Raw genomic sequence first — 104,559 nt, forward strand, 5'->3', positions numbered from 1 at the left:
GTGTGTGTTTGTCTGTATGTAGCAGAGTTGTGTGTGTTTGTCTGTTTGTAGCAGAGTTGTGTGTGTTTGTCTGTTTGTAGCAGAGTTGTGTGTGTCTGTTTGTAGCAGAGTTGTATGTGTTTGTCTGTATGTAGCAGAGTTGTATATGTTTGTCTGTATGTAGCAGAGTTGTGTGTGTTTGTCTGTTTGTAGCAGAGTGTAGTACCATTGTTTCAGTCCAGTTGTGGCTTTATACAGCAGGGAGGAGCATTCCTTGCTGTACTAAGTGAACATTGGAGCAATTGATCTGTCAATGGCCCTTTAAAAACATATTGTACGGCTCTCGCGGAATTAAAATTAACATGTTGCAATCAAAGCAGACTTTTTTTCATTTGGGAGCGGGGTAGTCTTATACAGTGAGTATATCCCAAATTCTATATTTTTAGGGCAGAAGTTGGGGGTCGTCTTATACGCCCAGTCGTCTTATACGCCGGCATATACGGTATCTATATATATCTATCTATCTCAATCACTATGTAACTATGTATAGGAGTGTGTGTATATACACACACATATACATATACACATACATGCATACATACATACATACATACATACACACACACACACACACACTTATAACTACCTGACATTGACCATTATCTTTAGGTCGCCATTTCACACTGTTACTGTGTTTGCCCAATGCCAGAGTATTATATTTCTAAACATAGTCAAAATCAAAAAGTGAAGTGTTTTTTTTTTTATTAAAGGAAAAAAAAAAAATTTAGGTTCAAAGTTAAAAAATTCAAAATATTTATAAAATCTGACAATTTGTATCGGTAAGGACGGTGTTACACGAATGTATGAATCTTGCATTGTACTGAGGCCGTTATTCTATGATGCAGAGCAGAGCTGCAAGTTTATTCCTCCGCTCTAATCTTCTATTCTAGCAATATGCCATCACTTTATAAGATAACAATACCCCATTAAAAAAAAAACAACTTATACTGTACACGACTACAAATTAGGGATTGGCCAACATTAAATGGGGTTAGTGTTTGTAAAAGAAGAATAGGCAAACCTATATGGGGTAATGCACCTGCCTGTTATAAATTCTATGATTATTAAAAGGCAACAAATAAATCTTCCAATGTACAAAAGGCACAAGTCCCAAACTATTTATACAGGTCACGGAGCTCAGAGGAGACTTCTAAAATGTCGTCAAACTTCCTCCTGCCATAGCCAGCATCTGGGAGCAAGCGGACTATGGTAGCCAGGTGGAAATGGCACTATCGGGTGATACCAGCTTCACCATGTGTGGTCTTCTATAACGCTGGATATAACAACTGGATACCAGGTACTGGATTCTCAAACGCCAGCCTTGCTTCTGCAGAGTTTGAGCTCTAAGCTCACATTAGTTAACAAGTACATCAATAGGATGCTCGTAAAGAACACTTATTAAAGGATGCTGAATTAACCGTAGAAAGTCCCAAACAAGTAGCCTATGTGCAATGTATTTGTATGTGTAGGCTGCAGCTCTGCACGTAGACCTCTTTACGTAGTGTCACTACCACTTACACAGTGATTATAACCATTTAGGCATGTCCTCCCAAGTTTCCAAGCTGGTGAAATCTCCCAGCAAGACGTCTTGTAGTCTTCCTTAGCGTAAGTGACGACACTGGGATCTGGAAGACCAAAAATGCTGTGAGTATTCCATGTGACGCTCGTTCAAGTGGTAACGGTTCCACGCCAGGATCACATAAAAGGAAAAGTAGTAGTGGCAACTGTAAGAGGATGCTGAGCAGCCAAAATCCAGCTAGTTCAGGAACCTAGTGGAAAATATAAAATAGCATTAGACAAATACACAGGTAAACACCAACATTAGCTAGTCACTTAAAGCTGTCCGGGGTTAGAAAAAAGGCTACATTTATTTCACAAACAGCGCCACCCATGACCATGGGTTGTTTCTGGTATTGCAACTCCTCCCAAAAAAAATGGTGTGAATGGCTCCCTATACAAGCCTGGGTGCATTTGCTGCCTTAGGGCCGTTTCACAGATCCGGCACACTCTAGTACAGTGTGATGCAGTACAATGGCAGCACAACAAGCTCCGGTCACAAGCTGTCATGTTATAGCAGCAACTGATGTGCGAATACTGGCCTGAAAAATACAATAGCTACATGCAAAAAGGAAAAAAATTACAATGCAATCTGCATTACTGCCATGAAATATGAATAAAGAGAAATTTAGCTATTGAATTGATCAATACAACAGAGCCCCAAAACCTCGTTGCGGTATTCTCTTATTTTTGGGGTCCCTAGCTAATGTGTGTCCTCTCATGCAGTTAAAAAACTTACCATGTATGGGAAGCTGAGACCCAGGCTATATATGTATAATGTGAACCGGCAAGATGTGGGTGGTGTCTGGTTCACAAACGAAAGACTACTAACAAATAAAGAAATAACGTTTGGAACATTATTTCTTTGTTAGTAGTCTTTCGTTTGTGAACCTGACATTACCCACACCTATTGCCAGTCCACATCTATATATATAATTGCCTTATTCTGTCTGTCTGTCTGTCTGTCTGTCTGTCTGTCTGTCTGTCTGTCTGTCTGTCTGTCTGTCTGTCTCCAAAATTATGTCCTTACGGTGACACAAAGCTGATTGGCCGCTGGGCTCGCCATGGACCCCGCCCCCCCCCCCCCGCACGGATTGGCCGCTCGCCTCGGCTCCGCCCCCCCACAGATTGGTCGCTTGCCTCGGCCTGGCCCCGCCCTCCGCATGGATTGCCCGCTCGCCTCGGCCCTCCGCACGCATCGCCAGACATAACCTTGCGCTGCTGGGATCGTGACGGAGCCGGTGAACGCTGGTAACCATTATACACATCGGGTAACTAAGGTCCCTTGGTTACCCGATGTGTATCATAGTTACCAGCGTACACCGGATCCCAGTACACATGTGCAGGGAGCCGGCATTATACTCCTCTCCCCCCAGGACTACTCCTCCTATTATAGTCCTCCTATAATACTCCTCTCTGAGTATAATAGGAGAACTATTATAGCATGGGGGGAAGGAGCACGATGGGGGGTGCGCAGCATGGGGGATGTAGCACGATGGGGAGTGCACAGCATGGGGGATGTAGCACGATGGGGAGTGCGCAGCATGGGGGATGAAGCACGATGGGGGGTGCGCAGAATGGGGGATGGAGCACGATGGGGAGTGCGCAGCATGGGGGATGGAGCACGATGGGGGAGTGTGCAGCATGGGGGATGGAGCACGATGGGGGGTGCGCAACATGGGGAAAGGAGCACAATGGGGAGTACACAGCATGGGGGATGGAGCACGATGGGGAGTGCGCAGCATGGGGGATGGAGCACGATGGGGAGTGCGCAGCATGGGGGATGGAGCACGATGGGGAGTGCGCAGCATGGGGGATGGAGCACGATAGGGGGTGCGCAGCATGGGGGATGGAGCACGATGGGGGGTGCGCAGCATGGGGGATGGAGCACGATGGGGGGTGCGCAGCATGGGGGATGGAGCACGATGGGAGGTGCACACCTCCCCCCAACACACACACACACACACACACACACTGGGAACCTCAAACACCGCCCTACACAGACACCCACACACACACAGACAACGCCGCACACACACAACACCCAACACACAAACACCGCGGCATACATAAATATACGCACATACCGCACAACACACACATTGCACAAAACATACCTCCCCCAAAACACACCACACCCACACAAACCGCGCAACACACACACACACACACACACAACGCGACAGACACACAGCGCTCCACAAACAACGCAACACACATACAACACCGCTCTCACCCCCCGCCACACCCAGACAACACCCAGAACATGTACAGCGCCCTACACAAACACTTGGTAACTACACACAACAACATCTATCTATATATCTATATATCTATATATCAAAAATCATACATGAACTACACAATACGTAAATTCTAGAATACCCGATGCGTAGAAATCGGGCCACCTTCTAGTTATACATATATAGCCTGGGTCTCAGCATGGGGGATAGAGCACGATGGGGGGTGCGCAACATGGGGAAAGGAGCACGATGGGGAGTGCGCAGCATGGAGGATGGAGCACAATGGGGAGTGCGCAGCATGGGGGATGGAGCACGATGGGGGGGGTGCGCAGCATGGGGGATGGAGCACGATGGGGGTGGGTGCGCAGCATGGGGGATGGAGCACGATGGGGGTGGGTGCGCAGCATGGGGGATGGAGCACGATGGGGGGTGCGCAGCATGGGGGATGGAGCACGATGGGGGGTGCGCAGCATGGGGGATGGAGCACGATGGGGGGTGCGCAGCATGGGGGATGGAGCACGATGGGGGGTGCGCAGCATGGGGGATGGAGCACGATGGGGGGTGCGCAGCATGGGGGATGGAGCACGATGGGGGGTGCGCAGCATGGGGGATGGAGCACGATGGGGGGTGCGCAGCATGGGGGATGGAGCACGATGGGGGGTGCGCAGCATGGGGGATGGAGCACGATGGGGGGTGCGCAGCATGGAGGATGGAGCACGATGGGGGGGTGCGCAGCATGGAGGATGGAGCACGATGGGGAGTGCGCAGCATGGGGGATGGAGCACGATGGGGAGTGCGCAGCATGGGGGATGGATCACGATGGGGGGGTGCGCAGCATCGGGGATGGAGCACGATGGGGAGTGCGCAGCATGGGGGATGGAGCACGATGGGGGGTGCGCAGCATAGGGGATGGAGCACGATGGGGGTTGGGCAGCATGGGGGATGGAGCACAATGGGAGGTGCACACCTCCCCCCAACACACCTCACACACACTGGGAACCTCAAACACCGCCCTACACAGACACCCACACAGACAACGCCGCACACACACAACACCCAACACACAAACACCGCGGCATACATAAATATACGCACATACCGCACAACACACACATTGCACAAAACATACCTCCCCCCAAAACACACCACACCCACACAAACCGCGCAACATACACACACACAAACGCGACAGACACACAGCGCTCCACAAACAACGCAACACACATACAACACCGCTCTCACCACCCGCCACACCCAGACAACACCCAGAACATGTACAGCGCCCTACACAAACACTTGGTAACTACACACAACAACATCTATATCTATATATAACAAAAATCATACATGAACTACACAATACGTAAATTCTAGAATACCCGATGCGTAGAATCGGGCCACCTTCTAGTTATACATATATAGCCCGGGTCTCAGCTTCCCATACATGGTAAGTTTTTTTTTAACTGCATGAGAGGACACACATTAGCTAGGGACCCCAAAAATAAGAGAATACCGCGACGAGGTGTTGGGGCTCTGTTGCACTGATCAATTCAATAGCTAAATTTCTCTTTATTCATACTTCATGGCAGTAATGCAGATTGCATTGTAATTTTTTTCATTTTTGCATGTAGCTATTGTATTTTTCAGGCCAGTATTCACACAGCAGTTTCTGCTATTACATGTATTCCCCTTGCATAGTCACTGGTGTGCATACCTTCTCTCCATATAGTGAAGCTTTTTTAGGTTTTTGCACCCAGTTCAGACTTAGAATGGTGTTCCAAACGGTCTCTCTTTGGCGCTGCCATTATACTGTATCACACTGTACTGGAGTGTGCCGGATCCGGCGAAAAGTCAGATGTGTGAAACGGCCCTTATTTTATCATGGGGGCCTGCTGCATCCTGGCGTCCAGTTGTGTCTTGACATGGTACTGGTAAGTATGGCTATTTTTTTCTTTTCAGATTTTTTTTCTTTTGTCTTTTTTTCAGTTAATTGGTATCCACCACACTGAAGTAATTGGCGCTGAACCACAATATCACACGCAACCTATGGTCAGAGGCAGCATTGTTTCTGAAAGAAAACAGCCATTGTTTTCTAATTCTGAAAAACCCCTTTAAGGATCATCTAATTTAATGACATCTAAGCCTATTGGTTGAGAGGCATCACAACTGGCACAATTTTTTTATAAACATGCCGGTACTGTACTATTGCATTGTACCACTATTCATTTTTTTGACCAGGACAATAAGAAACTGACCTATTTTAATTGAGACTATTTGCATCTTTTTGGCTAAATTTTAAAATATTGGTGACGATGTGGTTATTATTAGGACGTTTCTGTACTTTTAACCCCCTCAACCCCAGGCAATTATCCGTTTTTTTGGTTTTTTTTTTGCTCCCCTTCTTCCGAAAGCCATAACTTTTTTATTTTTCCGTTAATCTTGCCATATGAGGGCTTGTTTTTTGCGGGACGAGTTGTATTTTTAAATGAAACCATAAGTTTTACCACATGGTGTACTGGAAAACGGCAACAAATTTTCAAGTGAACAAAAACTGCAAAAAAAAGTGTGATCGCACAATAGTTTTTGGGATATATTATTCCTCATATTCACTATATGGTAAAACTGAAGTGTCAGTGTGATGCCTGAGGTCGGTGTGAGTTTGGAGACCCCAAACATGTATAGGTTTACTTCTATCTAAGGGGTTAAAAAAATTCACACGCTTGTCCAAAAAAAAAAAGTGACGCAATTTTTGCGCCATTTTCCGAAATTCGTAGCGTACTCATTTTTCAGGATCTGGGGCTCAATGACCGCTTATTTTTTGCGTCCCGAGCTGACATTTTTAACGGTACCATTGTTGCGCAGAAGCTACATTTTGATCGCCTGTTATTGCATTTTGCGCAAAATCTGCGGCGCCAAAAAAAAAAAGTAATTTTGGCGCTTTGAATTTTATTTGTCGCTACACTGTTAACGATCAGATTAATTGATTTTATATTTTGATAGATTCGGCGTTTCTGTCCGTGGTGATTCCAAATATGTGTTCATTTTTTTTATTTAAATCCTTTAATTTTCAATGTGATTTGAACTTTTAGGTTTTCTTATTTTTTTAAAAAAAACTTATTTTTCAATGTTTTTTTTAATTTTACTAGTCCCCGTAGGAGATAGGGATGGATGGAGCGCGATTCTATTCGTGCCTACACATATCAGCTGTTGAAATCAGCTGACATGTCTGCGGATCACCGCGGACTGCCCACAGCAGTAACCTCACACAATCCATGACATACCCAGTACGTCATGTGTTGTGAAGAGGTTAAGGAAAGGTAATTAGGAAATACCACTTACCAGTCAGAAAGAAAATTGAGCCAATCTTCCCCTATGGGTATGCGAACAAGATGTCTTTCTAAAGCAGATTCCATCTGAAATCTGCCTGAAAAAGCATTCAGAAAACACGCTGAAGAATGAACATTAATATTTTTATGATAGAACGACTGGCGTCTTTTAACCACTTCAAGTTTCCAAATACATCAAGCGCCTAAAAGAAGTGACCTGACAATTCTTCAGGCATTTCTGATCAGAAGATGCTCTATACTTTACAAAACAAGTCAATAAGGAGGCGCATAATACATCTTTCTCAGTGTTTTCCCATCAGTTTGGCTTCAATTGTTTAATTTAATTCCTCATTGGAGAATAAAAAACAAAACCAGACAACACCAGTAATAAAAAAAAAAACCTCAATAGCGATGGAAAAAAAGATCCAGAAAAATACCGGCTGTCAAAAAAGAAAAAGTAAGTGATCAGGAAATTACTAAAAATTCACTTCAGCGTAAAAATTGGCAACATGTCCTGAAGAGTGTTCTTCTTGGAAAACTCAGCAGGTTCTTCCAAGCTTAAAAGGCATTGTGTGAACATACCCTAAGGTGGAACTAATCCTTCCTGATACGGAAAAGGCGATTAGACCAAAATTATTACAAGAATTCTACACATATACATAAGCTGTGATGGGATTTTTTTTAAAATTGTCTAAATTGTTCTTAAAGGGAACCTGTCAGGTGCAATATGCATCCATAACCACGAGCAGTACTGGGTCCATATTGCTGATCCCTGCCTGACCGTCGCTGTATCTAGTAGCATAGATAAAGAGATCTATAGAAAAAGGATTTCTAAAGATCTTTTACTGTAAGTGTGACGCCCTGGACTAGCCAGGTAGTCACATATAGACCCCCGCACTACACCTGTCCCCCAAAAAGGTGTCATCAGCCAACCATTAAAACCTAGTCACCTCCCTCAGAGCTTGATGAACACACCAGGGGGCGGAGCCAGGCGGTTGGCTACGCCCACCGAGGAGTTCAGAGGGCCTGAGGCAGGAAATAGAGCAGTCAAGAAAAGTCAGTTGAGTGGAGTGAAGGAGTCTGACAGGTGCCGGGGTTGGAGGCAAACGGTGGCCTTAGCCTGCAGGAGCCGGGAAGACGGCATAGTAGAACCGTGGTGGACCGGGACAGGGTAGTGGCCCACCGGTACCGACCTGGGGAACCGACTTGGAAACCGGAGCACACAGGGGGGGGAACTCAGTCCAGTGGATTCTGGACCTCGTTTCAGGGTCTGAGTTAATTAACTGATTGTGGTCTGGACTATAGGGCCTTTCCCACCCAAGTCCCGACTGAAGACAACAGCCCACCAAGGTGGATAGAAAGCCACCGCACAGGCAGAGAGATCCCACGGTCCAGCGTCTGCGGGCAAAAGGGCTCTCCCGACATCCACAAAGCCGGGGAGCGGACTCCCGTCGCTGAAGCGCAGGCAGTCCACAGTTACACACCATGGTGCAGGAGAAAGGCCAAGACCACCGAACCGGGTGGGGGACCAGACGCAGCCGGCTGCGGGCATCGACCACCATCAACTTGGTTTACCAGAGACTTGTGTGTGTCAATAACAGGGAGTAAAACAGTGCCATCCGGCCGCACACCGCCCTGCACCGCACAGCTACTCCCAACGGGCCCCGGGGCCACCATCCCTGCCCACGGAGGGGTTAACATCTTGCTGCACTACCATCTCCCCCCGGGTGCCCCGTAACTGCAGCGGTGGTGTCTACCTTCACCACATCCCGTGGGTGGCGTCACGAACTCAAGCGCGGCTCCGGCCATGCACCTACCTAACCCCCACCAAAAGCGGCAGCATTCCCTTTCAGAGCGAAGTGACCCCGGGTTCAGAGGCGCTCGAGCCACCCACCAACGAGCCCGGATCTGAGTGGCTTAGCTGCAGCCGAGCGCGGGGCGGTACATATGCTAATGAGCAAGGGCACTGGTCCCCTGGGCGTTAGTTCCCCCGGCCAGTAGCCCCACATTAGCATGTTATTACGCCCCTGTGAACCCCTGTGGGCATGCTAACGTGCTAATGAATGTGCAGTGTCACGGGATGATCTCCCTCACCTCTCCACCACCATCGCGCCCGGCACTGGAGTTTGGGTCATGCGCACTACTTCAGTTTAAAGCCAGGACACATGCACCCAGCTTCATAGTGCGCATGACCGAACTCCGGGGTCATGTGCACTGAGCCGAAATCCCCCGTTGGACGCGATGGCGGCAGAGAGACAAGTGAGATCACCCTGTGACGTTGCGCATTCATTAGCATGATAGCACGCCCACAGGGACCCACAGGGGCGTACTAACATGCTAATGGAGCCGACTGGCAAGGGGAACTAATGCCCTTGGAACTAGTCCCCTCGCCCATTAGCATACGGTAAAAGATATTTAGAAATACTTTTTCTAAAGATCTCTTTATCTATGCTAGTGTATACAGGGACAGTTAGGCAGGGATTAGCAATATACACCCAGAACTGCTCGTGGCTCTGAGTGCATATTGCACCTGACCGGTTCCCTTTAACCCCTTCAAGCCCCGAGCGCATTCAGTTTTTGCGTTTTTGTTTTTTGCTCCCCCTCTTCAGAGAGCCGTAACTTTTTTATTTTCCTGTTAATCTTGCCATATGAGGGCTTGTTTATTGAGGGACAAGTTGTACTTTTAAATGAAACCATAAGTTTTACCATATAGTGTACTGGAAAACAGCAAAAAAATTCCAAGTGTGGAAAAACTGCAAAAAAAGTGTGATGGCACATAAGTTTGTGTAATGTGTTATTCACGGTGTTCACTATATGGTAAAACTGATGTGTGGGTATGATGCCTGAGGTCGGTGCGAGTTTGTAGACACCAAACATGTATAGGTTTACTTGTATCTAAGGGGTTAAAAGAAATTCACAAGCTTGTCCAATAAAAGTGGCGTACGTTTTGCGTCATTTTCCGAAACTCGTAGCGTTCTCATTTTTCGGGATCTATGGCTCAGTGACGGCTTATTTTTTGCGTCTCGAGCTGACATTTTTAATGGTACCATTTTTGCGCAGATGCTACGTTTTGATCGCCTGTTAATCCATTTTGCGCAAAACTTGCGGCAACCAAAAAACATAATTTTGGCGTTTGGAATTTTTTTGCCGCTACGCCATTTACTGATCAGATTAATTGATTTTATATTTTGATTGATCGGGCATTTCAAAACGCGGCGATACCAAATGTGTATATTTTATTTTTGTTTTTAACCCTTTAATTTTCAATGGGGTGAAAGGGGGGTGATTTTAACTTTTAGGTTTTTATTTTTTAAAACTTTTTTTTTTTATTATTTTACTAGTCCCCCTAGGGGACTATAGCGATCAGAAGTGCATCGCTCTGCCCTATCTGCTGATCACAGCTATACAGCTGTAAACAGCAGATGTGATCACTTCCTGATTCACTCGGCTCCGGGCCGAGTGAAACCGAAAGTGACTCATGATAGCTACATGCGTCATCACATGACCCTGTGCTACCATGGCAACCACCGAAAGTCACGTGATCACGTACGTGACTTCTGGTGGGGGCGGCGGTAAGTGAAAATCATGGCCGCGCACATATACATCTCGCTGCCGGACTTTGGCAGCGAGATGTAAGGGGTTAAATGTTGTGAGTGGAAGCGATTCCACTCGTAATATGCAGGCACACATGTCAAACAGCTGATATGTGCGCAGTTCGCAGCAACCTGCCCACGGCAGGGGGTGGGGATTAACCTCACACGATCCATGACTGATCGATCCATCATGGGTCGTGAAGGGGTTAAACAGATCAGTTCCAGAGATGTCTGTCGCCTGGTTTTAAAGATCAGTTCCAGAGATGTCTGTCCCTCGGTTTCACAACTACACCACGCTTTAGCATACCTTTTCTTGCAGGTTTCCACTGTATCCGAGGTATAACCGAATTACTTCAATCACAGACATCAGGATCAGAAGAGTCACAAGGATGAATTTGTAGTGATCGGGAAGGAGAGCGTACTACAAAAAACACAAAAAGCAAAATAGTCACCAATGACAAGTCTGCATTAAGAGAAATAGTAGCAAAACAGCCATATTGAAGAGATAGTGAAGACAAAGATCAAGATAAAAAAGCGGCTCACGTGTAGCACCTAGTTCTAAATGTGCACGCAACGGGTAAACAAAACAGCCTGAAAAAGCCTCAAAATATCAACTGTAATGAAGATATGAACATTAGAAGGCCCTGCTCCCATTGTATTCATCCGTAACCTTCCGCATATGCCACTAAAGTCCATACAGTGGTGCAGGTCATCCAACCGCTTGTGCTGTACAGACCAGTACTTCACAGGAAGGTCATCGTGTCAGACAGGGATCATGAGTAGTGCTGAGCGGACCCGGACTGTAAACGTCCGGATCCGCGCGGTTTCAGCGGTATTCCCGGGCCGGACCCGGGCGCGGGATTCCGACTGCACGATCCAGAATCGGCAATTAATATAAATGAAAAAAAAAACAATAAATAAATGAGTGTTTCATATCTACCAGACTCTGTCATGGCGACACTCTGCTTCCAGGTCGCGCTTTCACTTCCTGTGCTGTGCACGCAATCACACAGCTTTCCGTGTTTTCCCCGCCCACCGGCCGTCCTCTCAGCTGTGATTGGTTCCTGGCTGATGCGCCCCCAGCCTGTGACAGTCTCTGCCGTGGTCATCGCTTATCGCGGCTCAGTAATAGGCTGCACTCAGTGGGCGGTCGTGCTCTATAGCTGCTCGCTCTGAGATGTAGCAGTGCTGGATGTGTCGCCGCAGGACTTCTCCTGTGGATTACGTCGGAGCTGCAGGGTATTTGGGGGTTAATAAAGAGGTGAAGGAGGAGTGTTTGTATTTTATTTCAAATAAAGGATTTTTCGGTGTGTCTCTGTTTATTTACTGTCATTTACAGGTTTGTGTGATGCAGGTATCTGATAGACGCCGGCGCCATCACACAAACCTAGGTTTTAGCAGCAGCCGTGCGTTGCTGCTAACCCCTGCTATTACTCCGACTGGCACCGCATCACGCCAGCGGGAAGAGCAAGTAGCGCACACCGGGACGGTCACATCTAACAGATGCGACCATACCGGACGGCTGCGGGCTGCCCCCGGACGGCTGCGGGCTGCCCCCAGCCGGCGTTATCTTGGCTGGCGATGAAGATTAGGTTTTGGTTTTTTTTTACTTTCACCTGAATCACACGTGCGAGGGGCTCACGCGAGTCTGCCATGGCAGCACCCGGCAAAGCCTCGCACGTGTGACTCTGGGCACTGTATACACAGCACAGATACAGCGCGACGGCTGGGGCTGCAGCCGTGCTATAACTGTGTTGCCGAGTGTTTACCACCGTGACCGACAGTGCACTGCTTTCCCTGCCCACCGGCCGTCCTGGCGCCTGTGATTTGTTGCAGTTAGCTAACACGCTGACACTCAGGATTGGGGGCGTGTCTAGCTGCAACCAACACGTGCCAGTGGGCGGGGAAAGCCATGAATATTGAATTGTCGGCTCCGGAAGGTAACAGCGTGACCCGGAAGGAGTGTGCCGCCATGACAGCGCCTCGGTGAGAATGCCGCACTCGCTCCTAGCCCCCTAGCCCCTCCACAAATGTTTTTACCCTCCGAATTCCGGTCCCCATTGACTTATATGGGCACCGGATTCCGGAGCGGATCGGATTCTTTTTTATATCTGTCAGTGATCCGCCGGCCCCGGATTATTGGCCGTTCAATCAACTTTAATTATGAGCTGACCCTGACTGTCCTGACAACCCATCAACACCCCGCGATCAAAGCACGGGACCGCCGCTGGGAGCATGGAATGATGTGCTCCCCACTGGCACATGTTAAATCCTGCTGTCAGAGATTGACAGAGGTATTTAAATGGTTAACGGCTGAGGGCAGATCTCTGATCCATCTGCGGCTGTTAGGAGACTCATGTCAACTGATCAGATCAGTCAGCATGTGCAGGGAAAGATGCGGGCTTGCATCAAAGCAAGGGGCATGACCTATGACGTAAATATACGTCACACGTTGTGAAGGGGTTAAACGGACACTTCATCCATGTTCACCAATAAACTGTCTATTCCAGGGATCATTCAAAAAGGCAAAAGTCAAAGTTCATCACCCGATATAAATAACTCCTTCACCCCCGGCCGATTTTCTGTTAGTTTTTTTTCCTCCCCCTCTGAGAGCCATAACTTTTTTTATTTTCACTCAATCTTGCCATATGAGGCCTTGTTTTTTGCGGGACGAGTTATACTTTAAATGAAACCATGAATTTTACCATACAGTATACTGGAAAACAGCAAATAAATTTAAAGTGTGAAAAAACTGCAAAAAAAGTGTGATTGCACAATTGTTTTGGGAATATTTTATTCACTATGTATGGTAAAACTGATGCGTGGGTGTGAGGTCTCAGGTCGGTGTAAGTTTGGACTATATGGAGAGAAGGGCTGAACACCAGTGACTATGTAAGGGGAATACATGAAATAGCAGAAACTGCTGTGTGAATACTGACATGAAAAATCCAATAGCTATATGCAAGAATGAAATTGTGAAAAATGGAATCTGCATTACTGCCATGAACATATGAATCAAGAGAAATTTAGCTACTGAATTGATCAATGCAATAGAGCCCCAACACTACGCCAAAGTTTTTCTCAACGTTGGGGTCCCTAGCTTGTGTGTGTCCTCTCATGCAGTTAAAAAACTTACCGTGTATGGGAAGCTGATATATTCCCCTTACATAGTCACTGGTGTGCATACCTTATCTCCCCATAGTGATTTTTTTTTAGATTTTTGCACCCAGTTCAGACTCAGAATGGTGTTCTAGACGTTATTTTTGATTAATTTGTATTTTTTCGTTTGTGAACCCTCCCCAACCACACCTATTGCCAATCCATATCATACGCATAAATAGCCTGGGTCTCAGCTTCCCATACACGGTAAGTTTTTTAACTGCATGAGAGGACACACACAAGCTAGGGACCCCAACGTAGAGAAATACTTTGGCGTAGTGTTGGGGCTCTATTGCATTGATCAATTCAGTAGCTAAATTTCTCTTGATTCATATGTTCATGGCAGTAATGCAGATTCCATTTTTCATATTTTCACTCTTACATATAGCTATTGGATTTTTCAAGTCAGTATTCACACAGCAGTTTCTGCTTTTCATATATTCCCCTTACATAGTCACCGGTGTGCATACCTTCTCTCCATATAGTGTAGATTTTTTTTTTAGGTTTTTGCACCCGGTACAAGTTTGGAGACACCAAACATGTATAGGTTTTTTTTTTCTTTTTTTTTTTTAACCCCTTAGATAAAAGTACATCAGAAGTTTGTCCAAAAAAAGTGGCACACTTTTTGCGCCACTTTCCGCAATCGGTAGCGTTCTCATTTTTCGTGATCTATGGCTCATTGACAGCTTATGTTTTGCGTCTCAAGCTGATTTTTTTTAATGGTTCAATTTTTGCGCAGATGATACGTTTTGATCACCTCTTATTACATTTTGTGCAAAATTTGCAGCAACCATAAAACATACTGTATATGTTTAACAACACCATGATCAAAGAGTTTTTTAGTGATCAAAAACTGGGAAACCCATGTTCCATCAACTGATGTTAAAGCACACTAAGGGCCCGATACATACAAGTGCATTTCAATTAGAATATAATCAAAAAGTTAATTTATTTCAGTAATTCAATACAAAAAGGGAAACACATTATTTAGAGTCATTACACACAGAGGGATCTATTCCTACATATTATATAGAGTCATTACACACAGTGATCTATGCCTATATATTATATAGAGTCATTACACACAGAGGGATCTATTCCTATACATTATATAGTGTCATTACACACAGAGGGATCTATTCCTATACATTATATAGTGTCATTACACACAGAGGGATCTATTCCTATACATTATATAGTGTCATTACACACAGAGGGATCTATTCCTATACATTATATAGTGTCATTACACACAGAGGGATCTATTCCTATACATTATATAGTGTCATTACACACAGAGGGATCTATTCCTATATATTATATAGAGTTATTACACACAGAGGGATCTATTTTCAGTGTTTATTTCTGTTAATGTTGATGATTATGGCTTACAGCCAATGAAAACCCAGAAGCCATTATCTCAGAAAATTAAAATATTATATAAGATCAACTGAAAAAATATTTTAAACTCAGAAATGTTGTCCTACTGAAAGTTCAGTACAGTAAATGAACTCAATACTTGGTCATGGCTCCTTTTGCATAAATGACTGCATCAATGCGGCGTGGCATGGAGGTGATCAGCCTGTGGCACTGCTGAGGTGTTATGGAAGCCCAGGTTGCTTTGATAGCAGCCTTCAGCTCGTCTGCATGGTTGCGTTTGGTGTCTCTTATCTTCCTCTTGACAATACCCATAGATTCTCTGGGGTTTAGGTCAGGCGAGTTTGCTGGCCAATCAAGCCCAGTGATACTGTGGTTATTAAACCAGGTATTGGTACTTTTGGCAGTGTGGACAGGTGCCAAGTCCTGCTGGGAAATTAAATTTCCATCTCCAAAAAGCTTGTCGGCAGAGGGAAGCATGAAGTGCTGTAAAATGTCCTGGTAGATGGCTGCGCTGACTTTGGTCTTGATAAAACGCAGTGGACTAACACCAGCAGATGACATGGCTCCCGAACCATCACTGATTGTGGAAACTTCACACTAGACCTCAAGCAGCTTGGATTGTGGCCTCTCCACTCTTCCTCTAGACTCTGGGACCGCGATTTCCAAATGAAATGCAATATTCACTTTCATCTGAAAACAACACCTTGGACCATTGAGTAACAGTCCAGTTCCATTTCTCCTTGGCTCAGGTAAGATGCTTCTAGTGTTGTCTATTGGTCATGAGTGGCTTGACACAAGGAATGTGACAGTTGTAGCCCATGTCCTGGATAAGTCTGTGTGTGGTGGCTCTTGAAACATGACTCCAGCAGCATGACACTCCTTGTGAATCTACCCCAAATTTTTGACTGGCCGTTTCTTAACAATCCTATCAAGACTGCAGTTATCCCGGTTGCTTGTGCACCTTTTTCTACCACACTTTTTCCTTCCACTCAACTTTCCATTAATATGCTTGGATACAGCACTCTGTGAACAGCCAGCTTCTTTAGCAATGACCTTTTATGGCTTACCCTCCTTGTGGAGTGTGTCAATGACTGCCTTTTGGACATCTGTCAAGTCAGCAGCCTTCCTCATGATTGTGTAGCCTATTGAACCAGACTAAGGGACCATTTTAAATGCTTAGGCAGCCTTTGCAGGTGTTTTGTGGTAATTATTCTAATTTTCCGAGATCAAGACTTTCGGGTTTTCATTGGCTGTAAGCCTTAATCATCAACATTAAGGCTATGTGCCCACGCTGCAGAAAATGCGCGGATTTTGCGGCGGATTTCTCGTGGAAAAGCCGCGGATTTTCCAGAAATCTGCAGCACAGCTACTCCCCAGCCATTTCTATGGCATTTGGGAAATGCTGTGCCCACGCTGCGGATTTTTCCGCCTCGGAAATCGTGCGGAAAAATCTGCAGCATGTCAGTTATTGTTGCGGATTTTCGTGCGGATTTTGCCTATTCAATTGAATAAAAAAAAAAAAAAACAAAAAAAAAACAAAAACACAAAATCGGCGTCAAATCCGCACCTATGAAAAGGTGCGGAGTCCGGGGGAAAGCTGCGGATTTTGATGCAGAAAAATCCGCAGATACAGAGTCCCATGGGCACATAGCCTAAAGGGAACCTGTCAGCAGAAATTTTGCAATAAACCTAAAAGATTCCCCTTCTGCAGCTCCTGGGCTGCATTCTAGCAAGGTTCCTGTTATTGTGCCCCCTTTGAGACCAAAATAAATACTTTATAAAGTCTTACCTTTCTGTATGCAAATCTTTTTTTTATGGTCACGGGGGCGGGCTGTCTTGCGTCCGTTATTCACCCTCCTGCCGCTTTACGCCGTCCCCCATCACTCATTTCATTTCCATACATGACGACGCCGCCCAGTGCTCCAGAGGTCTCGCGCATGCCCAGTGCCACTCTCGCGGGACTGAGCACTGTGCACAGTGTGACCGCTGGTGACATGATTGCGCAGGCGTGAGATTATGGGCGGCGCTGTGATTGTCATCAGCAAGTACCCGCCCATAATCTCGTGCCCGCGGTTTCCCCTCTGCCTCCACCGTTCTGCACAAGCGCTGGCCAGATGACCCCACGTCACCTCTTACCCATCTTTCCCTGGAGCAGGAAATAGATGAGAGGAGCGGAGCAGCATAACGGTGGAAGCAGAGTGAAAAGCGCGGGCACGAGATTATGGGCGGGTACTTGCCGGTAATAATTTTATCGCGTTTAGCAGCAAAAGTTGAGCTAGTATGCCAAATTTCAGCATCATAGCCAGTATAGAACTCTAATGGCTATGTGCCAAAGTTTGCAAAATCCTCTTAGCTGAAGCCGCAGGCTTGGGGGGGGCCTCCAGCGAAAGGTCAACAGTGCCCAATGTATTTGAGATCTGGCCCGAAAAATTTACAGAACCTCTTTTCAAACATACAAGTACATCCTTATAAATTTTCAGCAAAATCGGAGAAGGTCGAGTGGGGACCACTGGTCCACTGGACATAGAATGACCCTATAGTTACAGCAGCTGGTTATGTTCCATACACTAAAGGGTGCTTTAAACACTGCGACATCGCTAACGATATATCATTGGGGTCACATTGTTAGTGATGCACATCCGGCGTCGTTAGCGACATCGCAACGCGTGACACCTAGGAGCGACGATCAACGATCGCAAAAACGTCAAAAATCGTTGATCGTTGACACGTCGCTCCTTTTCATAATATCGTTGGTGGTGCATGCCGCTGGTTGTTCCTCGTTCCTGCGGCATCACAAATCGCTATGTGTGACACCGCAGGAACGGCGATCATCTCTTTATCTGTGTCCACCGGCAATGCGGAAGGAAGGAGGTGGGCGTGATATTCCGCCCGCTCATCTCCGCCCCTCCGCTTCTATTGGACGGCTGCCGTTTGATGTCATTGTGATGCCGCACGAACCGCCCCCTTAGAAAGGAGGCGGATCGCCGGCTACAGCGACGTCGCAGAAGTCCGTGTGACGGGTGTAAGCGATGTTGTGCTCCACGGGCAGCGATTTGCCCGTGATGCACAACCGACGGGGGCGGGTACGCTTGCTAGCGAGATCGCAGCGTGTAAAGCACCCTTAACTGGCGGGGCAGGGTGCCTGCGCGGCCATTGCTCCAGCCAATCTCCTCCTCATTACACATTTATCAGTTACTATACAAGTGGACGCTATAAAGTGGGTTTTTCCAGTTTTTCAGAGGGAGCCCCATGACTCCTTGTTATCCTTAGCACAGAGTTCTTTATGATTTCAGAAAAACATAAGCCTTGTTCTCATCATTATGCTTCGGAGCAGCTCGCATGAAAAGTAAGTCTATATGATCTAATCTTTCAGCAGAGATGCCAGCTGCACCAGCAACATGGTAGATAGGTACCATATGCCATGTATTTTCCTACTGCGATCTGTGACACTGACAAGCCGCATCTAATAAAACATGTAAAGCAATTCATGAAGAGCGCGTAACGAAAAGGGACACATTGGGAGCGTATGATATCCATAGAAGACTAATTGACTAATCGGCTAGATTGACACTACTTAGCATTTTCATCAATACACACATTTTAATTAGTACCTTTAATTGAAGTGTTAAAACATCGCAGATCCACCAGAAGGGGAAATAAAATGTGTTGAAATAGAGTGACATCTGCAGCGGCAAGCTAGAGACAATGTCGACCTCTAGAAGAGACGAGAGGAAAATAATCAGTAATAGGATATATAGAAAACGGATACCGATCATCCACCCGGGGTCACCCAGCTAACCTGACCTCATAGGAGCTAGATCTACTATGCAACTGTCCATGTTGTGGCATGCAGGTGGTGATAACGGGGGGAAGGTGGTGCTACAACTCACCCAGGACCCCCAAGGCTAGAAACTATGCTAAATTACATGTGGTCACAGACGTGCCTTATAGAGGGTGACAGCCAGAGGGAATAAGCCAAGTAATACTGCCCTACACAGGAGGTGGGCAAGTCATATTCCAGAGGGGCCACATGAGAATGTGGAGGGCAAACCAATACGCTGAAACTAATTTTGCTCAATATTATTAACATATTAATTATAATTATTATTTTATAGTAATACAAATTGTATCACTTAATATTGAGCAAAGTTACAGTAAGTATGCCGACATCCCCCTACATGCAATATGAGTCAATTCACCGCCCCCTTTTACAGTGTGAGCCCCCACACAGGCCCCCAATATACAGTATGAGCCCCCACACAGGCCCCTGTATACAGTATGAGCCCCAACACACAGCCCCCTGTATACAGTATGAGCCCCAACACACAGCCCCCTGTATACAGTATGAGCCCCCACACACAGCCCCCTGTATACAGTATGAGCCCCCACACACAGCCCCCTGTATACAGTATGAGCCCCCACACACAGCCCCCTGTATACAGTATGAGCCCCCCCCCACAGGTCTCCCTGCATACAGTGTGAGCCCCACACAGGCCCCCAACATACAGTATGAGCCCCCACACAGGCCCCTGTATACAGTATGAGCCCCAACACACAGCCCCCTGTATACAGTATGAGCCCCCACACACAGCCCCCTGTATACAGTATGAGCCCCCACACACAGCCCCCTGTATACAGTATGAGCGCCCACACACAGCCCCCTGTATACAGTATGAGCCCCCACACACAGCCCCCTGTATACAGTATGAGCCCCCACACACAGCCCCCTGTATACACTATGAGCCCCCACACACAGCCCCCTGTATACACTATGAGCCCCCACACAGCCCCCTGTATACAGTATGAGCCCCAACACACAGCCCCCTGTATACAGTATGAGCCCCCACACACAGCCCCCTGTATACAGTATGAGCCCCCACACACAGCCCCCTGTATACAGTATGAGCGCCCACACACAGCCCCCTGTATACAGTATGAGCCCCCACACACAGCCCCCTGTATACAGTATGAGCCCCCACACACAGCCCCCTGTATACAGTATGAGCCCCCACACACAGCCCCCTGTATACAGTATGAGCCCCCACACACAGCCCCCTGTATACAGTATGAGCCCCCACACACAGCCCCCTGTATACAGTATGAGCCCCCACACACAGCCCCCAATATACAGTATGAGCCCCCACACACAGCCCCCTGTATACAGTATGAGCCCCCACACACAGCCCCCTGTATACAGTATGAGCCCCCACACACAGCCCCCTGTATACAGTATGAGCCCCCACACACAGCCCCCTGTATACAGTATGAGCGCCCACACACAGCCCCCTGTATACAGTATGAGCCCCCACACACAGCCCCCTGTATACAGTATGAGCCCCCACACACAGCCCCCTGTATACACTATGAGCCCCCACACACAGCCCCCTGTATACAGTATGAGCCCCCCCCACAGGTCTCCCTGCATACAGTATGAGCCCCCACACAGGCCCCCAATATACAGTATGAGCCCCCACACAGGCCCCCAATATACAGTATGAGCCCCCCACAGGTCTCCCTGCATACAGTATGAGCCCCCACACAGGCCCCCAATATACAGTATGAGCCCCCCACGGGTCTCCCTGCATACAGTATGAGCCCCCACACAGGCTCCCAATATACAGTATGAGCCCCCACACAGGCCCCCAATATACAGTATGAGCCCCCACAGGTCTCCCTGCATACAGTATGAGCCCCCACACAGGCCCCCAATATACAGTATGAGCCCCCACACAGGCCCCCAATATACAGTATGAGCCCTGCATACAGTATGAGCCCCCACACAGGCCCCCAATATACAGTATGAGCCCCCACACACAGCCCCCTGTATACAGTATGAGCCCCCACACACAGCCCCCTGTATACAGTATGAGCCCCCACACACAGCCCCCTGTATACAGTATGAGCCCACACACAGCCCCCTGTATACAGTATGAGCCCAGACACACAGCCCCCTGTATACAGTATGAGCCCCCCCCACAGGTCTCCCTGCATACAGTATGAGCCCCCACACAAGCCCCCAATATACAGTATGAGCCCCCTCACAGGCCCCTGTATACAGTATGAGCCCCCTCACAGGCCCCCAATATACAGTATGAGCCCCCCCCCCACAGGTCTCCCTGCATACAGTATGAGCCCCCACACAAGCCCCCAATATACAGTATGAGCCCCCTCACAGGCCCCTGTATACAGTATGAGCCCCCTCACAGGCCCCCAATATACAGTATGAGCCCCCCCACAGGTCTCCCTGCATACAGTATGAGCCCCCACACAGGCCTCCAATATACAGTATGAGCCCCCCACAAGTCTCCCTGCATACAGTATGAGCCCCCACACAGGCCCCCAATATACAGTATAAGCCCCCCACAGGTCTCCCTGCATACAGTATAAGCCCTCACATAACTGCTCTATATACCAGTATGAGCCCTCACACAGGTTCCTGCATATAGAATGAGCCCCAATACAGGCACCCCACAATCAGTATGAGCCCCGACACAGCCCCCTGTATACAGTATGAGCCCACACACACAGCCCCCTGTATACAGTATGAGCCCCCCCCCACAGGTCTCCCTGCATACAGTATGAGCCCCCTCACAGGCCCCTGTATACAGTATGAGCCCCCTCACAGGCCCCCAATATACAGTATGAGCCCCCCTCCACAGGTCTCCCTGCATACAGTATGAGCCCCCACACAGGCCCCCAATATACAGTATGAGGCCCCCCTCCACAGGTCTCCCTGCATACAGTATGAGCCCCCACACAGGCCCCCAATATACAGTATGAGGGCCCCCCTCCACAGGTCCCCCTGCATACAGTATGAGCCCCCACACAGGCCCCCAATATACAGTAGGAGACCCCCACAGGTCTCCCTGCATACAGTATGAGCCCCCACACAGGCCCCCCAATATACAGTATGAGCCCCCCACAGGTCTTCCTGTATACAGTATGAGCCCCCCACACAGGCCCCCAATATACAGTTTGAGCCCCCCACAGGACTTCCTGTATACAGTATGAGCCCCCCACACAGGCCCCCCTGCATACAGTATAAGCCCCCCACAGGTCTCCCTGCATACAGTATAAGCCCTCACATAACTGCGCTATATACCAGTATGAGCCCTCACACAGGTTCCTGCATATAGAATGAGCCCCAATACAGGCCCCCCACAATCAGTATGAGCCCCGACACAGCCCACTATATACAGTATGAGCCCCCACATAGGCCCTCTACATACAGTATGAGCCCCTATATGCAGCCCCCTATATACAGTATTAGACCCATACAGACCCCTATATACAGTATGAGCCCCTACATACAGTATTAGCCCCCACACAGCCCCATATATACAATATGAGCTCCCACACAGGCTCCTGCATACATTATGAGCCCCCACACATGCCCCCTACATACAGTATGAGCCCTCATAGAGCGCCCAAGATATACAGCTTCATCTTCAGCCCCCAAGATACATTATGAGCCCCCACACAGGTCCCCTACATACAGTATGAGTCCTACATACAGTATGAGCCCTCACACAGACCCCTATATACAGTATGTGCCTCCACACAGGCCCCTACATGCAGTATGAACCCCCACAGGCCCCCTGTATTAAGTGGGAGCCCCAACACATGCCCCTGTATACAATATGAGCCCCCACATAGGTCTCCTATATACACGAGCACAGAAACAGCTCCCCTATATATATATATATAGCATGAGCCCCCACACATCCCCCTACATAGCATTTACGCTCCCACACAGTCCCGATATACAGTCATAGCCGAAAATATTGGCATCCTTGAAATTGTTCAAGAAAATGAAGTATTTCTCCCACAAAAATATTGCAATTACAAATGTTTTGTTATACACATTAAAAAAAAAATTGGTGATTGGTGGAATGAGCTGATGGTTCTGTCCTCCTCTAATGTATTCACTGCAATCTGCTTCCTGGTGATATTGGGCAGCAGCGGCGCAGGGCATGGTGCGGACCCCAGGCCACTGTTTTCAGCCTTTCGCCTGTCTCTGTCTGAAAGCAAGCCTGGATCAGCCAGAGGGCCAGATAGGGCCCAAGGCCTACATTTTGCCCATTACATAAGGATAAGGCTGCACATCAAAGTTAGATAATAGTATAATGCTATAAGCATACTGAAAAACATTGAAGCATACAATGAAAAGGAGGAACGGACCTAGGTAGGTGCCATTTCACACTCACTGCTCTTGTCTCTGTGATCATTGGCAGAGACCATTCCACACACCCTCCAAGTAAGGGAGGAATTGCTTTATTTCCTAATTATATTCCTCTCTGTAAGTTTAACAGAGGTATTGCACTCTGCACTTGTGCTATTACTATTTACAGTGGCACACTTATATACCCCTTATCCTCTGCCATAGTCTGCAGCAGAGTCTTTGCACGGTGGACCCTGACTGTCTGACATTCCTTTGGGTTTTATTATCAGACAGCCCCCCGTAACAAGTATAATGCTATAAGCATACCGAAAAAAAACCCTGCTATATAGAGATATACCTTGACGAGGTTTTGGGGCTCAGTTACATTGATCAATGCGATTGCTAAATATCTCCTTTTTCCAAATATTCATGGCAGGTATGCATTTCATTATTCACACTTTCAAGTTAGCAAGTGGCATTTTTCATTGTATGCTTCAATGTTTTTCGGTATGCTTATAGCATTATACTATTATCTAACTTTGATGTGCAGCCTTGTCCTTATGTACTATGTATTTTTTGGCTTGCACTCATAATATATATTAGTGCTCACTTCAGTTATCCTATTTAGTATACATTTTGCCCATGTCTGGCCCAGACACATCGTTATAGTCACTCTACAGAAGTGCTCACGTAATTACGTCTTGTCTGGCTGGTCATCTAATATAGGAAGAATACTACAGTCTCCGAAAAAATAGCTAAGCAAAGGAAACACACACCTTTATTTTAGCTATGGCAGAAGAATTGGCTACTATTAATTCAAAGAATAGACCCTATTGAGGGCATGTGCCATGCTAGTGATAACACAACAATGTTTATGCTAACACATTCAGTGCCTTGAAAAACTACTGACACCCTGTGAACTTTTCCACATTTTTTCCACTCACAAAGTTAAATGTATTTTATTGGGCTTTTCTGTGATATGCCAACACAAAGCATCAAGTATATGTGACGTGTAAAGGAAATGATACATGGATTTATTAATAATCTGAAAATTGTGACATGCTTTGTTATTTAGTCCATTGTAGATTCACGCCCCTCAATAAGATTGAAAGTGACTAATTGCCTCCGAAAGTCACCAAATTAGTAAATTGAGTCCACCTGTGTGTAATTTATTCACAGTGTAACTACAGGTGTTCTGTGAAGGCCTCGGGAGGTTGGTTTGAGAACATTAGGGATCAAACAGCATCATGAAAACCAAGGAAAACACTGGACAGGTCAGGGATAAAGATGTTGATATGTGTAAAGCAGGGTTAGGTTATAAAAAATAGCCCAAGCTCAGAACATCTCACATAGCATTGTTCAATTCATCATCTAAAAATGGAAGGAGTATGGCACAACTGCAAACCTACCAAGACATTGTCATCCACCTAAACGGATATCCCAAGAAAGGAGAGCACTAATGTGAGAAGAAGCTAAGAGGCATGCTGAAGAGGTCCACATTTCATGTGGGACAACCTTTAGTGATATAAAAATCTGGCCTTTATGGAAGAGTGTCAAAAAGCAAGCCATTTTTTTTTTTTAAAGAAAGTCCCATTTGCAAAAAAAACAAAAACAAATGTAGAGTAGATAGCTAGCATGTGGAAAAAAAAGTATTCTTATCAGAAGAGACCAAAGTAGAACCTTTTGGACTAAATGCAAAACAGTATCTGTGGCAGAAAACTAACACTGCACAGCACCCTGAAAACACCATCCCCACTGTTAGACATGGTGGTGGCAACATCATGCTGTGGGGAAGCTTTTCTTCAGCAGGAAAAGGGAAGCTCGCAAAAGTAAATGGCAAGATTGATGGAGCTAAATACAGGGTAAGCCTGGAGGAAAACCTGGTAAAGGCTGCAAAAGATTTGAGACTGAGGTGAAGGTTCACCTTCCAGCAGGGCAACATAAACATACTGCCAGAGCTACAACGGAATGGCTTAGATCAAAGCATATTCATGTGTGTGAATGGTCCAGTCATGTCCAGACTACATCTCATTGAGAATCTGCGGCAAAACTTGAAAATTGCCGTTCACAGACGCCTCCATCCAATCTCAGAAACCTAGAGCTAGTTTGCAAAGAGAATGTGCAAAAATGTCAGCCTCTAGATGTGCAAAAAAAACCAAAAAGCCAGCACCAAATGTGCACTACAGCACTAAACATTCCAAACTGTACTTATTATAAAAAAAAAAAAAAAAAAAAAAAAATGTTTGCCTTGCTATGCACCCCAATTTGGGATGTATTCCATCTGTCTGGATTTTGGCGGTTGGTGACTGTTCACATTAGGCTAAGTTCACACATCCTGTGTTTTCAATCCGTCAGGTCCGTCAGCAACGGATCAGTCATTTTCAAGATGTCAACTGATGCAACTGATGTGTTTTTCACAGGATTCCTTTCACAGGAATCCTGTGAAAAAACGGATCAGTTGCGTCCGTTACATCCGCTGTGCGTCCATTTTTTGACGGATCAGTCATGATCCGTCTGTGTTTGGGACAGCCCAGTGGGCGTGCCAAGCATGCTGGGCATGCTCAGTAGAGCATGACGGAATCCTGCGCTGGATTCCGTTGTAAGACGGATTACGACGGAATCCAGCACCATAGACATGCATTACAAGCTTGACGGATGGCGACGGATTCCTGCGCGGCGCGTTAATTTTGACGGCCCGAAAAACGTTACATTCTGCGTTGCTCCCCGCTCGGCGGTCAGTCAAAAACGACGGACCGCGACGCAGCGGATGCAACGCAGGGTCATCAGTCGCAATCCGTCACTAATAGAAGTCTATGGGGAAATACAGGATTCCTGCAAAATGTTTTGCAGGATTCCGTAATTCCTCAAGGCGACGGATTGTGACTGATGCAAAACACAGGATGTGTGAACTTAGCCTTAGTCATCAGGCTTTGTCCACAGGCTATTTACTTCATGCAGCATTTGCTTGGACCTGTCCCGCCCCCAGCCATGACTCAGTCATGGGTACGGGATTGAAATAGACCAGGTGAGTGCTGCTAAGAGCAGTTCTACTATTCATATGTGAGGCCGTATGGCACATTTTATAAAAATATTTTAGTGTAGGACTGCTTCAAATGAAATTTGCCGTGACGTGGCGAAGCAGCTCAAGAAATTGCAATTTTTTGCCAAAAATCTCAAAATTTTTAAAATAAGTACAGTTTGGAATGTTTAGTGCTGTAGTGCACATTTGGTGCTGCTTTTGGTTTTTCTTCATTGAATTGGTCGGTGGTTGACCTCCACCTTGCTTTGCACCCCAATTTGGGATGTATTCCATCTGTCTAGATTTTGGCGGTTGGTGACTGTTCACATTGAGTCATCAGGCTTTGTCCACAGGCTATTTACTTCATGCAGCATTTGCTTGGACCTGTCCCACCCACAGCCATGACTCAGTCATGGGTACGGGATTGAAATAGACCAGGTGAGTGCTGCTAAGAGCAGTTCTACTATTCATATGTGAGGCTGTATGGCACATTTTATAAAAATATTTTAGTGTAGGACTGCTTCAAATGAGATTTGCCGTGACGTGGCGAAGCAGCTCAAGAAATTGCAATTTTTTGCCAAAAATCTCAAAATTTTTTATAATAAGTACAGTTTGGAATGTTTAGTGCTGTAGTGCACATTTGGTGCTGGCTTTTTGTTTTTTCTTCTCTAGATGTGCAAAGCTGGTAGAGGCATACCCAAAAGACTTGCAGTAGTAATTGCAGCAAAATGTGGTCCTACAATGTATAACTCAGGGGGCGGAATACAAATAAATCTCACAATTTTCAGATTTCTATTTGTAAAATACCATGTATCACTTTCACAAGTACTTTCTACGTAGTGTTGGTATATTGCGTAATATCCCAATAACGTACAGTGAGAACATCACTCCAGCGTAGGGTTTTTTCAGCACTGTAGTGGTGTTTTAAATCTAAGTCCCCTGTCCCCCGTATGATACTTATTAACCGGAGTTTTCATGCTTTATCGCTGCCACTCCAGCCCAGCAGTGCCATCTTCTGACTGAGATTAAGAAGTGACATCACAAGGCTCAATACAAATGCATGAGAGCCAGAACGAGGCTCCATAGAGTTGTATTGATTTGTGGCCTTCAGCAAACACTGGAGCAGCCGGCAGGTCCGACAGGAGAGGCACCACTCTAGCAGTACTATATAGAAAAAACATTGGAGAGGCGCTTTAACCTCTTCACCACCCGGCAATTTTCTGTTATCGCTTTTTTTTCCAAGAGCCATAACTTTTTTTATTTTTCCAAAGCCATATGAGGGCTTGTTTTTTTGCAAGAGTTGTTTTTTTTTTTAATGCAATGACTAATTTTACCATATCATAAACTGCAAAACAGGAAAGTAGCGCACATTAACAGATCTTTAGATAAAGTATTTCTAAAGATCGCTTATGAGATGCTAATTAGGCCTGTGACTATTTTCAGGAGCATTAGTTCTCCTGGCTAGTAGGCCCACTTATCGTGTTATCATGCCCCTATGGGCGTAATAACCTGCTTTACAATGCCCTGTGTCATGGCAGCGCAATACAAAGCCGTGCTTTGTACCCGTCAGCATTGAGCTCCTATGACGCGGGGACACATATACCCGGCTTCTGAGTAGTGTGCATGGCCAGAGGTTCGGACGACTTCTGATCATGGGCAGTGAGAGTCGGGTACGCATACACCCAGTGTCACAGAAGCTCAATGCTAACTAGGACAAAGCCATGACGCTGGGCATTGTAAAGCACGTTATCACGCCAACAGGGGCATGATAACATGCTAAGTGGGCCTACTAGCCAGGGAACTAACGCTCCTTAAACTAGTCACAGCCCTCATTAGCATCTCATAAACAATCTTTAGAAATACTTCATCTAAAAACCTGTTAATGTGCGCTACTTTCCTATTTTCCAGTACACTATATGGTAAAATGAATAGTTTCTTTCAAAAGAACAACTCCTCCCGCAAAAAATAAGCTACCATATGGCTATGGAAAAAAAAACACCCATGTATGGCTTTTGGAAATAAAAACGAAAATTGTCGGGTGGTGAAGAGGTTAAAACACCACTCCAGCGTCTTTTTCTATAGGACTGCCGGTATGTGTGAAAACAGAAGTCGTAAATACTGGAGACACGAATGTGAGAAGGAGGCTTAAGAGGCAGCACTGGGTGGGGAATAGAGCCGGAGTGACAGAGGCTTGGGAAGATCTTTATGGGCAGCACTGGGTGGGGAATAGAGCCAGAGTGACAGAGGCTTGGGAAGAGCTTTATGGGCAGCACTGGGTGGGGAATAGGGCCGGAGTGACAGAGGCTTGGGAAGAGCTTTAGGGGAAGCACTGGGTGGGGAATAGAGCCGGAGTGACAGAGGCTTGGGAAGAGCTTTATGGGCAGCACTGGGTGGGGAATAGAGCCAGAGTGACGGAGGCTTGGGAAGAGCTTTATGGGCAGCACTGGGTGGGGAATAGGGCCGGAGTGACAGAGGCTTGGGAAGAGCTTTAGGGGAAGCACTGGGTGGGGAATAGAGCCGGAGTGCCAGAGGCTTGGGAAGAGCTTTAGGAGGCGGCGCTGGGCAGGGAATAGAGACAGAGTGACATAGGCTTGGGAAGAGCTTTAGGAGGCGGCGCTGGGCAGGGAATAGAGCCAGAGTGAGTTAGGCTTGGGAAGAGCTTTAAGAGGCCCAAAAGCCCTTCAGCCTCATTTGCATACAATACAAATGCTGATTTCTCAGTAACAGAGCAATGGACTGGCCATGTTAAGGTGGTGTCACACACAGCGACAACAACATCGCTGCTACGTCACCATTTTCTGTGACGTTGCAGCGACGTCCCGTCGCTGTGTGTGACATCCGGCAACGAGCTGGCCCCTGCTGTGAGGTCGCCGCTCGTTGCTGAATGTCCAGCTTCATTTTTTGGTTGTCGCTCTCCCGCTGTGACGCACACATCGCTGTGTGTGACAGCGAGAGAGCGACGAAATGAAGCGAGCAGAGAGCAGGAGCCGGCACTGGCAGCTGCGGTAAGCTGTAACCAAGGTAAACATCGGGTAACCAAGGTGGTTACCCGATATTTACCTTCGTTACCAGCCTCCGCCGCTCTCACTGTCAGTGCCGGCCCCTGCTCTCTGCACTGTGACATGTAGCTGCAGTACACATCGTGTAATTAACCCGATGTGTGCTGTAGCTAGGAGAGCAGGGAGCCAGCGCTCAGTGTGCGCGGCTCCCTGCTCTCTGCACATGTAGCACAGCGACGTTATGATCGCTGCTGCTTCTGCTGTGTTTGACAGCTAAGCAGCGATCATAACAGCGACTTACAAGGTCGCTGCTACGTCACAGAAAATGGTGACGTAACAGCGACGTCGTTGTCGCCGTCGTTTAGTGTGACCCCAGCTTTAGGCTATGCTCACACAGGGCGTTGCTGCTGTGTTTGTTCTGCAGTAAACTGTGGTAAAACCTCATGTCTTGGCAGGAGCTAACCTGCGGTTTTTCTGTGGGGGGGTGTCAGCATTTCTTAACTTCCTCATTGATTTGTAAGGGTGGAAAACCGCTGCGAAACTGCGGCAAAAACGGTGAAAGAATTGACAAGCTCATTCTTCAAAAAACGCAGCAAAAAACAAAAAGGATGACATTTCAGTCAGGAAAAAAAAAAAAAAATGTTTTGTGTGTTTCTTCCAATGAAGAAATCATGCAAAAAAAAACGCTGCAAAAAAAACCACTGCAAAAACGCCGTGTGTGAACAAAGTCCGGCCTTGTCTGTGATGGAGGCACATGCACATATAAGTATATGGGCTGAAATCCTGTGAGGCTTTCTATGCAGAGGTCACAGGTCTATACACTGCGTGACCCGCAGGTGATAACAGGCAGCTGACACCCATGGAGGGGCACATGTGGCAATCACTGGGCCACACTGCTATAGTGGCCAGGGTTGGCACTGGGGAGCGCACCGCTGCTGCCATACACCCCACGCGGCCCGCACCGCTGCTGCCATACACCCCACGCGGCCCGCACCGCTGCTGCCATGCACCCCACGCGGCCCGCACCGCTGCTGCCATGCACCCCGCACCGCTGCTGCCATGCACCCCGCACCGCTGCTGCCATGCACCCCGCACCGCTGCTGCCATGCACCCCGCACCGCTGCTGCCATGCACCCCGCACCGCTGCTGCCATACACCCCGCACCGCTGCTGCCATACACCCCACACGGCCCGCACCGCTGCTGCCATGCACCCCGCACCGCTGCTGCCATACACCCCGCACCGCTGCTGCCATACACCCCACACGGCCCGCACCGCTGCTGCCATGCACCCCACACCGCTGCTGCCATGCACCCCGCACCGCTGCTGCCATGCACCCCGCACCGCTGCTGCCATGCACCCCGCACCGCTGCTGCCATGCACCCCGCACCGCTGCTGCCATGCACCCCGCACCGCTGCTGCCATGCACCCCGCACCGCTGCTGCCATGCACCCCGCACCGCTGCTGCCATACACCCCGCACCGCTGCTGCCATACACCCCGCACCGCTGCTGCCATACACCCCGCACCGCTGCTGCCATACACCCCGCACCGCTGCTGCCATACACCCCGCACCGCTGCTGCCATACACCCCGCACCGCTGCTGCCATACACCCCACACAGCCCGCACCGCTGCTGCCATGCACCCCGCACCGCTGCTGCCATACACCCCGCACCGCTGCTGCCATACACCCCGCACCGCTGCTGCCATACACCCCACACGGCCCGCACCGCTGCTGCCATACACCCCGCACCGCTGCTGCCATACACCCCGCACCGCTGCTGCCATACACCCCACACGGCCCGCACCGCTGCTGCCATACACCCCACACCGCTGCTGCCATGCACCCCACACCGCTGCTGCCATGCACCCCACACCGCTGCTGCCATGCACCCCGCACCGCTGCTGCCATGCACCCCGCACCGCTGCTGCCATGCACCCCGCACCGCTGCTGCCATGCACCCCGCACCGCTGCTGCCATGCACCCCGCACCGCTGCTGCCATGCACCCCGCACCGCTGCTGCCATGCACCCCGCACCGCTGCTGCCATACACCCCGCACCGCTGCTGCCATACACCCCGCACCGCTGCTGCCATACACCCCACACGGCCCGCACCGCTGCTGCCATGCACCCCGCACCGCTGCTGCCATACACCCCGCACCGCTGCTGCCATACACCCCACACGGCCCGCACCGCTGCTGCCATACACCCCGCACCGCTGCTGCCATACACCCCGCACCGCTGCTGCCATACACCCCACACGGCCCGCACCGCTGCTGCCATACACCCCACACGGCCCGCACCGCTGCTGCCATACACCCCACACGGCCCGCGCCGCAATGCCGTGTATGATGCCCCTGTCCAGCTCACCGCTGCTGCCAGTCACTTCGCTCTTATTCGGCGCCGTTCGCCTCCCATCATTGAATATGCTGCGGGTCATAGAATCTAACTGGCGACGGACGGCCCCGGGCAGCGCCATACTGGATTCTCAACAGTCAAAGCTTGGAGTCCGGTTTCCATAACAACATGCGTATCCGGTGAAAGAGGACAATTACCGCGCATGTGTCACTTTCCTTTCAGCGCTGATTGCAGCGTTAATGTGGCAGTCTACAGTGCGCATGCGCTCTACGTTTTGGGAGCTTGTTTAGGGTTGAGCCTAGAATGTACGGGCTCCTTCCAGGTTAGTGGGCGTGACCAGCTAGGATAGTGGGAGTCACTCTCTTGATTGGTGGGCTTGGTGACGTTTTCTCCTGTTCACTATTATCATGCAAGGGGGGCTTCGCCCCTCTCCCCCCTTCCCTGCACCGGTCTCACCCCAGACCCCCGCTTCTATTATAATAACTCCATGCCCACGTGGACTTAGAAAAAGAATATTAATTATGCCGTCTGTAAAGCATCGGGCTGTATTTTGAACACGCCCCCTACACGTGACAAATTACGTCATACCAGGAAGGAGCCCGTACATTCTAGCATCTATCCACCGAATTAGTGCTGGTGTGGTATGTACGGCTCCATCTATGTCATTCTGTATCCATGTACATTCATATCACGGGTACAAGCCTGTATATAGCAAGTGAGTGTATAATGTGTCTATGTCTGGTGCCTTCTCTGCCCCCTTATACAGTAAGTATCTACTGCCCCCATTTACCTCCTCCCTCGGATGTCTCCTTATGTACTGTAAGATTGTTCCCAGCTTCCTCTACCCCATAATGTTCAACGTCTCCACTACCCTCCATGTCTAAAGAACGACTACTGCCCTTCATATCTAAAGAATTTCTCCACTGCCCTGCTAGATACAAGATGCCTTTGGTCTGCTGTCCTGGTGTGCAAGACTCCTCCGCTGCCCCCCAACGTGCAAGACTCCTCCGCTGCCCCCCAACGTGCAGGACTCCTCCGCTGCCCCCCAACGTGCAGGACTCCTCCGCTGCCCCCCAACGTGCAGGACTCCTCCGCTGCCCCCCAACGTGCAAGACTCCTCCGCTGCCCCCCAACGTACAGGACTCCTCCGCTGCCCCCCAACGTACAGAACTCCTCCGCTGCCCCCCAACGTGCAGGACTCCTCCGCTGCCCCCCAACGTGCAGGACTCCTCCGCTGCCCCCCAACGTGCAGAACTCCTCCGCTGCCCCCCAACGTGCAGGACTCCTCCACTACCCCCCAACGTGCAGGACTCCTCCGCTGCCCCCCAACGTGCAGGACTCCTCCGCTGCCCCCCAACGTGCAGGACTCCTCCGCTGCCCCCCGACGTGCAGGACTCCTCCGCTGCCCCCCGACGTGCAGGACTCCTCCGCTGCCCCCCAACGTACAGGACTCCTCCGCTGTCCCCCCAACGTACAGGACTCCTCCGCTGCCCCCCAACGTGCAGAACTCCTCCTCTGCCCTCCAACGTACAGGACTCCTTCGCTGCCCCCCAACGTACTGGACTCCTCCGCTGTCCCCCAACGTACAGGACTCCTCCGCTGCCCCCCTCATGTACAGGACTCCTCCGCTGCCCCCCTCATGTACAGGACTCCTCCGCTGCCCCCCTCATGTACAGGACTCCTCCGCTGCCCCCCTCATGTACAGGACTCCTTTGCTGTCCCCCAACGTACAGGACTCCTCCGCTGCCCCCCAACGTACAGGACTCCTCCGCTGACCCCCAACGTACAGGTCCCCTCACGTACAGGACTCCTCCGCTGCCCCCCTCACGTACAGGACTCCTCCGCTGCCCCCCTCACGTACAGGACTCCTCCGCTGCCCCCCTCACGTACAGGACTCCTCCGCTGTCCCCCTCACGTACAGGACTCCTCCGCTGCCCGCCCCCCTCACGTACAGGACTCCTCCGCTGCCCGCCCCCCTCACGTACAGGACTCCTCCGCTGCCCGCCCCCCTCACGTACAGGACTCCTCCGCTGCCCGCCCCCCTCACGTACAGGACTCCTCCGCTGCCCGCCCCCCTCACGTACAGGACTCCTCCGCTGCCCGCCCCCCTCACGTACAGGACTCCTCCGCTGCCCGCCCCCCTCACGTACAGGACTCCTCCGCTGCCCGCCCCCCTCACGTACAGGACTCCTCCGCTGCCCGCCCCCCTCACGTACAGGACTCCTCCGCTGCCCGCCCCCCTCACGTACAGGACTCCTCCGCTGCCCGCCCCCCTCACGTACAGGACTCCTCCGCTGCCCGCCCCCCTCACGTACAGGACTCCTCCGCTGCCCGCCCCCCTCACGTACAGGACTCCTCCGCTGCCCGCCCCCCTCACGTACAGGACTCCTCCGCTGCCCGCCCCCCTCACGTACAGGACTCCTCCGCTGCCCGCCCCCCTCACGTACAGGACTCCTCCGCTGCCCGCCCCCCTCACGTACAGGACTCCTCCGCTGCCCGCCCCCCTCACGTACAGGACTCCTCCGCTGCCCGCCCCCCTCACGTACAGGACTCCTCCGCTGTCCGCCCCCCTCACGTACAGGACTCCTCCGCTGCCCGCCCCCCCTCACGTACAGGACTCCTCCGCTGCCCGCCCCACTCAAGTACAGGACTCTTCTGCTGCCCGCCCCCTCACGTACAGGACTCCTCTGCTGCCCGCCCCACTCACGTACAGGACTCCTCTGCTGCCCGCCCCCCTCACGTACAGGACTCTTCCGCTGCCCCATTGACATCATCCCTTTGACATCGCCTTATATGCAGGATGCTTGTTTTCAACCATGTAGAGCTCACCGTCTCTCCTGTACTTCAACGTCAAGGCTACCTCCATGTATATAGAGTGACTAAGTTGTCCTATATTTCTTCCATTGTTATTCAGGGCAGAATCCATACTGAAAATCCATATTAAAAAAGACACTGTCCTGTGTGGATGACAGGGAGCCCCATTATCACATGTAATTCATAATGTTTACCTATATTCATTATGGTGGTGCTGTGGATTTTCCTGATATTCGGACTAGCGTTCTTCATTTTGGCTTTTATACATTGCATACTCAGGATTATGGATCTTTTCTACATTTAAGTTTCCTACTTGTAAAATATTGGTTCATTCCCTTCAAGGTGCAGTAAAGATGGATGAAGAAAGAAGCAAGAAGATATTACACCTCAGCCTCGAGATCATCTACCTGCTAATAGGGGATGTAAGAAACTGGGAATGATACCATGTTACGTCCCTTTGTGACTGCTAAGAAATAGGGGCACGATGGCAGAGGTGAGGGAGTGTGGGGATGTGTATAGTGATATTTGTGTGTTTCCGTGCATGCACAGGAATACACAGTGGTGAGGAAGATTCCCGATAACTGTGTGACCACCAGATGTCCTCAAGTGTTGGGAGTACGGCACACGACCCAGAGCCCTATCGCAGAGCCTCCACCTCACTCTCTAATACCCGAGTACAGTGAGCAGAAGATCCTGGACCTCACCAACAAGATGATTGAGCTGCTGACTGGAGAGGTGAGCGCTGCTGGGAACACTGGGACATTATACAGTAACACAAGGGACGATGTGTCTGGTGATGACTGTATCATTGTGTGTCAGGTTCCTATAAGGTGTCAGGATGTCACTGTCCATTTCTCCATGGAGGAGTGGGAGTATGTAGAAGAGCACAAGGATCTGTACAGAGACGTCATGATGGAGGACCACCAGCAACCAACATCACCAGGTAAGAGGAAGCTTCAGTGTAAAGTAAGAGGTGATTTAAGGGGTCTTCAGATGAACAAATTATACTATTTGGGTTAAGAGTGAGTGTAATCTTACTATTTAGTGTTTTTTTCTGGGATAAACAATCTAATATATAAAGCTCAGTGTGTGTGTGTGTGTGTGTGTGTGTGTGTGTGCGTGTGCGTGTGTGTGCGTGTGTGTCCCCGCTAAAGGAATCCGCACCGTCGCATTTACAATCATGAAATTTTGCACAGACGCCCTATGTGACCCAGGGAACGTCATAACTATGTTTTGACGAGAAAAATTAACCCCGCGCTTTACAGTTACTCCCAAAAATACTGCCTCCATTAATTTGAATGGAGCTAGGAGATACGGGCTATTAATAGCAACTGTCAGTGGTTGATATAGGAACAAAATAAACTGTTAGTATAAGAAGCTTATGTGTGAGTGAGAGACAGAAAAAGACAGACAGACCGAGACACAGACAGAGACTGCCGGGCAAAGAGACTGCCGGGCAAAGAGACTGCCGGGCAAAGAGACTGCCGGGCAAAGAGACTGCCGGGCAAGGAGACTGCCGGGCAAGGAGACTGCCGGGCAAGGAGACTGCCGGGCAAGGAGACTGCCGGGCAAAGAGACTGCCGGGCAAAGAGACTGCCGGGCAAGGAGACTGCCGGGCAAGGAGACTGCCGGGCAAGGAGACTGCCGGGCAAGGAGACTGCCGGGCAAGGAGACTGCCGGGCAAAGAGACTGCCGGGCAAAGAGACTGCCGGGCAAAGAGACTGCCGGGCAAGGAGACTGCCGGGCAAGGAGACTGCCGGGCAAGGAGACTGCCGGGCAAGGAGACTGCCGGGCAAGGAGACTGCCGGGCAAGGAGACTGCCGGGCAAGGAGACAGCCTTGGAAAGAGAGACAGGCAGACACAGAGAAAGAGAGAGACACAGAGATAGAGAGAGACTGATACAGACAGAGACAGACAGAAACTCAAAGAGACATAGTTACTATCCCGGGCAACGCCCGGGTACTATAGCTAGCATTGAATATAGCAGTAAATTCACTAGTAACATATACTAATTCACAGGGTGAACCCTTATTAAATTGCAATATTTCTTAAATATCTGTTAATGGGGATTTCTAGGTATAAGTGTCTTCAGCCTTGCTCTAAGATAAATTATTAAAGGAAAGGTGTCGTCAAAAAAAAAAAAAGATTTCAATAACTGAACAAATGTAAAGTAATAATGTTTTAATGTTTAGTTTAAATATTATTTTTTTTTAATTGAGCAAAATAAAAAAAAAAAAAAAATGAAAAAGTTTGATATTTTCCACTGTTAAACACTAGGGGGAGCAGCTACTGAAATCCTACTGAATTTCCACTGTAGAAAAAGCTCAGATTACAGCCTGCCGTAAAGTGGGCGGAGTCTGCTCTCCTGTATGTGGTGGCGCCTCCCTCCTCCTAATCTGAGTGTATACAACAGATAACAGAGAATGACATGCAGGGACACAGTGCAGAGCCATTTTGTTGGTGACCAGAAATGTCTAAAGTGTCACCAAGGACAGCAGGAGTATCACACAGGATAGGATTAGATACATAACTCAGCAGACAGTATCACATAGGATAAGATTAGATACACTGCTCTGCAGGAGTATCACACAGGACAGGATTAGATACATGGCCCTGCAGACAGTATCATACAGGAGGATTAGATGCACAGCTCAGCAGACAGTATCATACAGGATAGGATTAGATACACAGCTCAGCAGACAGTATCACACAGGAGAGGATTAGATACACAGCATTGCAGACCATATCACAAAGCAGAGGATTAGATACAGCTCAGTAGACAGTACCACACAGGAGAGGATTAGATACACAGCTCAGCAGACAGTACCACACAGGAGAGGATTAGATACACAGCAGTGGAGACCATATCACACAGCAGAGGATTAGATACACAGCTCAGCAGACAGTATCACACAGGAGAGGATTAGATACACAGCAGTGCAGACCATATTACACAGCGGAGGATTAGATACACAGCTCAGCAGACAGTATCAAACAGGAGAGGATTAGATACACAGCAGTGCAGACCATATCACAGAGTAGAGGATTAGATACACAGCTCAGCAGACAGCATCACACAGGAGAGGATTAGATACAGCAGTGCAGACCATATCACACAGGAGAGGATTAGATACACAGCAGTGCAGACCATATCACAGAGTAGAGGATTAGATACGCAGCTCAGCAGACAGTATCACACAGGAGAGGATTAGATACACAGCAGTGCAGACCATATTACACAGCAGAGGATTAGATACACAGCTCAGCAGACAGTATCACACAACATAGGATTAGATACACGGCTCAGCAGACAGTATCACACGGGAGAGGATTAGATACACAGCTCAGCACACAGTATCACACAACATAGGATTAGATACAAAGCCCTGCAGACAGTATCACACAGGAAAGGATTAGATACACAGCTCAGCAGACAGTATCACACAGGATAGGATTAGATACACAGCTCAGCAGACAGTATCAAACGATAGTATTAGATACACAGCTATGCAGACAGTATCACACAGGAGAGTATTAGATACACAGCCCTGCAGACAGTATCACACAGGAGAGGATTAGATGCTCAGCAGACAGTATCACACAACATAGGATTAGATACACAGCTCAGCAGACAGTATCACACAGGAGAGGATTAGATACACAGCTCAGCACACAGTATCACACAGGAGAGGATTAGATACACAGCTCAGCAGACCATATCACACAGCAGAGGATTAGATACACAGCTTTGCAGACATCACAGGATAGGATTAGATACACAGCTCAGCAGACTATCACACAGGATAGGATTAGATACACAGCTCAGCAGACAGTATCACACAGCAGAGGATTAGATACACAGCTTTGCAGACATCACACAGGATAGGATAAGATACACAGCTCAGCACAGTATCTCAAAGGAGAGGATTAGATACACAGCTCAGCAGACCATATCACACAGCAGAGGATTAGATACACAGCTTTGCAGACATCACAGGATAGGATTAGATACACAGCTCAGCACACAGTATCACACAGGAGAGGATTAGATACACAGCTCAGCAGACAGTATCATACAGGAGAGGATTAGATACACAGCCCTGCAGACAGTATCACACAGGAGAGGATTAGATACACAGCTGTGCAGACAGTATCACACAGGATAGGATTAGATACACAGCTCAGCAGACAGTATCACACAGGAGAGGATTAGATACACAGCTCAGCACACAGTATCACACAGGAGAGGATTAGATACACAGCTCAGCAGACCATATCACACAGCAAAGGATTAGATACACAGCTCAGTAGACAGTATCACACAGGATAGGATTAGATACACAGCTCAGCAGACAGTATCACATAGGATAAGATTAGATACACTGCTCTGCAGGAGTATCACACAGGACAGGATTAGATACATGGCCCTGCAGACAGTATCATACAGGAGGATTAGATGCACAGCTCAGCAGACAGTATCATACAGGATAGGATTAGATACACAGCTCAGCAGACAGTATCACACAGGAGAGGATTAGATACACAGCATTGCAGACCATATCACAAAGCAGAGGATTAGATACAGCTCAGTAGACAGTACCACACAGGAGAGGATTAGATACACAGCTCAGCAGACAGTACCACACAGGAGAGGATTAGATACACAGCCCTGCAGACAGTATCACACAGGAGAGGATTAGATACACAGCTCAGCAGACAGTATCACACAGGAGAGGATTAGATACACAGCAGTGCAGACCATATTACACAGCGGAGGATTAGATACACAGCTCAGCAGACAGTATCACACAGGAGAGGATTAGATACACAGCAGTGCAGACCATATCACAGAGTAGAGGATTAGATACACAGCTCAGCAGACAGTATCACACAGGAGAGGATTAGATACAGCAGTGCAGACCATATCACACAGCAGAGGATTAGATACACAGCAGTGCAGACCATATCACAGAGTAGAGGATTAGATACACAGCTCAGCAGACAGTATCACACAGGAGAGGATTAGATACACGGCTCAGCAGACAGTATCACACGGGAGAGGATTAGATACACAGCTCAGCACACAGTATCACACAACATAGGATTAGATACAAAGCCCTGCAGACAGTATCACACAGGAAAGGATTAGATACACAGCTCAGCAGACAGTATCACACAACATAGGATTAGATACACAGCTCAGCAGACAGTATCACACAGGAGAAGATTAGATACACAGCTCAGCACACAGTATCACACAGGAGAGGATTAGATACACAGCTCAGCAGACCATATCACACAGCAGAGGATTAGATACACAGCTTTGCAGACATCACAGGATAGGATTAGATACACAGCTCAGCAGACTATCACACAGGATAGGATTAGATACACAGCTCAGCAGACCATATCACACAGCAGAGGATTAGATACACAGCTTTGCAGACATCACACAGGATAGGATAAGATACACAGCTCAGCACAGTATCTCAAAGGAGAGGATTAGATACACAGCTCAGCAGACCATATCACACAGCAGAGGATTAGATACACAGCTTTGCAGACATCACAAAATAGGATTAGATACACAGCTCAGCACACAGTATCACACAGGAGAGGATTAGATACACAGCTCAGCAGACAGTATCATACAGGAGAGGATTAGATACACAGCCCTGCAGACAGTATCACACAGGAGAGGATTAGATGCACAGCTCAGCAGACAGTATCACACAGGAGAGGATTAGATACACAGCTGCGCAGACAGTATCACACAGAATAGGATTAGATACACAGCTCAGCAGACAGTATCACACAGGAGAGGATTAGATACACAGCTCAGCACACAGTATCACACAGGAGAGGATTAGATACACAGCTCAGCAGACCATATCACACAGCAAAGGATTAGATACACAGCTCAGTAGACAGTATCACACAGGATAGGATTAGATACACAGCTCAGCAGACAGTATCACACGATAGGGTTAGATACAAAGCCCTGCAGACAGCATCACACAGGAGGATTAGATACACAGCTCAGCAGACAGTATCACACAGGAGAGGATTAGATACACAGCTCAGTAGACAGTATCACACAACATAGGATTAGATACACAGCTCTGCAGACAGTATCACACAGGAGATTAGATACCCAGCTATGCAAACAGTATCACACAGGATAGGATTAGATACACAACCCTGCAGACAATATCACCGGTACACACACAGGTACTCACATGCAGTGGCGCGCACACACACACACACACCCCACCCCTGATGGGGACCTTGTGCGCCACACACACACACACACACATCACCCCTGATGGGGACCTTGTGCCACACACACACACAATCCCCCCTGATGGGGACCTTGTGACACTGACACACACACACACACCACCCCTGATGGGGACCTTATGACACTGACACACACACACACAATCCCCCCTGATGGGGACCTTGTGACACTGACACACACACACACACCACCCCTGATGGGGACCTTGTGACACTGACACACACACACACACATCACCCCTGATGGGGACCTTGTGACACTGACACACACACATATCACCCCTGATGGGGACCTTGTGACACTGACACACACACACATCACCCCTGATGGGGACCTTGTGACACTGACACACACACACACACACACACACACACACACACACACACACACACCACCCCTGATGGGGACCTTGTGACACTGACACACACACACACACACCACCCCTGATGGGGACCTTGTGACACTGACACACACACATCACCCCTGATGGGGACCTTGTGACACACACACACACACACATCACCCCTGATGGGGACCTTGTGACACACACACACACACAGCAGAGCGCAGAGCCGGGTGAGCTGTGGCGGCGGGCAGAGCCGGGTGAGCTGCGGCGGCGGGCAGAGCCGGGTGAGCTGCGGCGGCAACCAGAGCCGGGTGAGCTGCGGCGGCCAGAGCTGGGTGAGCTGCGGCGGCGGACAGAGAGGGAGCTTGGGAGAACGGAGGGAGGGAGGTGTCATTGCAGACGGTAACAGCGGGGGGGGAGGGGCGGCGTCAGTAGCTGGGGCAGAGCAGGGGCTGCGGAGAACGGAGGGATGGGTTGTCATCGGAGACTGTAACAAGGGGAGGGGCGGCGGCCCGTACTCACACATTTCGACGGGTGACATGGGTAAAGTGGAGCAAACAGCACACGCTGTGAGCTCCACAATAATGGCGCTGAACTCCTCCCTCTTGTGTTCTGGACAGCCCAGGGGGCGCGTCCACGTCACAGCAGACGCCCACTGTAACGTATGGCAAGGGGTCGGAGCCCGACTATCAGAGTCTATGCACAGGGGCTGCCATAAAGGAAGGAGTTACTGTCGTTACACACACGGCAAATCCAGCATGACAGCCCCCAGTGCCTTCAGTAAAATAAGAATTACATAAAAACTAAATAAGCTGCGATTTTCATTTTGTATTAGAAATACTTGATTTCATAATCACTATTTTTAATACAAAAATAAAAAACCGCGATGCCTTCCCTTTAAGGAGAGCTGTTATTATCATCCACTCCAGGAACTCCTCTCTGTCACTGCTCCAGGCTTTGATTACAAGCTGCAGCAGGGCAGACATAACTATATCGCGTGTGCGCACAGCAGCCAGTCACTGAGCTCACCCTCTTGTGCTATATACATTCGCAAGCAACTCCCTTGAATCCAAGCACATCTGTCATTGGTGTGATAACTGAGCACTCAGGATCCACTGGTCCCAAAAGCAGAAATTGTAAATGGAGCAGAAGGTGGTGAGCTTGGACTACCTTTGTGGTGCAGTATCTTAGCTTTTAGGCAGGGCCACCTTGTAGGAACTGCTCATATTCTTCTGTATATTTGCTCCAGTCACTTGTTTATTATATTATAGATTATATTTATTCCATGGCGCTTTTTATGGGAAAAGAGGTACATATAATTAAAACAAGTACAATACTCATAAACAATACAAGGCACAAACAAGTACAGGAGGAGAGCGGACCCTGCCCGCGAGGGCTCACAGTCTACAGACAATGTGTCCTTCCCTATGGAGATCCTGACCTAATTATAATGACATATAATATATAATATAATTGTGGCTTAAAACTGCTTAAGATGTCAAATAGTATTGTGCAAATCAAAGTTCGACAAAAATGTTGCCACTTTTGGTGTTTGTCCTCCAGTCCTGGCCAGTTCCATGCACTTTTTGAATATTGGGGTGAGTTCAGATTCGGAGTGGCCAGCACACCTGACAAATTTATCATAATTTACACCACAAAGCTGGCTTACATTATGACAGAAGGGTACACAAGCCACTACCTGGGTACATTTCTGGCAATGGCGCACAAAAGCTGAAGGATGCACCAAGTTCATTAAAGAGGTGCATGCCTTTCAACATCTTACCCATCGCTCCCTAAATTAAGGCGGGCTTTACACGTTGCGACATCACTAGCAATTGCTAGCGATGCCGAGCGCGATAACACCCGCTCCCGTCGCACATGCGATATGTGGTGATTGCTGCCGTAGTGAACATTATCGCTACGGCAGCGTCACACGCACATACCTGTTTGGTGACGTCGCTGTGACCGCCGAACAATATCTCCTTCAAGGGGGAGGTGCGTTCGGCATCACAGCGACGTCACCGCGACGTCACTAAGCGGCCGGCCAATACAATCGGAGGGGAGGAGATGAGTGGGACATAACATCCCATCCACCTTCTTCCTTCCGCATTGCCGGTGGACGCAGGTAAGGAGATGTTTGTCGTTCCTGCGGTGTCACACACAGTGATGTGTGGTGCTGCAGGAACGACAAACAACATCGTACCGGCAAGCGACGTGTCACCCATCAACGATTTTTGACGTTTTTGCGATCGGTGATCGTCGCTCCTAGGGTTTATACGCTGCGATGTCGGTAACGGCGCCGGATGTGCGTCACTAACGACGTGACCCCGACAATATATCGTTACCGATGTCGCAGCGTGTAAAGCCCACCTAAGATTGCCATACAAAACGACCGTCTAAATGAATCTGAGCCATATTCTTCTTTCTCTTGCCCATGTCAATGATTTTTATGTTATCTGATGATATAGGAGTTGTTTGTATTTCTCTTTATATTTAATAATTAATTCAACTTTACCTTGTTTTTTTTTTTTTTTATCTTTACGGAGTTATGTTTTTTGGAGATTTTTATTTTTTGGGAGAAATCAGTAATAAATAGTTCAAGGAATTCAAAATCTAGGGTAAGAACCCTTGGCATTGGTGAGCAGCTCAGTGCCCCTTCCCACCTATTTGTTTTCAATCTACCACCCCCTTGTCCTTGTCTGACAGCTCTGTTGAGCTGAGTTTGATGGGAAACGGGTAGGTGGGATGGTGCACTGAACTGTTTGGGCATGCCGAGGTTGTACCACGCGCTTGTACTTGGGTTGACAAACTTCCATAAAGGTCAGATTTACAAATCTATGTTTTGAGGTTTAGGTATGGACCGGGTCTCCTGATCCTAACAGCCTCACATGTGCCTATAAGACTGTTGGGTATGAGACTATTGTGTGTTGTTGTGATAACTTTTGGGGCAATGGAAAGATTCACAGAGTAATGTCTATTTCATATCCATTGTGTGTTACAGCACTCTTATTAATCTTTTTTTCCAACATAAAAGAGCTGGAAGCTACAGCTTCTCACCTATACCATCCTCGTCCTCACAAAGGCGTCACATTGGTATTCAGCTTTAGTTACAAACTCCAGAAAGGCTTGGATGCCGCATTAAATATGCAAACCTTAACGCAATATTCTCCAATTTGAAGTTAATCCCTATCCAGGGAATAGATGATTGCTGGGAGATGGCTTTCGGGACCCCCACCAATCATTGATAGCCTGGTGGTGCAATTTGCTGGTCTTCCCATAAGAATGAATGGAGTAGGAATGCAAATTATTTTCATTTATTTTACTTGCTTATATAGCGCCATTAATTCCACAGTGCTTTCTAGATGACAAATTATATCGACCAATACTCCATTCACACGAGGCTGTTAAGAGCCCTGATTCTCAGGAACACTGGGGTCCAAGTGGCCATTCCCAACAATCCTGAAGTTGCCCCATGGGTAAGGCTGTGTGCGCACGTTGCGTTTTTTCCACATTAACGCTGCATTTTAAACTGCAGTGTTTCAGTGCCAAAAATCCATGCGTAAAAAAAAGCAGCATGTCACTTCTTTTGTGCGTTGTAGCTGCTTTCTCCTCCCATTGAAATCAATGATGTGGGTCAAAACGCAACCAAAATGCACTTGGACTGCATTTTTGTTGCGTTTCGCATGCTTTTTTGAAAAAACAGAATGCAAGTCTTTCAGTCTCTCTTTGTCAATGTCGGTCAATCTCTCTCTGTCTATAAATGTCAGTCAATCTCTCTCTGTCTGTCGGTCTCTTTCTGTTTCAGTTGGTCGCTTTGTCTGTCTCTCTCTTTGTCCGTCAGTCGGTCTCTCCCTCTCTCTTCCATACTCACCGATCACCGGCGTGGCGCTGCACGGCTGTCACAAAGCTCCAGCGGCTTTTTCTCTTTTGAAAATGCCGGCCACTCATTATTCCATCTCGTATTCACTGCTTTCCCTGCCCACCGGCGCCTATGATTGGTTGCAGTCAGACTGTCTCACTGCAACCAATCACAGCCGCCGGTGGGCGGTTCTATATTGTGCAGTAAAATAAATAATTAAAAAAAAAACGACGTGCTGTCCCCCCCCCAATTTTGATACCAGCCAAGGTATAGCCATACGGCTGAAGGCTGGTATTCTCAGGATGGGGAGCTCCACGTTATGGGGAGCCCCCCAGCCCAACAATATCAGCCAGCAGCCGCCCGGAATTCATTCATTAGATGCAACAGTGTCGGGACTCTACCCGTCTCATCCCGAATTGCCATGGTGCGGTGGCAATCAGGCTAATAAGGAGTTAATGGCAGCCCATAGCTGCCACTAAGTCCTAGGTTAATCATGGCAGGCGTCTCCCCGAGAAACCTTCCATGATTAATCTGTAAGTTAAAGAAAATAAACACACTCATCCAAAAAATCCTTTATTTGGAATAAAAGACATTTTATTAATCCCCAAAGACACATCCAGGTCCGATGTAATCCACACGAGGTCCCACTACACTTCCAGCTCGGCTACATGAAGGTGACAGGAGCGGCCACAGACCACGATTGCTCTCTGTCAGCTCCACGCAGCTGAAGTGAGCCACGCGATCAGCGATGACGTCACTCAGGTTACCTGTGGCCACCGCTGGATCCTCCAACTGTGACAGCAAGTCGCCCGAGTGACTGAAGTGAGCTGCGCGATCAGCGGTGTCGTCACTCAGGTTACCTACGGGCACCGCTCTCAGGTGGAGGACGCCAGCTGTCGCCGCGGGTAACCTGAGTAATTTCACCACTGATCGCACTGCTCACTTCAGTCACTCAGGGGATTTGCGGTCACAAGTGAGTCCTTGACGGGTGACCGCTAATCAGCATACGACACACAGACAGAGCCGCGGGATGACAATGAAGTCGGGTGAAGTTCATCCAAGTTCATTCTCAACGCGCAACTCTGTCTGTGTGTGCTGTCAGCCGGCATGTAACAGAGCTGAATTGCCGTGGGACCGCACTGACAAAAATGCAAGCAAAACACATGCAAAATGCATCCAAAATGCATGCCTTTTGGATGCATTTTTTTTGACAAACAGTGTTTACAGTTGTCCAGTCTGCCAGAGGGTGCGTTTTATTTCTGCACTTGACAGAACACAGCGTGCGCACGTACCCTAAGAGATAACGGTCAAAATTGAGAATACCCTTTTTAAATCAAGGGATATCCTTCTTAAGTAGAATACCTGCCATCCATTTTCATTAAAACATGAAACTGCAAAATATTCAATGACAGAGGTTCTCCTATAAGGATATTAGTAGAAGGGTATAACTACCCTAGGAATGGATCGAACAGGCTTACTGTCGCAAAGAAATGGAGACCCCTTACCTACATATATGTAAATTATAGGAATGTTTCAGCAACTAGAGGTTTGAGAGATCATGGAGACCTATGGTGCCACTACTCATTATTATTTTTTCTTATTTTAATATTATTGACTAGATGGTGGCCCGATTCTAGCGCATCGGGTATTCTAGAATATGTATGTAGTTTATGTAGCCCGCACCACTCCCTCAGCAACCCCCACATCCAATCCGGAGGCAGCTGAGCAGAGAGGTGTGTAACGCCTGGTCCCACCAGACCCCGGGGGGGGAGCTCTCCCTCACATCTGCCCAGTCCCAGCATGGCTCCCACATGCATTCCTGCCCCCACTCCCAGGCAGAGAAGGCCTTCCACTTACCGGCCCCAGGGCTCTGCAGACGTTGCTCCCACTCCAAGGCCTGCTGCAGTTTCCTCCTCACACAGAATTGCTGTAGGTGATTCTAGGCTGCGTGCGAGGGCACGCCCCCTTTCTTAAAGTGGCATGCCCCAAATCCTGGAAGTGATCTCAGAGGTCACCTGCTGCCTAATAGGTATTTAAGTTCACTTCCCCCGGCAGCAGGCGCCCGAGCAACGCCTCTATTAGTGCATTGCCAGTGTCCTAATCTGTCTATGCTATTGTTTATGATCCGTACATTTGTTACCTGATTCTAATCCTGTGTCTCACCGTAGTGCTATCTATACCATACCGGCTGTGGACGTCACCACCTATTCCTACCGTGGACGTCACCGTGCCATACCTGCCGTGGACACTATCTGTACCGTACCGGCTGTGGACGTCACCACCCATTCCTCCGTGGACGTCACCGTGCCATACCTGCTGTGGACACTATCTGTACCGTACCGGCTGTGGACGTCACCTGCTGTGAAACATCTCCGGTGCCACTTCCGTGTTCCGCCTGCCGCGGACATCGTACCCGAGCCACGCCTGGCCGTACAGAGACTCCTACCTCCGGTCCCTGGCTGCCGTGCATTTAGGCCTTCTGGGGAGGCGCCGCACAGTCCCTGTATAGGGGTTCGCTGCTGGCCGTCTTCTCAGGGGAGTCCGGTGCACGGTCCAGTGGGTCCACCTCCGGACGTTCGCCGCTCCTCGGTGAGCGTAACAGGTTGCTCGGGCCATGGACTCCGCCGGGATCACGGTTAACCCGCTGAATGACCTGCAACAGGAGCTCTCCCGCCAACGTGAGACCCAAGCAAGGTTCGTGGCTTACATAAAGTCTGTGGAATCCCGTCTGGCATCCATGCAAACCTCCGTATCCTCCGATAGCTCCCAGTTGAGTGAACTACTGCAGGAACTGTCCCGCCAGCATGAGGCCCAGAGACGCATGGCTGAAGATATGGCGGCCGTGGATTCCCGTCTAAATGCCCTGCAGAATCCGGCCTCCTCTACAACTCCCGACTCTGCAGGATTATCGGCATACATGTCTCCTTCTCGCCTGGCCTCCCCACCCATGTATGGAGGGGATCCCCGTTTGTGTCGCGGTTTCTTAAACCAGTGCTCCCTGCACTTTGAGCTGTCGCCGCTGCAGCAAGCGACCGATCGCTCGAAAATCGCATTTATCATGTCTCATCTGACTGGTCAGGCTCTGGCTTGGATGAATCCGCTCTGGGAAAAGAATGACCCGACCGTCCAAGTCCTGTCCGTCTTTCTGACCACCTTCCGTAAGGTGTTCGATGAGCCAGGCCGTCTCTCATCTACTGCCTCTTCACTCATGAGAATCCACCAGGGGAATCTCACCGTGGGACAGTATGCAATCGAGTTCCGCACTCTGTCCTCCGAGCTCAAGTGGAACAATGACGCCTTTGTAGCTGCCTTTTGGGAAGGGTTATCCGGAAAAATCAAGGATGAACTGGCCGGCCGGGATGTACCTACCACCCTGGAAGAGCCGATCTCTCTGGCTACCCGTATTGATCTCCGCTTCCAAGAGCGTGCCAGAGAGGTCACCCGGGCAAGAAGAACCCCGCGCCTTGCGCCCACCTTCCAAAGGCCGATGTCACTTCCCTCCATCAGGCCTACTGCTCCGCACGAGCCCATGGAGGTCGACCGCGTCACTGAGTCCAGACTGCGACAGAGGAATCGAAGAATGGCAGGAGAGTGCTTTTACTGCGGAAGTGCCAAACATCTGATTCAGGACTGTCCAGTAAAGCCGGGAAACTACAGAGCCTAGGGTCCATCGGAGAGGCCACCCTAGGTCACGCCAAGTCCTCTCCTTTTCTCCAGGTGCCCGTATCCCTGTCCTGCGGCTCCATCCGGTTGTCAGTACATGCGTTCCTGGATTCTGGCTCCGCCGGGAACTTTATCCAGCAGTCCGTGGTGGATCTACACCAGATTCCCGTCCGATGTCTTGCTACCCCCATCAGTCTGTCTTCCGTGGATGGAAAACCGCTTTCCGAACCCATCCGGTTCATCACAGAGAACTGTACAATGCAAGTGGGGTTGCTACACTCTGAGACAATCGCCTTCCATGTGCTCCCTGGCATGGCACATGCTCTTCTTCTGGGAATACCCTGGCTTCGGTCACACAAGCTTGTGCTCGACTGGGATTCCGGAGACATCCTGCAATGGGGTGCTTCTTGCCACAATCACTGCCTGACACCAGTGCATCCTCCGCACCCACCAGTCAAACCGGTCAACCTTCCCGGGTTACCTCCCGCCTACTGGTCCTTTTCCGATGTCTTTGACAAAAAGGAAGCTGAGACGTTGCCGCCACACAGACCCTACGATTGTCCCATCGACCTGCTCCCAGGTACAACCCCTCCTCGTGGGCGCATCTACCCACTGTCGCGAGAAGAGACCCAAGCCATGTCTGACTATATAAAGGAGAATTTAGCACGAGGCTTCATCCGAAAATCCTCCTCTCCCGCCGGAGCGGGATTCTTCTTTGTGGGAAAAAAGGATGGGGGTCTACGGCCCTGCATTGACTACCGCGGATTGAATAAGATCACGGTGAAAAACAGGTATCCGCTACCCCTTATACCGGAACTGTTTGACCGTTTCCGAGGTGCCAAGATCTTTTCCAAACTAGATCTCCGGGGTGCGTACAATCTGGTTCGCATTCGGTCGGGAGACGAATGGAAGACCGCGTTCAACACTCGTGATGGGCACTATGAATACCGAGTGATGCCCTTCGGGCTCAGTAACGCACCGGCGGTCTTCCAGGAGTTTGTGAACGACGTCTTCCGTGATCTTCTCTACACCTGCGTAGTTGTGTATTTAGATGACATCCTTATCTTCTCTCCGGACTTGCATACCCATCGAAGACATGTCCGTCTGGTCCTGCGGAGATTGAGAATCGCCTTTACGCCAAACTCGAGAAATGCCTGTTTGAGCAGACCTCGTTACCCTTCCTTGGCCACACAGTCTCGGATACCGGCCTGAAGATGGATCCTGACAAGGTTTCAGCCGTACTGAAATGGCCCCGTCCGGAAGGGTTGAAGGCTATCCAGCGATTCCTGGGATTTGCCAACTATTACCGGCAATTCATTCCACATTTCTCATCTCTGGTGCGCCCCATATCCTCTCTCACTCGCAAAGGGGAGAACCCGAAGAAATGGACACCGGAAGCTGAAGAATCGTTCCTGTCCCTTAAACGTGCCTTTGCTTCTGCCCCAGCCTTACACAGACCCGACATTAACCAGCCATTTATCCTTGAGGTAGATGCCTCCTCATCCGGAGCCGGTGCGGTCCTTACACAGAAAACGTCAGAGGGTAAGACAGTAACCTGCGGCTTCTTTTCTAAGGCTTTCTCCCCAGCAGAACGAAACTACTCAATCGGAGACCGTGAGTTGCTGGCAGTCAAGCTGGCTCTGGAGGAATGGCGATACCTGCTGGAAGGGTCATTGCATCCAGTTACCATCTATACTGACCACAAGAATCTGGCATATCTTCAGACTGCCCGCAGGCTAAACCCCCGACAGGCCCGATGGTCATTATTCTTTGCCCGCTTTGATTTCGTTCGGCATTTCCGTCCAGCCGAGAAAAACCTGAAAGCCGATGCGCTGTCTCGATCATTCCTGTCAGAGGACCAGGAGGATGAACCTCGGCACATCATTGAACCTTCCAAACTAATGGCGGCTCCAGTCGGCATGCATCACCTTCCTCCCGGTAAGACATTTGTTGCTGAGGTCGATAGAGAACGTGTACTCCGGTGGGGACACTCTTCCAGAATATCAGGTCACGTGGGTCAAAAGAAATCTCTGCAATTGATATTACTGGTGGCCAGGGTTACGTCAAGACGTCCAGGACTTTTGTTCATCCAGTTCCTCCTGTGCCCGGAACAAGGTCCCGAAGACCCTTCCGGCGGGCCCTTTGCTTCCTTTACCTGTACCATCCGCTCCATGGCAACATATCGGCATGGATTTCATCACGGACCTGCCAAAATCGTCTGGCTGCACAGTCATCTGGGTGGTAGTGGACCGGTTCTCCAAGATGGCCCACTTCACACCACTCTCCGGGCTACCGTCCGCTCCGGTTCTTGCTGACCTCTTCATCCAACACATCTTCCGGCTTCATGGCTTGCCTCTCCATATCGTGTCCGACAGAGGGGTCCAGTTCACCGCTCAGTTCTGGAGAGCAGTCTGCAAGATGATGGATGTGGAATTGGACTTTTCCTCTGCCTACCACCCTCAGTCCAATGGGCAAGTGGAGCGCATTAACCAAGTCCTGACTAACTATCTCCGCCACTTCGTGGACGAACACCACAGCGACTGGGTCAAACTGCTTCCGTGGGCCGAGTTCTCCTATAACAACCATGACAGTGAGTCCTCTGCTAAATCTCCGTTCCAGGTGGTGTATGGACAGCGACCCAAAGTGCCGTGTCCTGTGACAAGTTCCTCAGGCAACCCTGCAGCTGATGACCTCGTGAGGTCCTTCTCCGCCGTCTGGGCTGAGACCAAGTCGGCTCTGGAACGGTCCTCTGTCCGCATGAAGAAACACGCTGACAAGAAACGTCTGGATGTTCCTTTCTTCCGACCCGGAGATAAAGTCTGGCTCTCGTCCAAGTATGTCCGCCTGAAACAGCCGTCTTACAAGCTGGGTCCCCGCTTCATTGGTCCCTTTGAAGTGCTCCGACGGATCAATGAGGTGTCCTACAAGTTGAAGCTGCCGTTGACACTTCGCATCCCGAACTCCTTCCATGTGTCCCTCCTCAAGCCGGTGGTCCTGAGTCGTTTCCATGGTGATCCTGGGGTCTCGCCTCCTCCTGTTGGTGATGATGACGTCTATGAGGTAAAAGCCATCCTTGCGGCTAAGGAGGTCCGAGGTAAAACCTATTATCTGGTGGACTGGAAGGGGTTCGGTCCTGAGGAGAGGACGTGGGTACCTGCGGAGGACGTGGATGCTCCTCGTCTCCTCCGGAGCTTCCTGAGGAGGAGGGGGCTTCAGGGGGGGGGTACTGTAACGCCTGGTCCCACCAGACCCCGGGGGGGGAGCTCTCCCTCACATCTGCCCAGTCCCAGCATGGCTCCCACATGCATTCCTGCCCCCACTCCCAGGCAGAGAAGGCCTTCCACTTACCGGCCCCAGGGCTCTGCAGACGTTGCTCCCACTCCAAGGCCTGCTGCAGTTTCCTCCTCACACAGAATTGCTGTAGGTGATTCTAGGCTGCGTGCGAGGCCACGCCCCCTTTCTTAAAGTGGCATGCCCCAAATCCTGGAAGTGATCTCAGAGGTCACCTGCTGCCTAATAGGTATTTAAGTTCACTTCCCCCGGCAGCAGGCGCCCGAGCAACGCCTCTATTAGTGCATTGCCAGTGTCCTAATCTGTCTATGCTATTGTTTATGATCCGTACATTTGTTACCTGATTCTAATCCTGTGTCTCACCGTAGTGCCATCTATACCATACCGGCTGTGGACGTCACCACCTATTCCTACCGTGGACGTCACCGTGCCATACCTGCCGTGGACACTATCTGTACCGTACCGGCTGTGGACGTCACCACCCATTCCTCCGTGGACGTCACCGTGCCATACCTGCTGTGGACACTATCTGTACCGTACCGGCTGTGGACGTCACCTGCTGTGAAACATCTCCGGTGCCACTTCCGTATTCCGCCTGCCGCGGACATCGTACCCGAGCCACGCCTGGCCGTACAGAGACTCCTACCTCCGGTCCCTGGCTGCCGTGCATTTAGGCCTTCTGGGGAGGCGCCGCACAGTCCCTGTATAGGGGTTCGCTGCTGGCCGTCTTCTCAGGGGAGTCCGGTGCACGGTCCAGTGGGTCCACCTCCGGACGTTCGCCGCTCCTCGGTGAGCGTAACAAGGTGGACAGGACATGCCGAGGAGGAAATGGGAAGCAGCCGCATCTCCCAGCCTGCAGGGCCAGCGAGGGGAGAAAGTACTACAGAGTATGAAAAGAGAAGAAAGTGCAAGGCTGCTGCTGGGGTGTATATAGAGGCCTTGGCTTGTGGGGTGTATATAAAGGCTGCTGGGGTGTATATGCTGGGGTGTATATAAAGGCTGCTGGGGTGTATATGCTGGGGTGTATATAGAGGCTTTGGCTTGTGGGGTGTATATAAAGGCTGCTGGAGTGTATATGGAGGCTTCTGTGTGCGGCGGTGTCTGTGTGCGGCAAATCAGCAAAGCATGATTCAAATCCCGCACCAATTCGCGACCGGACTGCACCTGTCGCTGATTGGTCGTGGGTGGCTGGTGCAACCAATCAGCAACGCAGGATTTCCGTTACAGACAGACAGAATTAGATGATTTTTTTATATATACATATATATATATATATATATATATATATATATATATATATATATATATATATATATATATATATATATAAATTGTACTTTTAATCCAAAGTAAAATCATCATTTATTATTAAATTGTCTCATTTTATTAGTACAATATGGTCTTGTCATTATAAGCCTGCAAGAAGACAGCATCAATATAACTCTATCAGTTTTCCAAAGAAACGGGTAATGAATTATTCCAAAGTGGTAGAAGTGTATTAGGAGGGTTGTACCAAAAAATACTGTCAAGTTATCTGTGTGACAGTTTTATTATTCTTCAGCCTGCGCACCAAAGATCCATTCTATTAACCCTAGCAAGCTGAGCTAAGTCTCTCCTGCTCAGCATTAATTACACATATTGGGAGAGAATATGCAGCATCTTGGTTATTTTAGCGATAGGGTAGAGCATTCATACGTGCTGTGCTGATGGAGGACTGCACTGCTGACCTTACTGACGACGGACTATGAGACGCACATACCTTTTAGCAAGATGTTGTCTTGCCAAAAAGTGAGTCTTATAGTCAAAAACATGTGGTGTTATTGATTCATAATCTGAAAGTGCTGGTGTCTTTTTTAGAATAATTTTATAATTATATTATTAATTAATTATATATATATTTTTTTTTATATATATATATATATATATATATATATATATATATATATATATATATATATATATAAAATGTGTGTGTGTGTGTGTATATTTATGTATGTGTGTGTGTGTGTATAATATATATATATATATATATATATATATATATATATATATATATATATATATATATATATATATATATATATATATATATATATATATATATATTACACACACACAATGTGCCCACAGGGAGAGTGTTCTGCGGTTATATCCGCAGCAGCTCCCAGAAATCCACAGCACAACTTTTGTCTGTTTCCATGCTGCGGATGTGCTGCGGAATGTCCTGCGGATATGCTGCGGTCATTCTGCATTGAGGATACAGTACCATGGCTTCGGCACTGCATCCTCATTGCAGAACAAGTGCTGAGTGATTGGGGCGTTCATACTTGCCTCCATCACGCAGCACTTCCCTCCGGCCGTGTCTGTCTGCACTGTGCAGGAGAAGGTGGGAGGGCCTGAACTAGCTCTGGCTGTCACATGACCGGAGCTCGTGCAGGCCCCACCCACCTCCTTCCTCCTGCTCCTAGCTCCACTGCCGTCCTGACTCGGGTGTCTTCTATCAAGGCAGGTAAGTATGGGACCAAGGCAGGTAAGCCTCTATCTCCATAGTGGAGAAACGGGATTTCCGCAGGTAAATCCGCAGGAATAATTGACATGCAGTTATGTGCAGCTGCGGGACATCCGCAGCATATTACGCAGCCGCACATTCCGCAGCATGGACACAGCACTCCCCATGTCCCATAGGATAACATGGGGAGTGTCTGTACTTGCTGAAACCTGCGGATTTATCTGGAAAATCCAGATAAAGCCTCAGGTTTTCCACGGCAAAATCCGCAGAAGCAAGCTCCCGTGGGCACATAGCCTTAATCTACTGCAGACTACATTTTGGAAGGTATGCAACCAAACAAACTTTGACATAACAAAGTTACAAACTAAACCACAATTCAACAATGGAGGTAATAGGGGGGCACTGCTTAATGTTGCAGCTACGTTTCTAAATAATAAGGCAGTAAACATAAAGCTGTATGAATCAGTCACCTAGACAGATACTATGTAAGAGAAAATATCAGTACATAGGAAGGGTTAATGTTGGATGAAAAGATCAGGTTCTGAGAAATAATAAAGAAGAAGACGAGGCAAAGTACCTAGATTAAGGAATGTGACAATCCTAAAGATGCATTTTTAGGGCACACCTAAAACCATTGATGTTAAAAATGATATATGGGATAGCGCATTCCAGAGAATTGGTGCAGCATGGGAAAAGACTTGGAGACAGGAGTGGGAGATACAAATTACAGAGGGTGATAATTTTAAACCATTAGCATAGAACATGGGTAAAGTGGTCTTTTTCATTTACTTTCTGGTATTAGCTTGGTAGGGCAGTCATTGGGAATGATAGAGGCAGGACATTTGAAATATGACCTTTCATCTGAATATTTCTTATGTTTATAGTTATAAAAGAATGATGGTGATTTACGCACTCAAGATTGTGAGAATTTAATGGCTTACAATTGGTTATGTGATAGACACAATATATAATGACATAAAATGCATTGACATAACAATATTCATATTTGGGGAAATACCGTATCTATTCGTGTATATCCCTCTCCTTACAAGGGAGTATCCCAATTTCTCATTTTAAGGGAAATCTATAGCTGCTCTTTCTGACGGATGATGATCTACTTTATCATAACTAATCTTGGCTGTGACAATCACATGTAAACAATGAGTTTCCTACAGATGGATCCAGTTGGCAGAATGAACCAAAGAGATGTCCCAGCCCTCTATATTCCCAAGATTGTCCAGAAGAAGAAGATCACAGTTTCCCACAGGATCAGGTATATTTAGCTAACATCTGTGTGGACCATTTGTTAGGATTCTGCTCACAAAATCTAGTGGGATGTTGTATGGACAAAATTAGCCACCATAAGCTGATTTTATTAAATTAATGCTGGTAGACCTTCAGGGTATGTACCCACGATCAGGACTCACTGTGTCCTGGACTTAGCGGGTCCTGACCTGCGGGGCCGCGAGTCTCCTCTGCAGGAGAACGCAGGAGACCACAGCTGCCCGTATGCACTATCAGGGGTTCAGTGTGCTGTGGTCTCTCACTTGTGGTCTTCCTACGGAGGACGCATGCAAATCCACAGCAAACAATTGACATGCTGCGGCCTGGAAAACCACACCGCAGGTCAGTATCTGCTGCGGAAAAAACAAGCACAGTGGGCACAGGATTTCTAGAAATCCATCCACTTTGCTTGTTCTGTACAACGCAGCGTTTTGGACACAGCTGAATCAAGCTGCATCCAAAACACAGCCAACACTGATCGTGGGCACGTACCCTTACACTTAGGTCTATGAAGTTAAAGAAACATCCAAATCAGCCGCTCTGCCATAATTGCCAGAGATTTAAAGGGGTTCCCTAAGAATGGAAAAAAAAATGTAGCGTGATTATGAATAGATTCTTAAATACCTTTGATTAGCAAATCATACCATGTTTGTCTACGGAACTATAGTGCATCAGAGTGGTCACCATCTTGCTATTCTGACAGAAACCTGACCTAGAATGAGAATAGGATGATAATAGGACAGGTACATGTGAAGTTGAAAGCTCTGCTGCTGTTTTTGGATATAGTTTGATACTATATTTCTATGTCACAGCAGCTACTCAGCATTCATAAAGACATGGTAAACACTAGTGTGCGTGACCTCTTCTTTCCTCAGCAATCCTAGTATCCCCAGTATTAAATCAGATAATGAGGTGCAGTAGTGTGAGTGCAACCTTACCTCAGCTTCATTAGTATCTTTAGTATTAGATCAGATAGACAAGGTAGACTGCAATGTGAGCAGCCTCTTTCTACCTCAATACACCTGGTATCTCCAGTATTACATCAGATAGGGTGGATAGCAGCGTGAGCAGCCTCTTTTTACCTCAGCACCCATTATATCTCTAGTATTAGATCAGATAGCCTGGGTGGACAGTAGTGTGAGTGGCTTCTTCTTACCTTCTTATGAAATAGACTTGGAGGGACAGCCATGTTGGCTTCCTCTTCTTACCTAAGCACCTCCGGTATCTCCAGAATTAGATCAGAAAGACAAGGTGGACAGCAGTGTGGGTGGTATCTTCTTATGTCAGCATTGCTAATCTCTTTAGTATTAGATCAAATAGACTGAGTGGACAAGAGTGTGAGTAGCCTCTTCTTACCTTAGCACACCAGCATTAGATCATAAAGACAGGGTAGTGTGTGTTCAGCCTCTTTTAAAATCAGCACATCTGGTACTTATAGTATTAGATGCGATAGACAGGGTGGACAGCAGTGTAAGCAGCCTCTTCTTCCCTCAGCATCCCTGGTATCTCCAGTATTATAAAGTATGTATGCAAGAGGAAACAGTCCATCAACATTCTCTAGTGAGCTGTTATTTTTATTATTATAATAATAATAATTAATAATTATTATTATTTATAGAGCACCATTGATTCAATGGTGCTGTACATGAGAAGGGGTTACATACAGAATACATATACAAGTTACAATAGACATACTAGAACAGAGGGAAGAGGGCCCTGCCCTTGCGGGCTTACATTCTATAGGATTTTGAGGAGGAGACAGTAGGTGGGGTGTAGGTTGGGCGGCAGCTCCGCTTGGAGGTGAAGCAGTGAGGTCATTGAAGGTTATAGGCATTTCTGAACAGATGAGTCTTTAGGTTCCGTTGGAAGTTTGCAAGTGTAGCAGATAGTCTGACGTGTTGAGGCAGCGAGTTCCAGAGGACTGGGGATGCTCGGGAGAAGTCTTTGAGTCGGATGCGTGAGGAGCGAATGAGAGAGGAGGAGAGAAGGAGATCTTGGGAGGACCGGAGATTACGTTTTGGAGTGTAGCAAGAGATTAGTTTAGAGATATACGGAGGAGACAGATTATGGATGGCTGTGTGGGTCAGTGTTAGTAGTTTGAATTGCATACGGTGGGAGCCAGTGGAGGGACTTGCAGAGAGGAGAAGCGGGGTGGTATTGAGGAGAGAGGTGGATCAGTCGGGCAGCAGAATTAAGGATGGACTGGAGAGGGGCGAGCGTGTTAGCAGGGAGGCCACAGAGGAGGATGTTCCAGTAATCGAGGCGGGAGATTATGAGGGTATGCACTAGCATTTTTGTAGATTGAGAATGGAGGAAAGGGCGGATTCTGGAAATATTTTTGAGTTGAAGACGGCAGGAGGTGGTCAGGGATTGGATGTGTGGTATAAAGGACAAGGCAGAGTAAAAAGGTCACTCCGAGGCAGCGAACTTTGGGTACTGCGGAGAGCGTGATGTTGCTTATTGCAATAGATTGATCAGGTAGAGAGTGCAGGTGAGATGGAGGAAAGATGATTAGTTCAGTTTTGGCCACATTGAGCTTTAGGAAGCGACAGGAGAAAAAGGAGGATATAGCACATAGACACTTCGGGATTCTGGACAGCAGAGATGTGACATCTGGGCCAGAGAGGTACATCTGAGTGTCATTGGCATATAGGTGGTACTGGAAGACATGGGACTTTATGAGTTGTCCCAGGCCAAATGTGTAGATAGGAAAAAGTAAGGGTCCCAGGACAGAGCCTTGAGGGACGCCAACAGAGAGAGGACGGGATGAAGAGGTTGTGTGGGAGTGAGAGACACTAAAAGTGCGGTTGGAGAGGTATGAAGAGATCCAAGAGAGGGTGAGGTCTCTGACACCAAGGGAAGATAGGATCTGTAATAGGAGGGAGTGGTTGACAGTATCGAAGGCTGAGAACAGGTCTAGAAGTAGGAGTATGGAGAAGTGGTTGTTAGCTTTGGCAGTAAGTCATTCATGATTTTAGACAGGGCAGTTTCGGTAGAATGATGTGGACAGAAGCCGGACTGTAGGTTGTCAGAGAGAGTTAGATGAGAGGTGGGAGGAAAGTACAGCATGGACATGCTGTTCCAGGAGTTTTGAGGCAAATGGGAGTAGTGATATGGGGCAATAGCTGGTAGTAGAGGTTGGATCGAGGGAAGGTTTCTTTAGGATGGGTGTGAATGTTGCGTGTTTAAAGGCAGAAGGGAAGGTACCAGTCGTTAAAGATAGGTTGAAAAGATGGATTAAGGCTGGATTAAGGATAGTGGTGAGGTTGGGGAGGAGGTGGGATGGGGTCAAGTGCGCAGGTGGTGAGATGCACTTTTGAGAGAAGATGGTGGGAAGGAAGTTTATGGGGGAGGGGTAGTGGTCTGTTATATGAAGGGGTTGTGGTGGTTGAGCAGAAAAGACTTGCCTGGTTTGGTCGTTTTTTCTTTGAAATAAGTGGCAAAGTCTTCTGCGGAAATGTGGGAAGTTGGAGGGGGCAGTGGTCGGCGAAGGAGGGAGTTGAAATTATTGAAGAATTGTTTGGGGTTGTGTGTTAAAGAGGATATGAGGTTTCTGAAGTAATCCTGTTTAGCAGAGGTGAGGGCCGAACAAAATGTGTGGATTGCATTTTTGAATGTGGTGAAGTCTTCCTGGGAGTGAGTTTTCTTCCACAGCCGCACGGCAGCCCTAGACACTTGCCTTAGTTTTTTGGTGAGGCTGTTGTGCCAGGGCTGTTTATTGATTCGTCTCGCTCTGCCATGCACAAGGTGAGCGACTGAATCAATGGCTGATGTGAGAGTGGTGTTTTAGAAAGTGGTGGCACTGTTTGTGTCGTGGAGTGACGATATGGAGGACAGCTGTAGGATACAGTCAGAGAGGGTGTGCAAGATTTCTGCAGGGGTGTGCTAGGTGTTGGACAGGGGGGGGGCAGGTGAGGAGGACAGGGCTGACAAGGTCAGTAGGTGGTGGTCAGATAGGGGGAGGGGGGAAGTTGTGTAGTCAGATAGAGAGCAGAGACGGGTGAAGATAAGGTCTAGTGTGTGTCCATCTTTATGGGTGGCAGAGGTGGACCACTGAGTTAGACCAAAAGACGGAGTGAGGGACAGGAGTTTGGAGGCTGCCTAATGGCGGTTGTCAGTGGGGATATTGAAGTCACCCATGATGATAGTGGGAATGTCAGCAGAGAAAAAGTGTAGAAGTCAGGCAGACAACTAGTCGATGAAGGCAGTGGTTGGGCCCGGGGGTCTGTATATGACGGCCACTTGGAGGTTGGAGGGAGAATAGATGTGGACAGAGTGCACTTCAAAGGAAGGCAGGTCAAGGGAAGGGAGAGCTGGGATTGGGTTAAAGCTGCAGTTGTTAGAAAGAAGGAGGCCCACTCCTCCACCTTGTCTATTGAGAGGGTGAGGAGTGCGGGTGAAATGCAGGCCGCCATAGCACAGTGCAGCTGGGGAGGCAGTGTTGGAGGGGTCATTCATCTTTCGATGAGGCCCAGAAAGGATAGATTGCTAGAGGTAAAGAGATCGTGAATGATGTGCAGTTTATTACACACTGAACGGGCATTCCAGAGCGCTCCAGAGAGAGGGGGCGGCGGAGTGGGTGAGAGGGGAATGGATTTTATATTGGAGAGGTTGCGGTAGTTACTAGTATGTGGGGAGTGATAAGTGGGTGTCCCATCTGTGGGGGTCCAGGATTGGGAGATATGTCACCAGCAGTGAGGAGAAGTAGAGAAAGGGAGAGCAGGTGGGAAAAGAAGAGTGGACGGCATGGTCTGCGTGATATTAGGGGCGATCTGAGGTTTAGGAGCAGGTCAGCAGATGAGGACAGGTGGGGAGGTAGGAGGGAAGGGGAGATGAATATATGTTTGGAGCGTGCTGGGGTTTGGGGATAGCGAAGGAGAGTGAGGAGGAGTGGAGCAAAGACTGTGAGGGCATAGGTGAACATAGTAAGAGTAAGGTTTAACATTTGGAAAAAACAAACAAACAGTGGCAAACACCATTACAGAGAGTTAAATCTCACCTTCTGGTCATTTCTGGGACATTTCTGGTATATTTCTGATCCCCACTTAATAAATCCCACTTATGAAATCACACCAGACCAGGGTCATAACAGACCTGCACCATGCTTTGACTTACAAAAAGCCTGGGTGTTTCCATAGTACAATGAATGCGATGGTCTGAAGTATCTCTCAGGAGATGGCATCACAGCATTTGTCAGTCTCTTTTTTTCTGCATACTTTAACCCCTGTTAGAATTAGCGTAAGTATTTTACAATCGATTTAACTTTTCACTAGCAGGACCTGTGTGAGGTCATACCCATGTAACGAGAGGGGATAAGTGTGAATGCCCTACCCCAGATATTATCTGATCCTCAGCTGCTGTCACTCAAGAAGCTGATGATTTTATAAACTTTACTTTCAAGCTTTCTTGGATTTCAAAACCTAAACATCCGAGCTGACCATTAATGGCATGTATATAATCTGCCTGATGATGCCAGTATAGCACTGGCTTTAGCTTATATACGAAAGCCCTGGTGATTGGTTCCCTTACAGTTATCACTTCCTGGTGCACCTACCTGGTGAGAGAAGGATAATCTACTATTTGACTGTATTTTATGAACTTACAAACCTTCCTTTTTTTATAAAAATAAATTAATTTCTTATTTGGTTTACATGTGTAATCAGGATGAAGATCTTAGAAACCTTAAAATTAAAATTGTTGATGAAGAAGAAGAAATGGATTTAAGGAATGATCAGCCATGTAAGGAAGAGAACATTCCTGTTGAAATTAGCCCAGGTACGTAAAAAAAAAAAGAAATTGTCTGGAAAAAATCAGATTCTCCTCTTCACTCCCTATAACAATTACTAGTTAGTCATAGCTTTATAAAATTGCTCCTTAGGAGCAGTGTTCAGTACAGATTCTTGTTAGCCAGTGTTCAAAGCAGCTTTGGAAAGCACCTGACCTAGGCAGTTTAAAGGGAACCTGTCACCGGATGTTTATAATACTCACCTAACTGTGAGTGCAGAGCAGACTGGTCAGATGGGTGTCTTCGTTCTCCGGGTCCGTGCCTCCTCTTTCGGCCATCTTTGTCCTCCTTCTGAAGCTAGTGTAGATAACGCGTTCTACATCATTTACACTAGCCGACATTGAGGTCTCGCTCAGGCGCACTACAATATTTTGATCTGTCCTACTCAGGGCAGATCAAAGTGCGCCTGCACAGGACCTCAATGACGGGTAGTGTAGATGATGTAGAAGGTGTCATCCACACTAGCTTCAGAAGGAGGACAAAGATGGCCGAAAGAGGAGGCACGGACCCGGAGAATGGAGATGCCCATCCAACCAGTCTGCTCTGCACCGACCATTAAGTGAGTATTACAAACATCTGGTGACAGGTTCCCTTTAAAACATCAGTTTCAACATGGAGCTTAAAGCATCACTCCAGCGTTTTTTTTTGTTTTTTTTTCACCGCTGTAGTCGTGCTTTAAATCTTTGTCTCATGCCCCCTATCTTATACCTACCCTCCATCATTTTCATTCTTTTTCATGCCACTCCGGTCCCGCGGTGCCATTTCTTTGTCGCTCCTTATTGGGAGACCCAGACAATTGGGTGTATAGCTTATGCCTCCGGAGGCCACACAAAGTATTACACTAAAAGTGTAAAGCCCCTCCCCTTCAGCCTATACACCCCCCGTACTGCTACGGGCTCATCAGTTTTTATGCTTTGTGCGAAGGAGGTCAGACATGCACGCATAGCTCCACAGCTTAGTCAGCAGCAGCTGCTGACTATGTCGGATGGAAGAAAAGAGGGCCCATAACAGGGCCCCCAGCATGCTCCCTTCTCACCCCACTCTTGTCGGCGGTGTTGTTAAGGTTGAGGTATCCATTGCGGGTACGGAGGCTGGAGCCCACATGCTGTTTTCCTTCCCCATCCCTCAATTAGGGCTCTGGGTGAAGTGGGATCCTTTCGGTCTCCAGGCACAGGAGACCGTGCTCCATCCACAGCTCCTGAGGACCATGCTGGATAGGAGCCGAGTATCGTTCAGGGACATGGCCCTGCTACTTTGAGGTACTCTGTGTCCCCGTGGGGACCGCGCACAGCAACACTCCAGCATTGCTGGGTGTGCTAGTGCACCGGGGACAGCAGCGCTGACTGCGTTTGTGCCATTACACACTTCAGCGTCGCTGAGTGTGTTCGTGTAGGGGGACTGCCGCGCTGACCGCCGCTGCCATGGTTATCACTGCGGTGCGGCTGGGACTGTTAGTGCGCCGGGGACTTCCGCGCCGACCGCGCTTATACGGCGGCCGCGCTTATAACTCGAGTCCCCGGCTTTTGCGGCCTAGTCTCGTTTTCTTCCCGCCCCCAGCCCTGCCAGTCAGGGGAAGGGCGGGACGCTGTACAGGACGGCAGCACTGAGTGCTGGAGCATGCTTTGCATACTCCACCCCCCTCACTCTGCACAGTGGGGCACCAGTTCCCGCACTTTTCTGGGTCACGCCCACGGCTCCCTCCTCTCCTCAGGACGCCGGCAGCCATTCCTCTCAGCTCTGCTAACGCTGGAGAGGAGAGACAAGCTCAGGGAGACCCAGGCAGGATTTCTGGTGCCCACACAACCGCTTTGCGAAGGCGGTAAGCAGCACCTGTGGTGCTGGCCCCACTAGTGCAGAAGTGTACTTATAGATTATATGATTATAGACTATACTTTACACTGTATGGTGCACTGTTGATTTTTGTCTATATACCCTCCTGTATTGCTCAGAGGAGACAACAGCATGTCGTCCACAAATAGCAAGGGTGCCAAAGCACAGACTTACTATGCTGCCTGTGCAGCATGTACGGCTATACTGCCGGCAGGTTCCACTGACCCTCATTGTGTGCAATGCTCGGCCCCTGTGGCACTTTCTCAGCCGGAGCCTCTGCTAAGGGCGGCCCAGGGAGAACCACCTGTTAACATGACAGGGACGGAGTTTGCAGTTTTTACTGAAAGACTTTCTGAGACTATGGCTAAGATATTAGAAGCCTTGCAGTCCAGGCCGGCATCTCAAGCCAGGGGCACTGTGGAATCATTGCCCCCTGGTCCCCCTCAGTTGGAACAGCAATGTCCTCCCGGGGTGTCTCATGGATCCCAGGGTGAGGTCTCTGACACGGACCGCAGCCCCAGACCGATTAAGCGAGCTCGCTATGATATCCCCTCGACATCATCACAATGTTCAGGGTCTCAGCGAGAGGACTCTCTGTATGATGAAGCGGAGGTAGCTGATCAGGATTCTGATCCTGAAGCCGCTCTCAACCTTGATACTCCTGATGGGGACGCCATAGTGAATGATCTTATTGCGTCCATCAATGAAATGTTGGATATTTCTCCCTCAGCTCCTCCAGTGGAGGAGTCAGCTTCTCAGCAGGAGAAATTCCGTTTCAGGTTTCCCAAGCGTACAAAGAGTATGTTTCTGGACCACTCTGACTTCAGAGAGGCAGTCCAGAAACACCGAGCTTGTCCAGATAAGCGTTTTTCCAAGCGCCTTAAGGATACATGTTACCCTTTCCCCCCTGACGTGGTCAAGGGCTGGACTCAGTGTCCCAAGGTGGATCCTCCAATCTCCAGACTTGCGGCTAGATCCATAGTTGCAGTGGAAGATGGAGGTTCACTCAAGGATGCCACTGACAGACAGATGGAGCTCTGGTTGAAATCCATCTATGAAGCTATCGGCGCGTCTTTTGCTCCAGCATTCGCAGCCGTATGGGCACTCCAAGCTATCTCAGCTGGTCAGGCGCAAATTGACGCACTCACACGTACGTCTGCGCCGCAGGTGGCGTCTATAACCTCTCAAACGTCGGCATTTGCGTCCTACGCTATTAATGCTGTCCTGGACTCTGCGAGCCGTACGGCGGTTGCAGCCGACAATTCGGTGGCAATACGCAGGGCCTTGTGGCTGCGGGAATGGAAGGCAGATTCGGCTTCCAAAAAAGTGCTTAACTGGATTGCCATTTTCTGGCGACCGTTTGTTTGGTGAGAGATTGGATGAAATCATCAAACAATCCAAGGGAAAGGAAACATCCTTACCCCAGGCCAAACCAAAAACACCCCAACAGAGGAGGGGACAGTCGAGGTTTCGGTCCTTTCGGGGTGCGGGCAGGTCCCAATTCTCCTCGTCCAAAAGGCCTCAGAAGGATCAGAGGAACTCCGACGCATGGCGGTCTAAATCACGCCCTAAAAAGACCGCCGGAGGTGCCGCTACTAAGGCGGCTTCCTCATGACTTACGGCCTCCTCACACCGCATCCTCGGTCGGTGGCAGGCTCTCCCGCTTTTGCGACACCTGGCTGCCACAAGTAAAAGACCGTTGGGTGAGAGACATTTTGTCTCACGGTTACAGGATAGAGTTCAGCTCTCGTCCTCCGACTCGATTCTTCAGAACATCTCCGCCTCCCGAGCGAGCCGAGGCTCTTCTGCAGGCGGTGGGCATTCTGAAGGCAGAAGGAGTGGTGGTCCCGGTTCCTCTTCAGCAACAGGGCCACGGTTTCTACTCCAACCTGTTTGTGGTTCCAAAGAAGGACGGGTCCTTCCGTCCTGTTTTGGACCTAAAACTGCTCAACAAACACGTAAGGACCAGGCGGTTCCGGATGGAATCCCTCCGCTCCGTCATCGCCTCAATGTCCCAAGGAGATTTCCTAGCATCGATCGATATCAAGGATGCTTATCTCCACGTACCAATTGCTCCAGAGCATCAGCGCTTCTTGCGCTTCGCCATAGGAGACGAACACCTTCAGTTCGCGGCACTGCCGTTCGGCCTGGCGACAGCCCCAAGGGTTTTCACCAAGGTCACGGCTACAGTAGTTGCGGTCCTCCACTCTCAGGGTCACTCAGTGATACCTTACTTAGACGATCTGCTGGTCAAGGCACCCTCTCAAGAGGCATGCCAACACAGCCTCAACGTTACTGGGAGATTCTCCAGAGTTTCGGGTGGATCATCAATTTTCCAAAGTCAAATCTGACACCGGTCCAATCGCTGACATATCTTGGCATGGAGTTTCATACTCTTCCAGCGATAGTGAAGCTTCCGCTGGACAAACAGCGTTCACTACAGACAGGGGTGCAATCTCTCCTTCAAGGTCGGTCACACCCCTTGAGGCGCCTCATGCACTTCCTGGGGAAGATGGTGGCAGCAATGGAAGCAGTCCCTTTCGCGCAGTTTCACCTGCGTCCACTTCAATGGGACATCCTACGCAAGTGGGACAGGATGCCGACGTCCCTAGACAGGAACGTTTCCCTCTCTCAGGCAACCAAAGCTTCCCTTCGGTGGTAGCTTCTTCCCACTTCATTATCGAAGGGGAAATCCTTCCTACCCCCATCCTGGGCGGTGGTCACGACGGACGCGAGTCTGTCAGGGTGGGGAGCAGTTTTTCTCCACCACAGGGCTCAGGGTACGTGGACTCAGCAAGAGTCCTCACTTCAGATCAATGTTCTGGAGATCAGGGCAGTGTATCTTGCCCTAAAAGCGTTCCAGCAGTGGCTGGAAGGCAAGCAGATCCGAATTCAGTCGGACAACTCCACAGCGGTGGCTTACATCAACCACCAAGGTGGGACACGCAGTCGGCAAGCCTTCCAGGAAGTCCGGCGGATTCTGCTGTGGGTGGAAGCCACAGCATCCACCATATCCGCAGTTCACATCCCGGGCGTAGAAAACTGGGAAGCAGACTTTCTCAGTCGCCAGGGCATGGACGCAGGGGAATGGTCCCTTCACCCGGACGTGTTTCAGGAGATCTGTTGCCGCTGGGGGATGCCGGACGTCGACCTAATGGCGTCACGGCACAACAACAAGGTCCCAACATTCATGGCTCGATCTCAAGATCACAGAGCTCTGGCGGCAGACGCCTTAGTTCAGGATTGGTCGCAGTTTCGGCTTCCTTATGTGTTTCCTCCTCTGGCACTGTTGCCCAGAGTGTTACGCAAGATCAGGGCCGACTGCCGCCGCGTCATCCTCGTCGCTCCAGACTGGCCGAGGAGGTCGTGGTACCCGGATCTGTGGCATCTCACGGTCGGCCAACCGTGGGCACTGCCAGACCGACCAGATTTGCTGTCTCAAGGGCCGTTTTTCCATCTGAATTCTGCGGCCCTCAACCTGACTGTGTGGCCATTGAGTCCTGGATCCTAGCGTCTTCAGGATTATCTCAAGAGGTCATTGCCACTATGAGACAGGCTAGGAAACCAACGTCCGCCAAGATCTACATTTCTCGTACGGCGCCCCTGCGCCGCTCGGATGCACTCTTTGTCCTTGTCGCTGGCCAGCGTAAAGGGACACAAGCTTCCAAGTCAACCCTGGCTCGGTGGATCAAGGAACCAATTCTCGAAGCTTACCGTTCCTCGGGGCTTCCGGTTCCCTCAGGACTGAAGGCCCATTCTACCAGGGCCGTGGGAGCGTCCTGGGCCTTGCGACACCGGGCTACGGCTCAGCAGGTGTGTCAGGCAGCTACCTGGTCGAGCCTGCACACTTTCACGAAGCACTATCAGGTGCATACCTATGCTTCGGCAGATGCCAGCCTAGGTAGGCGAGTCCTTCAGGCGGCAGTTGCCCACCTGTAGGACGGAGCCGTTACGGCTCTATTATGAGGTATAATTTACCCACCCAGGGACTGCTTTTGGACGTCCCAATTGTCTGGGTCTCCCAATAAGGAGCGACAAAGAAGAAGGGAATTTTGTTTACTTACCGTAAATTCCTTTTCTTCTAGCTCCAATTGGGAGACCCAGCACCCGCCCCTGTTTTTGTATAACACATGTTGTTCATGTTAAATGGTTTCAGTTCTCCGATATTCCTTCGGATTGAATTTACTTTAAACCAGTTTATAATTTTTTCCTCCTTCGGGCTTTTGCACCAAAACTGATGAGCCCGTAGCAGTACGGGGGGTGTATAGGCTGAAGGGGAGGGGCTTTACACTTTTAGTGTAATACTTTGTGTGGCCTCCGGAGGCATAAGCTATACACCCAATTGTCTGGGTCTCCCAATTGGAGCTAGAAGAAAAGGAATTTACGGTAAGTAAACAAAATTCCCTTCTTTGTGACCGTAACTTCTGATTGGCCGGATGTCAGAAGTTATGTCACAAATGCTCAATGCAAGTCGACGAGAGCAAGAACGAGGCTCTCATAAAGTTGTATTGATTTGTTAGCTCTGGCGCAATCCGTGAAACACTGAAACTGCCACCATGTTACAAAGTGCCGGAGACCGACCTGAGCATTGGTGAAAACGGATGAAGATGCCATAAGATAAGTATAAGATAGGGGTTAGGGTACTTTGATTTAATATACAACTAAAAAAAAGAAACGCTGGAGTGGTCCTTTAAGAGAGAAGGAAGGGAGTGAAGAATATACAAAGATGTATTACTTTGAAAACAGTCATTTCATTTAAAAAAAAATAATTGTAGTTTCTCCTTAAAAATGAGGAATGTGAAAAAATAAAGCTACTTTCCTTTTTTCCAGATGGCCACAACAAGGACTTGGGACAAAGACTCTTTTCGGCCACAAACTGTGAAGAAAATGACAATAATCATTATCTATGTTTAGGATGTGGGAAATGGTTTAAACACAGATTAAATCAGAAAACTCGCACAGAAGAGACAGAATTTCGATGTTCACAATGTAGGAAATGTTCAAACCTGAAATCAGGTCTGGCTGAAAATCAGAAAATTCACACAGGTGAGAAATCATTTTCACGTGTGGATTTTGCCAAGAAATCATGTCGAGTCGAACATAAGAAAATTGATAAAGATGATAAGATGTTTTCATGTTCTGAATGTGGGAAATGTTTTACAAAGAAATCAAATTTAGTACAACATCAGATCATCCATACAGGAAAGAAGCCTTTTGCGTGCCCCAAATGTGGAAAATGTTTCACCAAGAAGTATGGTCTGGTTAACCATTATTGGATTCACACAGGAGGGAAACCATTTTCATGTCCAGAATGTGGAAAATCGTTTACCCAGAAATCAGATCTTGTCAAACATCATAGAAGTCACACAGGAGAGAGGCCGTTTTCATGTTCAGAATGTGGAAAAAGTTTTACTCAGAAATCAGACCTTTATAAACATCAGAAAATCCACACAGGAGAGAAGCCGTTTTCATGTTCAGAGTGTGGGAAATGTTTTAGCAAGAAATCGGATCTTGTTAAACATCAGAGAATTCACACAGGAGAAAGGCCATTTTCATGTCCTGAATGTGGAAATTCTTTTACCCAGAAATCAGATCTTGTTAAGCATCATAGAAGTCATACAGGGGAAAAGCCATTTCCATGCTCAGAATGCAGTAAACGTTTTGCTCTAAAATCAGGACTTGTTAAGCATCAGAAAATCCACACAGGAGAGAAGCCATTTCCATGCTCAGAATGTGTTAAATGCTTTGCCAAGAAATCAGCTCTTGTTAAACATCAGAGAATTCACACAGGGGAGAGGCCATTTCCATGTTTGGTATGTGGAAAACGTTTTACCCAGAAATCTGTTCTTGTAAAACATCAGAGAATTCATCAGGAGGTGGTGATTGCACCTGACGTCTCACATAACAGGAGTCTTCCCAGTTCTTGAACTTTTCAGTTTGGATGGGATAGGTCTTGATTAGTGATTAGAGAGCACTTCCATGCTCGGGTGCTCGGTACTCGTAACAAGCAATTGGATGCATCGGATGGGCGCGACTCAAGTACCCATTGACTTCCATTATACTCGGGCACTTGAGTCGCGCCCATCCGAGCATCCAACTGCTCATTACGAGTACCGAGCACCCGAGCATGGTAGTGCTCCCTCATCACTAGTCTTCATCTATCCCCTGCTATACTAACAATTTTGTCACAATCCAAGCAGAGAAAAGTATTGCACAGAACATTATTTTTTTATTTGAAGTTGCTATTTGAGATTTTTGTTTCGTGGAATGTGTTTACATTATTTTTTAACTTATTTTCAAATTTATTTTAAAGAGGAAAAAAATGCTACAATTCTTATCATTTTATGCTCTAACGTAAATGTATTATTACATTGTAAAAATATCCAATATATGCAATATATGGATCTTATTTAATGCTTTTAATAATTTATTTTTGTAAAAAAATAAATAAAAAAAAAAGAGCTCCCTTGTGTTGTTTTATTTTTGAGCTTTCATTGGGTCATAGTTGCTTGTTTTGAACGCTTCAATTACAGGTTATGGCAGCATTCAAAGTGTTAAACAGCACAGATCAATAAAGATGTGAGTGAACAAGCCAGATAAAAATATATATTTTTTATTGAAAAGTTGATTAAAACAAACATATAGGAACAAACAATGATAAGGACACATTCAAATACCCTCAGGTAGACAGAATATTAGGACAATAAATAGCATAAATGCACAGTAGCCGTGTGTCAAAAAAACCATATGAGGTGGTGCACCAAAAGATCAGACGAAAAATATTTTCGATAATAGAATATTTCTTAGAGAAAACCAATAGTCTTAAGCGGGCTTTACACGCTGCGACATCGCTAATGCGGAGTCGTTGGGGTCACGGAATTCGTGACGCACATCCGGCCGCATTAGCGATGCCGTTGTGTGTGACACCGTTAAGCGATTTTGCATCGTTGCAAAAACGTGCAAAATCGCTAATCGGCGACACGGGGGTCCATTCTCAAATCTCGTTACTGCAGCAGTAACGAGGTTGTTCCTCGTTCCTGCGGCAGCACACATCGCTGCGTGTGACGCCGCAGGAACGAGGAGGCTCCCCTTACCTGCCTCCCGGCCGCTATGCGGAAGGAAGGAGGTGGGCGGGATGTTACGTCCCGCTCATCTCCGCCCCTCCGCTGCTATTGGGCGGCGGTTCAGTGACGTTTCAGTGACGCCGCACGGACCGCCCCCTTAGAAAGGAGGCGGTTCGCCGGTCACAGCGACGTCGCCGGACAGGTAAGTATGTGTGACGGCTGTGGGCGATGTTGTGCGGCACGGGCAGTGATATGCCCGTGTCGCGCAACAGATGGGGGCGGGTACCCACACTAGCGATATCGGGACCGATATCGCAGTGTGTAAAGTAGCCTTTAGCTAGATGAAAATAATGTCCCAAGGGGAACATATGGGGATGAGGAATATACAGTCAATTCATGCCTAACAGAACTTTTTTCCACTGGAGACTAAACATGTGAGAGCCCCATTCCTATTGCTACAACATGTGGCAAGTATCAGGGGAAATCAGAAGGGCATATCTATAGTATCAACAGGATTATAATCCTATAAGATGTAACCACAATGATCATAAAAATCAATCATGAATATATCAAGTGGTAAAGACACAGAGATAATACCCCAAGTACCAGCAATCCTAAGGAAGGGAACGAGATCTCAACCAGACATGTGGAGATAAAGCAAATATATAAACAATTTATGCCAAAATGCACTTTTTCTACATCGGGGCTAAACATATGAAAACCTCATTCCCAATGCTGCAATATATGGCAGATGTTATAGCAAGCCAAAGGGGCCATAGCTGCAGTATCAACAAGATTCCCCTTGGGACATTATTTTCATCTAGCTAAGACTATTGGTTTTCTCTAAGAAATATTCTATTATCGAAAATATTTTTCGTCTGATCTTTTGGTGCACCACCTCATATGGTTTTTTTGACACACGGCTACTGTGCATTTATGCTATTTATTATCCTAATATTCTGTCTACCTGAGGGTATTTGAATGTGTCCTTATCATTGTTTGTTCCTATATGTTTGTTTTAATCAAATTTTCAATAAAAAATATATATTTTTATCTGGCTTGTTCACTCACATCTTTATAGGTTTTCATCATTGAATGAGTGGAGCTACCATTTATATTTTGGTCATTTAATTGGTTCTTATTCAGATCAATAGTTAGCACTCCCTCACATGAGCATACAACTTGGACTAGTGCGATCCAATGTTTTGTCAGATAGCACTTGGTTCAGTGTTATAGTATGGGCTAGTGCCGATCGGCACTTTTTTTCTCATGCCAATACAGCATGAGAATAAAAAGCACAGCATGCTGCGAGTGGCAGAGTAAATAACACGGCATGCACCCATTCAAGTCTATGGGTGCGTGGAAATCATTGGACCACCATTGGATGACATCACAGAACTGAGAAATTTTGTTCTCCATCTTCTACTGCTCTGTTCTACAATTCTCTCATGCGAGAAAATCTGATCGCACTACACTGACACTGATCAAACTGATTGGACTGTCATCAACATAATCGATCCCATTATTATGCATAGAGAATATGCGATCCTGTGACCACAGCACAGAACTGCAACTATAGTGCCTTGTGAAAGTATTCACCTTCTTGGCTTTTTTCCTCTTTTTACCTACAGGCCTCTATTACACTATCCCTACTCCAGAAGCTTGCCCTACAGTAAGTTCAGAATAAGAACAGTGTTGTTAGAGAATAGAATAGCTTCCACTTAGCCCTGAAAAGGACTGTAGTTTTACTGTTGTACCAGCAGGTACTGTCACGCGTCCCTTCTCCAGCCAACTATCTCCGTAGTCCGTACACTATTTCTGGGTAGAGTGTGGCAAACATGGCGTTATGGGTCTTATATAGACACGATGATGCTGTGTGGGCAACCAATCACAGTAATGCCAGTAGCCAAGATGGCTGCAGCATTACAATGATTGGCAGGCAATCCCTGCATGTTTACTAGCTGATGGCTTTGGAGGGACACAAAGAACTGCAGACAGATTTCAGCTGGAAATCATTGGAAAGTCACGGAATGCAGGGCACACAATAGGTTTTGCTAGGATGTGGGGTTTTTTTTTCATTTTTGGAGTTCTTCAAAACTACACCATGCTCTTGTTTATGCTGTAGATTCAGCTTTTTAATTGGGTAAAAAAACTTGCTAGTTTTTTGTGTATTGCAAATCACAACACATGCCTTTGTGTTAAAAATCTTGCAATCAATAATCACATGATTTAAAATGGAAAATAAAAGCAACTAAAAAAACAAATCCAATAAAAGACCATAAAAACACAGGGTCACTTACATGCGTTATTTTTTAAGGGGGGGATAAGTGACAACAAATGCCAATATTGTGTGAAAGATGTCCTTAGGAAATATGTTATATATGTGTGCGTGTGTACATATATATAATTAGCTTAAAATTGCACCAAAAGAACTGATAGCCTGAAAAATAGTGGAACAAAGAAACAAAAAATATCAAAGTTTAATGGACCCTGATATTGCAGGCCAAGTGTTTTGGAGGATATCAATGGATCATGATGGACCTGTGATCTCAGAGCGGTCCAAATGTTTTTGTGGACACCAATGGACCATGATGGAGCTGTGATCTTTTTACCTACAGTGCTGGCCAAAAGTATTGGCACCACTGCAATTCTGTCAGATAATACTCAGTTTCTTCTTGCAAATGATTGCAATCACAAATTCTTTGGTATTATTATCTTCATTTATTTTGCTTGCACTGAAAAAACGTAAAAGAGAATGAAACAAAACTCAAATCATTGATCATTTCACACAAAACTCCAAAAATGGGCCAGACAAAAGTATTGGCACCCTTAGCCTAATACTTGGTTGCACAACCTTTAGCCAAAATAACTGCGAACAACCACTTCCGGTAACCATCAATGAGTTTCTTACAATGCTTTGCTGTAATTTTAGACCATTCTTCTTTGGCAAACTGCTCCAGGTCCCTGAGATTTGAAGGGCGCCTTCTCCAAACTGCCATTTTGAGATCTCTCCACAGGTGTTCTATGGGATTCAGGTCTAGACTCATTGCTGGCCACTTTAGTAGTCTCCAGTGCTTTCTATCAAACCATTTTCTAGTGCTTTTTGAAGTGTGTTTTGGGTCATTGTCCTGCTGGAAGACCCATGACCTCTGAGGAAGACCCAGCTTTCTCACACTGGGCCCTACATTATGTTGCAAAATTTGTTGGTAGTCTTCAGACTTCCTAATGCCATGCACACGGTCAAGCAGTCCAGTGCCAGAGGCAGCAAAGCAACCCCAAAACATCAGGGAACCTCCGCCATGTTTGACTGTAGGGACCATGTTCTTTTCTTTGAATGCCTCTTTTTTTTTCCTGTAAACTCTATGTTGATGGCTTTTCCCAAAAAGCTCTACAGTTGTCTCAACATTCTTCCAAAACATTTTAGGCTTTCTCAAGTAAGTTTTGGCAAACTCCAACCTGGCTTTTTTATGTCTCGGGGTAAGACGTGGGGACTTCCTGGGTATCCTACCATACAGTCCCTTTTCATTCAGACGCCGACGGATAGTACGGGTTGACACTGTTGTACCCTCAGACTGCAGGGCAGCTTGAACTTGTTTGGATGTTAGTCGAGGTTCTTTATCCACCATCTGCACAATCTTGCGTTGAAATCTCTCGTCAATTTTTCTTTTCCTTCCACTTCTAGGGAGGTTAGCCACAGTGCCATGGGCTTTAAACTTCTTGATGACACTGCGCACCGTAGACACAGGAACTTTCAGGTCTTTGGAGATGGACTTGTAGCCTTGAGATTGCTCATGCTTCCTCACAATTTGGATTCTCAAGTCCTCAGACAGTTCTTTGGTCTTCTTTCTTTTCTCCATGCTCAATGTGGTACACACAAGGACACAGGACAGAGGTTGTCAACTTTAATCCATGTCAATTGGCTGCAAGTGTGATTTAGTTATTGCCAACACCTGTTAGGTGCCACAGGTAAGTTACAGGTGCTGTTAATTACACAAATTAGAGAAGAATCACATGATTTTTCAAACAGTGCCAATACTTTTGTCCTCCCCCTAATAGGGAGGCAACTCTTAAAACATCAATAGAGCGGTATAGATTGAGTATAAAAGATAGAAAACACAAACGTTTTGCAAGAGATTTAAAGGACTTTAAAGAAAAACAGGCCTACAATTTTGTAGACAGTAGGCAAAAGATTCCCCCAAGTGATATATCGTCCACAGAAGCTGAATCATCAGATTCAGAAAACCGCACTACGAAGAATTGGTGGAATCCCAGAGGACCACCAAAGAGAAAATGGAAGGGGGGTTATATGAAGGGAAGAGGGAATGGAAGACAATATCAAGACAGACCCCAAGGAGGGCTAGATGGTTCATCTACCTCTGGGCAATCATCTGCTTCCTTAGCCCCGCCTTCCACCACCTCTTCTTTTTTAGAAATGAGGGAATCAAGACCATACGACCTGAGGGAAAGGGCTCCCCATGGAATAAACAAAGTCTAAGTCACACTGTAAATCAGAGAACTACTATGACACAGGTGATTAATTTATCTAGCTATAATCTCTTGGAAAATGAATTAACAGTACTTAAGGCAGGTTTAGGATTTGTGCCTACAGTTAGATTTGATGTATTCTCATGGATAAAAGATCTTAACGTATTTATACGTAAATTGAGATGGAAAAAGCACTATACAATTTTAAATCGGAACAGATGTCAGCAGTTGGATATTCCGATGGATATGTTGAATGATTTTGACAACCTAGTAAGTTTGGAAGAGGAAGGGAATAGAAGAACGGGTGAAGGCCCCTTTTCCTCGCTGAAGAATAGGAGTACAAAAATGCCACCTCAAGGAGAACAAGACAGCACAGAGATTTTTTGTAAATTGGTAACTATGGATCTAATGAAAATTAATCCTAAATATCATCCAGCTCCGAAAAATCTCACTCGATATGAGAAAGAAGCCCTAGAAAGTCTAGAGAAAAATCAAGAGATCATAATAAAACCGGCAGACAAAGGCGGTAATACGGTCGTTATGGATAGAGAAAACTATTTAAAAATGTGCATGTCTCTTCTGTTGGATAAACAAACATACGAGATCCTTAAACAGGATCCCACGGATATTTTTCTGGGGGAATTAAAGCTGATATTGACAGAAGCTCAAAATAACAAATTAATCAGTAAAGATGAATTTGAATTCCTTCTACCAAAGCATCCACAAATAGCTACTTTTTACACAGTACCTAAGATACACAAGGGGTTGGATCCCCTAAAAGGACGACCTATAGTGTCCGGGATCAACGCCTTGTGTCAAAATAGCAGTACCTATATGGATCACATCCTGCGTCCGTTTGTTATGGCCCTTCCTTCACACATCAGGGACACAATGGATCTCCTTAGGAGATTGGAAGGGATGACGGTTGAAAAAGAAACTATATTAGTGTCAATTGACGTCGAATCATTATACAGTCGGATACCCCATCATGTTGGCCTAAAAGCTATTAACCATTTTTTGTCATCTCGAGGTACACAGTTTGCCCTCCACAATGAATTTATACAAGAACTAATGAGATTCATCCTCACCAGAAACTACTTTATTTTCAATTCAATATTTTTCCACCAGCTCAGGGGCACAGCAATGGGGAGCCCGTGTGCCCCCACCTATGCCAACTTGTTCCTGGGCTGGTGGGAGGATACGGTAGTTTTTGGTGAGGAAGACAATGAATGGACCCCCCAGATTATGTTCTGGGGGAGATATATTGACGATGTCATTGTCTTGTGGAATGGGTCAAATGAATCTTTTATCTCATTCGTCGAACATCTAAACATCAATGATATAGGCCTCAAACTAACATATGAGATTGGTGGGGACAAAATCCCGTTCCTGGATATCTTTATACAAAAGGATGAAGAAGGGAGACTAAAAACTGATGTGTATAGGAAACCAAATTGCACGAACAACTTACTACACTGGAATAGTCATCATCCTCCCCCCCTTAAGAGAGGCATACCCAAGGGACAGTTCCTGAGATTGCGTAGGAACTGTTCCTTGGAGAGTGACTTCGATAAACAATCAAGATCTTTGACGAATAGATTTCTCCAGAGAGGATATCCTGGAGAAACAATAAAAAAGGCCCAGGATTTTGCTTGGAGAAGCCAAAGGACGGAGTTATTGGTCCCTAGACAAAAGGAGGATCAAGATATCAAAACAAGACTAATAGGGACCTTTGACGACCAGAATCATAGAGTTCTGGGGATCCTGAAAAAATACTGGGGAATACTTCGGAGTGATCCAGACATTAGTAATGCAATCATGGAGACACCATCAGTAACATATAGGAGAGGACGCACGATAGGGGACCAGCTGGTACACAGTCTCTATACTCCCCCCCAAAAGAAGGGCACCTGGTTAGATCATAGAGGAATTGGTACATATAGATGTGGAAAATGCTCTTTCTGTAAATTTGTTATTCCATCTAAAGAATTCATCAGTGTGAGCACGGGTAGAGTCTATAAAAATAGAAATTTTGGCAATTGTAAGACTGAAGGATTAGTATACTTGTGTACCTGCTCCTGCCCACTAGATTATGTGGGAAAGACAAAAAGACAATTTAGAATTAGGATCAGTGAGCATTTGGGAGATGTTAGAAATAAGAGAGACACCCCCATTGCCCGCCATGTGAATGGCTGTCATGGGGGTGATGTGGGATCCCTGTCCTTTAGGATCATAGAAACAGTGCCCAAATCCATCAGAAGGGGGGATTGGGACAAGATAATTTTACAGAGGGAGACAAGGTGGATGTTTTGGTTGCAATCTATTCATCCTAAGGGATTAAATGAGCAACTCAGTTTTGTAAGCTTTATATAGGTGAAGATTTAACAATAATCCAGCAAGACATATAAGTTGCCTTCCAAGAGAAGGACAATGTCTAGGGAAAAGAAAAGGACTGCTAAAAAGACTTTATAGTAGTTGATATCCATAGAAAGTAAACAATAAATAGGGTAGGAGTAAAATTTAGAAATCATATACACAACCTTGCTTGATACCAAATATCCTTTGCATCAACATACGCTCCAGCTCTCCGAGTTTAAATCACTAGATAAATAATTCGAATTGTGAATTAATCCCCCTTTATGTTACATGGAGTCTGTATAAATCAGCATAATATGAATCCTATCAGAGCCTTACATGAACTATCCTCATGGTGTTACCAACCCTAGAGACAAATGGATGATATATTTGACTACTATATGTATTTCCCATAATCAGTGGTGGAATGTATTGGAATCGGCTGGTCCCCATCCTTTAGCGCTTTCTGAATATTACATCCATACAAACAGGAACGGTTACCATAGAAACGAACAGCGACACAGTGGAATGAGTATCTTTATTAACAATGATCTGATCGGAAGTGACATATCGCCCCCTGATATCACTCATTAAAACTCTGTGGCTATAATTAATATTTTTCGAAAAAATAGGATATAATAAACGTTATGGATACATCAAGATCCGTTTTGATTATGGTCCGTTTATAAATGGACATATTAAATAAAACTTTATTAGTAACGAACAGACCGGAAGTGACGAATCGCCACCCGGCAATATATATAAATATGGGGGAATAGATTGATCCGTAGAAATGGAACATAGATGCACCCGAGTAACGGATCTAGGGATACTATGGCCAAATCGGATTCAGATATAGGTTATGATCCGTTGAAAGGAGGATAAGGTAAAATTCTAAAACGGAAGTGACGTATCGCATCTCTGCCCGAGTAACCGGATTTAGTCATAGGAAATGACCTCACGGGCAATATGTAGCCTGATAGGCTGGTAGAGATGACAATCATCTCACCTTGATTGGAAACCGGAAACAGAGACCTTATGGAGGGGTATTTAAACCTGAAGGGAAGCCACATTCAGCAGGCGTGTATTACCTGCACTCCCAGCTGACTATCCGGTATATATCTAGACATCTGTTTGCCGTTTTCACCTAATAGTAAGTACTACAAACTTTCGGGAAATAATGTTGTCTTTGGAGAAATTTATGTTCTCCCTTGCATGTTTTTTTGTAGTTAAATTTATCTCCATATTGGAGGGGAACTGGACCCAATGGGTGACGGATATGAACCATCGCAGATCTAATAATGGCACAGGACAGATACTATTTTTTTGTGCAGTCATGTCTGCAAGTGAGTACTGTATGGCTAGTAAGATATGGATACTGCGATGTGATCTTGGAACGAAATTGATTATATACATTGATATATTTTGTTTCCTTAGTAATAACAGAATTTCTCATTGAAAGGATCCATTTAATTCTGGACAAATTGGATATTTAGTAAGTAGAGAATTATTAGGGAGTGAATAACTGGTATAGGATTGATGGTATCTAGTAAAGGGTTGTTTTTTAATTAAGGTATATTGTTGTTACAGTGTACCATCTATGTGAACTCAATTTGGAAAAGCCCCTGAAGAACCTCCTCTAATATTTAAGTCCTGGAGGTGAAACGCGTCGGGCATTAATAGGACGGGCTAACTTGTTGAACCATTGAATATATCCTGGGATTAATGCAGGAACCCCGGACTGGAGCCTAGACCCTGGCTCTTAATGAATTCTTGAAGGTTGCTGGATTCACTGTGAATAGTTGAAGCCATATATTATAAACAATAGCTGACCCATATTGGATCAACAGTGACATATGATGGTAGTATGAATGGGATTCACCGTACATGAATAAAACCCCACAGAATAGCAGCACCTATTAGTGTCGAGCACAGGGTGCTATTAGGGCCAGTCGACGGAGAGTGGGGGCACCACCAACGTGACGTCACAGGGTGCTGACCCCCACGGGTAGGTAGGGAGAGTTGTAGGGAATTTGCCCACAGTACTCTCACCATACCAATACTTGCATTAATAATTTTTAATTTTTGCACTTATTCCTTATTGTGGTATGTTGAATAAAATTATATTTTTATAAAATAGGGGCCTTTGTTGGTAATTTAGTGGTTATACCCCTACTGAAAGAGCACATAACTCTTTCTTTGGTTATAGAGAGGTTAGCCACAGTGCCATGGGCTTTAAACTTCTTGATGACACTGCGCACCGTAGACACAGGAACTTTCAGGTCTTTGGAGATGGACTTGTAGCCTTGAGATTGCTCATGCTTCCTCACAATTTGGATTCTCAAGTCCTCAGACAGTTCTTTGGTCTTCTTTCTTTTCTCCATGCTCAATGTGGTACACACAAGGACACAGGACAGAGGTTGTCAACTTTAATCCATGTCAATTGGCTGCAAGTGTGATTTAGTTATTGCCAACACCTGTTAGGTGCCACAGGTAAGTTACAGGTGCTGTTAATTACACAAATTAGAGAAGCATCACATGATTTTTCAAACAGTGCCAATACTTTTGTCCTCCCCCTTTTTTATGTTTGGTGTGGAATTATATCCAATTTGGCTTTATGACCATTTTTTTTTTTTTTCATTGAAGACAAATTAAATGAAGATAATAATACCAAAGAATTTGTGATTGCAATCATTTTCAAGAAGAAACTGAGTATTATCTGACAGAATAGCAGGGGTGCCAATACCTTTGGCCAGCACTGTACATCAAGCCTCTTGATGAACCTACAGTCATGATGGACATGTGATCTCAGAGTGGTCAAATGTTTTTGTGGCCACCGATGGACCATGATGGAGTTGTGATCTCAGAGTGGTCCAAATGTTTTTGTGGCCATCGATGGACCTGGGATCTCTTTTTACCTACACCAAACCTCCTGATGAACCTAGAGTATTGGAGAAAGGCATTGAGGCACTAGGACTCATGCTGAGTTACATAATGGAAGCCAAGTATCACACAAGGACCCGTAGAAGCGCAACCCAGTGGAAAACGGCCGTAGTCCTCAGAGAGCCTGCACCCGGCCTCTTCTCCGCAAGTTTTTAGCGCACAATATTTGAATAAATTGGATTTCCACACATTGGCGATGGAGAGTGCCGCTTTCTTTCTTCCATATGAACTAATCATCGCACGTCTGTCTTAAGTCAAGCCCCCCCAGCCAGCTATGTTTGGAGGATCTGGGCGAACTTTCTCCTGGGTCAACAATTATCAAGGTAATCTCTGGCAGTGCAGGACCGTATCTCGGTATTCATTCTCTTATCATTGGAATTATCCTCATTATTGTATTTTATTTGCCTTCAAGATTAGGGCTTGTATATGGAGAGCCGTTGTCTGACAAGGGGCGCCGCATATTGTCCCAAATTCAGGTGCCATCCTCTGCAGCTAGGCAGTACCAGCTCCTAGATTACAAGTTTAGGGAAATTGCAGGATCATTGGTGATGCCTGGTATGTGGACCTAAAGGATCTTGATGTCCTCAAAAACATTTTGACTGCTCTATCAGTGTCCAAGAAACGTTGATATTGTTTGTTTTTTTTGTTGCACTTTTTCCTTGATATCAGTTCTTTCTTCATCGTTCCTTATGGGAGACCCAGACCATGGGTGTATAGCTTCTGCCTCCGGAGGACAGACAAAGTACTACACTCAAACGTGTAGCTCCTCCCTCCGGGCTATATACACCCCCTGGATGACAATCTAACCAGTTCAATGCTTTGTGTTTCAGGAGGTCACACACACACATGCATTCTCTGATTTTTAATTTTTAAGATTTTTGATTTCAAAGATATGGAAGAAAAGCGGGTCCAGTCTGGACTCCCGGCATGTCCCTTCTCACCCCACTGTGTCGGCGGTGCTGTTAAGGTTGACTTTACAAGGCTGGAGCCTTCACATGCCGCGCTCCTTCACCATCCCCTGGGGCTCTGGCTTGAAGTGGGAGCCATCACGGTTTTCTCTGCCTTGCAGGAGACCGGTCTCCATCCGCAGCCCTGTCAGGATCCTGCCGGACGGAGCGTTTAACCCCCCCCAGGGACTTGGCCCTGCGTCTCAAAGCTAAGTATTGAGACGTTTTTCAGGGGTCCTGGGTACATTTATTAGGGGGAGAGTGTGTCTTTTGACTTTGCTGTGAATTCCGGCCGGTTCTCTGGGTTTTTCCTGAGAACCGCGCCGACGGTGCCTGCTCGTCGGCCGCATGTAAAAATCTAGGCCCCGGCTTCAGTTGCGGCCTAGTTTCGTTTTCAGCTTCCCCTGCATGTCATTCATGCAGGGGAACAGTGTGGCCCCGCCCACCGGCGGTTCAGCAGAGGGGAGGACACTCTTCTCTGAGATGTTTCCCTCCCCTGTATCTCTCCTTGGCCCTCCGGTTTCCCGCTCTTGGGCTAATCCCCGCCCCCCCTCCTCACTCCAGCGCCATTTTATCAGCGTTCTCACACTGATCGGCGCTGGCTGCTGCAGCTGCTGCATCCTGGAAAGCAGACGCTTCACTGGGGGTCCGAGCTGTGGAATCCGGAGGGCACACAAAAACCGGTCTGGTAAGCCACAACCTCTGGTTGTGGGCTTTATTATACACTCTCAGGGGGTTATTCTACAGGAGTGTATTCTTTACTGCAGAGCCTCCACCTCAGCAGCATGTCTGTCACTAGGAGCAAGAAGGCTGCTAAGCTGTACGCTATATGCACTGCATGTCAGCTCATTCTGCCAGAACCGAGCACATATCCACATTGTGATGCCTGCTCTAACATGGTGGTGCCTCAGCCTGGAGCCTCCTCAGGGGTCCCTCCGGCTGCTCCGGCCCCGGTGGCTGAACCCCCGGCTTGGGTAGCATCTTTTTCCAGAGCTATTTCCCAGTCTTTTGCCGACTCCATGGGACAGCTGTCCCGGACTCTGCTGACCATGCATCAGCCCCCTTCTCAGGGCGCCTCTGCTGCTCCGAGCTCTGCAGAGCTCTCAGAGCATGTTTTAGGACCCCGTCCTCCTAAACGGAGACGCAGGGACCCTTCTCCTTCCTCGTCCCACGGCTCTGATTCACGAGCTGAGGCGAGGAGGATACTTTTACTGTGGGCTCAGACGCTACCTCTATGTACCCCATTGACTTATCTGAGGGTGATGCGGATGTTAGTGACTTGATTGCATCCATTAACTCCGTACTGAACCTCAATCCACCAGTGTCAGAGGAACAAGCCTCTCTGGTAGAAATACACCAGTTTACCTCTCCTAAGAGAGCTAGGAGTACGTTTTTTAACCACTCCAGTTTTCAGGCCACTGTTACCAAGCCCAGGGCCTGTCCTGACAAACGCTTTCCAAAGCGTAGTTCTGATGACCGTTTTCCCTTTCCACCAGAGGTGGTTAAGGAGTGGGCTCAGTCCCCAAAGGTTGACTTTCCGGTGTCTAGAATCTCAGCCCGGACAGTCGTATCTGTGGCCGATGGCACCTCTCTTAAGGATCCCACTGACCGCCAGGTTGACCTTCTGGCCAAATCTGTATATGAGGAGGCAGGAGCCTCGTTCTCCCCGTCTTTTGCAGCAGTGTGGGCTCTTAAGGCAGTCTCTGCCTCTCTGGCGGAGATACATTCCCTCGCCAGGGACTCTATACCCGAGATGGTTGCCTTAACTTCCCAGGCTTCGGCTTTTTCATCCTACGCCATGTCTGCCATTCTGGAGGCTTCTCACCGCACGGCGGTGGCTTCCGTTAATTCTCTAGCGATCCGCAGGATCTTGTGGCTTCGAGAGTGGAAAGCAAACGCTTCTTCTAAGAAGTTCCTTGCTGGGCTCCCCTTGCTGGGTCCCGGCTGTTCGGTGAACAACTGGATGAAATTATTAAGGAAGCTACTGGCGGGAAGAGTACTTCCTTGCCACAAACTAAAACCAGGAAACCTGTCCAGGGCAGGAACCAGTCGAGGTTTCGTTCCTTTCGTTCCTCTAACTGGTCATCCTCTAAGCCCTCAGCTTCGTCCACTACCTCAGCCAAGGATCGTAAACCCAACTGGCGCGCGAAACCGCGTCCTCAGAAGAACGGAGGAGCCGCTGCCACTAAGGCAGCCTCCTCTTGACTATCTGGCTGCGCCAGCAACGTCCTTGGTCGGTGACAGGCTCTCCCACTTTGGCGACGTGTGGTTTCAACACGTCTCCGATCAGTGGGTGCGGGATATCATCTCCCACGGCTACAGGATAGAATTTTCTTCCAGCCCGCCAAACAGATTTTTTCTGTCCATTCCCCCCTGCTCCAAGGCCGCCGCCTTCTCACAGGCCGTGGCATCCTTGCAGGCCAACGGAGTAATTGTTCCGGTTCCCGCCCGGGAACGGTTCAGAGGTTTCTACTCAAACCTCTTCCTAGTCCCCAAGAAGGACGGTTCCTTCCGGCCCATCCTGGATCTGAAGCTTCTCAACAAGCATGTTCAGGTGCGGCGCTTTCGCATGGAATCTCTGAGATCGGTCATTGCCTCAATGACCCAAGGAGATTTTCTAGCATCCATCGACATCAGAGATGCCTATCTGCATGTACCTATTGCGGTTTCACACCAGCGTTGGCTATGCTTTGCAATCGTAGAGGAACATTTCCAATTCGTGGCTCTCCCCTTCGGGTTAGCCACGGCCCCTCGGGTATTCACCAAGGTCATGGCAGCAGTGGTTGCGGTCCTGCATCTCCAGGGGTTGGCAGTAATCCCCTACCTGGACGACCTTCTAGTCAAGGCCTCATCCAGTGCAGACTGCCAGCGGAGTGTCTCGCTCACTCTCGCCACGCTTGTTCAATTCGGGTGGCTTGTCAATCTGCCGAAGTCCACTCTGACCCCGACCCAGGAACTTACGTACCTAGGGATGCAATTCGAGACTCTGCCGGCACTTGTAAAGCTGCCCTTAGTCAAACAGCAGTCCCTTCATCTGGCGGTGCGCTCTCTGTTGAAGTCCCGCCGTTATTCCATCAGGCACCTCATGCAGGTGCTGGGTCAGATGGTGGCGTCAATGGAAGCGGTTCCCTTTGCCCAGTTCCATCTGCGTCCTCTGCAGCTGGACATTCTCCGCTGTTGGGACAAGCGGACCTCTTCCTTGCACAGGCTAGTGGCTCTGTCGTCGCAGACCAGGAGCTCTCTTCAGTGGTGGCTTCGGCCCCTCTCTCTGTCACAGGGACGCTCCTTCCTGACTCCGTCCTGGGTGATCCTCACCACGGATGCCAGCCTCTCCGGCTGGGGAGCAGTATTTCTCCACCACCGAGCACAGGGTGTTCTGTCCCCACTTAAAGGCGATGGAAGGCGCGTAGTTGTGAGAGGTTGTGAGAGTCTTACCTTCGTTTTTCCTATAGGTGGGGCAGACAGGACCTTGAGCACTCCAGAGTGAAAACATGCACAAGCTGAGATGAAACAATGGTGGTTTATTTTCTCCAAAGGTTAGGACATGCAGAGTGCAGTAATCCAAGTACTTGGCATTGTAATTCTCCAGCGATGCTTGCCTCTGAAGCTACTACGTGGTCAGAAGACTTTGCTTCTAGTAGCTCCTATAAGGGATCTTGCTCTCACAAAAGCTCTGGCTGGAATGAACATCCCAGGAACTGATGCAAGAGGGTCATCAGACACTCCCATGGGCTGGGCAAAAGAAACAGAGGAGCTGAAAAGTCTGACCAGTAGATGGCAGCAGAGACAGGCATGAAAAACATTAAATAACAGTTTTAACTAAGACAAATAGAAACAGCACACTCCCCGTCTGAAATTCACTTTGGGGATTTCACTATTGAGTCCATAATACAACCTGAAAGGAAAGGCATGTTAAATGCAAAAACAAGCTCAATTGAGTCCAAAACAAGAAGGATGGCTCAAAGTTCAGGTCCGGTAGCGTTCATCCTGTAGGGACGCTCTCTATGGGCAAAAGCAGAACAAGTTCGTGGATTGGCCTTGCAAAGGTCTTCGTCTCACCTTTCCTGATGACCTTTAGCTCCACCTTCCGAACATTGCCGTCCTGACTAGGCAGTATCCTAGTAATTAGTCCCATAGGCCAGTCAGTCCTTTCTGTGGTCTGATCTTTCATGAGGACTAGGTCTCCTTCCTTGAGGTTCGGCTTGGGATGTCGCCACTTCTTTCTTCCTTGAAGAATGGTGAGGTATTCCTTCCTCCATCGGTTCCAGAAGTAGTCAGCCAAGTATTGAACCCGTTTCCAGTGTTTTTGATAAGTGTTCGCGTGGGTGAACTCTCCGCCGGGCATTACCGCGTTGTCAGTTTTTTTGGGTAATGAGAATAGTAGGAGTTAATATGGTTGGTGTTTCTGGATCCATGGTCACCGGCACAAGGGGTCTTGAATTGATAATGGCTGAGACTTCAGCTAAAAGAGTGACTAGAGTCTCATGTGTGAGTCTTGAGGAATTGACGTCCATTAGCATGGAGTTCAAGATGTTGCGTGAAATCCCGATCATCCTCTCCCAGGAGCCTCCCATGTGAGAACTGTGAGGGGGATTGAAGATCCAGGTGCAACCTTTCTCTGCCAGCTGATCTTGGATAGGTTTGGTGTTGATGTTCAGTTCTCTACATGCACCGACGAAGTTGCTTCCACGGTCAGACCTCAGCTGTTTCACTGGTCCTCTGATGGCAAGGAACCTTCTCAAGGCGTTGATTAGGCTGGAGGTGTCCATGGACTCTAACACCTCAATGTGAACGGCTCGAACACTCATGCAGGTGAATAACACAGCCCACCGCTTGCTGTTTGCTTGGCCTCCGCGAGTTCTGCGTGTGGACACCATCCATGGTCCGAAAACGTCTAGGCCCACGTAGGTGAAAGGTGGCTCTGTGGAAAGTCTGTCTGTAGGCAAGTCAGCCATTTGCTGGTACAGTTGTTTTCCTCTCGCTTTACGACAGTGCACACAATCGTGTAGTATTTGTGCTACACGTCTCTTCATTCCAATAATCCAGAGGCCTGCAGACCGTAAAGCACCTTCTGTAATTTGCCTGCCTTGGTGTTCAGTCTTTTCATGGTGGTGTCGGATCAGCAAGACTGTAACATGGTGTTTGTTGGGAATGATGAGAGGATTTTGTTCTGCAACTCCAAGATGAGCCTGATTTAAACGACCACCAACTCTCAGTAAGCCGAAACTGTCGATGACTGGGTTTAAATTGGCGAGAGAACTTCTTAATGGAATCTGCTGTTTGTTGTATAAACACTTCCATTCTATGGCGAATTCACTCTGTTGGAGGTGGCGTATTATGAGGGACTCGCTATGGGAGATGTCCTCAGCAGAAAGGGCTTTGTGGCAGACATGCCAGCGATGACAGTCTTTGGTTTTAAGGTCAGTACGACAGCATCTGGTGATATGCACTAACCTAGCGACAGTCCTGACGAGCCTCATCCAGCTGGAGAAACGTTCAAAACGTTGGCAACCGAGGTTGGAAGTTTTTTCTGCACTGGTGGCCAGGGTATTGACTTCAGCTCGGACATCTGGATCGTTGTCTGGATCTAGGATGCTGAAGGCTTCCTGGACACCTTCTTCTGACTGTCTCAGCAGGAACTCTGGACCTGTAAGCCAAGAAGAGTTAGCAAAAGAACTTATAGACGTAGGTCTAGTTGCGTGATCTGCTGGATTCAGTTCAGCTGGTACGGGTTCTGCTAGGTTGTTGCGGACTTCCTTGTCCATAAAGGCGACGCTATGTTCTCTCATTTCAGGTTTGCTGCTCATAGAACGCTGAAGAGAGTTAAATCTGGTCTGAGCTTGAGCTCGGTTGTTTGGGAATCTTACCCTGGTAGATCGGAAGGGTAATGGAGAGACCCAATGGTTGGTTTTGTCTTTAGAAAACTCACAGTCCATTATTCCGATGAATTCTCTGTCCTCTACTGACAAGGCTACTTTATCGTCGTCCTTGGTTGTGAGAAAGACTGATCTTCCCAAGTTGTCGATATGCAGAGAAGAAGCGATGTCAGGTAGCTGTATTGTGTCTGGAGACTTCTCTTTCACTTCATAGTGATGAGGACATGGCTTTAAGCAGGTTGTGCGCCCATCTCCATGCACATAAGTCTTGAAGGAATCAATTTCTGATCGATCAACACACACATTTCCTATGACTACCCATCCCAAGTCCAGTCTCTGGGCGTATGGTGCATAGTCAGGCCCATTACACTGCTGTCGCACCTTGTGTACCCTTAGATTGTCTCTGCCGAGCAGGAGTAGAATCTCTGCGTTATTGTCCAGAGGTGGGATAACACTAGCGAGGTGTCTTAGGTGTGGTTGATGAAATGCAGCTTCTGGGGTAGGAATTTCATTCCTGTGGCTGGGTATTTGGTCACATTCAACGAGCGTTGGTAGAGGTATTTCAGTCTTCCCATTGATAGGAGAAGCAATGAATCCCTGGGCTCTTCTGCCGCTAGTCTCAATGCGACCTGAGCAGGTGTTCAAGGTGTAGGGTTCTGATGGTCCATTAATTCCGAAGGCTTCAAAGAATTTGGTTCCTGCTAGGGACCGGTTGCTTTGGTCGTCTATGATGGCATACACCTTCATTGCCTTTTCTGGATGTCCCTCGGGATAAACCTTGATGAGGCATATTCGGGCACAACATTTCTGTGTTTGGCCCTCTCCACATACCTCTGAGCATGAGCAGGAGACGGCTGTGGTGGTGTCAGTCTGATTCTTGGGCTCCCCGCCATGACTTGGAGTGGGAGTGGTGGTGACTGCAGCCGGTGTGTCTCTAGCTAGCTGGGTTGGGTGCATGGCTGAAACGTGTTTTTCACTATGACACTCCTCACACTTGACGATGGATTTACAGTCCTTGGCCATGTGCTCAAGTGATGCGCAGCATTTGAAACAGATCCCAAGCTCTGTGAGGACTTTCTTGCGCTCCTGTAGGGTTTTAGATCTAAACCCTCTGCACTTGTTCAGTGAATGCGGTTTTTTATGGATGGGACATTCTTGATTGAAAGACTTATCTCGTGATGAGATGGTGTTCTGTTTATCTGTGCGTGCTGCAGGTGATGGTAGCTCAGTCTTCCTGACACTCACAGTGTTCTTAATGTCTCTGCGTTTGTGTATGGCACCTTCATACCTTGATGATGATGATGTTGCAGCTGCCGAAGCGTTGAACTCTAGGAAGTCGAGGCTGGGGTCGTTCCTCATCTGGGCCTGCTCGTCAATGAACTTGCAGAACTGAATAAATGGGGGAAAGGTGACGTCATTCATTCTTTTGTACCTTGAGACTGACGTTGCCCATTTCTCCTGCAGACTGTATGGCAGCTTCACCACGATTGGGTTCACTCCATGGGCTGTATCCAGGTAGCACAGCCCAGACAGACGAGGGTCTCTTTTGGCGAGCTCCAGCTCCATGAGCAGATCACTTAGGTCTTGAAGCTTGTGGACTTCTTTAAGGTTGATCTTTGGGATGTCCTGCAGTCTCTTGAATAGGGCTTTCTCTATTGCTTCTGCGCTGCCAAAGGTGCGTTCCAGTCTCTGCCATGCAGCAGCGAGACCTGCTTCTGCTTGTCCCACATAGACGGTTCTGAGGCTCTTGATACGGTTTGTAGAGCCTGGGCCCAACCACTTGATCAGGAGGTCGAGCTCCTGTTCCGCAGTGAAGTTGAGATTGGCGATGGCTGCCTTGAAAGTTGCTTTCCAGGCCCTGTAGCTCTCTGCACGATCATCGAATTTCGTGAGACTAGTGTTGATTAGCTCTCTGCTCACCATGAACCTGGCAAACTCAGACATATCTGATTTCTCACCACTTGTTGCCACGACGACTCGTGATGCCCCTGGGGCGTATGGGCTGCCTGGCATGAATGGATGAGATGTTCCCGGGTAAAATGACGTTGCTGCAGGGTTGAGCTGTGGTTTAGCCTCTGTAGATTCTGATGACCGCTGCTTGAGCTGTGGAAGTGGGTCAGGAAACACTTGTTTGCCATCTTGCTGTGGTGGCTGTGTTTGAGAGGGCACCTCTTGGTGACTGTTATTAATTTGCTCGGGTGCTTTAGGTGGTACTGGCACTGGTAGAGGTAAGTTGGAGGTTTCGGTGTTGTCGGCTTGGACGGTACTGCAAACCGGGGTTGCTACAGGTAACTGATTCAGTACATAGTCTCTTGTGCGATCAGCTGGATTGTCTGCTTCCAGTGGTGGCGAGTCAGCTGGATCAGGACCTTGGATCAATGCTTGCTCAAGTAGTCTCACTTTAGCTAGCGCAACTTCCTCTTCCATCTGTGACCGAATAATCTTTATCCGAGCCTCCGCTTCTGCCCTTTTGGCTTCCGCTTTAGCGGCTTCTGCTTTTGCATGGGCTTCTGCTTTAGCGGCTTCTGCTTTTGCAAGGGCTTCTGCTTTAGCAGCTTCTGCTTTTGCAAGGGCTTCTGCTTCTGCCCTTTTGGCTTCTGCTTTAGCAGCTTCTGCTTTTGCAAGGGCTTCTGCTTTAGCAGCTTCTGCTTTTGCAAGGGCTTCTGCTTCTGCCCTTTTGGCTTCTTCCTCTACTTCTCTTTCTGTGAAGGAACGTCTCACCTTGGATTCCTCTGCTCTTATGCGGGCCTCTAGTATCCTGTCGCTCAGGGCTGAGCTTCTTGAGGATGATGACCCGGATGACCGAGAGGAACGTCTAGATGAGGTTGATCGGTGTGATCTGGTTTCTTGCTGGTGAGAGATACGGTGTTCGGCCTTGTCTATGGCATCTTGCACCTTGGCATCTCTTTCCTTGTCTACCTCTTCTGCCTTGCTCAGGTCTGAAAGAGCTTCATCAATTTTAGAGTCTTTTAGAAAGGTAATGTACCTTGTTGACAGTCTGTTGTATCTTTCATGAGCTGTGTTCAGCCGTTCCAGAGCGGCTTGTAAGCATGTGGCATCACCTGATGAGGATTCAAGTCTTGACATGTAATAGGTGACTCGTTCCCACTGTTCTTCCAGGTGTTCACATAGCTCATCTTTCATAGTGTGATAGTTTTCAGCGGCCTTTATCGTGGGTTTGGAAGAGCGCTTCGGTCGGACAACTTGGTCTGCTGAAAGCGTGGGCTCTGCCTCCTGGGCTTCATAATGGACAGTATCAGATTGTATTTGCTCTGTTTCAGCAGTGGGGAACTGTCCAAGGTCTTTTTCAGCCATTTTGATTTAAGGTGTACTGTCTCTTTAAGAAACTTGACTTTTGAATAGGGGTCCAAAAATCGTTGTGCAGCTCTGCAAGGACTCCCTGATGAGATTCCCAAGGTGTCTTCAGTAAAACTTGGGGTTCGCAGTGCAGCAATGTGCAGTAATGAGGTATAATGTACTGCAAGTCTACAGAAGGAGTATAGCAAGAGAGAAACAGCAGGTGCATAAACTGTCCCTTTACAATGCAAGCAGAGGTGACACAGGACGTGGTAGATGGGAAAGCTTCCCCTTAGGCTTGTCCAGGCATGCACTGTGCAGGCAGACTAGTGCACAAGGCTTGTTGCTAGGCAGATTACAGGGGAAGTTACAGGGCTCTTAGGGATCTGTATCCGGGGTATTGAGCTCTTAAGCAGTCTTCTGACTGTTCTGTCCCCACTTAAAGGCGATGGAAGGCGCGTAGTTGTGAGAGTCTTACCTTCGTTTTTCCTATAGGTGAGGCAGACAGGACCTTGAGCACTCCAGAGTGAAAACATGCACAAGCTGAGATGAAACAATGGTGGTTTATTTTCTCCAAAGGTTAGGACACGCAGAGTGCAGTAATCCAAGTACTTGGCATTGTAATTCTCCAGCGATGCTTGCCTCTGAAGCTACTACGTGGTCAGAACTTTGCTTCTAGTAGCTCCTATAAGGGATCTTGCTCTCACAAAAGCTCTGGCTGGAATGAACATCCCAGGAACTGATGCAAGAGGGTCATCAGACACTCCCATGGGCTGGGCAAAAGAAACAGAGGAGCTGAAAAGTCTGACCAGTAGATGGCAGCAGAGACAGGCATGAAAAACATTAAATAACAGTTTTAACTAAGACAAATAGAAACAGCACACAGGGCACTTGGACTCCGTCCGAATCAGCCCTCTCGATCAATGTGCTGGAAATCAGGGCTGTTCTTCTAGCTCTCGTAGCCTTTCACCACCTGTTGGCGGGCAAGCACATTCGAGTCCAGTCGGACAACGCGACAGCGGTTGCCTACATCAATCACCAGGGCGGGACTCGCAGCCGCCTGGCAATGTTGGAAGTTCAACGAATCCTTCAGTGGACGGAGGACTCCAAGTCCACCATATCCGCGGTCCACATCCCAGGCGTAGAAAACTGGGAGGCCGATTATCTCAGCCGTCAAACCGTGGACAGCGGCGAGTGGGCCCTGCATCCGGCAGTGTTCAGGTCAATCTGCCGCAAGTGGGGCACTCCGGAAGTGGATCTAATGGCATCCCGGCACAACAACAAGGTTCCGGTTTACGTGGCTCGCTCCCACGATCCTCAGGCCTTCGCAGCGGACGCGCTGGTTCAAGATTGGTCCCAGTTCCGTCTGGCCTATGTGTTTCCCCCTCTAGCTCTCTTGCCCAGGGTTCTGCGCAAGATCAGAATGGAGGGCCGTCGGGTCATAATCATTGCTCCGGACTGGCCCAGGCGAGCTTGGTACCCAGATCTGCTCCGTCTGTCCGTAGAAATGCCCCGGACCGCCCAGACCTTCTCTCTCAAGGTCCGTTTTTCCACCAGAATTCTGCGGCTCTCAGATTGACGGCGTGGCTCTTGAGTCCTGGATCCTGACGGCTTCAGGCATTCCTTCTGAGGTCATCTCCACTATGACTCAGGCTCGGAAGTCTTCCTCGGCCAAGATTTACCACAGGACTTGGAAGATTTTCCTGTCCTGGTGTCGCTCTTCCGGCCATGCTCCTTGGCCATTCTCCTTGCCGACCATCCTGTCCTTTCTACAGTCCGGTCTGCAGCTAGGACTGTCCCTCAATTCCCTCAAGGGACAGGTGTCGGCTCTGTCGGTATTATTTCAGCGGCGTATCGCCCGACTGGCTCAGGTGCGCACCTTCATGCAGGGCGCATCTCACATCATTCCTCCTTACCGGCGGCCTTTGGATCCCTGGGATCTTAATCTGGTCCTCACGGCCTTACAGAAACCCCCCTTTGAGCCTCTTAGGGAGGTTCCTTTGTTTAGACTTTCACAGAAAGTGGTTTTTCTAGTAGCCATAACTTCTCTCAGGAGAGTCTCTGATTTGGCTGCGCTCTCTTCGGAGTCACCTTTTTTAGTGTTTCACCAAGACAAGGTGGTTCTCCGTCCGACTCCGGATTTTCTCCCTAAGGTGGTGTCTTCTTTCCACCTTAACCAGGACATTTCATTGCCTTCCCTTTGTCCGGCCCCTGTGCATCGCTTTGAGAAGGCGTTGCATACCTTGGATTTGGTGCGGGCGCTCCGAATCTATGTGTCACGCACCGCCGCTTTTAGGCGGTGCACCTCACTTTTTGTGCTAACCACGGGTCAGCGCAAGGGTCTCTCGGCTTCTAAACCGACCCTAGCTCGTTGGATTAGGTCGGCCATCTCCGATGCCTACCAGTGTTCTCAGGTGCCCCCACCGCCAGGGATTAAGGCGCACTCGACCAGAGCTGTCGGTGCCTCCTGGGCTTTCAGGCACCAGGCTACGGCTCAGCAGGTTTGTCAGGCTGCCACTTGGTCTAGTCTGCACACCTTTTCGAAGCACTACCAAGTGCATGCTCATGCTTCGGCAGATGCGAGCTTGGGCAGACGCATCCTTCAGGCAGCTGTCGCCCACTTGTGAAGTTAGGTTTTGCCTACTTCTCAGTTTTGTTTATTTCCCACCCATGGACTGCTTTGAGACGTCCCATGGTCTGGGTCTCCCATAAGGAACGATGAAGAAAAAGAGAATTTTGTTTACTTACCGTAAATTCTTTTTCTTATAGTTCTGACATGGGAGACCCAGCACCCTCCCTGTTGGCAGTTCTTGTTCCGTGTATTTCACCGGCTGTTGTTGTAGACAGAGGTTCCGGTTTTTCCGAGTTTTACTCTATCTCTACTTATGGGTGGATGTCCTCCTTCAGCTTTTGCACTGAACTGGTTAGATTGTCATCCAGGGGGTGTATATAGCCCGGAGGGAGGAGCTACACGTTTGAGTGTAGTACTTTGTGTGTCTTCCGGAGGCAGAAGCTATACACCCATGGTCTGGGTCTCCCATGTCGGAACTATAAGAAAAAGAATTTACGGTAAGTAAACAAAATTCTCTTTTTTAGTGTAATTTTAAAGTCTATCTATTAAAAAATATTTTTAAAGGGAATTACATGTTTCACTATACTATACTTTCCCGTATATACCAAAAATATCTTCCAGGTATATTTAGGGAAAGTTATCATATTTCAAAGACATAGCGGTCAGTTGATGCGAGAGAATACTCCAGTATTTACCTTGCTGAGGGCCCTGAAAGGATAACCAGGCTTTTTTAAAATATTAGGTTACCTCAATATTGTGCTGTCACTAGGGGAAGAAATGACAGAGAAGACAACAGACCTATATGACGGGTAGAAGTTGGTCAATCCAGATAGCTAGAAGTTTAGTAAAGGTCCCTTTACACACTGAGACTTTCTAGCGATCCCACCAGCGATCTCGTTCTGGCCGGGATCGCTGGAAAGTAACAGTCGCTGGTGAGCTGTCAAACAGCAGATTTGGCCAACGACGCAGCAGCGATACAGACCTGCAGAACGACCTCGCTGGAAAGTAAACGATAGCACGCCTATAGGCTGGGTCGCTAACAATGTCGTCGTAACTGTGTCAACCACACCAATACATGCTGCGCAGCGGGAAACAAAGGACCAAAGAATGGTCCTGAACGACTTGTAGCGATCTCACAGCGGGGGCCAGATGGCTGATGCGGGTCACACAGTGCAATTTTGCTGGGGAGGACGCTATTACGTCACAAATCCGGTGACGTTACAGCGATATTGCTAGCGATTTTGCAGTGTGTAAAGGGGCCTTAACATCTCAGATATCCAACAGATTTTGTGTCATATTGACTACCTTCTAAATTGAAATCAGATTAATAGAAATAAATAATTTAAGTTCATGCCCATAATGATCGAAATGCAGACAGCATCTCCAAACCTCTTAGCTAGAGATACGCGGATAAGGCCTCTTTCACACATCAGTTGTTTGCCATCAGTCACAATCTGTTTTCTCGACGTCGCAGATTGTGGCTAAACTGATGTGACGGATCAGTTTTTGGATGGATCCGACTAGCTGGGGGCTAAATAATAAATTGCAGCATGCTCAGTTACAAAAAACCCAAATCCGTCGCCGTATTCTGTCATTTGATGGATGACGACGGATCCTGCGCCGATAGGCTTCCATTCTACCAAATGACGGACAGCGACAGATCCGTTGCTGTCCATTTTTTCGAAGTACACAAAAATCGTTACTTTGGCCGTCGTCTCCATCAGACAGACAAACATTTTTCGATGGATCCGTCGAATGACAGATGAAATGTGAGGCCATCCATCGCAATCCATCGCTAATACACGTCGATGAGAAAAAATGGATCCAGCGGCATCAGTTGCCGGATCCGTTTTTTTCAAAATTCAACGGATTGTGACTGATGGCAAAAAACTTATGTGTGAAAGGGGCCTAAGACAAAATTTAAATTCACCCGTCTGTGTTTTTGTTCCTGGGAAATTAAATTAGCGTAAAAGGTATTTTATGCTAATTTAATGTCCCCTCAGAAATTTATGAGGTCCAAAAGGCATTGTTAACATATTAAACTGGATTCTCTGGGCAATAAGTAGGTTGAGAAGGGGTTGTCAGAGGGGAGAAGTGAATTAACTATACCGTAGAGTGGAGGGGGTAATTTTGGTGCAGGTTTCAACCCACTGCAAAATGTATGGCGTTGACCACAACCTCATACATTTCTGACATCCCACTTTGTCCCCACATGTATTCTCTGCTCCATATAAGACTTCTTGCTTTACTCTCTACTGGTCTGCTCATCACACAACGGTCTTCAGAGTTTCTCCTGTGCAGTGCCAGTTTCAGACAATGTGTGGACCTTGGCAAAAATTAAAAGTGGGGTGCCAAATGTTAACAAATTGTACCCCAGTAACTGCTGGGGACCCTTTTGGGGAGGGTGACCTTTTGGGGAATAGGCCTAGGGCAGTTGGCCAATTTGCCCTCACCCCAACAACGGGCCTGCTCAAGTACCTCCTGTAATGTGGAACTCGACATTCAAACTGGTCACACTCCACTCCACCTTCAAGAGCAACTATAAAATTGAACCCTCCAGAAAATCCTACAATAACCCTGCTGCCACTACAGTACCATAGCAGCAACTTTTACCTTCCCCTGCTCTCTGCTTCCACTCTGATAAATTCTAAGCTCTCTAAGTAACACTGTCACTTATTTATAAAAACAGGGGTAGATATGTATCACTGAGATTATTAACCTCAGTAATGTGGACCTAGAGGTTTACTCCAATATGCCAGGTACTCTTGAGGGTTAATCAGGCTTTAAGAAGGCTGTTTTTTGTGAGCCGTTAAAGAGACCAATGTGGCAGCTGTTCACCATTTCTTTATCGTAAGGTGTGGTCCAGGAGGTAAAATGAAGGCCTCTGAAATCACTCTGTGTTCTGTGTGTACAGAGGTAACAGACCGCCATAATGGTGCTCTGTTTGTCAGAAGAGCAGAATCCTGTATCTAAGCGAGTGGACCCCGCAGCTATATGGACATGTTATTTTCATGTTTGTACCTCTGGGCCTGGAAAGGCTTTCTTATGATTATTTCTGTGGAGTGGTTTATGAGGATTAAATAAACGAGCCGGAGATTTAAATAGTCACTTGCTGTGACTACATCAACCAGTATGCAATTGAATTGCAATATTACAACATGTACAGATTTAAACCATATCCGTCATGACATTTTCACTCAATCCCCTCAAAGCTTGGATCCCCATACCTCAAGTTCAATCTCCACCTGTCACAGAAGAAAAAGTTACCAGGCTTCTCGCTTCCTCTCGCCCTACAACCTGCACCAGTGACCCTATTCCCTCACATCTCCTTCAGTCCCTCTCCGCAGCTATTACCCACCTAACTATAATATTTAACGTTGCTTTCTTCTAGTCTCTTTCCCTCCTCATTTACACACGTCATCATAATCCCTTTAATAAAAAATATCATCCCTCAACCCGATCTGCAAACTACAGACCTGTCTCTAACTTCTTTTTAATTTCGAAACTTCTGGAACACTTGTTCTGGTCATGTATAATCCGCTGTCTCTCAGATAACTCTTTGATTGACTTCACAATCCAGCTTCTGCTCTTTACCCAAATTGCTGTTACTAAAGTCTCTAATGATCTACTATCCACTTAATCTAATGGTCTCACTATTCCCTGCTGATTCTCCTGGATCTCTCTGCAGCATTTGACATTGTGGATAACCAGCTCCTCCTATGTTTCGCTCTACCTTCCTCAAGGACTGTTTTCTTAGTTCTCCTCCTACCTCTCTGACCGCTCCTTCACTATATCATTTGCCGACTCAGTCTCCCTTTCTCTTCTCATCAGTGTTGCTCAAGCCTCAGTCCTAGGAATCCTTCTCTCTATATACTGCCCTATTGGCAAATGATCAGCAGGTTTGTTTTTCAGTACCATCTATATGCTTATGACACCCAATAATACACTTCTCTTGACGGCACCTCCACCTTAATACAAAATACCAGTCATTGTCTGTACGCTGTGTCTAAACCATGTCCTCCCTCTATCTGAAACTGAACCTCTTAAAGACAGAACTTCTTGTGTTTCCTCCCTCTTCTAACCTACCTATGCCCGATATAGCAATTTTCTTGGTTAGTTCAAACAGAACTCCCAAGCGGCATGCTCGCTGTCTTGTGATCATATTTGACACAGAACTTTCATTTCTTCCTTATATCCAATCGCTCACACGTTAATTTCACCTGCATCTTCAGAACCTGACTTTTTCTCACCTTGGAAACCGCAAACTCTTACTGTAGCTTTTATTCATAATTATTTTTTTAAGGTTGAAGGTAGACTTAAGTCCATTGAGTTCAACCCATAGTCTAACAAATTGATCCAGGCGAAGGCAAAAACCCCATGGGGCAGACACCAATCGCTCCCCATTGGGATTAAACGTCCTTCCGGAATCCATATATAGCAATTAGACTACTTCCCCGGATCAACGCCCAATCACAGAATCTAGTGTCCATAACCTGTAATATATTTTTCAAGAAAGACATCCAGGCCTCTGTTAGCAACTGTCAGACATTGGTCAGTAAAGTTGAGTTTGCAGTGTACCCATACACCTAAAGCGGGCTTTACACGCTGCGACATCGCTAGCGATAGCACCCGCCCACGCCGGTGGTGCGTCACGGGGTGATCGCTGCCGTAGCGAACAATATCACTACGGCAGCGTCACACGCAATTACCTGTTCACCGATATCGCTGTGGCCGCCAAGCAATCTCTCCTTTAAGGGAGCGGTTCGTTCGGCATCACAGCCGCGTCACTAAGCAGCCGCCCAATAGAAGCGGAGGGGCGGAGATGAGCGTACGGAACATCCCGCCCACCTCCTTCCGTCCTCATTGCCGGCGGCTGCAGGTACGATGTTGTTCCTCGTTCCTACAGTGTCACACATAGCGATGTGTGCTGCCGCAGGAACAACAAACAACCTGCGTTCCAAACGAGGAACGATTTTTTAAAAATTAACGACGTGTACATGACGAACGATTTGACAACTTTTTGCGATTGTTACTGATCGCAAAAAGGTGTCACACACAACGACATCGCTAATGAGGCCGGATGTGCGTCACCAACACCGTGACCCCGACGATATCTCGTTAGCGATATCGTTGTGTGTAAATGGGCCTTAAGTCTTTTTCAGTGACCGTTTTACCCTTTTTTTTTTTCCATTTAGTACATAGTTATACATTATATCTACTCTGCCCAAATGCATGACATTACATTTATCCACATTAAACTTCATTCTCATCCGGATTACTGCAACTTTCTGATTGATCAGATAAAACAGTAACCATGCAGTGGCATGATAAGAATCTACATAACTAATCATTTGCTACATAGTTCCAAGTAAAGAAGGGAATTTTGTTTACTTACCGTAAATTCCTTTTCTTCTAGCTCCAATTGGGAGACCCAGACAATTGGGTGTATAGCTATGCCTCCGGAGGCCACACAAAGTATTACACTAAAAGTGTAAAGCCCCTCCCCTTCAGCCTATACACCCCCCGTGCTGCTACGGGCTCATCAGTTTTGGTGCAAAAGCCAGAAGGAGGAAAAATTATAACTGGTTTAAAGTAAATTCAATCCGAAGGAATATCGGAGAACTGAAACCATTTAACATGAACAACATGTGTATACAAAAAACAGGGGCGGGTGCTGGGTCTCCCAATTGGAGCTAGAAGAAAAGGAATTTACGGTAAGTAAACAAAATTCCCTTCTTCTTTGGCGCTCCATTGGGAGACCCAGACAATTGGGACGTCCAAAAGCAGTCCCTGGGTGGGTAAATAATACCTCATAATAGAGCCGTAACGGCTCCGTCCTACAGGTGGGCCACTGCCGCCTGAAGGACTTGCCTACCTAGGCTGGCGTCTGCCGAAGCATAGGTATGCACTTGATAGTGTTTCGTGAAAGTGTGCAGGCTCGACCAGGTAGCTGCCTGACACACCTGCTGAGCCGTAGCCTGGTGTCGCAAGGCCCAGGACGCTCCCACGGCCCTAGTAGAATGGGCCTTCAGTCCTGAGGGAACCGGAAGCCCCGAGGAACGGTAAGCTTCGAGAATTGGTTCCTTAATCCACCGAGCCAGGGTTGATTTGGAAGCTTGTGTCCCTTTACGCTGGCCAGCGACAAGGACAAAGAGTGCATCCGAGCGGCGCAGGGGCGCCGTACGAGAAATGTAGAGTCTGAGTGCTCTCACCAGATCTAACAAGTGCAAATCCTTTTCACATTGGTGAACTGGATGAGGACAAAACGAGGGTAAGGAGATGTCCTGATTGAGATGAAAAGGGGATACCACCTTAGGGAGGAATTCCGGAACCGGACGCAGAACCACCTTGTCCTGGTGAAACACCAGGAAAGGAGCTTTGCATGATAACGCTGCCAACTCAGACACTCTCCGAAGTGAGGTGACTGCTACTAGAAAAACCACTTTCTGCGAAAGGCGTGCGAGCGAAATATCCCTCATTGGCTCGAACGGTGGTTTCTGAAGAACCATCAGCACCCTGTTCAGATCCCAGGGTTCTAACGGACGCTTGTAAGGAGGGACGATGTGACAAACCCCCTGCAGGAACGTACGTACCTGTGGGAGTCTGGCCAGGCGCTTCTGAAAAAACACAGAGAGCGCAGAGACTTGTCCCTTAAGGGAGCCAAGCGACAAACCCTTTTCCAATCCGGATTGAAGAAAGGACAGAAAAGTGGGCAAGGCAAAAGGCCAGGGAGAAAACCCCTGAGCAGAGCACCACGACAGGAATATTTTCCACGTCCTGTGGTAGATCTTGGCGGACGTTGGTTTCCTAGCCTGTCTCATAGTGGCAATGACCTCTTGAGATAATCCTGAAGACGCTAGGATCCAGGACTCAATGGCCACACAGTCAGGTTGAGGGCCGCAGAATTCAGATGGAAAAACGGCCCTTGAGACAGCAAATCTGGTCGGTCTGGCAGTGCCCACGGTTGACCGACCGTGAGATGCCACAGATCCGGGTACCACGACCTCCTCGGCCAGTCTGGAGCGACGAGGATGGCGCGGCGGCAGTCGGCCCTGATCTTGCGTAACACTCTGGGCAACAGTGCCAGAGGAGGAAACACATAAGGAAGCTGAAACTGCGACCAATCCTGAACTAAGGCGTCTGCCGCCAGAGCTCTGTGATCTTGAGATCGAGCCATGAATGTTGGGACCTTGTTGTTGTGCCGTGACGCCATTAGGTCGACGTCCGGCATCCCCCAGCGGCAACAGATCTCCTGAAACACGTCCGGGTGAAGGGACCATTCCCCTGCGTCCATGCCCTGGCGACTGAGAAAATCTGCTTCCCAGTTTTCTACGCCCGGGATGTGAACTGCGGATATGGTGGATGCTGTGTCTTCCACCCACAGCAGAATCCGCCGGACTTCCTGGAACGCTTGCCGACTGCGTGTCCCACCTTGGTGGTTGATGTAAGCCACCGCTGTGGAGTTGTCCGACTGAATTCGGATCTGCTTGCCTTCCAGCCACTGCTGGAACACTTTTAGGGCAAGATACACTGCCCTGATCTCCAGAACATTGATCTGAAGTGAGGACTCTTGCTGAGTCCACGTACCCTGAGCCCTGTGGTGGAGAAAAACTGCTCCCCACCCTGACAGGCTCGCGTCCGTCGTGACCACCGCCCAGGATGGGGGTAGGAAGGATTTCCCGTTCGATAATGAGGTGGGAAGAAGCCACCACCGAAGGGAAGCTTTGGTTGCTTGAGAGAGGGAGACGTGCCTGTCCAGGGACGTCGGCCTCCTGTCCCACTTGCGTAGGATGTCCCATTGAAGAGGACGTAGGTGAAACTGCGCGAAAGGGACTGCTTCCATTGCTGCCACCATCTTCCCCAGGAAGTGCATGAGGCGCCTCAAGGGGTGTGACCGACCTTGAAGGAGAGATTGCACCCCTGTCTGTAGTGAACGCTGTTTGTCCAGCGGAAGCTTCACTATTGCTGGAAGAGTATGAAACTCCATGCCAAGATATGTCAGCGATTGGACCGGTGTCAGATTTGACTTTGGAAAATTGATGATCCACCCGAAACTCTGGAGAATCTCCAGAGTAACGTTGAGGCTGTGTTGGCATGCCTCTTGAGAGGGTGCCTTGACCAGCAGATCGTCTAAGTAAGGTATCACTGAGTGACCCTGAGAGTGTAGGACCGCAACTACTGTAGCCATGACCTTGGTGAAAACCCTTGGGGCTGTCGCCAGGCCGAACGGCAGTGCCGCGAACTGAAGGTGTTCGTTTGCTATGGCGAAACGCAAGAAGCGCTGATGCTCTGGAGCAATTGGTACGTGGAGATAAGCATCCTTGATATCGATCGATGCTAGGAAATCTCCTTGGGACATTGAGGCGATGACGGAGCGGAGGGATTCCATCCGGAACCGCCTGGTCCTTACGTGTTTGTTGAGCAGTTTTAGGTCCAAAACAGGACGGAAGGACCCGTCCTTCTTTGGAACCACAAACAGGTTGGAGTAGAAACCGTGACCCTGTTGCTGAAGAGGAACCGGGACCACCACTCCTTCTGCCTTCAAAATGCCCACCGCCTGTAGAAGAGCCTCGGCTCGCTCGGGAGGCGGAGATGTTCTGAAGAATCGAGTCGGAGGACGAGAGCTGAACTCTATCCTGTAACCGTGAGACAGAATGTCTCTCACCCAACGGTCTTTTACATGTGGCAGCCAGGTGTCGCAAAAGCGGGAGAGCCTGCCACCGACCGAGGATGCGGTGTGAGGAGGCCGCAAGTCATGAGGAAGTCGCCTTGGTAGCGGCACCTCCGGCGGTCTTTATAGGGCGTGATTTAGACCGCCATGCGTCGGAGTTCCTCTGATCCTTCTGAGGCCTTTTGGACGAGGAGAATTGGGACCTGCCCGCACCCCGAAAGGACCGAAACCTCGACTGTCCCCTCCTCTGTTGGGGTGTTTTTGGTTTGGCCTGGGGTAAGGATGTTTCCTTTCCCTTGGATTGTTTGATGATTTCATCCAATCTCTCACCAAACAAACGGTCGCCAGAAAATGGCAATCCAGTTAAGCACTTTTTGGAAGCCGAATCTGCCTTCCATTCCCGCAGCCACAAGGCCCTGCGTATTGCCACCGAATTGTCGGCTGCAACCGCCGTACAGCTCGCAGAGTCCAGGACAGCATTGATAGCGTAGGACGCAAATGCCGACGTTTGAGAGGTTATGGACGCCACCTGCGGCGCAGACGTACGTGTGAGTGCGTCAATTTGCGCCTGACCAGCTGAGATAGCTTGGAGTGCCCATACGGCTGCGAATGCTGGAGCAAAAGACGCGCCGATAGCTTCATAGATGGATTTCAACCAGAGCTCCATCTGTCTGTCAGTGGCATCCTTGAGTGAAGCTCCATCTTCCACTGCAACTATGGATCTAGCCGCAAGTCTGGAGATTGGAGGATCCACCTTGGGACACTGAGTCCAGCCCTTGACCACGTCAGGGGGGAAAGGGTAACGTGTATCCTTAAGGCGCTTGGAAAAACGCTTATCTGGACAAGCTCGGTGTTTCTGGACTGCCTCTCTGAAGTCAGAGTGGTCCAGAAACATACTCTTTGTACGCTTGGGAAACCTGAAACGGAATTTCTCCTGCTGAGAAGCTGACTCCTCCACTGGAGGAGCTGAGGGAGAAATATCCAACATTTCATTGATGGACGCAATGAGATCATTCACTACGGCGTCCCCATCAGGAGTATCAAGGTTGAGAACGGCTTCAGGATCAGAATCCTGATCAGCTACCTCCGCTTCATCATACAGAGAGTCCTCTCGCTGAGACCCTGAGCATTGTGATGATGTCGAGGGGATATCATAGCGAGCTCGCTTAATCGGTCTGGGGCTGCGGTCCGTGTCAGAGACCTCACCCTGGGATCCATGAGACACCCCGGGAGGACATTGCTGTTCCAACTGCGGGGGACCAGGGGGCAATGATTCCACAGTGCCCCTGGCTTGAGATGCCGGCCTGGACTGCAAGGCTTCTAATATCTTAGCCATAGTCTCAGAAAGTCTTTCAGTAAAAACTGCAAACTCCGTCCCTGTCACCTGGACAGTGTTAACAGGTGGATCTCCCTGGGTCACCCTTAGCAGAGGCTCCGGCTGAGAAAGTGCCACAGGGGCCGAGCATTGCACACAATGAGGGTCAGTGGAACCTGCCGGCAGTATAGCCGTACATGCTGCACAGGCAGCATAGTAAGTCTGTGCTTTGGCACCCTTGCTATTTGTGGACGACATGCTGTTGTCTCCTCTGAGCAATACAGGAGGGGATATAGCCAAAAATCAATTGTGCACCATACAGTGTAAAGTATAGCATATAAGGATATAATCTATATGTACACTACTTCACTAGTGGGGCCAGCACCACAGGTGCTGCTTACCGCCCGCGCAAAGCGTTTGTGTGGGCACCAGAATTCCTGCCTGGGTCTCCCTGAGCTTGTCTCTCCTCTCCAGCGTTAGCAGAGCTGAGAGGAATGGCTGCCGGCGTCCTGAGGAGAGGAGGGAGCCGTGGGCGTGACCCAGAAAAGTGCGGGAACTGGTGCCCCACTGTGCAGAGTGAGGGGGGTGGAGTATGCAAAGCATGCTCCAGCCCTCAGTGCTGCCGTCCTGTACAGCGTCCCGCCCTTCCCCTGACTGGCAGGGCTGGGGGCGGGAAGAAAGAGAGACTAGGCCGCAGAAGCCGGGGACTCGAGTAATAAGCGCGGACGCCGTATAAGCGCGGTCGGCGCGGAAGTCCCCGGCGCACTAACAGTCCCAGCCACGCCGCAGTGATCTCATGGCAGCGGCGGTCAGCGCGGCAGTCCCCCTACACAAACACACTCAGCGACGCTGAGTGTATAGTGGCACAAACGCAGTCAGCGCTGCTGTCCCCGGTGCACTAGCACACCCAGCAATGCTGGAGTGTTGCTGTGCGCAGTCCCCACGGGGACACAGAGTACCTCAAAGTAGCAGGGCCATGTCCCTGAACGATACTCGGCTCCTATCCAGCAGGGTCCTCAGGAGCTGTGGATGGAGCACGGTCTCCTGTGCCTGGAGACCGATGGGATCCCACTTCACCCAGAGCCCTAATTGAGGGATGGGGAAGGAAAGCAGCATGTGGGCTCCAGCCTCCGTACCCGCAATGGATACCTCGACCTTAACAACACCGCCGACAAGAGTGGGGTGAGAAGGGAGCATGCTGGGGGCCCTGTCATGGGCCCTCTTTTCTTCCATCCGACATAGTCAGCAGCTGCTGCTGACTAAGCTGTGGAGCTATGCGTGGATGTCTGACCTCCTTCGCACAAAGCATAAAAACTGATGAGCCCGTAGCAGCACGGGGGGTGTATAGGCTGAAGGGGAGGGGCTTTACACTTTTAGTGTAATACTTTGTGTGGCCTCCGGAGGCATAGCTATACACCCAATTGTCTGGGTCTCCCAATGGAGCGCCAAAGAAATTTATGTATAAGATAGCCAAAATGATTGTCAATAAAATCGAGACAGTCTCATGTTCGAAGTTGT

At 48.2% G+C, this 104,559-nt stretch overlaps 2 protein-coding genes across 4 annotated transcripts; one reads left to right on the forward strand and one right to left on the reverse strand.

The window, feature by feature from the left end:
• Positions 1-592: 592 nt before the first annotated feature.
• On the reverse strand, positions 593-32,106 carry TMEM17 (transmembrane protein 17). Of its 2 annotated transcripts, none has more exons than XM_075349499.1 (4): positions 32,032-32,106; positions 18,909-19,012; positions 11,066-11,179; positions 593-1,808 (listed from the first exon to the last, which is right to left on the reverse strand). In XM_075349499.1, the coding sequence occupies exons 1-4, from the start codon at positions 32,036-32,038 to the stop codon at positions 1,575-1,577; spliced, it is 459 nt and encodes a 152-aa protein (XP_075205614.1). In that variant the 5' UTR covers positions 32,039-32,106; the 3' UTR covers positions 593-1,574. The 2 variants fall into 2 exon arrangements, with proteins under 2 accessions (XP_075205614.1, XP_075205613.1); XM_075349498.1 differs by lacking the exon at positions 32,032-32,106 and adding an exon at positions 31,847-32,022.
• Positions 32,107-32,404: 298 nt separating this feature from the next.
• Positions 32,405-69,484, forward strand: LOC142311253 (uncharacterized). Of its 2 annotated transcripts, none has more exons than XM_075349490.1 (7): positions 32,405-32,475; positions 34,991-35,070; positions 35,198-35,383; positions 35,468-35,591; positions 55,793-55,890; positions 61,565-61,676; positions 68,347-69,484. In XM_075349490.1, exons 2-7 carry the CDS (start codon positions 35,002-35,004, stop codon positions 69,441-69,443), a joined length of 1,686 nt encoding a protein of 561 aa, XP_075205605.1. In that variant the 5' UTR covers positions 32,405-32,475; positions 34,991-35,001; the 3' UTR covers positions 69,444-69,484. The 2 variants fall into 2 exon arrangements, with proteins under 2 accessions (XP_075205605.1, XP_075205604.1); XM_075349489.1 differs by lacking the exon at positions 32,405-32,475 and adding an exon at positions 32,476-32,549.
• Positions 69,485-104,559: the final 35,075 nt, after the last annotated feature.

Source organism: Anomaloglossus baeobatrachus, chromosome 5 (assembly GCF_048569485.1).
Source record: "Anomaloglossus baeobatrachus isolate aAnoBae1 chromosome 5, aAnoBae1.hap1, whole genome shotgun sequence".
Lineage (NCBI taxonomy): Eukaryota > Metazoa > Chordata > Amphibia > Anura > Aromobatidae > Anomaloglossus > Anomaloglossus baeobatrachus.

Bases quoted from the DNA above. Each gene is read 5' to 3' on its own strand.
- TMEM17 (XM_075349498.1), bottom strand. From the start codon at position 31,955: ATGGCGCTGCCCGGGGCCGTCCGTCGCCAGTTAGATTCTATGACCCGC. The intron at 19,013-31,846 runs GTGAGCTGGACA...CGTCTCTTCTAG, and splicing joins CGAAGTGACTGGCAGCAGCG to AGGTCGACATTGTCTCTAGC. The intron at 11,180-18,908 runs GTACTAATTAAA...TGTTTTTTGTAG, and splicing joins TTTTAACACTTCAATTAAAG to TACGCTCTCCTTCCCGATCA.
- LOC142311253 (XM_075349489.1), top strand. From the start codon at position 32,510: ATGTACATTCATATCACGGGTACAAGCCTGTATATAGCAA. The intron at 35,071-35,197 runs GTAAGAAACTGG...GTGCATGCACAG, and splicing joins TCTACCTGCTAATAGGGGAT to GAATACACAGTGGTGAGGAA. The intron at 35,384-35,467 runs GTGAGCGCTGCT...ATTGTGTGTCAG, and splicing joins TTGAGCTGCTGACTGGAGAG to GTTCCTATAAGGTGTCAGGA.